The sequence below is a fragment of the Panthera tigris genome, chromosome X (assembly GCF_018350195.1).
Source record: "Panthera tigris isolate Pti1 chromosome X, P.tigris_Pti1_mat1.1, whole genome shotgun sequence".
NCBI lineage: Eukaryota > Metazoa > Chordata > Mammalia > Carnivora > Felidae > Panthera > Panthera tigris.
In genome coordinates, this window is record NC_056677.1 from 57,886,743 (window position 1) to 58,030,921 (window position 144,179).

Below are 144,179 nucleotides of genomic sequence, written 5' to 3' on the forward strand. Positions count from 1 at the left end.
TCTCTCTCTCTCTCTCTGCCCTTTTCCCCCACTTGTGCTCTCTCTCTCCAAAATTAAAATATATATATATATTTTTTTTTTTTTCTGAGTTTCTCCTGTGGCTTTTGACTTTTCTTTTTTTGTTTTCTTTTCTTTATTTTTGAGAGAGACAGAGAGCACAAGCAGGGGAAGAGCAGAGAGGGGAAGCGCAGAGGATGCAAAGCAGGCTTCATGCTGATAGCAGAGAGCCCAATGTCTAGCTCGAACTCATGAATTGTGAGATCATGACCTGAGCCAGTCAGGCTCTTAACCGACTGAGCCACCTAGGTGCCCCTACTTTCTTATTTTTTAATGGCAAAATATATATATAACGTGAAATTACCATTTTAAAGTGTACAATTCAGTGGCATTAAGTACATTCACAATGTTTTATAACCCATCACCACTATTTATTTCCAGAACTTGCACATCATCCCTAAGAGAAACTCTACCCATTAAACAATAATTCTTCATTGTCCATTCCCAACAGCCCCTGGTAACCTCTATTCTACTTACTGTCTCTATGAATTTGCCTATTCCAAGTACCTTATATGAGTGGAATTGTACAATATTTGAACTTTTGTGCCTGGCTTATTTGAGCTTTTGTGCCTGAACTATTGTGCCTTAGCATCATGTTTTCAAGGTTTTTATTTATTATAACATGTATCAGAATTGTATTCCTGTTTATAGCTGAATAATATTTTATTGCATGCATATACAATATTTTATTTATGCATTCATCTGTTAACGGACACTTGGATCATCTCTACCTTTTGCCTATTTGCGAATGTTGCTGTACAAGTATGCAGTGAACATTGATGAACCAGTATTTGTTTGAGTCTCTGCTTTCAATTTCTTTGGGTATATATGTAGGAGTGTTGGATCATATGGTAATCCTATGTGTAACTTTTTTTTTTAACTTTCTGAGAAATCACCAAACCAATTTCCACAGTGGCTATAAACATTTTACATTTCCATCAGCAATACATGATGTTTCCAGTTATTTTTTAAAATTTTTATCCAATTTGTTTAAACACACATACACACACACACACAAACAGTTCACCCATTTCTCCCACCCCCCCACACCGTGCCTCTTGCAACTACCATTCTGGATTCTGCAACTATGAGGTTGGTTTTGTTTTTTGGTTTTTTTTAGAGTCCACATATAAGAGAGATCATAGAGTATTTGTCTTTCTTTATCTGATTTATTTCACTTAGCATAATGCCCTTGAGATCCATCTATTTTGTTGTCACATTTGTTGTCACAAATGGCAAGATTTCATTCTTTTTTGTGGCTGAATAATATTCCATTCAGAGAGAGAGAGAGAGAGAGTGAGTGAGTGTGTGTGTGTGTGTGTGTGTGTGTGTGTACCACAATTTTGTATCCTTTCATCCATTGGAAGACACTTAGATTGTTTCTATACCTTGGCTATTGAAAATAATGCTGCGATTAACAAGTGGGTGCATATATCTTTTTGAGTAGTGTTTTCATTTCTTTTGGATAAATGCCCAGAAGAGGGGTGCCTGGCTGGCTTACTTGGTAAAACTCATGTGACTCTTGAACTCGAGGTCATGAGTTCAAGCACCACGTTGGGAGTAGAGTTTACTTACAAAAATAAAAAGAAAATTAAATACCCAGAAAAGGAATTGCTGGATCATATGGTAGTTCTATTTTTAACTTTTTAAGGAAACTCCTGACTGTTTTCCGTAATGGTTGCACTAATTAACATTCCCACAAACAGTGTACAAGGGTTCCTTTTTCTCCACATCCTCACAACACTTTTTATTTCTTGTCTTTTTGATAGCAGCCATCTTAACAAGTGTGAGGTGATATTGTGGTTTTGATTTACATTTCCCTGATGATTAATGATATTGAGCAACTTTTCATATACCTTTTGGCCATCTATATGTCTTCTTTGGAAAAATGTCTAATTCAGATTTTCTGCCCATTAAATTTTTTTTTAATGTTTATTCATTTTTGAGAGACAGAGACAGAGTGTGAGCAGGGGAGGGGCAGAGACACAGAATCCAAACAGGCTCCAGGCTCAGAGCTGTCAGCACAGAACCTGATGCAGGGCTTGAACCCATGAACTGTGAGATCATGACCCAAGCTGAAGTCGATTGCTTACCCAACTGAGCCATCCAGGCACCCCTGCCCATTTTTAAATCAGATTCTTTTTTTTCTTTTTTTGCTACTGAGTTGTATGAATTCTTTGTATATTTTGAATATTAGCCCCTTATCAGATATATGATTTGCAGTTATTTTCTCCTATTCAGTAGATTGCCTTTTCTTTTTGGTAATGATTTCCTTTGCTGTGTGAAAGCTTTTTAGTTTGATGTAGTCCCACTTTTTGATTTTTGTTTTTGTTGCCCTGGTTTTGGGTGTCCGATTCAAAAAATCAATACCAGTACTGGTATCAGGGAGGTTATTAGCTGTGTTTTCTCTAGGAGTTTTATGGTTTCAGGTCTTACCTTCAAATCTTTAATCCATTTTGAATTAATTTTTGTGTAATGTGTAAGATGGTGGTCCAGTTTCATTCTTTGGCTATGGCTGCCCAATTTTCTGAGCACCATTTACTGAAGAAACTGTCTTTTCACCATTGTGTATTCTTGCCTCCTTTGACATAAATTAATTGACTAGGGTTCCAATTGCTTCACATTCTCACCAACACTTGTTATTTTCCATTTTCTAAGTCATAGCCATCCTAATGAGTATGAAGTTTTATCTCACTGTGATTTTGTTTTTCATTTCCCTAATGACTACTGAATTAAGCATCTTTTCATGTGATTATTGGCTGTTTGGCTATGTCTTCTTTGAAGACCTATCTATTCAAGTCATTTGCCCATTCTTGAACTGGGTTGTTTGTTTTCTTGTTTTGACTTGTAGGAGTTCTTTCTATTTTCTAGATGTTAATCTCTTATCAGATAAATGATTTGCAAATATTTTCTCCCATTCTATATGTTGTCTTTTAACTTTATTTTTTTAATTTTTTTTATTAACGTTTATTATTTTTGAGAGACAGAAAGAGACAGAGCACAAGCAGAGTGGGGAACAGACAGAGAAGGAGACACAGAATCTGAAGCAGGCTCGGGGCATAGAGCCTGACACTGGGCTTGAACCTATGAACCAAGAGATCATGACCTGAGCCAAAGTCGGATGGTTAACTGACTGAACCACCCAGTAACCCCTTCACTTTTTTTTTTAAGTAAGCTCAACACCCAGTGTGGGGCTTAAACTCACAACCCTGAGATCAAGAGTTGCATGCTCTACTGACTGAGCCAGCCAGGCACCCCATCTTTTCACTTTCTTGATATCTTTTGATACACACAATATTTTAATTTTTATATAAATTCCAATTTATCTATTTTTTCTTTTGTTGTCTGTGCTTTTGTTGAAAAGACTGTCAATTTCCCATTGAATCTTCTTTTTTGTTTTTTAATGTTTATTTTTGAGACAGACAGAGGACAAGTGGGGGAGGGGCAGAGAGAGAAGGAGACACAGAATCAGAAGCAGGTTCCAGGCTCTGAGCTGTCAGCACAGAGCCCAATGCAGGGCTTGAACTCATGGACTGTGAAATCATGACCTGAACCAAAGTCGGAAGCTTAACCGACTGAGCCACCCAGGCTACCCTCTCACTGAATTTTCTGACATCTTATTGAAAATCAGTAGACTATATATTTGAGGATTTTTTTCTGGGCTCTGTATTCCATTGGTCTATATGTTTATCCTTATGCCAGTACCACACTGTTTTGATTACTGTAGCTTTGTAGCAGCTTGTAGTTTTGAAATCTGGAAGCGTCAGTCCTGTAATTTTGTTCTTTTTCTTTTTCTTTTTTAAGTTTATTTATTTATTTCAAGAGAGAGAGCACATGCAAGCAGGGAAGGTGCAGATAGAGAGTGAGAGAGAGAACCCCAAGCAGGCTCTGCGTTGTCAGCACAGAGCTCGACATGGGGCTCAATCCCACGGATCATGGGATCATGACCTGAGTCAAAAGCAAGAATTGGATGCTTAAACCGACTGAGCCACCAAGGTGCCCCTAACTTTGTTCTTTTTCAAGATGGTTTTGGTTATTCAGGGTCCCTTCAGATTCCACATGAATTTTAGGATGGATTTTTCTATTTCTTCAAGAAAAAAATACATTGGGATTTTAATTTGGATTACATTTATATTGAATTTGTAGGTCACATTGGGGAGTATTTTTATCATAACAATACCAAGTCTTTCAATCCATGAACTCAGGATGTCTTTCTATTCTTTTATGTCTTCTTTAATTCAGTTCAGCAGTGCTTTGTGGTTTTCATTGATAGTGTATGTAATTGCAGCTGATTTTTGTGTATTGATTTTGTAGACTACAACTTTGCTGAATTTGTTTATTAGCTGTAACAGTTGTGTGTGTGTGTGTGTGTGTGTGTGTGTGTGTGTAGAGTTTTCTACATATAAGCTCATGCCATCTGTGAACAGGGATAATTTTACTTCTTCCTTTCTTTTTTATTTTTTTTCAAGTTTATTTACTCATTTTAAGAAAAAGGGTGTGAGCAGGGGAGGGGCAGAGAGAGAGGGAGAGAGAGAATCCCAAACAGGCTCCATGCTCAGCATGCTTAGCATGGAGCCCAATGCAGGGCTTGATCTCATTACCGCAAGATCTTGACCAGAGCCAATATCAAGAGTTGGATGATTAACAGATAGCCAGCCAGGTGCTCCTCCCTTGTTGCTTTAAAAATTCTGTCTTTGGGGCGCCTTGGTGGCTCAGTCGGTTAAGTATCTGACTTCGGCTCAGGTCATGATCTCACGGTCCGTGAGTTCGAGCCCCGTGTCAGGCTCTGTGCTGATAGCTCAGAGCCTGGAGCCTGTTTCAGATTCTGTGTCTCCCTCTCTCTCTGACCCTCCCCCGTTCATGCTGTCTCTCCCTGTCTCAAAAAAAATAAATAAATAAACGTTAAAAAATTAAAAAAAAAATAAAAATTCTGTCTTCGGGTTTCAACAACTTAATAATATATCTTGATATAGAACTTTGAATTTGTCCTATGTGGATTTCATTGAGCTTCTTGGGCATATATATTCATGTATTTACTCAAATTTGGGACATTATTGGCTATTATTTTTTAAAAAAATTTTTCTGCTTTCTCTCTCTTTTTTCCTTCCATGACTTCTATGTGGAGTATGTGTACCATGGTACATTTGATGATGTCTTACAGGTCCCTCAGGCTCTATTCATTTTTTAAAAATGTTTTATTTATTTGAGAGAGAAGGCAAGAGAGAGAGAGGGAGAGAAGAGTACATGTGAGTGTCAGGGAGGGGCAAAGAGGGAGGGAGAGAATCCCAAGCAGGCTCTGCACTGTCAGTGCAGAGCCCAATGTGGGGCTTTGACGTGGGGCTTGGTCTCATGAACCATGAGATCGTGACTTGAGCCAAAATCAAGAGTCAGATGCTTAACCAACTGAGGCTCTGTTCATTTTTCATCATCTTTTTTTTCTTTTTCCTTGGAATGAATGATTTCAAAGAAATCATGGTCTCATCTCCCCTCCCTCCAGTGGTCTCATCCTCCACCCCAGTGGTCTCATCTTAAAGTCTGTTGATCTCTTTTGCCTTCTCACATCTTCTATTGACCCCTAGTGAGTTTTTTCATTTCAGTTGTTGTACTTTTCAGTTCCAGAATTTCAGTTTGATTTTTTTTGCAATTTCTCTTTTATTGATACCCTCATTTTTTACATACATTGTTTACCTGATTTCACTTAATTCTTATCCACGGTTTCTTTGAGCTTATTGAACATATTTAAGACCATTGATTTAAAATCTTTGACTAGTAATTCCACTGTCTGGGCTTCCTCTTTCAAATCCTCTTTTCCCTGTGACTTGGCCATACTTTCATATTTATTTGTATATTTTGTAAATTCTTTTGAGAACTGGACATTTTGAATAGTAAAGTGTGTATTATTTGTTGTACATGGTCACTGAAGTTTCTGTTCAGTTATCTCTGTGGTCAGCCAGTTACCTGACAAAGATTTCCTTAAATGTCTCTGTCCCCAGAGTGGGGAAAGAAGCAAAAGACCAAAAAACCCAAGTACTGTTTCTTTAAACCCCCTGTAATCTGCTTCAGTCCACGTGGTTTGAAACAATGGTCAGCCTCTGTGCCAGTCTCTCAGCCATCAAAAACATCAATCAGCAATCAAACCACATGATCCTGATAGTTGAAGGACAATGTCTTTATTGCCCACTCAAGCTTCAGGAGGCTGCACTAGGAACTGTTCTCTTACCTACCTGCCTTAGTGCTGGGGGATGAAAACTACTGGGTAAAAGGCCAATGTTTGAAGAAATTTACCAAAATTGATAAGCCTCTTTATGAAGCTCTCCCCTGGACTCTGCAAGTATTTAACTACACTCCATAGTTCCAAGTTGTTACAATTGACAGTTCCTGCCAATTCAATAATTGTTTAGGAGGATGGATGGATTCTTAGAGCGTCCTGCTCTGCCATCTTTTGTGACATCTGGCTGGTATTTTTTTTAAAAATTTTTTTAACGTTTATTCATTTTTGAGAGATGGAGAAAGACATGGCATGAGTGGGGGAGGGGCAGAGAGAGAGGCAGACACAGAATCTGAAGCAGGCTCCAGGCTCTGAGGTGTCAGCACAGAGCCCGACACAGGGCTCGAACCCACGAACTGTGAGATCATGACCTGAGCCACAGTCTGATGCTTAACCAACTGAGCCACCCAGGCGTCTCAATAAAAACTTTTTTTTAAAGTTTATTTATTTATTTATTTTTTTGAGAGAGAGAAAGCAAGTGAGAGTAGGGAAGGGGCAGAGAAAGAGAATCCCAAGCAGGGTCTGCACTGTCAGCAGAGATCCCAATGCAGGCCTTGAACTCACTAACCATGAGATTATTACCTGAGCTGAAGTTGGACGTTTAACTGACTAAGCCACCCAGGTGCCCCTTAAATAAATAAAAACTTAAAAAAAATTTTTTTTAAGTTATCAAGCTGTAAACTTAAAATGAGCTTATGGCATATAAACTATACCTCTGTAAATTTGATTAAAAATGTAAGTTGGCAATAAAAAGGAATGAAGTACTGATACGTGCTACAACGTGGGTGAAACTCAAAAACATGCTAAGTGAAAAAAAATCAGATACAAAAAGATGATATATTGTGTGATCCCATTTATGGGCAATAGTCAGGAAAGACACCTTTGTAGAGACAATAAGTAGATTAGTGGTTGCCCAGTACTGGGAACAGGGAGTGACTGCAACTGGGCAAGAGGGATCTTGTTGGGGTGATGAACATGTTCTAAAATCATATTGTGATGATAGCACAATATTGTAAATATACTGACAATCATTAATTGTACATTTAAAATGAGTGAATTAGGGGCGCCTGGGTGGCTCAGTCGGTTAAGCGTCCGACTTTGGCTCAGGTCATGATCTCACGGTCCGTGGGTTCAAGCCCCGCGTCGGGCTCTGTGCTGACAGCTCAGAGCCTGGAGCCTGTTTCAGATTCTGTGTCTCCTTCTCTCTGTGACCCTCCCCCGTTCATGCTCTGTCTCTCTCTGTCTCAAAAATAAATAAACGTTAAAAAAAAATTTTTTTTTTAAATAAAAAATAAATAAAATGAGTGAATTAATTGTATGTAAATTTTTATTTCAATAAAGATGTTTTAAAAAGATAATTTCCCGGGGTGCCTGGGTAGCTCAGTCGGTTGAGCGTCCAACTTCGGCTCAGGTCATGATCTCGCAGTTCATGAGTTCGAGCCCTGTATCGGGCTCTGTTGACAGCTTAGAGCCTGGAGCCTGCTTTGGATTCTGTGTCTCCCTCTCTCTCTGCCTCTCCCCTGCTCGTGCTCTGTCTCTCTCTCTCTCAAAAATAAATAAAGATTTAAAAAATTAAAAAAAAAGATAATTGCCCATTTGGGCCAGCGATCACACTCAATTTGCCCAAATGAGCGAAACTTATGACCACACAAAAACCTGTACTTAGATGTTTATAGTGCTTTCTTCATAATTGCTGAATCCTGGAAGCAACCAAGATGTCCTTCAGAAGGTGAACAGATAAATAAACCGTGGTAAATCCAGACAAGCCATCAGTCCATGAAAAGACATGGAAGACCCTCAAAAGCACATTACTAAGTGAGAGAGCCAATCTGAAAAGTCTACATATTTTGTGATTCCAACTGTATGACATTCTGGAAAAGGCAAAACTATAGTGACAGTAAAGAGATCAGTGGTTGCCAGGGATTGGGGGAAGAAGGGAATGAATAGGCAGACCACAGAGGATTTTTAGAAGAGGAAAACTATTCTGTATGCTGTTATAATAGTGGATATATGTCATCGTACATTTGTCAAAACTCAAAGAATATACAACACCAAGAACGAACTCTAAATTATGGACTTTGGGTAGTAATAATGTATTAATGTAGGTTCATCAACTGTAACAAATATGCCACTCTGGTGGTGTGGGATGTTGAGATAGTGGGGTAGGCTATGACTCTTTTGGAGGCAGGGGGTATATGGAAATTCTCTGTACTTTCTGCTCAGTTTTGCTGTGAACCTAAAACTGATGTAAGAAGTGAAGTCTACTGGGGTGCCTGGCTGGCTCAGTCTGTAGAGCATGTGACTCTTGATCTCAGAGTCATGAGTTCATGTCCCATGCTGGGGGTAGAGTTTACTTAAAAAAAAAGTCTATTAAAAAATAACTGTTTAAACAAAAATAATAACAGTGTATTGTGGGGTACAAGTAAAATGCATAACAATAATGTAAAATCCAAGAAGACAGAAATTGAAGTACATTAACATAAGTTTCTTATAACTCTTAATGAAGTGGTATAATAACACTTGAAAGTAGACTGTTAAGTTATGGTTATACATAATAAACCTACAAGCAACGACTAGAATAATAAAACAAAGATGTAAAGCTAATAAACCAATAAGGAGATAAAATGGAATTAAAATAATATTGATCAATCCAAAAGGAGGTAGAAAAAAGAGGAAAAAGAGAACAAAGAAGAGATGGGACAAAGGGAAAACAAAAGCAAGATGACAGACTCAAACTTAGCCATATTGGGGTGCTTGGATGGCTCAGTGGGTTAAGTGTCTGACTCTTGATTTTGACTCAGGTCATGATCTCATGGTCGTGGGATCAAACCCCGCATTGGTCTCTGTACTGAGCACAGAGCCTGCTTGGGATTCTCTCTGCCCTTCCTCTATGCCCTCTCTTAAAATAAATACATTAACATAAAAAAACCCTTAACCATATTAACAATTACATTAAATATAGATTGGTCTAAGGGTGCCTGGGTGGCTCAGTTGGTTAAGCGTCTGACTTTGGCTAGGTCATGATCTCATGGTTCATGAGTTCGAGCCCCGCGTCCGGCTCTGTGCTGATAGCTCAGTGCCTGGAGCCTGCTTCAGATTCTGTGTATCCCTTTCTCTATGCCCCTCCCCCACTCATAATTTTCTCTCTCTCTCTCTCAAAGCATGAATAAGCATTTAAAAATTTTTTCTTTTAATGTAGATTGGTCTAAACACCCCAGTTACAGAGTAGAGATGGTAAAGCTGGGTAAAAAAAAAAAAAAAAGCAAGACCCAACCATATGCTGCCTATAAGGAATGCTCTTTAAATACAGAGACACAAATAGGTTAAAAGTAAAAGTATGTAAAAGAGATGTGCCATGATAACACTGCTCAAAAGAAAGCTGGGGGTGGGGTGCTATATTAGTATGGAAGAAAGTAGATTTCAGAGCAAAGATACCAGGAATAAAGAAGGTAGGGGCACCTGGGTGGCTCAGTTGGTTGAGCATCTGACTTCAGCTCAGGTCATGATCTCACGGCTTATGAGTTTGAGCCCCTCACGGCTTGTGAGTTTGGGCCCCGCGTCAGGCTCTGCTGACAGCTCAGAGCCTGGAGCCTCTTCAGATTCTGTGTCTTTCTCTCTCTCTCTGCCCCTCCCCCACTCACGCTCTGTGTCTTTGTCAAAAATAAATAAGCATTAAAAAAAGAAGGTAATTTCATAATGTAAAGGGGTCAATAAATGAAGAGAACATTCCTAAATACATGTACACTTGATATAAGAGCTTCAAAGTACATGAATCAAAAACAGATAAACTGCAAGGAAAAATAGACAAATCCACAATTCTAGTCAGAATATTCAGATATTTCAACAGCTTTCTCTCAATAATTGATAGAAAAAGTAAGCATAAAATCAACAAAGATATAGTAGAAGTGAACAACACTATCAACCTCATTGACCCAATTGACATTTTTAGAACACTCCATCCATTAAAATCAAAATACACATTCTTTTCAAGTGCACATGGAGTATTTACCAGAATAGACCATGTTCTAGGCCACAAAAAAGACTCAATGAATTCAAAAGGGTCAAGACATACAAAATATGTTCTCTAAAAACAATGGAATTAAATTACACATCAACAACCAAAAGATCCCTGGGAATTCCTCAATATTTGAAAATGAAACAATCCACTTCTAGATATCCCATGGGTCAAAGAAGAAATCAAAAGAGAAATTAGAAAATATTTTGAACTCAATAAAGATTTAAAAAACCACACTGTATAATTTATGGTATTTTGCTAATGCAGTATTTAGGGGGTAATTTTTATGTACTAAAAACCTGTATTAGAAGAAATGTCTCAAAACAATGACTTCAGGTTTCACTTCAGTAAAAAGAAGAGCAAATAAAACTCAAAGTATAGTAACATAATTAATGGAGATCAAAGTGGAAATCAGTGAAATAGAAAACAAAACAATAGAGAAAATCAACAAAACCAGATTCTTGTAAGGCAATATTCATAGCAGCATTATTTATAATAGTCAAAAATTGTAAACAACCAAAATGTCCATCAAAAGATGAACGGTAGCTAGAAAAGTCAAATTCATGGAGACAGACATTTGGTTTCCAGAGGCTGGGGGCAGGAGGGAATAAGGTGTTATTGCTTAATGGATACAGAGTTACTATTTGGGGCGATAAAAAACGTTTTGGACATATCAATGGTGACGATTTTGCACAACATTGTGAATATACTTAATGGCACTGAATTGTACACTTGAAAATGGTTAAAAGGGCAAATTTTGTTATACATATTTACCACAATTTAAAAAATGAATAATGTGGGGCACCTGGGTGGCTTAGTCATTAAGCGTCTGACTCCAGATTTCAACTGAGGTCATGATCTCACAGTTGGTGAGATAGAGCCTGCTTGAGATTCTCTCTGTCTCTCTGCCCCTCTCCTGCACTCTCTCGCTCTCTCTCTGAGTAAATAAAGAAACTTAAGGGGCGCCTGTGTGGCTCAGTCGGTTGAGCATCAGACTTTGGCTCAGGTCATGATCTCACTGCTTATGGGTTCGAGCCCCGTGTTGGGCTCTGTGCTGACAGCTAGGAACCTGGCACCTGCTTCGGATTCTGTGTCTCTCTCTCTCTGCCCCTCCCCTGCTTGCACTTGCTCGCTCTTCTCTCCCTCTCTCTCTCAAAAAGGAATAAACATTAAAAAAATAAAAATAAATAAAATGAAATAAAAACAAAGTAACCTAAAAAATAATGTAACATACAAAAACTGCATTGAATTGTACAGTTTCTAAAAAGATTTATTGTTTTTTTTTTTCAGTCTTTATTTTCGAGAGACAGAGCATGAGTGGGGGGGGGGGCACAGAGGGAGAGAGAGAATGAGAGGGAGACACAGAACCCGAAGCAGGCTCCAGACTCCGAGCTGTCAGCACAGAACTCGACGCGGGGCCCAAACTCATCAACCGCGAGATCACGACCTGAGCTGAAGATGGAGTTTAACCGACTGAGCCACCCAGGCGCCCCAAAGATTTTTTATTTTTAAGTAGTTTCTACACTCAACCTAGGGCTTGAATTTAGGACTCTGAGATCAGGAGTCACATGGTCTACTGACTGAGCCAGCCAGGTGCCCCTGAATTGCAGGATTAAAATTAGTGAATTGTGCAGTATGTGAATTTAGGTCTCAACAAAGTTGCTAAAAAAAAGAGTGCATACTATATGATTCCATTTACAGAAAACTCTAGAAAATGCAAATTAATACATAGTGACAGTAACCCTAATTCGTTCACTAGCTCATTTTCTTTTTATAATTTTTTTAAACATTTATTCATTTTTGAAAGACAGAGAGAGACAGAGTGAGAATGGGGAAGGGGCAGAGAGAGAGGGAGACACAGAATTCGAAGCAGGCTCCAGGCTCCAAGCTGTCAGCACAGAGCCTAATACGGGGCTCGAACTCACAGACCACAAGATTATGACCTGAGCCAAAGTCGGCCGCCCAACCGACTGAGCCACCCAGGCGCCCCATCTTTTTTAAAATATTTATTCTTTTTTTTTTTCCTGACAGGCATTTATTTATTTATTTATTTAATATGATTTATTGTCAAATTGGCTTACATGCAACACCCAGTGCTCATTCCAACAAGTGCCCTCTTCAATGCCCATCACCCATTTTCCCTCTTCCCCCACTCCACCCTCAGTTTGTTTTCTGTATTTAAGAGTCTCTTATTTATTCTTTTTTAAAAATGTTTTATTTATTTTTGAGAGAGAGAGAGAGAGAGAGAGACAGAGCACGAGCAGGGGCGGGACAGAGAGAGAGGCAGACACAGAATCCGCAAAGCAGGCTCCAGGCTCTGAGCTGTGAGCACAGAGCACGACACGGGGTTTGAACCCGTGAACCGTGAGATCATGACCTGAGCCAAAGTCAGATGCTCAACCGACTGAGCCACACAGATGACCCCAAATGTTTATTTATTCTTGAGAAAGAGAGAGACAGAGAGGGAGACACAGAATCTGAGGCAGGCTCCAGGCTCCCAGCTGTCAGCACAGAGCCTGCCCCCGGGCTCTAACTCACAACTCCGGAGATCATGACCTTAGCGAAGTCGGTGGCTTAACCGACTGAGCCAACCAGGCACCCCCCACTCCCAGAGCCACCCACACGCCCCTCGTTTTCTTTTATCGCCTCCGTTTCTCCTAATACGTCAGTTTCCGGAGCGCCTCCTTATGTTAATATTGGTCTTGAGGAGGAAAAGGGGGCCTGCGGAGGAGGGGGTGGCCTCACTTGCCAAGGGAAAGATGAGCCTTGGGGACCTCTGAACCGAGTAACTCGTTTTGGGGTCCGCACCTGGGGTCCGGAGCTAAGTAATCCTCGATCACCCCCAGGGTGTATTTTAGAAGCCTGTGACTGGCAGACAGTGAGGTTGGCCCTAGGACTCCACTTCCCAGGAGGTGTCGGGGCACCGTGCCGAGACTGCGTGTGACGACGGAGTGGGACTCGGTAGCTGCCCGGATGTGGCGCTGAGCCCGCCGAGCCTGCCCACCCCGGGCGAGAATTGCCCTGGAGGCTCTGCCCGCATCGGTGAGCGACGCGGGGAGGACGATCGCTTTGCCAGGTAATCTTTTTGGAGACCCTTCCCCCACACCGGGCGGTACCCCTCGCCGCCCTTTTGAGTCTCCCCATCCCCGGACGGTTGGTTGCCTTAGTCTGTGAGCCATTCCCTGGATGGAAGGCATTTGAGGGTGGGATGAGGTGTATGTATGTTATGGAGGAGACTGAGACAGCTCTTCCTGTTTGTGAATCCTATTTGTGGGGCACCTCTCTGTCCCGGGCTCACCAGTCCATATGACGTCCCGAATTCAATTAGCCTTGGTGAAGAAGGATGTGAGGGAAGTGCTGAGTGGGCTCGTGTGGTATTGATGGGTCACTACCACTGCCTCTGGGTTGGGGAGTGTTCACATGGCTTCCTTCGGCCCCCAGTCCTAAAGCCTTCTTCGACTGGACTTGAACCAGAGAAGTCTGTCTTCAATGTGAAAAGGCTTCCCGGATTTAGTAGATAACTAAGTTGCAAAGTGTGGTAAATAAAAATGGGGAGGGGTCTTCTGCTGAATTGATTTAGTTTCAGAAAGTTACAGAGTGATTTCAAGTACATTAGACTCAGACTTATGGAAAGGGTGAGACTTGGAGGAGAATGTGCTAGAATTACTAATGCTTTTAGCTGCATTCTGGTCTCTGCTGCTATTGGGTCTTTTACATTGTGTTTCAACCTGGGAGAAAATGGACTCCTACGCAGACTATACATGTGAAGAAGGATGCCTTGTCAGAGGACATTGGAAGATTTAGAAGAAACTGTAATTCCAGTTAACCGCGAATGACTAACTCAGAAGGGAACTTTCTGGGGGTGCTGATTTCTGCAGCGCCACACCTCTCCCAATTTCTGATCCTAGAGGCATACCTAAAGATCTCTGAGCTGCTCTGATGTCTACTTCACAGTGCTACTGGGAGGCTTAAAGAAGATAATGTGAAAGTATTTGGCACAATGCCTATAATAAGCTCTCAAGTTTTAGATTCCTGTTGCTTCCCCATAGCAACTTTTTTTTCCCCTCCAAGCCATGAATTACTTTGTATTATTATTTGCCTTTTCACAGAAGTTTTGTCTTGACCACAAGATTGTAACTTCTAGCATTCTTTCTTTTTACTCTTTTTTGAGTCCCTTCTAGTAGTGTGCTGCCCATAGTAGTACCTGGGAGAGTGTGTGTAGATAGTGGTGGTGGTGAGGAGGGGAAAGCTGAAGGTGGCTCTTAACAGCACAGCATTGTGCTGGATCCCAAAGCTGAGGTAGACAAACTTGTCTCATTTGCCTTTCTCTTATAACTTCTAGGCTTCTACCAGAGCTCCAAAACCTTGAAGAATATGTTTGTTTTTAGTAATTTAAACCATTTTTAAATGTACAGTACAGTAGTGTTAACTGTATTCATATTGTTGTGCAATAGATCTCTAGAATTTTTCTTTTTTTTTAAAGTTTATTTAGGGGTGCCTGAGTGGCTCGGTCGGTTAAGCGTCCGACTTCAGCTCAGATAGTGATCTCATGGTTTGTGATCTCACGGTTTGTGAGTTTGAGCCCCGCATCGGGCTCTGTGCTGATGGCGCAGAGCCTGGAGCCTGCGTCAGATTCTGTGTCTCCCTCTCTCTCTGCCCTTCCCCTGCTCACGCTCTCTCTCTGTCTCTCAAAAATAAACATTTAATAATTTTAAAGTTTATTTATTTATTTTGAGAGAGACAGAGAGCACAAGTGGGGGAGTAGCAGAAAGAGAAGGGGACAGAGGATTCTATGTGGATTCCACGCTGTCAGCACAGAGCCCGATGCAGGGCTCAAACTCACAAACCACGAGATCATGACCTGAGCTGAGGTCAGACGCTTAACCAACTGAGCCACCCATGTGCCCCAGATCTCTAGATTTTTCATCTTGCAAAACTGAAACTTCATATCCATTAAACAACTCCCCATTTCTCCTCCCCCAGCCTTGGCACCTACCATTCTGCTTTCTGTTTTTATGTATTTGACTACTCTAGATACCTCATGTAAGTGGAATCACGCATTATATGTCTGTTTGCGACTGATTTCACTCAGCATATATCCTCAAGTTTCATCCATGTTGTAATGTATGAAGATTTCCTTCTTTTTAGGGCTGAATAATATTCATATATATATATATATATATATATATATATATATATGTATATCACATCTTTTGAAGTTTATTCATTTTTGAGAGAGAGAGAGAGAAAGAGACACAGAGGGAGTGGGGGAGGGGCAGAGAGAGAGAGAGAGAGAGAGAGGGAGACACAGAAGCCCAAGCAGGCTCCAGACTCCACACTGTCAGCACAGAGCCCGACGTGGGGCTCGAACTCACAAACTATAAGATTGTGACCTGAGCCGAAGTCTGATGCTTAACTGACTGAGCCACCCAGATGCCCTGATCACATTTTTTCTTTATGTGTTCATCCATCGATGGACATTAGGTTGCTTCCACCTCTTGGCGCTTGTGAGTAATGATGCAATGAACACTGGTGTGCAAATATCTCTTTGAGATCCTGTTTTCAGTTTTTTAGATATATTTTTTGTATTATTTTTTAATTTTTATTATTTATTTATTATTTTTGAGAGAGAGAGGGTGCAAGTGAGCGAGGGGCAGAGAGAGAGGGAGAGAGAGAGGATCCCATGCAGGTTCCACACTGTCAGTGCAGAGCCCAAAGTATGGCTCAAGCTCACCCGATGCGGGGCTTGAACTCACGAACCGCGAGATCATGACCTGAGCCGATGTCAGATGCTTAACCAACTGAGCCACCCAGGGTGCCCCTTTAATATTATTTTTAAACTTTTTAACCATGGATAATTCCAAACATACACATAAGTAAATAAAATGTATAATGAAGGGTGCCTGGGTGGCTCAGTCAGTTGAGCGTCCAGCTTCAGCTCAGGTCGTGATCTCACGGTTTGTGAATTTGAGCCCTGCGTCGGGCTCTGTGCTGACAGCTCAGAGCCTGGAGCCTGCTTCAGATTCTGTGTCTCCCTCTCTCCCTCTGCCCCTCCTCCGCTCTCACTCTGTCTCTTTCTCTCTCAAAAAAAAAAAACAAATAAACATTAAAAAAATAAATAAAATATGTAATGAACATGCAGGCTGAAGAAATTAGTCTGTTAATTGTACAAAGTAGCACCCCCAAAACACCTGGGACTTTTCCTGGGCACTCCCTTTCATTGAAAGTTTGCTGTGGGTGAGGATGTTTTGGGTTATGTTTCAGACCTGGGATGTTCTAGCTGCACTTCATCATCTAGGCTCCCAAGCATCAGTGTGAGTTGAAAGCCCATCTGCTTACAGAGATGAGGACCTGAGCTTGGGGTGCCAAGTGGTCTTTGTGCCTAAAAGTTTTGCTCTGGTTCAACAACTCCGTCAGGTGCACAATTGTCTTGAAGGCAGTCACTCTGAACAGAGATGTTAGACACTGGATGATACCTATAGCAGGCTGGGAAGCTGAGTTGTACAGGCAGTAATTGCTATAGGAATTCAGAGGAGGAAGAAATTAATCCAGACTGGGAAAATCAAGGAAGGCTATTCTCAAAGAAGGTGGTGGTGACCTTACCCTGTTTCCATTGAAATGTATGTATGGGGCGCCTGGGTGGCTCAGTCGCTTGAGTATCCGACCGGCTCAGGTCATGATCTCACAGTTCTTGAGTTTGGGCCCCTCATCGGGTTCTGTGCTGACAGCTCAGAGCCTGGAGCCTGCTTCGGATTCTGTGTCTCCCTCTCTCTCTGCCCCTCCCCCACTCGCGCTCTGTCTCTCTGCCTCTCAAAAATAAAGAAATGTAATAAAAATTAAAAAAAAAAAGAAATGTATGTTTGATCCTTATGTCTATTCCTAGATGCAAAGAGATTCCTAGATGAAAAGAGCTGATGATCAGTGGATACCCTGGGATGGTTGCCTACTGGAGCTGAATTACACTCTGAAATTTTAGCTGTGGGACCTGTGCTAGTGAAGGCTTCTTGGTGGAATGCCTTGATGGTCAGAATTGGCTGTGCGCGAGGATAGCTGCCTCCAGTGTGCCTGTGTGAAGCATACTCATAAGGCCAGCTTTTCTTTTCTTTAAGTTTATGTATGTATGTAATCTCTACACCCTACGTGGGGCTTGAACTCACAGCCCCAAGATCAAGAGTCACATGCTCTTCCAACTGAACCAGACAGGCGCCCCAGAAGGCCAATTTTTCTTGATTCTGACCCAAAATAAGGTGTTTTGTTTTATCTATGATATGGGCCTGATGTAGACCTTAGCTAATAAGACAACAAGATGGGGGATGTATCTATTCCCCCAAATTCCGAAGGTGAGAAACTAACAGATTCTCAATTTTTTTTCCATAATCAAATACATATGACAGTTTATCCCCATTCCTCCATGTTCTGACACTTGACGAAGCTAATGCTATCAGGATCAGGTCTGAAATTAGTATAGTAGTTAAGAAGCTAAAAGGAAATGGAGTGTTTTGGGGGACACTGACAGGGTAGGGCATTGATAGTAAACATGCTTCTTGGAGATCATCTGTACCTTACCATTAACTCTCAAATGCTTGATTCATGAAGAAATGGATGAGAAAGTATGGTGCTGTTATGACCTATGGTTTTGCTTAGATAGGGTAGGAAGGGATGAGATCCCTGCTTTGTCTAGCATTGTAATCATATTACAGAACTGTTGCCTTCCCCAGAACAGAAGAATTGTTATGAAGTCATGGTAGCTCCTAATACTTCTAATGAGTATTCCCTATGTGGCAGGCACTAATGAGTACTACACGTACATTGTTTCATTTAAAAACGTGCCCAAATTTACAAAGCTTAGGAAAAGAGAGGACTGGTTTTAGACTCCAGGTGGTCTGACTTCAGAGCCTGGACTCTTAACGACTTCTGTAGAGGGCTATGTCTGACTGGCCTACCTTTCTCTCCAGTATTACGGTGTCACTGTTTGTTAGGAACAGAGGTTTCTTTGCTGAGTCAATAGCCACATCCCCAAAGTAAGAGCCATGTCTCTTTTGTTTCAACCTTTAGAACCTTCTTTCTATATCAATGGTTTTTTATTTTTATGTATTAAAAAAATTTTAATGCTTATTTATTTTTTGAGGGGGGGGGGGAAAGGGGCAGAGAGAGGGAGACACAGAATCTGAAACAGGCTCCAGGCTCTGAGCTGTCAGCACAGAGCCCAATGTGGGGCTCGAACCCATGAGCCACAAGATCATGACCTGAGCTGAAGTTGGACACTCAAAAACTGTATCAATGGTTTTTAAAAACTTTGTTCCCATTTATTGAGCACCCACTATGTTTTAGCACCTTTGGTAGAGTATATCCAGGTGTCATGACAAAGATGTAACATAAATACCTGTGTATATGAATGCTTTTTAATCTTTACGGGCTCAGCCCTTTTCGAAATCTGATGACAGTTTTTGATCTTCTTTCCAGAAAAATTCACTTACGTACATTCACATCATATTGTATACTTCAGAGGTGGCTTCTAGGACCTACTGAAGCTTATTGTCTAGCAGTCCATGGACTCCGCGGTAAGAACCCCTACCCTATACAGTCTTTCCCAGCTGACTCTTATGTGGTGTTAAGGGGATGGACAGTGTGTGTGTGTGGGGGGGTGTCTTCCTCAATTTCTCAGAGGGAAAGAAAGGTTTATAAAGCATAGGCTCCCAAAATTAACCAAGCATCTGTGAACACTCTTTCTTCTTCTTTTAAATGTTTTATTTATTTATTTTTGAGACAGAGCATGAGCAGGGGATGAGCAGAAAGAGAGGGGGAGACAGAGGATCTGAAATGGGCCCTGTGCTGACAGCAGAAAGCCCGACATGGGGCTCGAATTCACAACCCGTGAGATCATGACCTGAGCCAAAGTTGGACGCTCAACTGACTGAGCCACCCAGGCACCCCTGTGAACACTCTTTCTTTCTCTCTTTCACTTAGGACTCCAAGGGAAGAATGCAGACAATCAAATGTGTGGTCGTAGGAGATGGGGCTGTAGGTAAGACCTGCCTCCTCATCAGTTACACAACAAATGCTTTTCCTGAGGAGTATATCCCCACCGTCTTTGACAACTACAGTGCCCAGACATCTGTGGACGGCCAAATTGTCAGCCTGAACCTGTGGGACACAGCTGGCCAAGAGGAGTATGACCGACTGCGAACGCTGTCCTACCCCCAGACCAATATCTTTGTCATTTGTTTTTCTATTGGTAATCCATCGTCGTATGCCAATGTGAGGCATAAGTGGCACCCAGAGGTGTCTCATCATTGCCCCAATGTACCTGTCCTGCTGGTAGGCACCAAGAGGGACCTGCGGAATGACATTGAGACAGTGAAGAAGCTGAAGGAACAGAGCCTAGTGCCCACAACTCCTCAGCAAGGCACTTCCCTGGCTAAGCAGGTGGGGGCTGTGAAGTATCTGGAATGTTCAGCCCTGATGCAGGATGGGGTCCATGAGGTATTTTCAGAAGCTGTCCGTGCTGTGCTTTACCCTGCCACAAAGAAGAACACCAAGAAGTGTGTCCTCTTATAGCTTTCAGGGTGCTACTTGGGGACTGCACCTAAGGAGAATGAGGGGGATTCCTTTGATAGCATTTAACAATGCCAGCACAAGCGATTTGTCTCTTTTCCTAGAACCCGTAAGCTCCAGGTTGTTGGGCTTTTGGAGGAACAAAGACAGCCTAGTTTGTACATGGCTGCTTTGAAGTTTGGTCTGAATCTTCTGGAGGAAGTTTGGGGAGAGAGAGAGAGACTGACTTTTACCTCTAAATTTAGCTTTCCTACTTGTATTTACCATTGAGCAAGTGCCTCACAGAAGGACAAGTTTCTACAGTTTTCAGATCATTGCCTTAAACTTTCTAATATGCTAATTTTGGAAAAGCATTTTATATGTGATTCCTGGGTGTTCCCAGTATTGGCATGTTCTTCCCATTCTTGAGATCAGATATTTTTGCAAAAAATGGTTAAGCAGCATTTTTCAAAGTTCTGTGAGATACTAATAGATGTTCCTTAAAAGGGTTCTGTGGTCAAGTAAGTCAGGAACCAGTGATTTTTTTTTTCAGTTTTTGTTTAAATGCCAGTTACCACACAGTATAATATTAGTTTCAGGTGTACAATATGGTGATTGAACACATCTGCACAATACCTGGTGCCCATCACAACAAGTTCACCCCTTAACCCCCATCACCTATTTAACCCAGCTCCCCACCCACCTCCCTTCTGGTAACCTGTGATTTAAATAAAGCTGAATAGGTTCCTCTACTGCAGGAATTTATAACTTTCAATAAGTAGGCAACATTTCCCAAAATTATTTCACTGAACTTTTTTTGTTTTGGTCCCATGCAACACCTGTTAACATCTCTGGAAACACATTTTCAGAGATACTCAGTTAATAGGTACTAGAAATTCCCACAGAGGCTGCAGGGGGAAAAAAGCATAATGTGATCCTGTTCTTTTTGAGGTTTCCCTCTTTTTTAATGTTTATTTATTTTTGAGAGGGGTGGGGTAGGGGCAGAGAGAGAGGGAGACACAGAATCTGATGAGGCTCCAGGCTCTGAGCTGTCAGCACAGAGCCTGACGTGGGGCTTGAACCCACTAACGTGACATCGTGACCTGAAGTCTGATGCTTAACTGACTGAGCCATTCAGGTGCCCCTCCCTCTTTTTAAAAAAAGTTTTATTTTGAGAGGGAGAGAGAGAGAGCGTGAGAGAGCTAGAGCACACACAAGTGGGGGAGGGGCAGGAGGAGGGAAGACAGAGAAAGAGAGAGAGAGAGAGAGATGCAAATCTGGAACTCAAGAACCTTGAGATCATGACCTGAGCCAAAATCAAGGGTTGGCTGCTTAACCTTAACTGACTGAGCCACCCATGTGACCCATTGATGTTTCTTTCCCTCTTTATGCCTTTGAGAGGAGTATTCATCCACCATGGACTTGTTGTTGGTTCCTCTTCCACCCTCAGGAAATGGGTTTGGCACTTAGTCATGATAGTGCCTTGGGAGTGGGGTCTTGATGGTCAGATCTGCTATCAGATTATGATAGCACTATGGGCTTGGCGATGTGGAGTTGATCCCTCCATAAAACTGTGTCCCTGAGGTGTCTCTTAGTCCCTGTTTTTCTGTCAGCTTTCACTTTAGGGAAAGACCACTAAAGGTTAACCCCATAAATAAAACTAACCAACCAACAAACAAAATGTTCTGCTAGTCATTGTCAGGGAGTTCTTTGATTCCCTCAGACTCCTCAGCGTCCTCTGAGTTACCATAAAGGCTACCTTGCTCTCTTCCTGTTCCTCCCTCCTCTGTACATCTGCATCTGTGTGTGTGTGTGTTTAGTCTTGGTTGCCTTTGAGGTCTTGTAGTTGCTCCAAGAGACTTGGAGAGTATGTTGTATCTCCAGACCCTGGGGCTGTCACATTTGTGGGGATTTTGCTGGAGTTGCTCAGCCTGCTCTGGAGAGTAGGAGTCAGATTCCTTACCCTGGTAGGCCTGCTTCTCCTTATCCTCCCTACTTGTAGTTTTGACCTTCTTCATCTGATATAGAAGGAAAACATAACTTCTCCACCTGGCAGATAGTGGTTGAGAACTCCGCTGTGCACATACTCTCTCACCCTGCCAAAATAAGCATTGGATCTTTGAGAGTCTGGGAAATGGAGTTAAAAGAATCACATCCTGCCTTCTGTGGTGGGTGAAGTGCCTGTGTTTTGTTCTGTGATGGTCTTACTGTTGCTCTTTGGCAATATATGATCAGATTAGCCCTCAGGTAACTGAACCTCCTGAATAGGGTTGCCAGATAAAAGGGAATATTTTTTTTACAAATAATTTTTTTAAGTTTATTCATTTATTTTGAGATAGAGATTGTGAGTGAGGTAGGAGCAAGAGAGGGAGAGAGAGAGAATCCCAAGCAAGCTCCATGCTGTCAGCGCAGAGCCCGACATGGGGCTCAAACTCACGAACCATGAGGTCATGACCTGAGTCGAGATCAAGAGCCAGACACCCAACCGGCTGAGCCACCCTGGCACCCCTACTTTTTTATAAGTAATTTTTTACCGTAAGTATGCACCATGCAATATTTGGGACCTACTTAGAGTAAAGCATGATTTGCTGTTTATCTGAAATTCAGATTTAATGGGTCATTCTGTATTTTTATTTGCTAATTCTGGCACCCCTATTTTTGGAGAATCTGAACCCTGGAGGTCAGGCAGATACCAAGTATTGTTAGAAGGTAAAAAGTCATGTAAGCTCACTAGTCTAACTCCTTTTCTTCTGGTTTTCCTTTCCCTCACCATGGGCAAAAGTGTTTTGTTTTGATTTTCCTTTATCACTGCACCCTCCACTCCATACAGTAATTCAATGGTGTATATTTTTACACCACTGATTGTCTAAAGCTGTGGGGGATCCAAGATGGATATTGTCTGGTAGACGTCTCCTATCTCAATTTCAATGTACTGTATCTATTTCCGGTGTGTGACCCAGGGCCCCAGGGTTGTAGGGGCTCTGTGTGAACAGGGTATTACCTGGAAGAAGGTGAGGGTGGCCCAGTAACACATTGGAAAGTGGGGGTCTGTTAGAGTAGTGTGACTGTAGGAGTCAACTGGACGCTGAGTTTTCCCACAGGCAGCCAAATGAAAGCACCAATTGCTCGAGTGTATTCTAGTCTCAGGATGTTCTGATTGATGCTGCCTGAGGTGCTCACAGGACTTCGTGGTTGAAAGGGGCTAGAAATGTGGCTGACGCCTGTGTCTCTGGGAACTTTCTGTGTAGCTACTGAAATCTCTTAAATTGGCTTTTAATTTAATTGTGGCTCCTGCTCCCATTTTGCCTGGCAAATTCCCAAATGTAAGCCTGGGTTTGGTTTGGTCAAAGTTGTGTCCTCTAATGAACGGAGATTTGATCCACAAGTCTGAGAGTGTGGTTTTGAATTGGGCTGTTCTGATGGTCCTAAACATACACTGGCATCTTGATTTTTTTTACTTAAAAGGATTTTGTATCAAGACTAACATGCTAATATCACTTTTTAAATTGTTCATAATGGATGGTAATAAACTTTTCTGATTTTACTGGGTCTGTTGCTTTCTAAAGATTGAAGCAATTCCTCCATCCCCCTCCTTTGTTTTGAGTTGCTTCTAAATGCCTTTCAACTTGCAAAGGATGAAATAACTTTGTCATATTTCACATCGCACCTGTGTGTAACCGTACTTATTTTTCTACCTCAGACGACCAGGGTAGGGAACTGTCTTCACTGTTAACATTGATTCTCTAGTTCTTGCCTTACCCCAACCACCTTTGTATCTCCACGATTTAGCTTCATTTCCTTTTAGCTTTTCACTAGTGACACACCAGTTAGTTCCCTGTAGGCAATTATTACACTACATCCAGTAAACAATTATCAGACTCCTGGTGTGTTAGAGGTATTACTGTACTAGTGGCTAGGGTTGTAGACATGAGACATAACATTTAATGTCCTTTGCCTCTTCCAGTTATCTCAGGAAAATATCCTTCCTCTGTCATAAAAACGAACTAATACTGACTTAATTGTATATGGTGCCAATGCACTATTAAGTGAGTGGTAAGGAGAAGCAAAACAGGGTTGTGTTTTGTTTTGCTTTGCTTTGAAAACAGATTTATTGAAGTATAATTTACATACCAAAAAATTCACCCATTTCAAGTGTACAGTTTAATGACTTTTAGTAGTGACTGAGTCCTGCAGCTGTCACCAAAATCCAGTTTTAGAACATTTCCATCACCCCCAAAAGATCCCTCATGCAGTTAATTCCTGTTCCCATCCTCAGCCCTAAGCAATCAGTACTCTACTTTGTCTTTCCTGAACATTTAGTGTACATGGAATCAAACAATACGTGATCTTTTTTTTTAATTAACATCTACACCCAGCGTGGGGCTTGAACTCATGTGCCTGACATCAAGAGTTGCATGCTCTACCGACTGACCCAGCCAGGTGCCCCCAATATGTGGTTATTTGGAACTCGTTTTTTAAATTTTTTTAAATGTTTATTTGAGAGAGAGAGAGAGAGTGCGAGCTTGGGTGGGGGAGGGGCAGAGAGAGAAGGAGGTACAGAATCTGAATCAGGCTCCAGGCTGTCAGCACAGAGCCCAACACTGGGCTCAAACCCATGAACAGTGAGATCACGACCTGAGCCGAAGTTGGATGCCCAAGCAACCACCCAGGCACCCCTGGAACTCTTCTTTTATTCAGCATAATATTTTCAAGCTTCATTCATTTTGCAGCACACATGGGTACTCCATTTCTTTTTATTGCTGAATAATATTCCACTGTATGGATATACCATATTTTATCTACTCATAGTTGAGGGAAATTTGGATTGTTTCTACCTTTTGGCTACTATGCATAGTGCTACTGTGAACCTTTGTGCACAAGGGTTTGTATGGACATGTTTTCAGTTCTCTTGTGTATATACCTAGGAGTGCTGGGAATTGCTGGGTAAACTTATGCAAAACCACATTTTAAGTCAAGAATAGCATCTTTAATATTTATAGTATCTGAAGCCTCTTTCCCCATTCTATAATCCTCCAACTACCTATTGCTGAATCTGCTTTTCCTTAAGCACAAGCAGCCAAGCAGTATAAAGTACATTTAAAAACATATTCCATTCTGCTTTTTTGCCTTAACCATTAGGATAGCAAAAGTATTCTCCTAACTTTTCACTACCAGAGTGCAGCATCTCAGCTACTATGCAGGTTTTGGCAGATCTTTGTCATCTGGCCTAGAAATGTCACTACTGTTCACATTCCAAGGGACGTCCATGCAGTGAAGTACTAAGCAGCCATAAAAGTGAATGAGGAAGAGTGCTATTAAGTGGTACACTGTGATTTCCAGGCTAAATTATTAAGCGAAAAAGCAAGGTGAAAGAGTATATATAGTATGCTACCTTTTGTGTAATGAAAAAGCAGAAATAACATGAGTACTCATTTGCTTATTTTTGTAAAAAAGAAATGCAGGAAGTACAAATACCAAATCATTATATTGTACACCTGAAACTAATAGAATATGTCAATTATGCCTCAATAAAAAAATAAACACAGGAAGGATAACCCAGAAATTAATGAATGGTTACTTAAAGGGAGTGGCTGGGAATGGGGTAGAGAGCATAGGCCTGGGAGCAAGACTTCAATGGAAATAGCTTTTTACATAGTTACATACTTACATAGTTACATAGTTTTTACAGTACAGTTACATAGTTTTTACATAGTTACATAGACTTTGAACCATGTCAAAATTTACATAGTTTAAAAATTAAATTATATAAATGGATAATAAAAGCAAATCATAAAGTTGAATACAAACAGAAACAAATCCATAGAGAAAAAAATGATTCAAGTAATTTTTTTTATAAACTATTTTTAATGTTTTATTTATTTTTGAGAGACAGAGAGACAGAGTGCAAGCAGGGAAGGGACAGAGAGAGAGACAGAATCTGAAGCAGGCTCCAGGCTCTGAGCTCAAATATAGCATCATCAATACTGGGACAACCATTTGTGCCTTCTGGTGGCCAGCAAAATATTGAACCTAAATCAAGTTGAAGAAACAGACGAATTCAGAAAACGGAGTATTTTCAAGACAATTTGCCTGGATTCTTAAAAAAATGTGTCATTTTTTTTGAAAAGGCTGGTGTTTTCTGGATTAAGACTGAAGGGAAATTACCAAATGCCGCGCATTGGGAACCCTGAGCGGATCCCGGTTTGAAGTGTAAAATGCTCCAACTAGGACAATTGGGGAAATGTAAATATGAACTGTATGTTAAGTGATATTGAATTAAAGACTCATCGCACTTAAAGATGCGATAATGGTTTTGTAGATATGTAGAAGAACGTCTATTTTTAGGGCTGGGGAATCCCATATTTGTGTAACCTACTTTCAAATGGTTCAGAAATTTTAAAAAAACCCTGTAAAAATGTTAACAATTAAGAATACAGGTGGGGGGTCGGCAGTTCATTCTACTCTTTCGTTTTTACATTTCTCGAAAAAAAAACGGGGCGGGGGGAGGACTCCACTTCCATGGGGAAATGGTAACTCAAAACAACTAACGTGCAAAGGTAGTTCTGGCACAGTGCAATTCACGGCCAGTTTCTTCTTGACAGGAAACAGCGAAGCGGGACACCCAGGGCTACTTCTAGCCTCCACTTCCGTGTACCCTGTCGTGGACGCCCGCGGTTTACCAAGACGTGCCTCGTCACCAAGCAGTTCCCCCTAATTGGAAGAAGGACCATAGCACTCCAAGGCTCTGAGAAGGGTCGCGTGAAGATAAGTGGAAGGGGCGGGACCCAACCGTTCCTTTGACCAACCGCTTGCGAGATATGTAACCTCCTGATCGTGTAGTGTCGAATCAAAAGCCGTTAGTAAAGTAGTGAAACAAATTCTCCTTTTTCGTAGGACGGCCGGTCTTTCCGGTTTCCGTCTCCTCCCCCCCATTCCGCTTCCGGTAGGGCCTGGTTGGATCAAGGAGCTCTCTAAGTCACTTCTGGGCGACTGATATTTTTGTTTCCGGTCTATGGGACCCGGCTGGGATTTGCTGCTACCCGCAGCAGCTAGTGACACCACGACCGCCATCATGTCTGACACAGACAGCGATGAAGATTCGGCGGGAGGAGGCCCATTTTCTTTAACCGGTTTCCTTTTTGGCAACATCAATGGAGCCGGGCAGCTGGAGGGGGAAAGCGTCTTGGATGATGTGAGGGCGTGGGCGTGGGGATAGGGTTGGGGGTGGTGCAGTTCAGGGGAGCAGGTAAGATTGAGGACAGTAGAGGGTGCTTAGGGGAGAGTCTCTGGGAGACGGCGCAGTTAACGTAAGACAGGAGAGGAAACAAGCCGGCACTGTCATACTAGAGTGTGCATAACATAGAGTGGGGAGGCTTGGTTCTGTTTGAGGGTAGGGAGAAGAGAGAATGGTAGGCTAGCCCTCGTAGGTCAGGGGCGCTGATGTGGGGGCCTTTGGGGGATAATATTCATCCTAACAAGGCAGCAGGAAAAATAGCGTAACTAGTGACATTGTTTTTAAACCGTTGCTATGAGAACTTTGAAGATTTTTGAAACTGCATTTCTGACATCATTCACCTGACGTGGTTCTAGAGCCAGAGAATTGGACCTAACCTGCAACAGATCATGTAGTCCAAGCCTCAGTTTTTAGAACAGTGAATGTTCGGATTATTTGGGGCAGACCTCTTCTGGCGCAGTGCACTTCTTAGGTAGTTTCCCCTGCTCACTGACATTCATGGAATTGTTTCCTGTGCCTAAATGAACCTTGCCTACTTTGACTTCGGTTCATTTTCTCAAGGAGAAAACACTGATCAATATTCTTCTGCCATACACGCAGACACACAAAAGGTAGTAAAAAAAAGTTGTATTCCCTTTCTAATCCAGTGATTTGCCTTAACCTTTAATCAGAGAACTGTTCCATTTGTTTAGACTTGATGGTTCTTTGAATAATCTTTTCTTATATTGAAGTATGGTGATGAAATTGGACAGCATATATATATATATATATATACACATATATATATATATTCATAAAGATCTGATCAATGTGGAGTTTAGTGGAAGATATACTTTACAGTTCTTGAATGTGATGTTCCTAAGCTTTGTGTGGGAAGCTTAGGTTTAATTGTTATCTTTGACTCTAGTGCTGTCCCTTTTTCAGGAATGTAAGAAGCACTTGGCAGGCTTGGGCGCTTTGGGTCTTGGCAGCCTGATCACTGAACTCACGGCAAACGAAGAATTGACTGGGACTGATGGTGTCCTTGTAAATGATGAAGGTAAGTCTGGGTCATGGGGAGTAAGGTGGAGGAGGAGGCTAGCCACTTACTGTATATGCACTTTTCAATGGGAATTATTGGGAGTGAGAGTTACTTGCTCTTAGTTGAGATATACCTGCTCCCCCGGCCTCTGCTTTTATTTATAGGATGGATCAGGAGTACAGAAGATGCTGTGGACTATTCAGACATCAATGAGGTAGCAGAAGATGAAAGCCGAAGATATCAGCAGACAATGGGGAGTTTGCAGCCTCTTTGCCACTCAGGTGATTCTTTAGTGTCCTCAGTAGAGCATCCCAGGTCATTTTCTTGCTGTGTAGTCCATTTTGTTTCTGTGTATGCTTTCTGCCATTGTTCTTGTTCTCCATCCTTTGCTTCTCTCTCTTTGTCAGCTCAGTTTTACGTAGTCGCTGTCCTTTTTGTGTGTGTGTTCTGGGGCAGTGTTATATTCAGGCTTTTATTCCTCATACTGGTTATTCCCAAATTATTGGTGAACACCAAGTCAGGATGATAACGCTTTCTTTATCATCTGGTATTTAAGTTCATGACACTGTTTTGGATGCTATTTTTTAAAAATTGCTTTTTCATTTTATTTATTTTAGAGAGAGAGAGAGAATGCCAAGCAGGCTCCCCGCTCAGCACGGAGCCCCACGTGCCGCCTGATCCCATGACCCTGGGATCAGGACCTGAACTGAAATCAAGAGTCGTACAGTCAACTGACTGAGCCACCCAGGCGCCCCTGTTTTCAGATGCTATTTAAACACAGTCTTTGCCCTCAGGGACTTGGTAGTTCAAGGAGGATTAATATATACTATGCCCTGTATAAATGAGCACATGTATTTATTGGCTCACCTTCTGTTAATCACTCACCACCTGTATGCTGACAGAATGCACCTAATGCTTGCTCACAATATAGGTTTTTCTCCCTTGTATAAAGTGCTACATGTAGAATCAATCAAAGCTGAAAGGGGTCTTAGTGATTATTTATTCTTAACCTCATCATAGATAAGGAAAACTTGGGCTTTGACTTTAATAAGATGTGGGACTTTAGTAAAAGTTCTGTAAGTTAGCTAATGACAGACCTTGACGAGTTCAAGTCAGGTCACTAGACATTTATCGAGCACCTGTTATGGACTATAAACTGACAGTATGGTATGAAGATAATAAAATCCATTTTCTGATCTTGAGGAGCTTTCTTCTGTGGTCTGGGACCTAGAGCTACTGATCATGGTTCTTTTTTTTTTTTTTTTTTTTTGACTTTTAATTTTTGCAACTTTTAAAGGGTAGTTGACACATATGTAATTCATTGTTTCCACTGCCTTACACTACCTCTCACTGCCTAACATATTGTGTGAAGTTGCTCATTGTTTACCTCTTTGAATCAGATTTCAGGACCAGTTAATGGGCTTCAATGCTGCTTATATAACTGCTTATATAATTTAAGGAGAATTAACTACCACATACACAAGAGGTAACCCAGAAAAATAGAAGATACAGGTCTTACTGTCAGGGATATTCTTATCATTTGAGGAAGATGGAATAAACAAGTACAAAGCATAATTATTCATAATAAGACATAAGCCAGCTACAAGCTCAATTTCTGTATGGAATATTGTATTTAATTTTGAGAGGTTGATATTGTCTAAGACAAATATCATAACTAAGTGCCCTGACTTAGCAGCTCTGATTTTCAGGGATTATTGTAATTTTCAGGTTTGGGTTTGTTGTCTTGGGTAGGGATGTTAAGGAAGAAGATGAGTGGGGGTTTCCTAGTTGGGTTTTATGAGCTAACCTCCTGGAAAAGGGTGATGCTGCATTTGATAGTGTTAGTACTCTGGGATACTCATTTCCAAGTTGTCTTGTCCAATGAAGGTGCCTTCATCTATGCCCCTAGCTTCCTCCTCCTCTGACATTGGCCCCTGCACGTGGCCTGATTTACAATGATGCTTCTGTGGAATAGCTGGAAGTCAGTGGAGGTCATTAGAAGAGATGTCGTGGAGGTGAATTTTGAGCAAAAATTTGAAAGGGTTTCATGGGGAGGGAGCAGCAGGGCATTTTGGTTTGGAAAAATGGCTTGTCTAAAGGTTTAGGAGGTAGAAGTAAGTGACTAGTGTGGGGGGAATTGGCTAGCAGGTTTTCTTAGAAGGAGTGGAGAGCCACTTGGCTGGCTCAGTCCGTGGAGAATGTGACTCTTGATGTGAGTTTGAGCCCCACATTGGTGTAGAGATTAGTAAAAATAAATAAATTTTGAAAGGAGTGGAAAACATACTGCTAGGTAGCAAGAATTGATTGAACAATTTGACAGCACCTTCACTTGGGATTTGATGCCATAAAAGGTTGTAAACCAGCATAGATTGGTGCAGTAAGGGTAGTATAATAAAAAGAAAATGGGGGTGCCTGGGTGGCTCAATCGATTAAGCATCCAACTTTGGCTTAGGTCATGATCTCGTGGTTTGTGACTTCGAGCCCCATGTTGGGCTCCCTGCTGACAGCTCAGAGCCTGGAGCCTCTTTGAATTCTGTCTCCCTCTGTCTCTGCCCTTCCCCAGCTGGTTCTCTCTCTCTCTCTCTCTCTCTCTCTCTCTCTCTCTCTCAGTAAGTAAATAAATAAAGTTGAAAAGAAAGAAAATGGACTTTGAAATCAGAATGATAGCTTCAACCCCCAGCTTCATATTTAGTTTGAACCTGGGAAAATTGCTCAGTGTTTGAGGCTTGGATTTGTAATAATCCTTCAGTTTTCTTGTTTGCAATAAAGATGATAAAACCTGCCTCATTAATTAATAACTCTTTTGTGGGAATTTAAGTTTATTATCATGTGGTGTGAAAGCACCTACATAGTACAGTGGCATGGTAGATGCTCTGTAAATGTTAATTGCATTTCCTTCCTAAGTGGAGATGGAAAGTGATACCTGTGGCTTTGGGGTTTTGATTAGAAAAAGGGTAAAGTGGGGGGTGGGGGAGGGGGGTGGGAGCATGGGTGGCTTAGTCAGTTAAGTGTCCCAGTCTCGGTTTCGGCTCAGGTCGTGATCTCGTGAGTTCGTGGGTTTGAGTCCCACATAGGTCTCCGGGCTGCCGGTGCGGAGTCTGCTTGGGATTCTCTGTCTCCCTCTCTCTCTGCCCCTCCCCCATTCACGCTGTCTCTGTCTCTCAAAATAAATAAATGAAAACTAAAAAAAGGGGTAAAGGGGCAGACAAACTTGGAGACTTCTTGCAGGCTAGATGTCAAGTTACTCTACACCTATGTAAAGGTGTGGAGTAAGGTGACAATTGTGGAAAATGCTAAGCAGAATTAAATTAGAGAGTTGCTGATAAAACATGAGTAGGACTGGGTAAGTGAGGAAGTGCATTGGGAAGAGTACAAGAGTTTGTTGTTCAGCCAGCCTTGGATTCTAACTTTGTCACTTAAAACTGTGTGATCCTGGGGCGCCTGGGTGGCTCAGTCGGCTGAGTGTCCGACTTCGGCTCAGGTCACGATCTCGCGGTCCGTGAGTTCGAGCCCCGCGTCAGGCTCTGGGCTGATGGCTCAGAGCCTGGAGCCTGCTTCCGATTCTGTGTCTCCCTCTCTCTCTGCCCCTCCCCTGTTCATGCTTTGTCTCTCTCTGTCTCAAAAATAAATAAACATTAAAAAAAAAAAAACAAAACTGTGTGATCCTGAGTAAGTCAATTCACTATCTCAGAATAATTCCTACTTTGCCAACGTGGTTGGGAGGATTATAGATAAAATAGCTACAAATACCTGGCACGTAATGGGAGCTCAGTAAATGGAAGTTGCTATAATGACCACTGTTAATGGTTGATTGGAAAAGGTGTGTTGGGGGGGTAAGAGATTGATGGAGAGGACAGGAGACTTAAAATCATAAGCTGGGAAAATGAGGATGGAGGTGGTGTAGACAGAAAGGAAAGGGAGTTGGAAAGTGGTAAGGATATTCCAATGTGATGACAGATACAGTTGTGGAATATCTGAATGGAAAGGTTCTTTAGGCAGCAGAACATGGTGGTGTGATTGTAGAGGGGTTAAGTCAGGGCAAGAGCTACAGATTTGGGTTTAATCTGGATATGGGTGATTCTTGAGTAAGGGAACGGAGCTTGTGTAGAGGAATAAAAGCAGAGTTTCACCATCAAGTACTGAGTGATGCCAGTGGCTAAAGGGCAGTGAAAAGAATAACACAACTGCAGAAGGTAGGTAAAAAATGTGTCAAAGACTTGGGAAGTGAGAAGAGAAAAAGTCCAGCCTCAAAGGAAACTGACAGAGAAGGAAGAAGGTTCAATTGAATTATGAGATGGAGCAGGATGAAAATAAAAAATCAAATAGGATTTGATCAGGAGAAGGAACACATGTTTTTAAACCATTCTTGGGAGCTCAATTCCTGTATGAGGTAGACATAGTGTTATAGCATTTGGGTATATTATACCGTGACATCTCTTTCTGAAGGCAGAAGCCACATCTCCTGTGTGTTCTTAAGGGGTCTGTATAGTGTTTTCACGTGCTGCTTTAAATTCTTGTGTGATGGAGGAACTCAGGGCTATTGTGTGACATTCTGGATGTTGAGGTGATCACCTTCTTGGTTTTATTAGATTATGATGAAGACGACTATGATGCTGATTGTGAAGACATTGACTGCAAGTTGATGCCTCCTCCACCTCCACCTCCAGGACCAGTGAAGAAGGATAAAGACCAAGATGCTATTACCAGTGGTAAGTAGAGACTGTCTTCTTTTGTCCAAAGAGCAACTTGCATTCATAGGTCGAGGCTTTTGGCATACCTATAGGGAGCTGTAAAAGTGCAGCTGCTAGGAAAGGGTACTGCTTCTGGAAGTGATTCCTACAATTTCAGTGGTAAAAGAAAGTGTTACTTTTGAAACATTTGGCAACAGTATTTTAACAGGCACTGGAGAAAATGTAGTTTAGGTCAGTGGTTCTCAAATCTGGCTGCCCATCCCAGTCATCCCAAGCCTTTAAAGAAATACAGATTCCTGACTCTCATCCCAGAGTCTGATTCAAAGATCCAGGATAGAGCCCAGGAATTTCAAAATGTTCTCCAAATAACTCCTGATGCAGCTGATCTGTATACCGGTATTTGGAACCGACCTGTTTAGGTGACTCTCTTTAAAAGAAATGATTAAATGGGGAAGGCACACTAGAATGTGTATTTATAATCATCTAGAGCCAACTGCCAGATTCAGAGATTTCCAAGGCAAGGGCTTTAGTGATCATCTCACCTTTCCTGTGTCTGCCACAGTAGTAACCCTGTCCTATCCTAGGCTAGGAGATTGGGGAAGAGCAGTGTCTTTTGATCTCCTGTATTTTGGGGATTATGTTAACCTAAATTCCTCCTGTTAGAGTTTTAGCTGTTTCCTTTTTAGTCTACAGGCTAAGTAACATCTGTTAACTTTATGTCATAGATCTGATTTCATGCTACATAATTTCATTATTCTCCTGTGAGCTTAAAAAATTTTTTCAGTTTATGGGCCCCCGAACTGCAAATTACAAGGCCTGATTGGTATAAAAGTGTTATTTAATTTTGCTGTTGGTCGTATTCCTTTAACCTAATATATGTATAGAAAGTAGTGAACGTAGTAATAGTGTTTGTTTTCTCTCGTCACAACCCTAGGGTACCAGGTACAAGGTGAGTTGGGGATGGTGGGAGATACTGAGTGGAGTGAGTTTTCTGGGTTGCATACTAGTAATCTGGGTGCTTGGAACTATACCCCCTGCCACCGAGCCATGCATAGAGCCTAGACTGGGTACTGGCTGAGTCGGAGGAGATATGCTCACAGTTACATGCCAAAGGGGTTTCTCTTCCTTGTTGCAGTGTCTGAGGATGGAGAAGGCATCATCTTGCCCTCCATCATTGCCCCTTCCTCTTTGGCCTCAGAGAAAGTGGACTTCAGTAGTTCCTCTGACTCAGAATCTGAGATGGGACCTCAGGAAGCAACACAGGCAGAATGTGAGGATGGAAAGCTGACCCTACCATTGGCCGGGATTATGCAGCATGATGCCACCAAGCTATTGCCGAGTGTCACAGAACTTTTCCCGGAATTTCGGCCTGGGAAGGTACTTTCTGTGGAGAATGCCCAAGTTGCAAACCATTGACCTCTTCTAAAATACTGAGTTCTGTTGTTAAGATGTTGAATATCGAATGGATGAGATTTACGTTTCCTTATTCAGTGACATTGTATTGGTTCTTTTTAAAAAAAAGTTGTACGCATTCATGATAGTACATGTGATTTATATGGTTCTCATTAGAAATTGTCCTTGTCGTCTTAAAAGAACTAGTCCAAATTATTAAGGGATACTTCTTTGCTTTCTTGGTAGATGTTATAAACCTGAGTTCAGCACTCCTTGGTCCCTCCCCCACGGCTGAGTAGACCCCTCAGGGGAGTTTGCAGACCCAGACACCACTGTTTTCCTATGGGATATGGAGTCTTTGACATAGTAGCATGTTCTGCGTTCTAGGTGTTACGCTTCCTACGTCTTTTTGGACCAGGGAAGAATGTCCCATCTGTTTGGCGGAGTGCTCGGAGAAAGAGGAAGAAAAAGCACCGTGAGCTGTTACAGGAAGAGCAGATCCAGGAGGTGGAGTGCTCAGTAGAGGCAGAAGTCAGCCAGAAGTCTTTGTGGAACTATGACTATGCCCCACCACCACCTCCCGAGCAGTGTCTCTCTGATGACGAAGTAGGCAAAATAGAGTCCTGGCATTGAGGTCTAAGAGAGGAACAGTGGGTTCTCCCTAGCTTATGTCTAAATTGGAAATAGCACCTTAGCAGAGTCCTGTGCCAATTATGAGTGAGTAATCATGAGTTTAGTCTTAGTGGCTGTCCCTTCCCTGTTATAATAGAAAAGTACCGAAGACAGGCACCTGGTGGTACACAAACTGGTGGGTAGGAAAGTTTGAATGATAGGCCGAGGGTGTCACGATATAGCTCCATTATTCACATTCTAATTCCAGTCCTGTTGAAGAATCATCCTTATGGCCCCTCTGACTTCCCCTCCTGACTGTGGACTCCCTGTAGCCTTAGGACATCTGGGATCAGGAAATCCTCCTCCCTTCCTACTCTGTTCTGTTACAGATTACAATGATGGCTCCTGTAGAGTCCAAGTTTTCCCAGTCAACTGGAGACATAGATAAAGTGACAGATACCAAACCAAGAGTGGCTGAGTGGCGTTATGGGCCCGCTCGACTGTGGTACGATATGCTGGGTGTCCCTGAAGATGGCAGTGGGTTTGATTATGGCTTCAAACTGAGAAAGATGGACCATGAACCTGTGATAAAATGTAGAATCATTGAGGTAAGTGACACTGGTACCTGAGAAAGGAATCTGTGCCCAGGGCCCTGTCAGTTTTACTTAACTTTGCTTTTCGGTTGGGGAGGGTGTCTTCGGTGGGAGATGGAGGTGTCGAAGCCTTTTGCATGTTACAGCATATCACCCTGGCAGCTAGGCCCCATCACAGAGATTCTGTTTGTGGAGTGAGTGCGGTGCTAGGCTAGGTGGAGGAGGAGGAGCCGGTGTTGCTCTATCATCGGGTTCTTCTCTTGAGGACTACATTCATTGTATCCGATGGGGGATTTGGAGTGAGAACTTTGACCGGAGACCGTTCAGAGATTTGTTGTTCCTTCCCTGTTTCTGTAGGACTTTAGGAAACTTGAGGAGAACGGTGGCACTGACCTTCTGGCTGATGAAAACTTCCTGATGGTAACACAGCTGCATTGGGAGGATGATATCATTTGGGATGGGGAGGATGTCAAACACAAAGGGACGAAACCTCAGCGTGCAAGCCTGGCGGGCTGGCTCCCTTCCAGCATGACTAGGAATGCCATGGCCTACAATGTCCAGCAAGGTGTGTTTCTGTGCCAGCTGTGTCTGGCACACTGCCCTTCATCTTGGTCGTCCTGAGTGGGCCCAGCTGTGCTCTGTTCTGCTGCCGAGGGATGGTGAAATGTTTTCAATCTGAGCCCTGATTCTAGTCCATAATAAATCTTTACAACTATTAACAAGCTAGGGTGGACTCTGATTTCTCATGAAAAAAATGGGAAAACCACTTTGAAGTTAAAGATCTTTCTGAACTAGAACAGTGCTTTATCTCTATACTTTTGTTTTCAAAGCCAGCCCCTCTGTCTTTGTCTTTATTATTCTAGAATTTGCTTTTTCTCTCCTTAAATATGCAAAAAAAAAAAGGTATTCCATGCTTAACATAGAAAACTTTGAAAATAGAATACAGTGTCAAAAATCACTGATAAATCCTACTATCCAGAGATGATCAATTATTAACGTTTTGGTGTACTTTGTTTTTGTTTTTTTGTCTTCTGTGTGTATGTGTAGTTGAGCTCATTTCTTTCATTTTTAAAAAATGTTTATTTTTGAGAGAGCGTGAGTTGCAGGGCAGAGAGAGGGAGACAGAGGATCTGAAGTGGGCTCTGTGCAGACAGTAGAAAACCCGAGCTCAAACTCAGGAACCGCAAGATCATGACCTGAGCTGAGCCAAAGTCAGACACTTAACTGACTAGCCATCCAAGTGCCCCAGTTGAGCTCATTTCTATAGACAGTGTCGTACACTGTGCTTTTCAGTTGACAAATATCATATATCATTCAAAGTTCTTCGTTAAAATGTCTAATAACATGGGAAACTCAAAAAACATGGAAGTGGAGGGTGCCTGGTTGGCTCAGTCAGTAGAGCATGAGACTCTTTGTTTTTTTAATGTTTATTCAGTTTTGAGAGAGCGTGAGTGGGGGAGAGGCAGACAGAGAGGAGGAGAGAGGATCTGAAGTGGGCTCTGTGCTGACAGCAGTGAGCCTGATGCAGGGCTCGAACTGAGGAACCATGAGATCATGACCTGAGCTGGAGTCGGAGGCTCAACTGACTGAGCCACCCAGGTGCCCCTAAACTTTGATTCTTCTAAAAAATATTGGAATGAACATTTTGTCTGCAGCTTTCTTTAAAAGTGTGAAATATACTGTGTGCGTTAGGTTCCTTTTCAAGTAGCCACATGAATAACTTTACTACCATTTGCTTCTCTTCCCTTTGCTGGAATCATGATTGAAAGGGGAATAAATGTTTTGTCTGTTATTTTGACTAGGTTTTGCAGCCACCCTGGATGATGACAAGCCTTGGTACTCCATCTTTCCCATTGACAATGAGGAGCTGGTGTATGGACGCTGGGAGGACCATATCATCTGGGATGCTCAGGCTATGCCCCGGCTGTTAGAGCCTCCTGTTTTGACACTTGATCCCAATGATGAGAACCTCATTTTGGGTATGATATTGGTAGGGGCCAGTGTTCCCTCTCCATAATTGACAGCTTGCTGCTAATGTCAAAGGGCAGGGGGAAATCAGAAATGTTGGGCAGGTCCAAGACTAGCAGCTTCTTGGGGTACCTGGGTGGCTCAGTCGGCTGGAGCATGTGACTCTTGATCTCAGAGTCGTGAGTTCAAGTCTCATATTGGGTGTGAAACCTACTTGAAAAAATAAGTAAAAATAAAAAGACTAGGAGCTTCTAGGTAGCAGTTTGAGAGAGCGAAGTTGTGGCTGTTAGTGCCTAGTATTTCTGTTTTGCTTAGGGAAAACTCCTAATGTAGGAACATTGGAAAGTAGTACCTTTGAGATTCTAGGAGTGTAATTCAGTTAGAGTGCCTAGAAGTGGTCTGGGATACGATAAAAGATCTGGGTAGGAAGCGTAAAGGTATCCGTAGGAAAAGGTGAGTCTTCAGGGATAACATCTCCAGAGTGACTTTTGTTTCATCCTTAGAAATTCCTGATGAAAAGGAAGAGGCCACCTCTAACTCCCCCTCCAAGGAGAGTAAGAAGGAATCCTCTCTGAAGAAGAGTCGAATTCTCTTAGGGAAAACAGGGGTCATCAAGGAAGAACCACAGCAGGTCTGTGAATGGAAAAGGGACTTGGGATGTTTAGAAGAACAAAGAAATGCAATGGAGAAGGGTAGCCTGACTAAGGTTTATTTGATGTCCTATCATTAGAACATGTCTCAGCCAGAAGTGAAAGATCCATGGAATCTCTCCAATGATGAGTATTACTACCCCAAGCAACAGGGTCTTCGTGGCACCTTTGGAGGAAACATTATCCAGGTAAAGGTAGCATTTTTTTTCTATGATGGATGGGAACTGCTGCCTTGTTTTGATGGAGGATGTGGGTAAATCTTGCGTAGGCTGAAGTTAGTATTTAATTTGAACTGTGTATTTCCTGTCTTAGCACTCAATTCCTGCCGTGGAGTTACGACAGCCCTTCTTTCCTACCCACATGGGGCCCATCAAACTTCGGCAGTTCCATCGCCCACCTCTGAAGAAATACTCCTTTGGGGCGCTATCTCAGCCAGGTCCCCACTCAGTCCAGCCCTTGCTAAAGCACATCAAAAAGAAGGCTAAGGTATGATTGAACTCTGGTTACAAAAAAATCGCTATAAAAGACATTAGAGTACAAATTCAGGGAATGGACTGGATATTATTAGATGGTATTTGGGAATTACTATTTCCTCAGATGTGATAGAATGTTATTGTGCTCATTTAGGGGAATGTCCTTATTCTTAGGAGATGCACATGAAAATACTTAAGGGGGATGTGTCATAATGAGTGCGACTTTCAAAAATGATTCAGCAAAATCTATAGATGTAGTTTTAGACAAAACAAATAAGGTAAAATGTAAAGTTGTATCTAGGTGCTGGGATAGTAAGTGTTCGCAGTTTCAACTTGATGTTTGAAACTTTTGGCAGTGAAGTTGGAATAAAAGGCAAGGTAAAATCATTTTTGGTGGCACTGTCTTAGAGTGAGCAGCATCAGTTTGTAGTCATTGTGCTGTTGGGAGCTGGACTGTATTCTCTTTGTTTTGGGCAGATGAGAGAACAAGAGAGACAAGCTTCTGGTGGCGGAGAGATGTTTTTTATGCGCACACCTCAGGACCTCACAGGCAAAGATGGAGATCTTATTCTTGCAGAATACAGTGAAGAAAATGGACCGTTGATGATGCAGGTTGGCATGGCAACCAAGATAAAGAACTACTACAAGAGGGTGAGTCTCTACTCAGAAAATCTTTGTTATCAATATAGCTGTAATTAGGTATCCAGCAATAATTCGCAAACGTGTATTTTGTCTTTTTTATACTGTAAATATCTTGAGAAAGAAATGGTATCTTTTTTGTAGCTAGTAATATTAGTGAAATGCTGTGCTCGAGGAATATTTTGTGTAGGCTTATTGATTACATTCTGTGATAGTAGCTGGGTCTTCTGTGTTCCTAATAGAAACCTGGAAAAGATCCTGGAGCCCCAGATTGTAAATACGGAGAAACGGTTTACTGCCATACATCTCCTTTCCTGGGCTCTCTCCATCCTGGCCAATTACTGCAGGTAAGGGATTCTTTCCTGTTAGAATTCTTTCCTAAGGACCTTGACAGGTGAGGCGCTAATCAGCCCAGAAAGAACCAACTCTAGTTGATTGAAGTACTGCTTATATATCAAGTATGGAGGTGATCAGTATGATCCCAAATGATTATAATCATCCAATTTTCTTTTGGTCTATTTTTTTTTAAATTTTTTTTTAACGTTTATTTATTTTTGAGACAGAGAGAGACAGAGCATGAACGGGGGAGGGTCAGAGAGAGGGAGACACAGAATCTGAAACAGGCTCCAGGCTCTGAGCTGTCAGCACAGAGCCAGACGCGGGGCTCGAACTCACGGACCGCGAGATCTTGACCTGAGCCAAGGTCGGCCACTTAACCGACTGAGCCACCCAGGCGCCCCTTGGTCTTTCTATTAAAACTGGTTCCTAATAATGTTGTAAACTAAATTTGAAATAGTTTTTTGAAAATATACACTGGTAAGAAATCCAGAAACATCTGGGTGGCATAGGGGAGTCAAAATGGGATTAATAATTTACTGTAGTTAATTAATATTTAATTCGTCTCTGTACATTTGGTATGTTTTTATTGATGTCATTTTGAGTATTAAGCCACACCTGAACTATGCCATTTATAGTCCCTGGCTACGGTGGAAGTATTTTTACCTACCTCTTTGTTCTGATGGGTGTAGAGAGGCCCTCTGGTAACCTAGCTTTATACATGTTTTGTTAAGGGGAAGTACAGAGGCACACACACAATGATGTGAGGACATCTCTAGCACTACCTTGTGTTTTGTCCTCCACCTAGTTTCTCTTGGTAGTCTTAACCATTTTCCTTCCTCTTATACCTAGTTCCATTCTTTTTTTTTTTTTTTTGAGCACTTAAAATTTTTTTTTAATGTTTATTTATTTTTGAGAGAGAGAGATAGAGCACGAGCGGGGGAGGGACAGAGAGAGAGGGAGACACAGATCCGAAGCAGGCTCCAGGCTCCAGGCTCCAAGCTGTCAGCATAGAGCCTGACATGGAGCTCGAACCCATGAACCACGAGATCATGACCTGAGCTGAAGTCGGATGCTGAACCGACTGACTCACCCAGGCGCCCCTAATCCTAGTTACATTCTATCACTACTATTGCTTATTCCCCTAAAGCATCTGCAGAGCCCATTGTTTTCTTTATCCTTGACATTCATAGTCCATTTCCTACCAGATTTTGAGTATTATCTTTATAGTTTTCCTGGCTTTCCTTTCCCTGTTCACATTCTGTTGAGATTTTCTACCAATCCCTCCCTTTCTTCTGTGACTACTTTTATAGTCTTTTGAAGATCCTTTTTTATCTTCTGTAATGCTGTTTTTCCTCTCCATTTCACACTTACAATTTTCTTTTTTTCCCCCACTTAGAATTTTCTATACTCATCCATACATTGAAGGTCTCTCTGTCCTCCTATCTGATTTTCTGAGAAGTCTTTCCTTAGAGTCACAGGCTTCATGTGACAGTTGATCCCCATATGGCTGCTACTTAAAGAAGCTCAAATGTTTCTGTCAAATGTTTCTGTCCTGTGTATTTAGTCTGTCTTTCCAGCGTGCCTTCATTTATTTTTGTTTTTGTCATTTTATTAACTTATTTAACAAATGTTTCGATCTTATACTATGTCAGGCTATACTGGGGTCTAGGGTTGTAATAGAATACTTGTTAGTTTATAAGGTGATTTTCATATATAATCACAGGAATCCTACAAGCTATAGGCATTTTAAAGTATCTCTGTTTTGTAGATAAGGACAGTTAAGCTCAGAGATACTCATACAGTGAGTAGCAGAGCCAGTGTCATCTGAATCCAAATCCTGTAGTTTCCCTACTACTCTTTTTTTTTTTTTTTTTTTTTTTTTTAATTTTTTTTTTTTTCAACATTTTTTTATTTATTTTTGGGACAGAGAGAGACAGAGCATGAACGGGGGAGGGGCAGAGAGAGAGGGAGACACAGAATCGGAAACAGGCTCCAGGCTCCGAGCCATCAGCCCAGAGCCTGACGCGGGGCTCGAACTCACGGACCGCGAGATCGTGACCTGGCTGAAGTCGGACGCTCAACCGACTGCGCCACCCAGGCGCCCCTACTACTCTTTTTTTTTGATGTTTATTCATTTCTGAGAGAGAGAGAGAAACAGAGCACGAGCAGGGGAGGGGCAGAGTGAGAGAGAGAGAGACAGTCCGAAGCAGGCTCCAGGCTCTGAGCCATCAGCACAAAACCTGACGCAGGGCTCGAACTCACGAACCACGAGGTTGTGACCTGAGCTGAAGTTGGAAGCTTAACTGACTGAGCCACCCAGGCAGGGCCCCTACTACTGACTCTTAAAGGCAGCCAGTGGGTAAAAAGTTACTGTTCTAGTCCTGTTTGACATTCCATATTACAGTTTGTTTATATTACTGGAGAGATTTTAGATGGCATTATGGGGATGGAGAGCAAACAAGCTTGATTTTCCTTTCTCATTTGTTCACTGAATTTCCTAGGGCTTCTCTGTATATAATTTTTGTGTTTTTACTTTTGTTAGGCCTTTGAGAACAATCTTTTTCGTGCCCCAATTTATCTTCATAAGATGCCAGAAACGGACTTCCTTATCATTCGAACAAGACAAGGTTACTATATTCGAGAATTAGTGGATATTTTTGTGGTCGGCCAGCAGTGCCCCTTGTTTGAAGTTCCTGGGCCCAACTCCAAAAGGGCTAATACACATATTCGAGACTTTCTCCAGGTAAGAATGAGAGAATAGGGAGGGGGTCCGGGTGCACATAATAGGGTATGTGGATTTGGGGGCACATCAGGAAAGATCAAAACACATAGGGGCGTAGCAGGGGAAGGAGCCCTGGCAAGGACTTTTATTTTTCCTTTACTTTGCCGAATGAAAAACGTTTGTTTTTTGGGCAGGTTTTTATTTACCGCCTCTTCTGGAAGAGTAAAGATCGGCCACGGCGGATCCGAATGGAAGATATCAAAAAAGCCTTTCCTTCTCACTCAGAAAGTAGCATCCGGAAGAGGCTAAAGCTCTGCGCTGACTTCAAACGCACAGGTCATCAGTTGCGCCTAATTATTTGTTCTCTTCGCCTCTTTCCAGGAAAAGAATTCAGGCTCACAGTTAAAGGATCAGTATATAACTACCAGAATTAGAAATTGATAGTCATCAAAAGAAGGAAGTAGCAAATCTTCTAATGATGGAGGCTCTGATTACTTTTTGATTTGGCCTACCAAGAAGTTCACTGCGTGTTGGATGTCTTACATGAGATGGAGGGAACCTAGCAGCAGGGGTGTTCTTTGGAGTTCATGGCTAGACCTTATGGGACATTGCGTGGTTTGGTCTTGGTTTGTTATCCTTCTTTTTTTTTTAATTTTTAGAAAATGTTTATTTATTAAAAAAAATTTTTTTTTAATGTTTATTTTTGAGAAAGAGAGAGACAGAGCATGAATGGGGGAGGGTCAGAGAGAGGGAGACACAGAATCTGAAACAGGCTCCAGGCTCTGAGCTGTCGGCACAGAGCCCAACGCGGGGCTCGAACTCACGGACTGCGAGATCATGACCTGAGCTGAAGTCGGCCGCTTAACCGACTGAGCCACCCAGGTGCCCCAGAAAATGTTTATTTTTAAGAGAGAGACAGAGCATGAGTGGGGGAGGGCAGAGAGAGAGGGAGACACAGAATCTGAAGCAGACTCCAGGCTCTGGGCTATAAGCACAGAGCCCGACGTGCGGCTTGAACTCACGAACCATGAGATCATGACCTGAACTGAAGTCGGACACTTAACTGACTGAGCCACCCAGGCACCCCTGTTTGTTATCCTTCTTGCTGCCGAGGAAAGGGCCTTAGGAATTCAGTACCATCTCATTCTCTCTGCTTTTTCTAGGGATGGACTCAAATTGGTGGGTGCTGAAATCTGATTTTCGTTTACCAACTGAAGAGGAGATCAGAGCTATGGTGTCTCCAGAGCAGTGCTGTGCTTATTACAGCATGATAGCGGCAGAGCAGCGGCTGAAGGTGAACACTTTCCTCTTGGGTACTACCTCTGCCTATGGATCGTTCCCAGAGAGATGAGGCTGAAGCCTATCCCCACTGACTCAGAAGTGATGGTTACTAGATTATTAACCATTTATTTGAAAATTCAAACTATGTGAGGAACTCGGTGTACATTGGTGCTGAGGAAAACTACAGTGTAGCTGAGTATCAGCGGGAAGGCTTAATGAGGGACTTAGGGCATATTGTTGCATCCATTTGGGTGGTGACTTTAAGCTTCGTTCTTTGTAAGACAGGCATGTAAACAGGGAAGACTTCTCAGTTGTTTTCCATGGCCTTCCAGGTAGGCTGAGATGATGATGCCAGACATGTGCTTTCGAGAAGGCACAGTGTCCTTATCCCCTAGATCTGGGGTGGGACAGCGCAGCTAGACCACTGAGTTACTGAGTCTGCAGTAATGAGCACCTCTGTCTTCTTTTATGGGTCTTACCTATCCATATATCAGCTGGCAAGTACCCTGAAGTGTAATAAGGATGTAGAATGGTGATAGATACATTGAAGACTTTACAGAATCTATTCTCTGTGCAGAAACTTACTTTCATATATTCTATACTTGGTACTTAGTGAAATTTGTACTCTGTGTTTTCTAATTTATTGATTGGTTTACATGCGTAGATTTGTGCTCTTTCAGGATGCTGGCTATGGTGAGAAGTCCTTTTTTGCTCCAGAAGAAGAAAATGAGGAAGATTTCCAGATGAAGATTGATGATGAGGTAAGGCTTTACACTGATTTTTATTAGTGTGTCCCGTTTGTCCTTTTCTTTTTTTTTCTTTAGGCATCACACCCTGTACAGAGCCCAACGTGGGGCTTGAACTCACAACCCTGAGATCAGGAGTCCAACGCTTAACTGACCGAGCCACCAAGGCACTCCCCATTTATCCTTTTCTAAAAAACAGCTTTATTGAGATAAGGTTGACATGCTATAAGCAGCACATATTTAGTGTACAATTTGTCTTTTGATGTATGTGTATACCTGTGAATCCTCATAACAAGATAATATATCTGTCATCGCCAAAAGTTTCTTTGTGTCCCTTTGAAATTCCTTTCTTCTGTCTCCTCCCTTCTCGTCACCCTCCTTGTGCCCTGACAACCACTGATGCTTTCTGTCACTATAGATCAGTTCATATTTTCTAGAATTTTATTTTATTTGTTTATTTTTTTAATGTTTATATATTTTTGAGACAGAGACAGAGCGTGAGCCGAGGAGGGGCAGAGAGAGAGAGGGAGACACAGAATCCGAAGCAGGCTGCAGGCTCCAGGCTCTGAGTTGTCAGCACAGAGCCTGATGTGGGGCTCAAACTCACAAAACCACGAAATCATGACCTGAGCCATAGTCGGAAGCTTAACTGACTGTGCCACCCAGGCGCCCCACGTTTTCTAGAATTTCAGATAAATGGACTCGTACAATAAGTACTCTTTCATTTTTTTAGTTGTGGTAAAATATACATAACATAAAATTTGCTATCTTAACCTTAAAGTGTTTACAATTCAGTAACGTTCAGTATATTTCACGCCATCATATGACCAATCTCTGGAACTCTTTTCATCTCACAAAACTGAAACTCTGTTACCCATTAAACAGCAAGTCCCCATTCCTCCCTCCCTAGCCTCTGCAACCACCATTCTACTTTCTGTCTCTTATGAATTTTACTACTCTAAGTACTCCAGCTAAGTGGAATCATACAGTATTTGTTTTTATGTGACTGGTTTATTTTATCTAGCATAGTATCCTCAAGGTTCATCCGTCTTGTGACATATATCAGAATTTCCTTCATTTTTAAGGTTGAATAATATTCTATTATATGTATACACCACATTTTGTTTATGCATGCAACCGTTGATGGACATTTGGGTTGCTTCCACCTCTTAGCCATTGTGAATAGTGCTGCTATGAATGTGGTTGTACAAATATCTCTTCAAGATTCTATTTTCTGTTCTTTTGTGTATATACCCAGAAGAGGATTACTGGAACACATGGTAGTTCTATTTTTTAATTTTTTGAGCAACCTCCAGACTTTGTTTTTTTCAAAGCATCCGCAGCATTTTATGTTCCTATCAATGGTATATAAGAATTTCAATTTCTCCACACTTGCCAACACTTATTATTTTTTTGATAGTGGCCGTGCTAATGGGTGTGAGGTGATATATCATTATGATTTTGGTTTTCATTTCCCTAATTATTAGTGATGTTGAGCATCTTTTCATATACTTATTAGACATTTGTAGATCTTCTTTTGAGAAATGTGTATTCAAGTTCGTTGCCCTTTTTTGAGTCAGGTTGTTGTTTTGTTATTGAGTTTCAGGAGTTCGTTATATATTCTGGTTATTAATGTCTTATCAGGTACACGCTATGCAAGTATTTTCTCCCATCCTGTAGGTTGCCTTTTCATTCTGTTGTATCCTTTGATGCAGAGAAGTTTTTAATTTTGATACAGTCCAATTTATCTAATTTTTCTTTCGTTGCTTATACTTTTGGCTCCATTTCCAAGAAATTGCCAATTCCAGTGTCATGAAGCTTTTCCTCTGTTTTCTTTTAAGAGTTTTATATTTTTAATTCACACACTTAGGTTTTTGTCCCACTGTGAGTTAATTTTTGTATATGGTGTAATGTACAGGTCCAGCTTCAGTATTTTGCACATGGATATTCTGTTTCCAGTATCATTTGTTGCAAGTATATATTCTTTCTCATCTGTCTTCTTTCCCTCTGTAATTATGTGGAGATTCATCCAGGTTATTGATCATTTGTTCTTTTTAATTGCTGCGTAGTGCTCCATAATATCACAGTTTAGCTGATCACCTATGAGAGGACATTTTGGTTGTCCTCTGTTTTTGGCTGTTATGAATAAAAGTGCTATCAATATGTATGTATACATTTTGATAGGGACACATTTTCTTGGTTTAATACCTAAAAGTAGAATTACTGGGTCATATGGTAATTCTGTGTTTTACCTTTGGAGGAGCTGCCAGACTGTTTTCCACAGTGACTTCAATTATTTTTACATTTTTATTAGCAGTGTATGATAGTTCCAGTTTTTCCACATGCTTATCGACACTTGTTATTTTTCCTTTTTTAAAAAAATTATTATCATGGCTCTCCATCAGATTTCAAGTGGTCTCTCATTGCAGTTTTCATTTGCATTTCCCTAATGGCTAAGGATGTTGAGCTTCTTTTCATGTGCTTATTTACCATCCAGATATGTTCTTTGCTTAAGTGTCTGTTCATCTCTTTTTTAAGTTTATTTATTTTGAGAGAGAGCGCACGAGCAGAGGAGAGGCAGAGAGGGAGGAAGAGGGAATCCAAAGGAGGCTCTGCACTGCTAGTGCAGAGTCCAGTGCGGGGCTCAAACCCACAAACTGTGAGATCATGACCTGAGCCAAAAAAAGTCAGGAGTCAGACACCTAACTCACTGAGCCACCCAGGTGCCCCTGTTCATCTCTTTAGTCCACCTAAAACATTTTTTTAATGTTTGTTTATTTTGAGAGAGCGAGAGAGAGGGAGAGAGAGAATCCAAAGCAGGCTCCACACTGTCAGTGCAGACAGGGCCTGATGTAGGGCTCGAACCCATGAACTGTGAGATCATGACCTGCGTCAAAACCAAGGGTCCGATGCTTAACTGACTGAGCCACCCAGGTGCCTAAGTCCGCTTTTATTTTGAATTGGTTGCTTATTTTCTTCTTACTAAGTTTTGAGAGTTCTCTAATGCATTCTAGGTCTGACTCCTTTATCGGGTATGTGATTTGCAAAGATTTTCTCCCAGGCTGTGGCTTGTCTTTTAATTGTTCTAACAGTGTTTTATGAAGAGCAGAAGTCCAAATTGTCAGTTTTCTCTGTTGCTTGTGGTTTTGATATTATATCTAAGAAATTTTTATCTAACTCAAGGTTGCAAAGATTTTCTTTTATGTTTTCTTGTAAAAGTTTTATTGTTTTAGATCTTATATTTAGATCCATTTTGAGTTAATTTTTGTATAGGATGCAAGGTATAGGTTAAGGTTTTTTTTTCCTGCATATGAATGTCTAATTATTCCAGCACCATTTTTTTTAAGTTGAATGACCTTTTAAAATAAAAATTTAAAGGGTGCCTGGGTGGCTCTGTCAGTTAAGCATCCAACTTCAGGTCATGATCTCGTTCGTGAGTTCGAGTCCCACATCAGGCTCTGTGCTGACAGCTCAGAGCCTGGAGCCTGCTTCAAAATCTCTCTCTCTCTCTCTCTCTCTCTCTCTCTCTCTCTCTACTCCTCTCCCATTCATTCTCTCTTTCTCTCACACTCTCTCTCTCTCAAAAGTAAATAAACATTAAAAAAATAAAAGAAAAAATTAAAACAAAATTTTGATCGTATATATGACTTTCTTGCTCAAAGACTTCCTTTGGGTCCTTGTTTCTTTTAGAAGCTATTTATGTTATTTACGAGGAGCTACATGATTTGGGTCTTGTATGTAATTCTAACCTCCTCTCATCTCCTGCCATTGCCCATCTTGTACTCTAAGCTCCAAATATGCTAAAGTTCACTTGGTCTCCTAAATTTCTTTCTGTTGCCTTCTGGGATTTTGCAACTGCTTTTCCCTCTACCTAGAATATGATCTCGACACTCCTCTACTATCTTACCTTCATTTGCAGGTTGTATTCTTTTTTTTAATGTTTTTATTTATTTTTGAGACAGAGAGAGACAGAGCATGAGCAGGGGAGGGGCAGAGAGAGAGGGAGACACAGAATCCGAAGCAGGCTCCAGGCTCTGAGCTGTCAGCACAGAGCTCAACGTGGGGCACGAACTCACGGACCTCGAGATCATGACCTGAGCTGAAGTCGGTCGCTTAATCGACTGAGCCACCCAGGCGCCCCTGCAGTTTGTATTCTTTTGGAAGCTTGCCCCGACTCTTGTCCTCACTCCCCCCCTTTACTCATATTGGATCATCACTCTTCCCTTCTTAATGTACAGGTAGCACTTTTTACTTTTCTGTCAGTGCACTGGTGGTGTGGTATTGAATTTGGTTGGTTATTTGTCTCTTCCTCACTAGTAGGAGATCCATGAGAAAGTAGTGCCTGGAATATAGTAGATGTTCAAAAAATACTTGTTAAATCAGTGAATGATTGTAGTGAGGTCAGAGTGAGTGAAGAAACATAGTCGTGGTGTTCTTTTGAGGTTGGAGTGAAAAAATGAGTGGATATCTGAGAATTTCAGAAATTAAAGATTTTGTTAAGTAGCCTTCAGGATTGAATCTTGAATAGAAGTGGCTACTTTGTAGCTAATCATGTATATACTCTTAACTGGTCTGTGTGGACAAGCACATTCCTCTTGTCTTTATTTGGCAGCAGTCAGTAAATCCTATTCAGGGTCCCAGAAGAGGACAGACATTTTTGATCAAACCAGTGGCAGAGGTAGAATGGACCTGTGGTTCAAGCACCTGTGGTTTGGTGCTGCTAGAGTTAAGGCCAGTGCTTTGTAAAGCATGCTTATCACTTAATTATAGAATATGTTGGTCATTCTAAAGAAGCCATTTGAGCAATGGGGCAATCAAATGCATCATCAGTGTAACCTCTTTGAGCATCGTGAGGGTGGCTACACTATCTTTGAGAACTCTCAGTATATCCCAAGGGATATGAGACTGAAGGGTACCCCAGTGTTCCACATATTCTTCCTTCTGCTGGCTGACATCCTGATTTCTATTTAAATTCCTTTTTTAAATTTTTTAAGTTCATTTATTTATTTTGATAGAACACGAGCAGGGGAGGGGTGGAGAGAGAGGGAGAGAGAAAATCCGAAGCACACACCATGCTGTCAGCACAGAGCCCAACATGGGGCTCAAACTCACGAACCATGAGATCATGACCTGAGCAGAAGTCAGATGCTCCATCGACTGAACCACCCAGGCGCCCCAATTTTTTTATTTTTTAGAGAGAGAGAGAGCAGGCAGGGCAGAGGGGCAGGGGGTGGGGGGAGAGGGAGGGAGGGATGGAGGGAGGGAGGGAGAGAGAGAGGGAGGGAGGGAGGGAGGGAGAGAGGGAGGGAGAGAGGGAGAGAGAGAGAATCTTAAGCAGGCTCCGTGCTCTGTGCAGAGCCTGACCCAGGTTCCATCCCATGACCCAGGTTCATCTCATGACCCTGGGATCATGACCTGAGCTGAAATCGAGAATCAGACACTCAGCCAACTGAGCCCCCAGGCACCCCAACCTTCTAAGTATGGCTAGACATAGAGCACATTTCCCACGGTCCTTAGAATCTTTTTCTGTACCTCAGGTTCGCACTGCTCCTTGGAACACCACAAGGGCTTTCATTGCTGCCATGAAGGGCAAGTGTCTCCTGGAGGTGACTGGGGTGGCAGATCCTACAGGGTGTGGTGAAGGATTCTCCTATGTCAAGATTCCAAACAAACCAACACAGCAGAAGGTGAGACTATCTGAAGTCCTAGAAGCTAAAATATCAAGGGAGGAAGAAATGGAAGTTAAGGAGTGGAGGATCTGGAAAACACCTAACTGACAGGATGACTTAGATGCCTGTTATAAGGGATTCTGCTTATTACAATTCTTGTCTGTTTTGTTTTATGTCTGAGGTAGGATGATAAGGAGCCTCAGCCCGTGAAGAAGACAGTGACAGGAACAGATGCAGATCTCCGTCGCCTTTCTCTGAAAAATGCCAAGCAGCTTCTACGTAAATTTGGCGTGCCTGAGGAAGAGGTGAGTATGGAAGAGGGAAACTTTGAGTTTCCTAGGGGCTTTGTGTATAGAGGGAAAAGGTGGGAGGCAGATGTAAGGAACTATGTGGATAATTTTGTGGTGTAGGTTGTAGTATACTGGATCTTGGATACTTTTTCAGGAGTTAGCTTTCTCAAAGCTTTCTGTTTAACCCGCTTTGGGTGATTTTTAAACTTCTAATTTTTTTTTTTTTTATATTTGAGAGAGAGAGTGCGAGCAGGGGAGGGGCAGAGACGGAGACAGAATCTGAAGCAGGCTTCAGGCTCTGAGCTGTCAGCATAGAGCCCAAGGTGGGGCTCAAACTCACGAGCAGTGAGATCATGCTCTGAGCCGAAGTCAGACACTTAACTGACTAAGCCATTAGGGTGCTCCTGGATGATTTTTATTTATTTATTTATTTCTGTAAGTCTATCTCTCTAAGCGTGTGCCTTGGTTTATTCTTTGAAATATTTGAGGATTTATGTATATGTGTGTGTCTACCTCTTTTGTAGATTAAAAAGTTGTCCCGTTGGGAAGTGATCGATGTGGTACGCACAATGTCAACAGAACAGGCCCGCTCTGGAGAGGGGCCCATGAGTAAATTTGCCCGTGGATCAAGGTTTTCTGTGGCTGAGCATCAAGAGCGTTACAAAGAGGAATGTCAGCGCATCTTTGACCTACAGAACAAGTGTGTGTGTTTTAGAAAATCCAAGCCGGATAGGGGAGGGGTGTTGGACAGTGTATTATAATGAAGAGGAGATTACCTGATCATGTGACTAGGGGGTCAGGTATCTGAGATATCGGGTGGTATTTGTTCATAATACTGCTAGGACACCTACTCCTTTCAGAGCAACTCTGCAAAGGTTTTGAATTGGCAAGAGGTGCTAGGTATGAGCTCTAGGTTCCGTGGCAACTTCTGTGGCTTATTCTGTGGCTTCTATTCTGGCAGTTATTACAGTGGTGATAGGGGATAGTGAGTGTTTTTTCTGAAGGCTTTACTTGTGAGAGGGTGGTATTGCACTATTAAAAATGTTTCTCAGTTTTTCTCAAAGAATTCTGAAAGAGTTGCTGTGCTGCTTCATATTTCAAACTGACTTTATTGACAGATGTCTAGGAAAACTTTGGAACCCTTTTCTCTTAAGGCCCCCATATCTTAGTGGATTTGAGGTATTCCTTTTTAAGGTTGATTTCCCAATTTCCTCCTCTTGCCTAAAACCGTATTTCTTCAGCTCTTTATACACTTTCATATTTTCCCTCCTCTTAGCTTCACGTTGTTTTTTCTCTTTTTAGAGTTTTGTCATCAACCGAAGTATTATCAACCGACACAGACAGCAGCTCAGCTGAAGACAGTGACTTTGAAGAAATGGGAAAGAACATTGAGAATATGTTGCAGAATAAGAAAACCAGCTCTCAGCTGTCACGTGAACGGGAGGAGCAGGAGCGGAAGGAACTGCAGCGGATGCTACTGGGTGAGGGTAGTGGCTTCACAGGCAAGAAAGAGAAGGATCGCAAAAGTGTAACTAACTGCAGACTAATAACTGAGGCAAAGCTGGAGGCAGAAGAAATAGGGGATGAGTGTAGAAAGGTCTGTAGATGAGGTAGAGCGATTACTGCAAGCTGGACTGTAGGTCTGTCTGTGGGGCACAGATGGAAGACATGCTACCAGTCTACTACCTGCCTCTGGTCAGTCCACTACCTGCCTCTCGTATGTATCAGGCCTGTCCAAGCCAGGGCTAGCAGTGCTGTACATCATGTGAGCATTCTGGTCATTCCTCCTCGAGAGGAAGAGTTTGTAATACAGAATTTGTGGATGTGTTTGGGGAGTTGCCCTTGAACCCTCTGAAATCACATGTAAAATTCTGTACAAGTGTGCCTTTTCTGAGGAGAAGATCCATGGCTTTCAGAAGATTCTCAAAGGGGTCTTAGACCCTAAAAAGAGTTAAAAGTCAACCAAAAATTGCAGAAGTTGAGGGTGGGGATGATTAAGGCCTGAACTGGTTTGGGATAAGGATATTGGGAATGAAAAGAGAAAAATCAAGGTGACCCTAAGATTTCATTCTGGGCCTGCTAGGAAGATGGTGGTCCCATTGATTAAAGTGGTAAATTTCAGAGAAAGAACCAGGTGTGAGAAGGGAAGAAGTAACATGTGGAGTTTGAGATGCCCATGACTTTTCCCAGTACAGGTGTCAAGCAGGCAATTTAAAATTTGGATGTAGATACTGTGAGAGAGGGGATAAAGACTCCAGATGAAGATTTGAATGACTGTTCTCACTCCTAGTAGTGTTTCCTTTGTTTACTCCTCTCTGTAAAAGCTTTATGTAATTTTGTGTTCATACTACTTTGTAAAGATGTGATAAAACCTTTCCATCAGTGTGGTCCTGGACCAGCAGTATCTACATCACATGGGAGCTTGTTAGAAATGCAGAATCTTAGGCCTCACCCCAAACCCTACTGGATTTGAATCTATTTTAATGAGAATTCTCAGGCGATTCCTATTCATTCACATTAAAGTTTGAGAAGCATACTCTAGGCCTTGAGACTCTGGACTTGTTTCTCTGGGACAGTTTTGCCCCCTTGGTGCTTGGGTGCTTTTTTTAATTTAATTTTTTATTTTTTTAATGTTTATTTTGGAGAGAGAGAGAGAGAAACAGAGTGTGAGCAGGGGAGGGGCAGAGAGAGGGAGACACAGAATCTGAAGCTGGCTCCAGGCTCTGAGCACAGAGCCGGACGTGGGGCTCGAACCCACGAACTGCAAGATCATGACCTGACCCCAAGCTGGACACTTAACCTACTGGGCCACCCAGGCGCCCCATTGAGTGCTTTTCTTTAACGTGAATATCAGCTACTTGCTACTTAGACTTTCTTTTGCTATTCAGAGGACTTCGAATACAGCTACTGTTCTTTTGTCCCCTAAAACAAACATATAGTTCTTTGAGGTCCTTTCAGAACTTCTTGTACTTAATAAAAAATGGGAACATTGGCAGTGGTAAAATGAAGTCAGGAAAGGACAAATCAGTATACCTCGGGCTGGTGGTGACGTTGATGCTTTCTGTAGAACCATACTTTTGTGACATGTTGAGCTTCGAGGTTTCCACTCAACTCCAGGAAAAGGACTGTTTGGGTGGTAGGGGGAATGTGTGGAAATCTTTTTCTGCCTTGCAGCAGCAGGTTCAGCAGCATCAGGAAACAATCACAGAGATGATGACACAGCTTCTGTGACTAGTCTTAACTCTTCTGCCACTGGGCGTTGTCTCAAGATTTATCGCACATTTCGAGATGAAGAGGGGAAAGAGTACGTTCGCTGTGAGACAGTTCGAAAGCCAGCTGTCATTGATGCCTATGTACGCATACGGACCACAAAAGATGAGGAATTCATGTGAGTTTGACTCACCACTTTCCAGTATTATAAGGAGGATGATTAAAAAGAGGTGGGGAAGGGGGATGAGGTAGCTGCTTGAGTTTTAATGACAGGATTTTCTGTACAGTTGTCCTTGGCTGTCTGTGTTGACTGGGTGCCTTTGAGTTTGAACAGAGCCAAACCACAGGGAGAATTTCAGACTTGCTACCAAATAAAGGAATCTTCAGTTCCACCTAGGTCCTTTGCATTGTGGTCGGTTGGCAGAACTCTCCAGGATTACTCAGGATGTCTCATTCTGAGAGAGGTGTCTCCTGGCATGTGGAAGGCTGATGAGCGGGGGAGGTGGGAGTGCCAGGCAGCCCCTTTTATTTCTGTGTGGATGGATGACTTTAGTTGTGAGATGTTTAGCTGTCAGGACAGTCTTCTTGGCTTGTTTGCTTATGGTCCTGTTCTATTTCCCTCCTTGTCATTTAGTCGAAAGTTTGCCCTTTTTGATGAACAGCATCGAGAAGAGATGCGAAAGGAACGGCGGAGGATTCAAGAGCAGCTTAGGCGGCTGAAGCGGAACCAGGAAAAGGAGAAGCTTAAGGGTCCTCCTGAGAAGAAACCCAAAAAAATGAAGGAGCGTCCTGACCTAAAAGTAAGTATTAATGTGGCATAATCATAGCTAACAAGGCAAAGGAAGAAAGCATATTTTTTCCCTTAGCTTTTGGCATCCTCCCTAACTGGGAATGAGGGCAGTATTGTGGAAAGCTAGTTTGAGTTGGTGTGGCTGTCAGGCAGGTGTTACCGGTACTAGTGTGACTGGTACCAACAACTTAATCTGATGCCATGGGGTATTAATTTTATACTTCATCAGTTGGAAATATTTCCTAGGAGTTGAGATAGGTTTGGTTGAGATAGATTTTTTTATGTGTACATCTGTGTGTGTGTGCGCGTGCGCACACACACACACACCTTTTTAAAATTGTACATATTGAAAGAAGTAACAGTACTTCTGTTACACAGAAGTAACAGTTCTGTGTCTCCCTCTTTCTCTGCCCTTCCCCTGCTCACGCTGTCTCTATCTCTCAAAAATAAATAAACATTAAAAAAATTTTTTTAAACGCCCAGTCTCTGTATTTTATTTTTAATGTGTCATTTCCATACACGCTCTTTTTATCTAGTGGCTTCTGGTTAAAAGGTGTAGAACAGTTCTGTTACAACAGGAGTTCTGCACCTGCCTTTGTTTCTCTCCTGCCTTCTATGTATCTTGTAAAGCGAATCTCATGTGGCCTGTTTACCTCTGACACGCTGATACTTTCCCTTTTGCAGCTGAAGTGTGGGGCTTGTGGTGCCATTGGGCACATGAGGACAAACAAATTCTGCCCCCTCTACTATCAAACAAATGCTCCACCCTCCAACCCTGTTGCCATGACAGAGGAGCAGGAGGAGGAGCTGGAAAAGACCGTCATTCATAATGATAATGAAGAACTTATCAAGGTTGAAGGGACCAAGATCGTCTTGGGGAAACAGCTGATTGAGAGGTAAGAGCACACAGAAAGCTCTGTGGAGAGATCTGTCGGAGGTTGAAGGGGGGCAGGGGTTGATATGATGGGTCCTCTGAAGTGAAACTGAGGGCATAGGTGTTTTGATGGATTTTCCTCAGTGATTGTTTCCAGTAATGAAAATTATGGTCTTTTGTCATAAAGCACTCTTTAGGCTCTCCTGCTTGCCTTGGGGCATGCTACCTAACTTACTGAGTCTCCACTTCCTTATTTACGAAATAAAACCACCTTTACCAGCGTAGTTGTGAAGGTAAAATGAGAGGTTATATAAGCATGTAGTACAGTGCCTGGCATAGAGTACTTCCAGGCACTCACTATATTTGTAGTCCTTAATCTCAGTGTTCTTTTTTTTAATGTTTATTTATTTTTGAAAGAGAGACAGAGTACAAGCAGAGGAGGGGCAGAGAGAGAGGGAGACGCAGAATGCGAAGTGGGCTCTGGGCTCTGAGCTGTCAGCACAGAGCCTGATGCAGGGCTCGAACCCACAAACTGCGGGATCACCACCTGAGCCAAAGTCAGATGCTTAACTGACTGAGCCACCGAGGCGCCCCTCCTAATCTCAGTGTTCTCATAATGGACCACCCAGAAAGATTAAGGAGACATAAACTATGTTATCCCTACCTGTCTCTTGCTCTCAGAGAATGTAACAGATAATCAAGTGGAGAAGTTTTTAAATTAAAAACATTTTCCCCCTGACTTTTTAGTTAGAAACTTGCAAACCTAAAGAAAAGTTGAAAGAATAATAGAGTGTATCATTCCTCTAAAGTTACAGTTAATGTTTGTCATGTTTGTTTCATTTTTATGTATCTAAAACTTTTTTTTGCTGAACTCTTTGGAAATAAGTTGCAGGCATCTTGCTGTTTCACTCATAAATACCACACATTGTCTAAGACTAAGGACATGACATACCATTACACCTAAGAAAAATAACATTGGGTCAGTAGTATCTAATATTTGGTTCTTATTTAAATTTCTCTGGTTGTCTTAGTGTCCTTTTGGCCTGCCCCACCTCCAGTTTAGGATCCAATCCCAGTTCAAACATTAAGTATTTTGAATACTTCTTAATCTAGAACTGTTCTCTGCCTATTTTGGTTTCCATGGCATTGAAATTTTTGAAGAGTCCAGGCCAGTTGTCTCCTAAGATATCCCATATTCTGGATTTGTCTGTTTTCTCATTGATTACATTTGGATTAAATGTCTTTGGCAAGATTACTACATAGGTGATAATATGTACTTACTGCACCACATCAAGAAGCATATAATGTCAGGCTTTCTCACTATTTTGATCATTTTGTTTAAGTGGTGGTCCCTAGAACTCTCTTATAATAAAGGTATGTTTTTCCCTTTGTAATTAGCACGTGGGTGAATATCCTGTTCCCTAACAATCTTTCTCTCCGTAGTGTAGCATCCGTTGATGATCACTGCCTAACTCAGTTATTACATTGAGGGTTGCAAAACCATGGTTTTTCTAATTATAGCATTCTTTCTACATTAACTGGCATTCTATAAAGAAGAGCTCTTTTTTCCTTTTTGTTTGAGTATTACTACGGATTCTGAAATTCTTCCTTTTGTAAACTTAATGTAATATAATTTATTAACACTATTTTATGGTATTTATTTATTTTTTAATGTATGAAATTTATTGTCAAATTGGTTTCCATATAACACCCAGTGCTCATCCCAAAAGATGCCCTCTTTAATACCCATCACCTACCCTCCTCTCCCTCCCACCCCCCATCAACCCTCAGTTTGTTCTCAGTTTTTAAGAGTCTCTTATGCTTTGTCTCTCATCCACTCTAACCTCTTTTTTTTTCCCTTCCCTTCCCCCATGGGTTTCTGTTAAGTTTCTCAGGATCCACGTAAGAGTGAAGACATATGGTATCTGTCTTTCTCTGTATGGCTTATTTCACTTAGCGTCACACTCTCCAGTTCCATCCACGTTGCTACAAAGGGCCATATTTCATTCTTTCTCATTGCCACATAGTACTCCATTGTATTAACACTATTTTAATTGATCCCCATATTGTCTCAAATTTGACCTCTTAAAGCCAGATCCTGTGTCCTTGTGAGAACTTATTTGCTTTCCAACACAAAATGTTCTAGGCTGTCCTTGAAATTTCCCTGTTCAAGACCTAGAATCAGCCATTTCTTCAAAGAGCCCTGGTTCCTTTTATTGGGGAATGGTATTTAGAACCATGATTTAGGTGTTAAGTATGCTCATTGCCACTGAGATGTCCTTGCTTCTAGGCTTTTAGTGGATGGAACTAGGAAATAAATATATATTGCAAGTCACATATCAAAACCTTCATATCAAAACCTCCAATTCAAATTATATCTACAGAGTCTTCCTCTTATTCCCCCATTCATATTTGTATCCTTTCTCTGGTTCCTGGCATCGAGATGTTGAATCATTTGCTCTGTCTGTACATCTGTTATGTACAAAATAGTCTGAGAATTACAATACCAGTACCACTAACAACAAAACTTTAAAGTAGATTCAAGGTGTTTGCTCTGGTTTGTTGTCCTTAGGCTATATGCTACTAATCAATTTGATACATAGTTATATTCATTTGTTCTTTTTCTTATTGAGGTAAAATTGGTATATAACGTAAATTTCAGATGTACAATATTATAAATCACTCCTATTAAGTTCGGGACTCTTTTCCATTCTTGGTTTAATTTATCAGTATCTGTAATAGTATGTTTTGAAGCACATTAGAAAAGGAAAATGTAGCCTCTTGATTCTGTGCGACGGAAAGGAAGAAGGTGGATGGTCTTTTAATGATTGAGGGATACTCAAACTCATTTTTATTTCAAACCAAATTTTAATTTCTTCCTTGTTTCCATTGTAAGTAAGTTCAGCTTCCTAGCCCTTGAACCCTAAAGTAGAATGTTGGAGCTGGAAGGATTCTTGAAATTCCTTTATCCCAGTTCCCTTATCTTCCAAATAGGAAACTGAGGTGAAGTTGTGGCTTGCCTAGTTCTTTATTATTTGGAGATCATATGAGGCCTTGCCTGATCTGAGCCTTAGAATGTGGATATCTGGCCTTTGGTTTGGCTTTTTCCTCCCCTGGCTCATGCTCAGGTACTTTGGACTTCTTCATTGTAGTTGGTTTTTTTCTGGGGACTAGAGATACGGACTTAATGCTACAAAAGTGTTATTGATTACAGTGCAGATGAGGTTCGCAGAAAATCTCTGGTTCTCAAGTTCCCCAAACAGCAACTTCCTCCCAAGAAGAAACGGCGAGTTGGAACCACTGTTCACTGTGACTACTTAAATGTGAGTATCTGCATTGCTGCCTTCTGACCAGACGGGATTCTCATTGATTCCTCCAGCCCTCTAACCCATGGCTCTGGCACAGCCTTGGATTCTCCCTTTGGCCTTGCCCTGAAAATTATGCATACTGTTCATTACAAGATTTGTAGGCTGTAACCAGAAAGTACTATTTTTTTTGTTTTTCTTACCTAATGGAGCACTCTGATTTCTCGTTTCTCCTTAGAGACCTCATAAGTCCATCCACCGACGCCGGACAGACCCAATGGTGACATTGTCATCCATCTTGGAGTCTATCATCAATGACATGAGAGATCTTCCAAATGTGAGTTCATTGCATTCATGTCTACAGTAGGAATGGTAAGGCTCTTTGTTGTGTCTGTGATTTCAGATAGAGGACAGTAGAGTACAGGCCAGGAACTCCTCTAATTCTTTCAGATGTAGTTTTTTTGGTTTTTTTAATAGTTTAGTAGAGGAAACAGACACCTACCTGCTTCATCTAGAAAGATTTCTTTGAGAGTTGATGGCGAGGTAGACAGGTAAAATGTGAGTCTTCAGGAATTGGCTCTGGCAAGTGCTCTTTTGCTCACGGATAATGCTATTTCTTGTTGGCACAGACCTACCCTTTTCACACTCCAGTCAATGCAAAGGTTGTAAAGGACTACTACAAAATCATCACTCAACCAATGGATTTACAGACACTCCGTGAAAATGTACGTAAACGCCTCTACCCATCTCGGGAAGAGTTCAGAGAACATTTGGAGCTAATTGTGAAAAACAGTGCAACCTACAATGGTAAGAATCACCTGTTCTTTGACTGCAAAGGTCACCTTTCAGTGACCTAGTCACCTTACTAGTCCTAAATTCAGACTAGCTTGGACTGACTGAAAGGATCTACAGTGTATTATGCATCTTGGGGTCAAGAAAATTAGTGCACATTTTTTGTCATTTATTATTGCTTCTTTTTAGTCCCACTTTTGAGTATATCCTCTGGAGAATTTGGAGTCTATCTTTTGAAATGAAACAATTGCATGGAGATTAGTGGCAGGAAGAAGTGGGCCTAATTAAGTGAAAAGGAGAGACAGTGTGGATGGAATCTGCAGTGTGTGTCCCTGTGACTGTGTTTGTTGTGAGTCTTTGATTTGATCTACAGATTTGTTAATAGGGGCTATTATATGTTCACTTTGCTCAAAAGCTGGAAAGGGAAGGAGAAAGAAATCTGCTCTCTGAGTCTTAAAAGAGGGAAAACAGTACAGTTTCTGCATATAAGGGAGATAAAGGTTTCTGGTCTCCAGTTGGATCCTTGAGCACAGATTCATGTATATAAACGTGGGGATTAAGAGTACAGCCAGAGAATGAGTCATGGCTCTGCCACTTACTAATTAAGTTAACCTTAGACAAGTTCTTAGACAAGTTGCCCTAGACAGCCTCTCACAGCCTTCTCAGTATTGTCATCTGTAAACATGGGACAATAGAAGTACCTAGATTCTGTGACCTTTCATAAGCAGGCCTGACCCGTTTATCTAGTCTCTTGTCCAATGCCTGGCTCCCACACCTACTAGAGATTCCTGCCACATTTCACTAAATATCCTGTTGTCATTTCTTCATGCCTCTTGCACAGTCTGTGCCCTGTCTGGAATGCCCTTTCTTCCCTTTTGGCGATAAATTTCCATTCATATTTTCCAGACCAATTCATATCATCTCTTCATGGAGACTTATGCAGACTGCCCAAAATACCATTTTTTGATCCTCCGTGCTCCCCAGCACAATTAAATCAACTTTTATGAGTCTTACTATGTTGTATACAGTTATTTATATATCCTAATCTCCCACCACTTTGTGACCTCCTGGAGAGACTATGTCCTATTCATCTTTATATTCTCTGGCAGAGTGCTGGACACGCACAAGGGAAGAATACATTGGTTAGGCCCAACTGTCATTCAAATTATAAGGATAAATACTTAAAGACAGTCAAATTGGGGGTGGCTCAGTCGGTTCAATGTTCGACTCTCGATCTCTGCTTGGGTCATGATCCTAGGGTTGTGGGATCGAGCCCTGTGTTGGGCTCTACATTGAGCATGGAGCCTGCTTAAGATTCTCTCTCTCCCTCTCTGTCCCTCTCCCTCACTCTGTCTATCTCTCTCTAAAAAAAAAGAAAAGAAAAATCAAATTGAAACAGGAATGGAAAGGTGTAAGAGTCGACTTTGAAAATACAGAGCTTAAAGTACCTGTGGGTCATTTAGGTGGAGATGTTAGTAAAAAAATTAGAAGTAAAGATTTTTTCATAGCCTTACATTCCCCCCCCCCAGCTCAATTCTCTTTCTTCCTCAAACCTGTTGCTGATAATCGTAATAGTAGCAGTATTACCAGTGGCTCCAAGTATTTAACTTGCATCGTTTTATTTCACCTTAAGAAATCTGAAATGGGTACTATTATAATCCTTATTTTTATGGATAAACAGATAAGATAAGCCTGTAGTGTTTAAATAACTTCACTAAGGTGGTCACACTGCTAAAAAGTGGCAGAGATGTGAATCCAGGTATATCTAACTCCAGAGCCTATGCTCTTTTTTTTTTAAGGTTATTTATTTATTTTTGAGAGAGAGAGAGAGAGAGAGGAAGGGGCAGAGTGCGAGGGAGAGAAAGAATCCCAAGTAGGCTCTGCGCTGTCAGCACAGAGCCCAATGTGGGGCTCAATCTCATGAACAGTGAGGCCGTGACCTGAGCTGAAACCAAGAGTCAGATGCTTAACCAACTGAGCCACCTAGGCGCCCCAGAGCCTATGCTTTTAACCACTATGTTTCATATACTCTTCTCTATTTATTCACTTCCTGTTCACACCTTACAACCCTGAAGTTGCCTTCCACAGAAGTACCAGTAACCTCCCAATTGCTGGATCAAGTGGCCACATTCCAGAAATGCCTGTTTACTTAAACAACTTTATAGAGACATAATTCACGTACTATACAATCTATGCATTTACTTATTTATTTATTTTTAAATATTTACTTATTTTTGAGAGAACATGCGTGTGAGTGGGGAGAGGGGCAGAGAGGGAGGGGGACAGAGGATCTGAAGTAGGCTCTGAGCCGAACAGCCGAGAGCCCGATGCAGGGCTCGAACTCATAAACCGTGAGATTATGACCTGAGCCAAAGTCAGATGCTTAATCAACTGAGCTACTCAGGAGCTCCCAATTCACGCATTTAAAGGGATCAGTTTTAATATGTCTTACCCACATGGTAGCATGTATCAGTACTTCATCCCTTTTTATCATCACCTAATATTCCATTGTATAGATATACCCCATTTTAAAAATTTGTTCATCAGTTTGTAGACATCTGCATTATTTATACTTTCTGATTAGTACAAAAAATGCTGCTGTGAACATTTGTGTACAAGCTTTTGTGTACACATTTGTTTTCATTTCTCCTAGATATATATCTAGGAGTTGAATTGCTGGTAACACATGGAAGCTCTATGTTTAACTTTTTGATGGGGCGCCTGGGTGGCTCAGTTGGTTGAGCATCTGACTTGATTTCTGCTCAGGTCATGATCCCAGGGATGTGGGATCGAGCCCCATGTTGGGCTTCATTCTGAGTGTGGAGGCTGCTTGAGATTCTCTCTCTTTCTCCCTCTCCGTCTCCGTCTCCCTCCCTTTCTGCCCTTCTCCCCTGCCCCACTTGTGAGCTCTTTCTCTTAAAAAAAAAAAAAAAAGTTTAAAAAAAACTTGGGGCACCTGGGTGGCTCAGTCAGAGTGTCCAATGCTTGATTCCGGCTCAGGTCATGATCTCATGGTTCATGAGATCGAGCCCCACACTAGGCTCCATGCTGACAGCACGTGCTGACAGCCCTCTCTCTCTGTCACTCTCCCGGTCACATGTTCTCTCTCTCTCAAAATAAGCTTTAAAAAAAAAACTTTCTGAGAAACAATCAAATAGTTTTCCAGAGCAACTGCAGCATTTTATAACCCCGTCAGCAGTGTGTAAGGGTTATGATTTCTGCACATCCTTGTCACCACTTGTTATTATTCATGTTTTTTATTCTAGCCATCTTGGTGAATGTGAAGTGGTATTGTGGTTTTGATCCATATCTCCATAATGACTAATGACATTGAACATCTTCCCCCCCGTTTTACTGAGATAGAATTGACATATAGCACTGTGTAAGTTTAAGGTGTATGGCATAATGGTTTGACTTAATGTAGTGTGAAAGGTTTACTGCAGTAAGTTTAGTAAGCATCTGTCATCTCATATAGATACAGTAAAAAGCAAAAAAAAAATTTCTTCCTTGTGATGAAAACTCTTAGGATTAACTCTCAACAGTTTTACTGTATATCATACAGTAGCGTTAACTGTCAAGTAGTCGTCATGCTGTGCATTACATCCCTAGTGCTTATTTCTCTTACGATGGGAACTTTGTACCTTTGGACTACCTTCCTCCAATGTCCCTATCCTCTACCCCCTGCCTCTGGTAGCCACAAGTCTCATTTCTTTTTTATGAGTTTTTAAAAATTTTTTAAGCTTATTTATGTATTTTTTGAGAGAGACAGAGACAGCACAAGTGGGGGAGGGGCAAAGAGAGAGGGAGACAGAGAATTCCAAGCAGGCTCTGCACTGCACGTCAGCACAAAGCCAGACATGGGGCTCGAACTCACAAAACCGTGAGATCATGACCTGAACCGAAATCAAGAGTTGGACACTTAACCAACTGAGCCACCCAGGCACCCCTATGAGTATTTTCAAGATTCTACACATAAAGTGAGATCACACAGTCTTTGTCTTTGATGTTAAGCATCTTTGCATGTGCTTAGAAATCTTTCTTGAACTTTAGTGTATTTGGCACTATTGGTCACTTGTTGCTCCTTGATACTCTCTTCTCTCTTTTCCAGGAGTATTTTCTCTAATTACTTCCCATCTTTTTCATTCCCATGACTTCAACCACCATATATCCACTGATATCACTGTCTCCAGCCCATACCTCTCTTCTGAGTTCCATACTCATTTTCCAGTTGCCTGCCAGACATGTCCATTTTTCAGTGCCCTACTGGCAACTCTTTATCCGATTGCTTTATTTAGATTGATGATATTACCATCCTTTCTTAAAGTTTATTTTTAATTTACATCCAAGTTAGCATATAGTGCAATAATGATTTCAGGAGTAGATTCTAGTGATTCATCCCCTATGTATAATACCCAGTGTTCGTTGATATTACCATCCTTCTAGTTGTACAATCTAGAAATGATGGTCATTGTTGGTTCTACCCTCTCTTCCCCACACTCCTAGATCACTAAATCCTATAAATTGTATCCTCGATGATTTGCTGGAATACATTCCCTTCCTTTCAGTCTCTGTTACTCCTATCTCAGTTGAAGCCCTTGTCATTTCTTATTCAACCCTTTGCAACAGCTTCCAGACTTTCCTTTTGTTGCTTGTCTTAATTTTTCATGCTGTTTTTTTAAATGTTTGAGAGAGGGAAAGCAAACAGGTAAAGGGTGGAGAGAGAAGCAGAGAGAATCTCAAGCAGGCTCTGTGCTGTCCATGCAGAACTGGACACAGGGCTCCATCTCACAAATTGTGAGGTCATGACCTGAACTGAAGTCAAGAGTCGGCTGCTCAACCTACTGAGCCACCCAGGCACCCCAGTTCTTCACATTATTGATAAGGGTATTTTTTTCTAAAACACAAATTTGAAAAATTATTTTCCAGTATAAAATCCTTAGTGTCTTTCTATCGCCTATGAGACCTCTATAATATGGCCCCTTCCAAGTTCCATTTCCTATTTCTCCTCCACACATACCTGTATTGCAGTTGTACCAAACTACTTGTGGTTCTTGTGAACTGTGTTGCTTCATGTTTCTATTAATTTGCTTACTTTATACTTTTGTACACTTTTTCTTCTCTCTGGAATGTCTGTCTACCCTGTTGTCTATCTGATGGACCTCTACTCTTCATTAATGACAGGACTCATGTCAGTCACAGCAAGCCTTCCCTGCTTCCCAGTATGCAGATTTAATTGTAAAACAACTTACAACACATCTCATATGCAACCCTACCATATTTCGTAGCACCAGTGTACTTCTCTGTTTGCACTTATGCTCAGGTTTCTATTTCTCTCTGTAGGTATACATGTACATATACACAGAAGTATACAGAAGTAGAGAGAGAATAAACCTCAGCACACCTATTCATCTAGTTCAACAATTACTCTCATATGGCCGATCCCTGTTTATTTAGTCTGTATTTCCAGATGTTTTATCATTTCATGCATAGATACTTCAAGCACTCGTACTCTGTCTTGGCAATTATTTATTTTTATGTCATTTGACCCAAGAACTAAGGTAGGAACTGTGTCTTATTTTCCCTTCATTCCCATCACTGACCACATCACACACCATCATTAATCATTTGTTGGATGAATAAACAAATGAATGCTAAATTAATTACTTGAGACTAGAGTTGAGGTTTGGGGTCTGTGGAGGAACACTTACATAAAAGAATAGACAGAGGAAGATCATCCAGCAAAGGATACTTGAAGCAGTCCGAATTATTCTAGATGAATAATGTGAGTAGAATTCTAGATGAATTCTTGACTGTCTCTATAACGAGCTTGAATCAGGGAAGCCATAAGTGGGGAGTGGAAGAAATAGTTCAAGGATTTTCTGAAGCTCTTGTTATGGATTTCAGGGAAGCTAAATAGTCTCAGATGGGATGGAGAGTCTTTAATGACAAAGGCTTTGGATTAGCCATATGTTGGGAGGACATCACAAACCATGATTTCTGTAAACAAAAATTACAATCACAAATTTTATATGCTAAGTATGGAAAGATTGTAAATCATACATTGATCTCCTCAGCCATCCTTAAACAAATTATCATGCCAATCCACTGTATCATTTTCAAGGTATTAAAGGCAGTGGTATCAATAATAGTGCTGTTGGATATATGTTAATAAGGAAGTTAAAATTAGTTTATTCATCCATGCTGTGTATCTGCCATGTGTTAGCGCTGAAAAAATGGCGATAAGACTGGTATATCTGTATAACCTAGTAGCTAGGCTGGTGCCTGGCACATATTAGGTGTTTTAAGTAAATGTGTTAAAAGTCTCGAGTGGTATTGGCACCTCTCACCTCCCATTTTTAATGGTCTCATCTCTTATTGTTACTCTATACATTTAGGTCCGAAGCACTCATTGACTCAGATCTCTCAATCCATGCTGGATCTCTGTGATGAAAAACTCAAAGAGGTAAGATACTTAAAATGAGAGAAAAGCAGTGGAATTTGAAGGTGGCTAGTAAGCAGGGTTGAGGAAGGAGGGAATGTAATAGAAGGAAGAGTAGAGAAATGTGAAAGTAGTAGATCTTTAGTATGTTAGAGAAGAAGGGACGTTAGAAATCGTATAGTCCCTTTTTTTGTAGATGGAGAAACTGAGATCCATAGAAGGAAATTACTTGCCCTGAGCATTATGGTTATTAAGTAGTATAGCTAGGATTGAAATCTAGAACCCACATAACTTTAGAAAGGGCCAAGGAAAGTAAATTCCCAAGAAGTCAGAGCTAAGAGACTGTGTTTTGGCAGAGAGGACCTTTAATTTTTAACAGATTATCTATATTCCATTTTTTTACCCCCCCAAATGGTACCTTTATAAGCTGACAAAAATGGAAGTATGATTATGATGTTAATACTGAAGTAGACATTTCATAAAAGAGGATAATCAGACGGCTGATAAACACGGAAAGATTCCCAAATTGATTGATCATTGGGAAAATGCAAATTTAAAAATAATTTAAAAAACTGACAGTAATAAGTGTTGATGAGGATGTGGAGCAATTGGAACACAAACTTATTCCCAGTATAGTCTGAAATGGATTTATTGGATTAGCTCCCTTTACGTAAAAGTCACTAATCAGCAATATGTCCAGTGTTTTCAGCAACAGTTTTACAGCAAAAACAGTGTGATAGTAAAACCTAACTTGGTGAAGGTGTTTTTGTTGTGGGAACTAAGCTATCAATTCCCAGGGATGTATATTTTGGTAATCTACAAGAATAGACGATAGAATACCTAAAGGATCGATTGGTACATCCCTTTTGATCCTCTTAGTAGAATATCATTTCTCTTATCTGAAATTTCTGCCTGGAATTGAACTGGACAGTTTAAAGTTAGACTTTTTGAGAAACTTAACAGAAGACCATCAGGGAAGAGAAGGGAAAAAAAATAGTTACAAACAGAGAGGGAGGGAGGCAAACCATAAGAGACTCTTAAATACACAGAACAAAATGAGGGTTGATGGGGGGTGGGGGGAGGAGAAAGTGGGTGATGGGCATTGAGGAGGGCACCTGTTGGGATGAACACTGGGTGTTGTATGGAAGCCAGTTTGACAATAAATTATATTAAATAAATAAATAAGTAAATAAATAAAGTTAGGCTTTTTTGGGCAAGGGCAATAGGCGACTGAACCATAAATTATCCATAATTTTCTGTGGTGATTATACCTCAAGGAAACCTGTTTTTCCTTTGCTTTGTTTCATATCAGAAAGAAGACAAATTGGCTCGTTTAGAGAAAGCTATCAACCCCTTGCTGGATGATGATGACCAAGTGGCATTTTCTTTCATTCTGGATAACATTGTCACCCAGAAGATGATGGCAGTTCCAGATGTAAGTGGTCTCTGTGCTAAATATTGTGAAGATAGTACAGGAGAAGGGAAGGGACAGGAGGATGTGCATGTTTATGTATGTTGGGGAGTCTGCAAGGTAGTGTTTATAAATTCAAACTGGCGTATAATTTAAAACACTGACCTTTTTGCTGTATGAGTGCTTTATCATTAAAATCAGAGGCCAGGAATCTGCAGGTATAGAGAGATTTTCTCTTCCTGTTGCTGACATTAAGTATTTGAAAGCTCCCAAATAGCCCTGGAGAGAAATCAGGATGCCAGCTAATGGGAGTCTTTGAATTGAAAGGTGCTTCTTGACAAATGACAGTTTATTAATTATCCACTGTTTATTGTCTTGTGTTTGTTTGTTTGTTTTGTCTTTTGCAACTTTATGGCAGGGCTACCACGTTGACTGTATGAGAATCATTTGGTAATGATTCTCCCTTAGGAGTTCTGAACTCAATCTCCTTTTGTGTTGTGGGCACATGTTATATATGTGTTAATGCTGTAAAACTTCTGGAGGGGAGTAGGGAATAAGAAGTTTTAACTGTGAGTATAGAACAAAAGTTCTTACACTATCAGGGCATAGTAATCCTTAAAGGAATCCAAGAACCCCTTAAATTATATACGGAGTTTTGTGTGAATGTGTGTCTTTCTGGAAAAAGTGGTTCATAGCTTTTGTTGGAGCATTAGGCATATGTGTGACCCAATGAAGGTTGAGAGTCTCTGGTATAAAGAATGGTTTCCATTTCATTTCTTATGCTTTGTGTTTTCTAGTCTTGGCCATTTCATCACCCAGTTAATAAGAAGTTTGTTCCAGATTATTACAAAGTGATTGTCAGTCCAATGGATTTAGAGACTATACGTAAGGTGAGTGATTTGATCTAAAATGTGTTTTTGGAATCAAGTAACTTTGTACATGAATCTGAGTCCCTGGTTCTTTTAATCACAGAATATCTCCAAGCATAAGTACCAGAGTCGGGAAAGCTTTCTCGATGATGTCAACCTTATTCTGGCCAACAGTGTTAAGTATAATGGTGGGTATTTGTCCTTTTTTAAATTTTTTTCCATCTATCTATCCATCCAGTTTTAGTTAGCATTATTAAAATTTAATTGTATGAACAATTAATTAGCCTTGAACAGTGATAGACTTAGTCAACTGACTTACTCTCTTTTTTTTAAGCAGACACATATTTCAATGTATTTTATAAAGTCTGCTAATAACTTTTAATGATGAAAAAGCAAGGTACATTTATTTTTAAACTTTGGAAAGCACAGAAACATGAGAAGAGAATAAAAATTAAAAGGATAATTACTTTGGGCTTTGAGCCATCACTGCTTTCCAAGAGATAGGAAAATTCACCTATGCCCCAGGCCCTTAGATGGAGCTTAAGGAAATGTGTGACTGGAGGCCATAGTGAGCTTCCTTAGAGCATAGAGTTTTTGGTCAGTACATGACCTGATAATATATGTCAAGCTAGTTACTTCTTTTTCTTTATTAATTTTTTTAACATTTATTTATTTTTGAGAGAGAGACAGACTGCAAATGGGGGAGGGGCAGAGAGAGAGGGAAACACAGAATCTGAATCAGGCGCCAGGCTCCGAGCTGTCAGCACAGAGCCCAACGCAGGGCTCAAACCCACAAACTTCAAGATGGTGACCTGAGCTGAAGTTGGACGCTCAACCAACTGAGCCACCCGGGAGCCCGCTAGTCACTTACTTCTGTGCTGACTACTTAATCTGGTAGGAAAGACAATCCAAGTGATGGAGACTGTTAAAATGCAGCTCGACGAGGTCTGTATTAGAAAGAGTACAAAGCACACTAGAGGAGAAAAACGAACACTTTTGCCTAAGGGTTAGAAAAGGCTTCATAGGTAAGCTAATAAAGATTTTCAAATGACTTGCTTGTTAAGTAAACATTGATTAAGCACCTAATATGTGCTGGCACTGATAGATGCCACAAATATAAAATCAACTTAGGTATGATTCCTGCCTCCACATTGATTAGAGTTTAGTTGGGGCAACAAAAAAGAAAATTTATAGAAGCTAAATATTATGCTAGATGTATGCACAGAGTGCCAAAGGGACACAGACAGGATATCTACACCAAGAGTATGATTAGAGGAAACTTTCTGGAAAAGAGTTTTCTTAAGCTGATTTCTAAAGGATCAGTAGAGTTCACTAGGCAAAGAATGTGGAGGAGAAAACATTCCAGGCAGAGAACAGTAGTATGTAAAGACACAGAGGCCTGAAATTATATTATGGGCTTAAGAGACAAGTTGTTGGGGTTGCGGTCACCTGTGCATGTTGGTGAATGACTGGTTTTATGTAGAAGTCTCTAGGAATCAAATCTTAGCCTTATGTGTGCCATGTCACACTTAAGAAATTTTTTTAAGTTTTTATTTATTTATTTTTGAGAGACAGAGCAGGGGAGGGGCAGAGAGAGAAGGACAGAGAGAGAATCCCAAGCAGGCTCCATGTTGCCAGCACAGAGCCAGATGTAGGGCTTGAACTCACAAACTGTGAGATCATGACCTGAGCCGAAACCAAGAGTCATATGCTTAACCGACTGAGCCACCGAGGTGCCCCTAAAGAGATTTTACTTTACCTTAAATGGAAAGACACTGAAGAATTAAGCAGTGAAATGATGATCTCCTATACCTCCTTAAGCAAAAAAGAAGAGGAAGCTAAGGGCATTTGAGAGAATTACCTAGCATACTGAGGTTTGAACTGAAAAATCTACATGACTGTGTGACTTTGCTGCAGCAGTATTCAGCAGCCTAACTAGTGTGGCTGTACATTTGCTAGATAGGAGGGACAGAGAACTGAAGGCAGGAGGTCGAAGGAAGGGACAACCAGAGAGATGAGAAAATGGGCATAGAGAAGAGAATGTTCAATACCAGGGAGGAATGAGAGAACAGGGTGAGTTCAGAGAGCTATACTTGACCAGAACCTGTATATATATCGTTAAGCGAAGTAGTAGGAGAGGATCCTTCCATTTTTGTTCCATCTGGGTTGGTTTAAAAGAATCAACTTTCTTCCTTGTGCTCATTGGAAATCGGAGTGGAAATGCCCTTTGTCAGGTTAGTTATCTCTCCATTATTGTCTTCTAAAAACACTTAAAGCTCATCAGCCATAATTCTGGTAAAAAAGAAGTGTTTAGGTTCCAGATGTCTAAAAATGATTGTAATAAGTGATAAGCAAGAGTGTTCTAGAAAGCCTGTGTGGCCTTGATGATGGCTAGCTTAAGATATAAGGCAGATTTTAAAAGGAGTTTATGCAAGGCGAAAAGAAAAACCCAGAAGATGCTAAGTGAGAAATGAACAGAGGGCAGATGGACAGATCACAGAACACCGACATTAAATAGCTAATGAACATGAATATTCAGTTGTACCCAGTAATCAAAGAAATGCAAATTGAAACAGAGGGAGGTACCTTTTTTCCACCTATTCAATTAACTCAATTTTTTTTTTAATGTTTGTTATTTGTTTTGAGAGAGAGAGCACGCGCACATGAGCAGGAGAGAGGCTGAGAGACAGAATCTCAAGCAGGCTCTGCACTGTCAGCACAGAGCCCGACATGGGGCTGGATCTCAAACTGTGAGGTCATAACCTGAGCTGAAATCGAGAGTGGGACACTCAACCAACTCCAACTGAGCCACCCAGGCACCCCTCAATTTTGTTTAATGCAAGTATTCAATGCTAGTGAGGCGAGTACCCTCACATACTGCTGTTGGCAGTATAAGCTTGTAAGACATTTCTGGAAAGCTCTTTGGCAGCATTTAGAGGCTAAAAAATAGTTAAGAGAGCAAACTTTATAATCAAGTAGGCTTGAGTTTGAATATTGGTCCCACCATTTAATAGCAGTGTGACTTTGGGTAAGTAACTTAGCCTTTGCTTTCCCATCTGTAAAATGGGAATAATAATGGTACCTTCCTCAGAGGGCTGTTGAGAGGGTTAAATAAAATAATGCATGTAAGTGTTTAATGTACATGCATGGCATACACAACATGGTATAACAACCTGCCCCAATCAGAGCTGTAGACAAAGATATTTCTGATCGTGTTATTTATATTAAAGAGAAATAACCTGGATGGTTAATGTAGAGGGAATGATTAGTTATTGTGCCATCAGTATGATGAGTTATTATATAAAGATTGAGAACTCTTTTTTAAAAGAAAGACAAAAGTGCTTACAATGTTAAGTGAGAAAAGCAGAGCACAAAACTTATTTCATCTCAGTTACACTTTTAAAAAAGTGCATATATATAAAGGAAAAACTGGAAGGAAACACATCAATGTGTTAATAGTGGTTATTTCTGAGATGTAGGATTAGGATTTTCTTTATTTTCATCTTTTGTATGTTTTCCAAGTTTTCTACTAGTATGAAAAGGCAGGAAACTCTTCCTAGAGGTTTTGAATTTTCAGGGATGATGATTATAGTAGCTGATTAAATATTCAGCACCTCTCCTCCTGTGCCAAGCCGAATAGTCAGGTAGAGAAGGGTGGGGAAGAAGTTCCAGGAAGAGAGCACAAACAGAAAAGTAGGTGAGGGTGCCTTGGATAGAGAAGTGCAAATAGTTGAGTTTGGCTAGGGTAAAGACTAGGAGCTACTTTTGGTGGTTAGAGAGGAGTTTTTCAAGATAGATGGGGCCAAATCACAAAAGGCCTGGTGTGTCACATTAAGCCTTTAAAAAGGAAAGAGGATCATAGCAGATATTTTAGCAAGATCATTCTAGAAGCTATCTAAAGAACAGATAGGAGGGGAATTAGATATAGAGACCCATAGAGAAACTGTTGACAATAGTCCAAGTTAAAAATATTGAGGGCTTGAGCCATGATAAGTAGCCATAAGAATGGAAAGGTGGGGACAGATTGTAGAGATATTGTGGAGGTAGAATTGATATCTTCATAAGTGGTTGGAAGTTGGGGATGTTGGGTAAAGGGCAGGGAGAATTCAGGATGTTGTCAAGTGCTCATTTGCTCTTGGGTGAAAACAGAAATGGGTACAAACTTTTTAAAGGACTAAATGTTCATTGCCTTTGATCAGTTTCACCTCTAGGGAATGCTCCACACACAGGTTTGCAAAGGCATGTGTATAGATACACATATATTTATAATTGCAACATCATCCAGTTGACTCTTGAACAACATCAATTTGAACTGTGCAGGTTCACTTATACACAGATTTTTTTACAGTAGAGTATTCTAAATGTATTTTCCTTATGATTTTTAAAAATTTATTCCCAAGTTAGTTAACATACAGTGTAGTCATGGTTTCAGGAGTAGAACCCAGTGATTCATCTGTTACATAAGACACCCAGTGCTCATACCAACAAGTGCCCTCAATGCGCGTCACCCATTTTCCCCACCCGCATCAGCCCTCAGTTTGTTCTCTTTAAGGGTCTCTTATGGTTTGCCTCCCTCTCTCTTTTTATCTTATTTTTCCTTCCCTTCTCCTGTGTTCATCTGTTAAGTTTCTCAAAGTCCACATATGAGTGAAATCATGTGATACCTGTCTTCTCTGACTGATTCACTTAGCATAATACCCTTATGATTTTCTTAGTAGCATTGTCTTTTCTGTAGCTTACTTTATTGTAAGAATACATTATATAATACATATGACATACAAAGCATATGTTAATCAACTGTTAATGTTATCAGTAAGTTTTTCAGTCATCAATAGTTAAGTCTTTGGGGAGTCAGAAGTTATAAGCAGATTTTTGATTGCACAGGATATAGGCACCTCTAACCCCTGTGTTCAAGAGTCAACTGTAATTGCAAAAACATGGGAGCTCTTTGATTTTCTAACAGTAGGAAATCAGTGAAGTAAATGACGGTACCTGTATATGGTGGAGTACTGTTTAGCTATCAAAATGGTAGATTAGCTAATAAGGTATATTTGTATATGCTGATATGAAAATGTATTCAAGATGTATTGTTGAAAAATAGGTAACTTGACAGTATATACAGAAGAGGTTGCAAATTCAGATCTTATAAAGGCGAGATAAGTATGAATGAAATGGGCTCAAAAGCAACCAATGAACCGGAGAGCACATACTCATCTAAAGGAATCAGTCACTATTTAGCTTGTTTGTTGCCATAGAATAGAATTACTAGGGGTGCCTGGGTGGCTCAGTCGGTTAAGCGTCCGACTTTGGCTCAGGTCGTGGTCTCATGGTCCATGGATTTGAGCCCTGTGTCAGGCTCTGTGCTGACAGCTCAGAGCCTGGAGCCTGCTTTGTCTGTGTCTCCCTTTCTCTCTGTCCCTCCCCATTTACGCTCTGTCTCTCTCTCAAACATAAATAAAAACAGCGAAAAACATTTAAAAAAAAGAATAGAATTACTAAAGGGAGAGATGGAGGATAATTTTCACTTTGTGCTTGTTTGTGCTTAGATGTTTGAAGCTTTTTGTTTTTTGTTTTTTTAGAGTTTATCCAGAGAGAGAGCAAGCATGCGCACAAGTCAGAGGCAGAGAAAGAGGTGGGGAGAGAGAGAATCCCAAGCAGGCTCTGTACATGTGCAGAGACTGATGCGAAGCTAGAATTCACGAACTATGAGATCATGACCTGAACCGAAGTCAGATGCTTAACTGACTGAACCACCCAGGCGTCACAGATGTTTGAATTTTTGTAATTGAGCACACAATACATTGTAATAAAAAAAAAATTCCACTTTTGGAAGGTTGGATAAATCAGATGACATCTAGAATTCTGACCTGGGTAACTGGTGGTGCCAGTGACTTAATATAGGAAATAAAGGAGGAGCGGTTTGGGAGAAAAAGTGGTCGAGTTCAGTTTGGGGTGTGTTGTATTGAGGAAGAGCATCCAAGTGAAGACTTAGTAGTAGTTAGCTATATACATGTCCGAAGCTCAGAAGGGAAGTCATTACTGTAAATATGGATATTTTTTCAGAGCGGCATATGAAAGTATAAGTAGATGGAGCTCAAATAGGGACTGCAGTATATTCCTTGAACCCCTCTGATGCTGTATGTAAAATGTGGTATTTTTTTCCAGGTAGAAAGACCATAGTTTTATCAGATTACTAAAGTTGTATGTGACCCAGAAAAGTTAAGAGCCATTGTTTAGTTGAGGGAAAATGTAGGAGGAGAAGAGACTTGACAAGTTCCAGCCTTTAAGGGATCAGGTAGAGAATACTGAGGAGTGGCCAGAATCAAAGAAGGGAAAACAGAAGAGAGTAAAGACCTGGAAACCCAAGAGGAGGAGAATGGCCAACAGGTCAGGTGCCACAGAGAAGACCAAAGAGGGTGGTTGTTAGAAGAGTTGTTTCAGTGAGGTGGTAGAATCAAAGCCAGACTGCAGAGGATATGAATGAATGGAAAGTGAGGAAGTAGAAACAGAAATTTGCCTATGAAGGGAAGAGGAAAGACTGTAATCGGTATGTGGAAGGGGATGAAAACATTTGGACAAGGGACCTTTGTATAGGTGAAAAAAAAGAAAATTAAGGATATGACAGGAGGTCCTTATAGAAGGTGGGAAGATACACATTGAGAAAGTTTCCGCCCAGTAGCCTCTTATTTTTTCTCCCAAGTAGGAAACAGGGTCGTCTGCTGACAGTGGGTGAAGTGATGGGAGAAGGAATTTGAAGAGAAGTGTTGATAAGGGTTTGAATCAACTGTTGTAGGAAACTTGAAAAGTAGCTGACTAGGGACATTTTAGAACTGTTGAGGAGCCTTCAAGGGTCCAGCTGATGTTGGAGACCATTCATTTTTATAGTAGCAGCAGTTGGCACAGTTGTGTAATTGTTGGGGAACTGGGAAGGCAGATGATAGATTTGATTCAGGATTCAGATTTTTTTTCTAGATGTGTTGGAAAGATTGGGAACTGAAGGTGTCAGCAAGGAAAAAAAAAGTTGAAGTTCGAGCTTCTCAAACTTTGTCACCAGAAGACCCTATAGCAGCAGATTTATCGTGTTTTATCTTTAAAAGTTAATCAGATTTTGCATTTGACTTATCTGTTTTCACCTGTTTCATTCACATTTCTTACCAAATTATTTTATATCATCCCCCTACATCTATCTTCAAGTACAATTACTGATGGAGATATACCATACTATATACATGTTACCTTATTTTTTATTTTTTTCTAATTTTTAAGTTTATATATTTTGGTGAGGGAGGAACAGAGAGAGAGAGAGAGAATCCCAAGCTGGCTCTGCACTGCCAGCATAGAGCCCGATGTGGGGCCCAAACCCACGAAATGGTGAGATAATGCCCTGAGCTGGAACCAAGTTGGATGCCCATCCAACTGAGCCACCCAGGCTCAATTACCTTATTTTTTAAAGCACAGGAGCTGATGAGGGAGGAAACTAAAGCCAAGAGAGGCTTGATAGATTGGGAAATAGGAATTAATGAGCTTATAAGTTTCCTTGAGGTCAGAGAGAATAAAAAAACTGGACAGATAAAAGGCTGTGATAAGAAAGTGGGATATTGGAATTGAAACTTTCAGAAGTGAATCTGTTTTCAGTAAAGATAGCATTCTGTATATAGCCTTGGATATGTTTGGCTAGAGTGGAGGTGCAAACCTTTGGCATGAAATTTACAAGGATTTTGGATGGATAGTACATGTGGACATTAGAGTAACCCACCATGATGGGGAAGGATTTGGAGCCAAGAGGAAAACTCTGCTGCCAGGTGTGTAGGTCCTTGGTGAATGTGAGTGAGTTTGTGATGGTGAGTAGAGCTCTCAAGCTCAGGTGGCCTGCAGGGGTCAGGCAAGTAATGTAAATGAGTGCAGTAGGCCAGGTGTGGATTGTAGTGAACTAAAAGAGTATATATTCCATCTAAAGAGGCATGTACTTCATTTGATTGTTGTCCTAAGGAAATGAGCATATAATACAATGTTGCTAGGTAATCTTAATTTTTCAAGAGAAGCTGAAAATGTGGATTTTTGTGTGCGACATTTCCCAATTTTTATGTATTTGCAAATAATTTAAAATTGTTTTAAAAAATTCTCTGGGCCAAACAAAAACATCTATTTGTAGGCCAAGTCTGGCTGCAAGACAGCTGGTTTTCAACCTCTGGCATAGTAGAGAACAAGTCTGAAAATAGGGGAGATTTTTTTCTCATAGGGGAGTAAATAAGGATTTGGCAGCAGTAGTGAACAGTCTAGAAGGCTGACTTTTCCCCCTCTGAAACCAATGGATAAGAGTATAAGAATCTTCCGAGTAGGGCTGTGAGGGTTAGTGGTGTCATGTGATACAAAATGTGACATCTTTTGTACTAAAAGGACATCAGTCATCTAGTTGAAGACCACTTACGAGGTGTTTCCTACTATCAGGTACCATACACCAAATAATACTTTTATTTAAAATTTTGTTGGTTTGGTCTGATTTCAGCATGCTTCTGTTTTTAATTAATAGTAATAGAGTCCATGAGGGTCTATTCCCTAAAAAATTTACTAACCACGGTTAGTAGAATGGTATATCTAGTTAACATTATCTTGACTCTTTCCATTCAGATCCTTCACACATAATATGACACTACATATAAGCATATTTTTGTAGCATTGTATATAACTTTATCACCTTATCCTATATTATCGTGTGTGTGTGTATGTGTATATAAGGTATGTAGCCACGCTGAAGTTAGGGTTATTAGGGGACAAGTAACACTACATATAAAACTGCACCTGGAAGGGTACAGGACATATCAGAGGACTGTCTAGTACTTAAGCAGTGGTGATGGGCTACACCCTAATAATAGAGATCAAGCCCTTAGGCCTTCCACGTACCATGTAGGTACTGAATCAACCTCAGAGCCTCTCTTTCTCTTCAAGTAATATTTGAAAAGAGCATTAATAATCAGGGAAACCCAAAACTTGGGATTGGAGCTATTTGTGGTAGTCTCAGAAGGCATACAGCACTCCATGTCTGTGAAAGAAGAGGGGCATGTAGATCAAGAAATCCCTTCCGGGGGCGCCTGGGTGGCTTAGCCGGTTGAGTGTCCAATTTTGACTCAGGTCATAATCTCACAGCTCATGAGTTCGGGCCCTGTGTCGGGCTCTGTGCTGACAGCTCGGAGCCTGGATCCTGCTTCGGATTCTGTGTCTCCCTCTCTCTGCCCCTCCCCCACTTGCATGCGCACACGTACACATGCACGTTCTCTCTCAAAAATAAACATTAAAAAAAAGAAATCCCTTCTGAAAAACACAACCCAAACTTTTATAAAACTGTAAGGTCCTAAGTTGTTGATAGAGGTGTCAGTACTTAGTGTTCGGTTGAATTTGAAGTGAACTGCATAGTCTGTTCCAGTAGGTGATGCCAAGCTATTCATGATATTTCTTTTCCCAAAGAATTTCCTAGCAAGTTACTTCTCTAGTCCTCTCCAAACCAAAAATCAACTCTGATGAGAAGCCATCTTCAGGGTAGGCCTAGGATAAGTAGATCCTGTGTCCTAAAACCTGAGACCCTGAACTTTTAGAATGCTCAGTGGGACCCTAAAACCTAGATAAGATATAAGATAACTTTACAAAAAACAAAAACAAAAAAAACCCCACAAAAACCTGGGAAGGTTTTCTTTCTACTTTTGTTTGAGTAACTCCCAACCCTGTGTGAGCTCTGATAGTTCTGTTTATAGGACCCTTTGTGGAATTTCATCCTATACATGTGGAAGTTAGTATTCAGCCAAAGACTCAAGGGAGCCTCTTTGCAGATCTTAACTTATTTTTCTGTGGAGCTCCCTTCTCTCTGGTTCTACCCTGCAATTTCCAGCTGTCTTTGCCTCAGAAACCAATATTCGTCTCTGTGGCCTTGTGAGACTGCTGTGCCTTGCGTGGGTAGAAAGTAGAAAGCCACGGCCAATTATAGAGCCCACCTCCTTTATTTCGCTTCTCCCAGCGATCATAGTCCCACACTTCCTGTTGGTCAGTGTTTGAAAACAGTAGTTTCATAGCAGGCCACTAACAGTTCTTCCATCTGGAAGGTCTTAATTTTGTTTGTGGTGTTTTCTGACATAGAGAAACTTACTTTTTTAAATTGATGTGTAATTAATATACAGTGTTATATTAGTTTCAGGTATACAATATGATTCAAACAGTTCCATACGTTCTTAGAGCTTATCAAGATAAGTGTGCTCTGTAATCCCCATCACTCCATCCCCAAACCCCTCTCCTCTGGCGACCACCAGTTTGCTCTCTGTATTTAAGAGTCTGTTTGTGTCTTTTTTCTTTGTTCTTTTGTTTCTTAAATTCCACATATGAGTGAAATCATATGGTGTTTGTCTTTCCCTGACTGACTTGTTTGGCTTAGCATTATACTCTCTAGTGCCATCCATGTCGTTTCAAATGGCAGGATTTCATTCTTTTTGAGGGCTGAATACTATTCCATTGTATCTATATACTACCGTCTCATTTATCTATCTATGGATGGACACTTGGGTTGCTTCCATATCTTGGCTATTCTAAATAATGCTGCAATAAACATAGGGGTGCATGTATCTTTTCAAATTCGTGTTTTCATTTTCTTTGGGGTCAATAGACACATGAAAAGACATTACTAAACCTGATGTTTCCCTGATGGAAATGCAAATCAAAACCACAATGAAATATCACCTTACACATGTCAGAATATCTAAAATCAAAAACATAAAAAATACCAAGTGTGTTGGTGAGGATATGGAGGAAAAGGAACCTTCATGCACTGTTGGTGGGAATGCAAATTGGTGCAGTCATTGTGGAAACAGTAATGGGGTTTCCTCAAAAAATGAAAATAGAATTATCATATGATCCAGTAATTCCACTACTAGGTATGTACCCAGAGAAAATAAGAAACTTCATTTTTATGTAGTTATATTTTTCAGTCTTTTCCTTAGGATTTTTACCTTTGGTATACTTGTTTAAAAGATCTCCCCTACCCCTAAGATACCCAACTGTATTCTCTTCTAATACATATCATATTTTAAATTTTTGAATGTTTATTGACTTAAAAAATAGATTCTATGGTATAAGGTAAATATCTAACTTACTTTCTCTTCCAAATGATTAGCCAAAGGGTCCTAAGTTCTATTTATGGAATAGTCTATCCTTTCCTACTAAATGAAATGATACCTTTATCATATGCTGAATTCTTATGTATTCTTGAACCTATTTGGAGATTTTCTATTCTCTTTTATTTGTTTGTCTAATCTGCACTATTACACCAGATAGTATCACTGTGATCATCACTCAGACTTTATAATTTTAAATTCCTTGTCTTTCTTGGCTCAATTATTAAAGAAACTCCAAGATAATTTTTGTTAGATTCTAACTTGACCCCAAGTAAATAAATAGTATTGAAATCTTATTTAATGTATGGATTAAGTTGGAGAGCGTGTGTATCTTTATAATATTACGTTTCTGTTTCTTCATTTATTCACATTTTTTTACTCAACAAAGCCTTCTAGTTTTCTTTGGATAATTTCTAGGTATCTTTAATTTATTCCCACACATATTTTATAGTTTTTGTTGCTATTGAGCATCTTTTTGTTGTTAAGTTTATTCCTAGGCAATTTAAAAGTTTTGCTGCTATTGTACATATGCTGTTTTTCCCCTAACTGCTTATTAAATCTGAAGTTTTCAGTCAGTTTGAATATGAGTAGATGATTCAGTATTATTCATACGTTAATACAATGCTTAGTATTTATATTTCCATATACTAGTTTCTAAGTCTGTCCTATGAGACTACTCTGTAAAGTTTGGCCAGTAATAAATAAAAAGGTTCTTTTTTTATCTGTCAATGACCTTCCTTAGATTGGGGCAAGATATAAATATTCCTATGTGAAGGTTAAGTCTCTCACATCATTGAAGAGAATAAAATCTCTCTCAACCCTGCTTCAGCCTCTTGCTGCCTTTCTTGCTCTTCCTCTTCTTCACAGCCAGACTTCGGTTTTGTTTTTGGTTTTTGTTTTTGTTTTTATTGTGGTAAAATGTACACAACATAAAAATCTTGCCTTTTAAACCATTTTTAGATGTACAGTTCAGTGGCGTTAAGTATGTTCAAAACGTCGTGCAACCATCACTGCTACCCGTTTCCAGAACTTTTTCATCATCCCAAACAGAAACTCTATATCCATTAAACAATAATCCTGTTCTCTCCTTCCCTCAGCCCTTGGCAACTTCTGTTCTACTTTCTGTCTGAATTTGCCTCTTCCAGGTACTTCATGTAAGGTGAATCAGTACATAGAATACTTGCCCTTTTGTATCTGGCTTATTTCATCAAGGTTCATCCATGCTGTGTAGCATGATCACATTTTTTTTTTTAATGAGTACGTAACGTTTCTCTCCTTTTCTTTACCTACCATTCATGCCTCATTCAGCCTTAATCTGGCTTCTGCCTGTCTAACATACCAAGTGAATAGGATCACATGATTGCCAGATACAGCTGGCACTTTTTAGTCGTTTTCTTGGCATCACCCCAGTATTGGACATCATTGATCATTCCTTTCTTGAAACTGTATTATAATCATTGGCTTCGTAACTTTTTAAAAATGTTTTATTTATATTTGAGAGAGATCGAGAGAGAGACAGAGTATGAGCAGGGGAGAGGCAGAGAGAGAGGGAGACACAGAATCTGAAGCAGGCTTCAGGCTCCAAGCTGTCAGCACAGAGCCCGACGCGGGGCTCAAACTCGTGAACTGCAAGATCATGATGTGAGCCGAAATCGGACACTTAACTGACTGAGCCACCCAGGCACCCCGTGTATTATAATCATTGACTTCACAACTTTTAGCCCTTATATTACTCCTACCTGTTAGATCATTCCTTTACCATCTCCTTTGCTGAATGTTCCTCTGCCTGTTCCTCTAACTTCAACAGCCACCTCTTTCCTGATAAATCTCAGTTTTATTGAGTGAAGGTCTGTGTACCCATCCCCCTGCTGAACATTTCCTCTTGGATGTCCCAGTGGAACTTAAGACATCCCTCACACTGAACGTTCTTCTATCCTTCTCTATTCTAGCTGTTCTCCCTTCATCCTTTATTCAACTCAGTCCTTCACTATTTCCAGTCTGGGTTTAATGGGGGCACTAGTGTCACCCAGTAGCTGCACCTAGAAACCTCAGGGTTATTTTTAATTCTTTCCCTTGAAGAATTCTCCAACTTCCAATATATCAGTAAAGCCCTCATTGTATTTTGCCTGGAGTATAACAGCAAATAGTTACCTGGCTAACGTTCCAGCCTCTAGACTTATTAACCTAGCATTCACATTCTTGTCAGATGGACCTCTTTTTTAAAAGATAAAAAAAAATTATTTTTTATAAAAGGTCAAACAATATGGAAATATATAAAATTTAAAAATTAAAGCTTCTGCCTACTCTCCTAACCCCATCTGCCATAGTTTGACAGTAAAACAGAGGTAACCATTTTAGCATATGTCCTTATACATCCTTTCCATGCTTTTTTTTCTTCCATGCTTTTTTTTCTGTACTTACACAAAGCATGTTTAATAAATTACACACAGTTTTTAAAAATTTATTTTTATAAGAATTGCCATTTTTACAAAGAATTATTTTGTAAGTTGCTCTTTGCTAATAAATATATTGTGATTTTTTTGAAATAATTTTAGATTCAAGAAATTACAAAAATAGTACAGAGCCCCGTGTACCCTTCACTCAGCTTCTGCCAGTGGTGACATCTTACATAACTTTAGTTCATTATCAAAATCAGGAAATTGGTTTGGTACATTGCCATTAACTAGGTTTCAGACCTTATTCAGTTTGCACTTAAAAAAATCTATATTGTGTGTGTATGTACAGTCCCATGCAGTTTTATGCCATCATGTAGCCACTACTGTTCTGTTACTACCAGAAAACTCCCCAATGCTACCTCTTTGTATCTGCATCCCCCTACATGCACCTACCACTGTCTTGTCCCTTGGCAACCTCTTATCTATTCTTCATCTTTATAGTTTGGACATTTGAGCATGTTAACATAAAAAATAACACTTTTTGAGATTGACTTTTTTCACTAAGCTTATTTCCCTTGAGATCTCTTTAAATTGTTGTATGTATCAGTAGTTCATTTCTCCAAATTGCTGAGTAGTGTTCCATTGTGCCACAGTTTGTTCAACCATTCACTCATTTAAAGACAGGTTTCCCGTATTTTGTATTGTAAATAAAGCTGCTGTGAACATTTGTGTACAGGGTTTTAGGTTTTGTATTTTCATTTCCCAGGGATAAATGCCCAAGAGGATGATGGTAAACATATGTTTAGGTTTGTAAGAAACTGCCAAACTCTTTTCCAGTGTGTCTGTACCATTTTGCATTCACAAGCAATATATGAATGATCTCTTTAGTATTTAGTATGATCACTGTTGTTGTTTTTTTTTTCATTTTAGTCATTCTTTAATGTCACTGAGGTTTTACTTTGCCTTTCCCTAATGGCTGTTGATGTTAAACATCTTTTCATATGCTTATGTGCCATCCATATATTTTCTTTGTTGAGGTATCTATTCATTTCTTTGCCCCAGTTTTAATTGTTCTGTTTTCTTATTAATGAGATTTGAGGGCTCTTTATATATTTTAGGTACTTGCTCTTTATTAAATGTAAGACTTTTAAAATTTACATTTTTAAAAATAAAACCAAAAATTTTTTGGAGTATAGTTGACATGTTCTGTTAGTTTCAGGTTTATAACCTAGTGAATCAATTCTATACATTACACAGTGCTCACCATGATAAGTGTAGTTACCACCTCTCATCGTAGAACGTTATTAAATATTATTGACTGTATTCCCGATGCTATACTTACGCTTTATCCTGATGCTGACTTATTTATAACTGAGTGTTGGCAAAGATGTGGAGAGAAAAGAACGCTCATGCACTGTTAGTGGGAATTTAATTGGTGCAACCACTGTGGAAAACAGTAAGGAGGTTTTTCGAAAAGTTAAAGATAGAAATACCATAGAATCCAGTAATTCCACTGCTGGGTATTTACCCAAAGAAAATGAAAACACTAATTTGAAAAGACACATGGACCCCTGTGTTTATTGCAGTGTTGTTTACAGTAGCCAAGGTAGGGAAGCAACCTAAAGTACCCATCAGTAGATGAATAGATCAAGTTAGATGTACGATTGACAAAGATTTTTCTCCCAGTCTGTGTCATCTCAGTCTTTTGACACTATCTTTGGAAGAATAGAAATGTTTAATTTTAATGAAGTCCAGTTTATCAATTTTTTTCTTTTATGGAGTACAATTCTGGTATAACTCTAAGAAGTCTGTTTAACCCCAGGTCACAAAGGTTTTCTCTCATATTTTCTTTTCAGTTTGTAGTATCAGTGTTTCACATCTAAATCCATAATCCACTTTGAATTAATTTTTGTATGTGATAAGAGGTTTTGGTTGAGGTTCATTTTGTTTTGTCTGTGGATGTTCAGTTGTTCCATTTCATTTGTTGAGAAGGCTATCCTTTCTCCATTGGATTGCTTTCCTTTTTCCATTGAATTGCTTTCCTTTCTCCATTGAATTGCTTTGAGCATCTTTATTAAGAATCAGTTGAGTGTGTGGGTCTATTTCTGGATTTATTTTTTTTTTAAGTTTATTTATTTTGAGAGAGAGACAGAGAGAGTGCTGTTTAGGGACAGAGAAAGAGGGAGAGAGAATCCCAAGCAGGCTCTGCACTGTCAGCATAGAACTCGATGTGGGGCTCGAACTCACAAACCGCGAGTTCATGACCTGAGCCAAAACCAAGAGTCGGCCACCTAACTGACTGAGCCACCCAGGTGCCCCTATTTCTGCATTTATTTTGTTCCATTGATCTATGTATCTATCCCTCTGCATTGTACCATGATTACTGTAGCTATACACACACACACACACACACACACACACACACACTCACTCACTCACATATATATATAGTAAGTCTTGTCATCAGGTAGATTAATTCCTCTCACTTTATTCTTTTTTTTTAATTTTATTTTTTAAAATTTACATCCAAATTAGTTAGCATATAGTGCAACAATGATTTCAGGAGTAGATTCCTTAGTGCCCCTTACCCATTTAGCCCATCCCCCCTCTCACAACCCCTCCAGTAACCCTCCGTTTGTTCACCATATTTATGAGTCTCATCCGTTTTGTCCCCCTCCCTGTTTTTATATTATTTTTGTTTCCCTTCCTTTATGTTCATCTGTTTTGTCTCTTAAACTCCTCATATGAGTGAAGTCATATGATTTTTGTCTTTCTCAATAATTTCACTTAGCATAATACCCTCCAGTTCCATCCACGTAGTTGCAAATGGCAAGATTTCATTCCTTTTGATTGCTGAGTAGCACTTCATTGTATATATATACCACATCTTCTTTATCCATTCATCCATCAATGGACATGTAGGCTCTTTCCATACTTTAGCTATTGTTGATAGTGCGGCTATAAACATGGGGGTGCATGTGTCCCTTTGAAACAGCACACCTGTATCCCTTGGATAAATGCCTAGTAATGCCGTTGCTGGGTCATAGGGTAGTTCTATTTTTAGTTTTTTGAGAAACCTCCATACTGTTTTCCAGAGTGGCTGCACCAGCTTGCATTCCTGTATTCTTTTTTTTAAATGAAAGGTAAGTTTGTGTTTGTGTTCAACAAGTAAAAGTAATGAGGTAAAATATTTAATTCATATTCCAGTAGATTGAATTGTAAGAGACCTTAAAATATGTTATGTAACAGGTCAGTATTAACTATTTAAAATAATAAAGATTTACATCAGTTTAATAACTTCAGAGAGGTTATTTCTTTTAATGCATTATAGGCAAACATGAGGTACCTAGAATGGTCTCAAGACATCACCTTAGGGATGGGGAGACTGTCTTGGAAATGGACATGAGGAGCCTCCAGAAATCTCCCCCAGTTCCAGGGCCATACTTGCAAAGTGGTGAGAGAGGACCAGATGCCCCCTTAGAGGGCTGTGGACATAAATCCCAAGGGAGTGGAGGCCAGGGAAAACTTGGGTACAGGTAGTTGCAGAAGTTTCTGGAAATAAGCAGGAAAGCTTGAAGACCTGCATGCTTTGCTGATGTCTGATAACAGCCTAAGGAGCTCTAGCTTTACCAGTGGATAAATTTGTTTGATCATTTTATATACTGTTTCCTTTCATGTCATCTTTCTCTTGTCCTGTTCAGCTTCTTCTCTTCAGTGTATACTCCTGTTCATAAGCTGAAATTCTTACTCTTATTCTATTTATTTTTTGTTAATCATTGGCAGTTTCCTACTGCTCATTTTATTAACCACACCGTCACTGTTTCCTCTGTTACCTCTTCTGTTCAGACTCCTGTATCTTTCATTTATAATAATCTGCCTTCACAAATAGATTTTTAATCATGTTTCCTCTTGTCTTCATCCCTAATGTGTGTGTATTTTTGTCTTCTCTATCATCTTGATGTTCATTGCCTTCTATTCCTTATCCAATTCATTCATCATTTATTCAGGTTTTTATTTTTCCACCTTCCAGTATTTAAATCCTTTTTTTCTCTTTCCAAATTAATTACTTTTCCATTATTCATCTATTAATGTTTCCACTCTAAAATATTTTGAAAATTATTCTATTTTAATAATATTCAAGGATATTCGTACTTTTTCTCTTTATTATTTCAGTCTCCCACACTCCCATCTTTTGTTTTTGTTACTGTGAGTTCCTTTTTTTCTCTATCATGTCCACTTTTCTTTCCTCCTTACTTCCTCTGTCCTCACAACTGTTTTGTTGCTTAAATCTTTGATTTTTTAAAAAAATATTTTTTAATTTACATCCAAGTTAGTTAGCATATAGTGCAACGATTTCAGGAGTAGATTCCTTAGTGCCCCTTACCCATTTAGCCCATTCCCCCTCCCACAACCCCTCCAGTAACCCTCTGTTTGTTCTCCATATTTAAGAGTCTCTTATGTTTTGTCCCCCTCCCTGTTTTTTTTATTAAAAAAAATTTTTTTTTAACGTTTATTTATTTTTGAGACAGAGAGAGACAGCATGAACAGGGGAGGGTCAGAGAGAGAGGGAGACACAGAATCTGAAACAGGCTCCAGGCTCTGAGCGGTCAGCACAGAGCTCGACGCGGGGCTCGAACTCACGGACCGCGAGATCATGACCTGAGCCGAAGTCGGACGCTTAACTGACTGAGCCACCCAGGCGCCCCCCGCTCCCTGTTTTTTATATTATTTTTGTTTCCCTTCCCTTATGTTCATCTGTTTTGTCTCTTAAAGTCCTCATATGAGTGAAGTCATTATATTTGTCTTTCTGTAATTTCGCTTAGCATAATACCGTCTAGTTCCATCCATGTAGTTGCAAATGGCAAGATTTCATTCTTTTTGATTGCCAAGTATTACTCCATTGTATATGTATATATATATATATACACCACATCTTCTTTATCCATTCATCCATGGATGGACATTTGGGCTCTTTCCATACTTTGGCTATTGTTGATAGTGTGGCTATAAACATGGGGGTGCATGTGTCCCTTCGAAACAGCACACCTGTATCCCGTGAATAAATGCCTAATAGTGCAATTGCTGGGTCATAGGGTAGTTCTACTTTTAATTTTTTGAGGAGCCTCCATACTGTTTTCCAGAGTGGCTGTATCAGTTTGCATTCCCATCAGCAGTGCAAAAGAGATCCTCTTTCTCTGAATCCTCACCAACATCTGTTGTTGCCTGAGTTGTTACTGTTAGCCTAAATCTTTGATTTTTTAAAAATGTTTTTAATGTTTCTTTATTTTTGAGAGACAGAGACAGAGTGTGAGTGGGGAAGAGTCAGAGAAAGAGGGAGACACAGAATCTGAAGCAGGCTCCAGGCTCTGAGCTACCAGCACAGAGCCCAACATGGGGCTCGAACTCACAGACTGCGATATCATGACCTGAGCCAAAGTCAGATGCTTAACCAACTAAGCCACCCAGGAGCCCCCTAAATCTTTGATTTTTAATTCATGTTTCCATTTTTCCATTTACTGTAATAACTTATCTTTCTCCTTCTTGGTATGTTTTGGTTTTTTTTCATTTCTCTATTTGCATTGCTCTGCCATCCAATTTCTGTCACTTGTAAGGGCTTTCTGATATTTAGGTTACATGAATTTATATCTAGGTTTTAAGACTTTTTGTTATTCCTATTAGGGAGGAAATCCTTTTCCTCTACCCCCTTATGTTGGGTATGGAGGCATGCAACCCAAGCTGACAAAAGAGTTGAATGGGAGATAAACCCCAAATTTATTCATGTGTCTGTGGGAGTTCACAAAAGTGTAGCTCGTGAATAGCTAAGATCAAGAGCTTATGCACCTAACTTCTAAAAAAAAAAATGGGAAGGGGAAGAAAGGGCTTTTATGGGAAGAACAAATTGGTTTCTAGGGGAACAAACAGAAGATAAGAAAAGTTTGTGATGATTATTGTCTATGCAGGTGTGAGTGGTATTTTCCATTGTTCTCAAGCTGCCAGTGAAGGGAATTTGTAAGTGTCATTCCCAGAAGTTTCTACTTTTAGTGACATAGGGGAAGCGCCTAGCAGGCTTTCCCTGCACCTGCATCTGTTGAATCTCAAATGTCTTAAGGTTAAAGTAATCTTCTGAGAGTCAGCTGGGTCCCCACAATCCTATCTAATTGTTCTGGTAGCAATTTCTTACTTAGAAAACCAATGCTTCTAAATGAAAACTTCTTTTTTCTTGATTTCCTAAAATCCCTAATTTAATGCTTTCTCATTCTTGACATATATCCTAATATATTTTCTATTTCTTGTTAGGATTAACTTTTTCCATAATCCTTTTTGCACCTGTGCCTTTTTTTTTATTTGCACAATTTTCTTTAGGTTTTTGACTGCCCTCACTTGCTTTCTTTTTGTCTTTTCCTGCTCATTCTGTTCAGCTCATTTCCTGGCTGAGATGGCACTACCTTTGTTCTCTCCTGTTCTGTTCTGTTTCTAGTTGCACTTGTACCTTCACATTCATTGTCCCTCCCTTTTCTTTTCCATTTTGATTAACCATTGTCTCCTGATTTTAATTCTCCTTCTCATTTATTTTAAACATTCTCTTCAATACAGCCTTGTTTTCTTATTTCTTAGTTCTTCATCCTCTTCTAATCTAACAAGATTTTAGAAACAACTTGTCAAGCTCAGTGTAACAAAAGGGTATAGATTTTGTTGGAAATTGTGTTGAATTTTAAATATTGGTGAAGACTGTCACTTTGTGATGTAGGGTATTACGATTTATAAATGTTCTATGTAGAATATTTTCTTTCTTAACAGTGTTCAACAGATTTGTACAATTTTACCCAAGAAATTCTTGCACAAATTTGAGATTTCATAGTATTATTATTACAAATCCTAAATTTTCTAAAATTACACTGCCTAAAGAAAATAACTTCCAAAATAATGAGATGTGTTACCACTTTAATACTTTTCTCTAGGGTTTTAAACTTATTTTCAGTGTTGACCATCTTAAAATCAGTGAATAATGACAATTACATCTTTTCATTTTCTAGAATGCTTATTCTTTTTTGTTTGTTTGTTTACCACATATATTAAGAGCTAAAATGCAATAAAATGTGTGGACGTGATAGTTGGTATAGTTCTAACATTATTGATTTAAAAGAGCATTGGGCTTCATGATTTATTAGTTTGTTCTATGTTTATATTAGCTAACTACCTTGCATAAAGTCAATAATCTCCTTTATGTTTATAATATATTAAGGGCTTATATTTTTATAATAAATGAATATTGAATATAAAAATTATTTTTGAGAGAGAGCTCAAGTGGTGGAGGGGCAGTGAGAGGGGGACAGAGGATCGGAAGTGGGCTCTGCACTGACAGCAGCAAGCTTGATGTGGGGCTCAAATCACAAACCCTGAGATCATGACCTGAGCCAAAGGCTGACGCTCAGCTGACTGAGCCACCCAGGCGCCCCTCTCCCTTTATTCTTTCTATAAATTTTATTTTTCTTTTGCCTTCTTACTCATATTTTAGAGAAGTCTTTATATACATACAGAGAAGTCTTGCCAAGATTTTGGTAAGAATTGAGGTAAACCTGGAGATCAGTTTTGGGGAAAATTGACATGGTTATTGATCCTGTCTTATTGTTCGTACGTATTAGATCTCTCTCATTCTTTTTAATGTATCCCATAGCATAGATATACGTATCAATTTATTTAACCATCCCCCCCCCCCGTTGGGTATTTAAAGTGTTTGTATAATGCTGGCTTGCAAACCTCTTTTCACTATTTTTATATTTCATTGATATTGTGCACTTATAGGAGTATTTCTATAGGAAATTTTGATATATGTTCTAAAATTGTGTTCTAAAAAGCTGTACCTCTTTATAGTGAAAAACAACAGCAAGGAGAATGCCTGTTTCCCTACAACTTCTACAACATCGGAATTATCAGTGTTTAAAAATCTTTACCAATGAAATTATTTCTGTAAATTCAAGTATATAACTGAAATGAAATTTTTCCATCTTAAAAAATTTCATGCTCCTCAAAAAAAATCAAACCATACAGAATTATAAAAAGTGAAAAGGAAAAATTTTCCCATCTTTCTCCTTTTCCCCATCCCATTCTCTAGAGTGGCCACTGCCAGATTTGATGTGAAGCATCCTGGACCTTTTTCTATACATACCAATATACTTTTTTGACAAAAGAAATCACATATTTACATTTTGTTCTACAGTTTCATTTTTTCACTTGATAGTATGTTATGGACAATTTTTCATTCAGGTAAGTATGTCATCTTGTTTAAGTGAAATCTATTTGTATATGACTCAAAGGAAAAAGAGCTAGGGGTGCCTGGGTGGCTCAGTCGGTTAAGCATCTGACTTCGGCTCAGGTCATGATCTCACAGCTCATGGGTTCAAACCCTGTGTCAGGCTCTGTGCTGACAGCGCAGACAGAGCTTGGAGTCTGCTTCGGATTCTGGGTCTCCCTCTCTCGCTGCCCCTCCCCCACTTGCACTCTGTCTCTTTCTCTCTCTCTCAAAAAATGAATAAACATTTAAAAATTTAAAGGAAAAAAGGGGTGCCTGCATGGCTCAGTCGGTTGAGCGTCTGACTTCAGCTCAGGTCACGATCTCACGGTTTGTGGGTTCGGGCCCTGCATGGGGCTCTGTGCTAACAACTCGGAGCCTGGAGCCTGCTTCAGGTTCTGTGTCTCCCTCTCTCTCTGCCCCTCCCCCACTCACGCTCTGGCTCTCTCTCTCTCTCTCAAAAATGAATAAATGTTAAAAAAATTTTTTAGTAAAAAATTAAAGAAAAAAGAGCTAAATGAATGTCATTATGAATGTTTCTGCAAAAGATACTGAAATTGAATTTCTACTCTAAAAAAAATATGCTGTGGCTGAAGGGAAAGGGAGATTGTCCAGTGGTCGCTGCTGTTTGAATTTTCATTTCTATGAGAATACTGCTTTGTTCAGGAATTCAATTTCTACCTAAAATTTGATAGGAAATATACGATGTCTATAACTTGCTAGCCCTCTTGTGTACTGTATTGAGCTAGTAGATAGATAGATAGCAATCTGGTATAAGGCAGCGTCTCCCTGAAGTCTTGTGCTTGTGATGAGTAAGATGGTATAATATGCCAATAAGCAAATATGTACCAGAATATATTAAGGCTACAACAAAGTCCATATTTAAAAAATATCATAGGAGAAAGTAAAGATTATTACTTACTAAAAGAAAAAGGAGACTCAAGAGAAAAACAGGCTTTCTTTCAGCTCTGGAGTTTGTGTAATGTATTTTCAGGGCACCTCTGTGGTGCCAGGAGAAACCAAACAAAACCTGAACATGAGGGATACAAATCAGTGTTAACTTCCTCCATGTTTATTCTTTATAAGCTATTGTAGTTGATATCATGTAGAGTTGGGCCAAAAGTACAGAAAGAAAAATGGCCACAGGTAGACTTAGTGGTCTAAATCTAATAAGTGATTGCTGTAAGCTACGTGTAGACAGGAACCATGTCTGTCTTTTATCCCTGGTGCTTAGGGTAATGTTTGGCACATAGTAGAGACTCAGTAAATATCTGTTGCGTGAACGAATGGCCAGAGGTGGAGCTGCAGTACCAAGAAAGGAGAGTGGTGCTTCAGAAGCCATGGGATTAGAGTTTTAAGGAAGAAGTAAGTATCGGCTGCAAACACAACACAGGGCTTCCAAGGTCAAGTATGAAAAATGTTCACCAGATTTGGCAGTTAGCACATCACTGTTGACTTGAAGAGAACAATTTTCATGAAGTCTTCTTTAACACTGCTTCATTCTCTGACACATTGCTACTTCCTCTACAGTCCCTTATTACTTTCTCCATCATTGAAATTGTGAGTGTATAATCTTCATGAGGCGCTGAAAGGCATCAAGGTCAAGGACCTGTCTTGTTTTTGTTAGTTTGTTCTGTTTTGTTTTTTAATTTTTATCTTTATATCACCAGAACCTGGCACTGTACTTGGCTTAAAAATGCAGAGTTAAGGCCTGTTATGAATTGTACTCTACAGGAAAAGGTGTTTTAAAGTCATTATGTGGTTATTTTTTCCAATGGCTGTAGAGATATGATGTGACTGTTTAGCCAAGACTGTGTTATATGTATTTTTTTTTATTTTAATGTGTATTTATTTTTGAGAGAGAGAGAGAGAGACAGAGTGCAAGTGGGGAAGGAACAGAGAGAGAGAGAGGGAGACACAGAATCTGAAACAAGCTCCAGGTTCTGAGCTGTCCGCACAGGGCCCAACGCGGAGCTCGAACTCGAGAACGGTGAGATCATAACCTGAGCCGAAGTCAGATGCTTAACCGACTGAGCTACCCAGGCGCCCCGTATGTATTTTTTTAAGTTGCTGAATGGAATAGTGGTTCATTTAGGAAAGAAAGAAGCATTTTCAGGTTCTTTAGGGCTTTTCATCAGATAGTCCTGAATGTAAATCATACCTTTGTCCAGTGAGATTTATTACCCCAGTTCCCCTCTGGATAGTTTCTGGCTTCTTGAATTTCTGGTCCAGATTCTGAGTGAAGTTCTGTTACTCCAGTTTGAGAGATCAGACCTCTTATCTTGGAAACTAAACATCTTAATTTGCATTTGATCCACATTCTACATAATGTAAAGAGCCTAGCTACAGTCTCGAAGATTAGATTTACTTCTCTTTTTACCTTTTCTGGACCTAGTTTGTGATAAATATCTAAGAATTGAGAGAGTTCAAGCTCAGTTTCTTTGGGATCTGTGGACCATTGCATAGTTTCTTTAGGAATTAGCTATATGGATTTCTTCTCTTTTTAAATCTGGCACTGATTTTTTTTTTTTAAGGGAGCTTTCTACTGCTACTAGGATTTGATTTGATTTTTTAATTTTAATGATTCACATTGGAACACGTGTGTATCCCCCTGCACTGTTCACTGTCAGATAATACTTTAGGCTTGTTTTGGTAGAGTACTCATTTTCTTAGGAGGAAGGTTATTTTGGGTATTGACGGAAAGATTCTCAAAGGATATGTGAGCTTGAGAGTGATCACAAACATCCTTTTCTCCTTGGTTGAGCAGGACTGCTCACCAACTTGACTGGTATTTTCACTGAAACCTTTCAGGAAGCAATAATACTTGTTTTCCCTCTCTCACCAGAACCGTGAAGCTTGCAGCTTTCTTCTCACATCTCTGCAGAGGTCAATTAACTTAGAAATGACAAAAAGAATTTTCTTGATTTGGGTGGAAAATCCGCTTTCCTGAGCTGTCATTAGAATTACCACTACTTAAGGACATTTGGATTTGAATTCTATATGATTCTGTAGGTTACTGCCAATCCTTATTTGAAATAAGGCCAAGTATAGATTTATTTCCTTGACAAGACATTTGCAATTACACTGCTCTAAGGAGAGAGAGAAGCAAAGTATATTTGGAAAAACATTTCTTTTTATAAACGGGTAGCTTCTTCTCCTGTAGGGCACAGTGATAATTCATAGATGACCTTATCTTTCATTCATTTTTGTGTTGTTTTGGGAATCACTCGTTAAAAAATTAGTTCTGGTTTTCTGTATTGTGACCCTTTAGGGACTATGAAATTGAATTCACTTTCCACTTACTCCTTTTCCCCCTACGATAGCTCCAGCACCTTTATTATTCCCACAGAGACCCTGTTAGTTTATATGTCTCTTTGCTGGACTCCTCTTTTCTTCCTAATCTGTGAAGCCTACTGTTGACCATCCTACTTCTAGTAAGTTCCTGACTGCTGCAGAATAGAGAGCAGTATTTTTAGCTTTATGGAAATGGTGTGGTTATAGACCCTTTTGAGAGTCTGATGAAAAACCATGGATCTTCCACCCAGAAAACTGTATATTACATATAGAATTTTGTTTAGTTTCTGTACATTCATGGATCTCTTTATCTCATTACCACCCCATTCAAGAATTCCTGGGATAAGAAAACATCTGGGTGTCTTATCCTTTTGGGGTGGGTATGCATTTATTTATTTATTTATTGAGGTGTCTTGACATACAGTGTTATATTAATTGCAGGTGTACACCATAGGGATTCGACAATTCTATACATCGCACTATTCTGAACACAGTAGTGGTGACAATAGTCGCCGTCTGTCAGCATACAACACTATTGCAATATTATTGACCATGTTCCCTATGCTGTAGTTTTCACCTCTGAGACTTATTTTAGAACTGGAAGTTTGTACCTCTTAATACCCTTCACCTATTTCTCCCATGCTCACACCCACCACCCCTCTGGCAACCAACAGTTCGTTCTCTGTATTTTAAGAGTCTGTTTTTTGTTTGCTTGTTCATTTTTTTTGGGGGGGGGTTTAGATTCCATATATAAGTGAAATCATATGGCATTTGTCTTTCTCTGTCTGACTTAGCATTATACCCTCTAGCTCCATCCGTGTTGTTGCAAATGGCAAGGTTTCATTCTTTTTAATGGCTGAATAATACTGCATTGTGTACGTGTGTGTGTGTGTGTGTGTACACCACATCTTTATCCAGTCATCTCTTGATGACACTTGCACTGCTTCCATATCTTGGCTGCTGTATAATGGTGCAAAAAACATGGGGGTGCATGTATCTTTTCAAATTAGTGTTTTCATTTCCTTTGGGCAAATTAGATATTTTATCCTTTTTTGGTCATGTTAAAAATGGTTTGCCAACTCCACCACCATCTTTTATCAAAAATACTTCAAAGCTATTTTGCATTTAGTAGAGTAATAGAGTTAAATAGCTGAACCCCTTGTCATGCTTGAGAGCACAGACTTAAAAACTGAGAAGGCACACAAACAGCTAGCATTCCAAACACATGGACAAGGACAGGTATATCAGCTATGTAAATAAGTGTGTGTGTTTTTATATATTTTGGGGTTATTATTAGTGGGTATTTCTTTAGTTATATGCTGCAAAGAAAATGGGGAAGGAAGAGGTCCCATCTGCAAAATATTTTTAATGTGTATTTTTGATAGAGAGACAGAGTGTGAGCAGGGGAGGGCAGAGAGAGAGGGGGAGACATGGAATCTGAAGCAGGCTCCAGGCTCTGAGCTGTCAGCACAGAGCCCGATGCGGGGCTTGAACTTACAAACCGCAAGATCATGACCTGAGCCGAAGTCAGATGCTTAACCAACTGAGCCGCCCAGGCGCCCCTAATTTTTCCTGTATTTTAAAGAAGAGCATTGAGGTGTTAAAAGGTTAGTTGAGGTTTAGGTTTCAAAACTGAAGTCACGTAAGGTCTGTATTCTTCATGTATAGGCTGGAATTGTAACTACAAGGCAAGTCCCCATAGGTAGCGTTGTCAGCGTACCATAAGCAGTTCTTGTTGCATTGGCTTGCAGAAGGAGGCCTGTGGCCTGTATGCAGCCTATTTACTCGAGCATCCTGTATTGCTATCAACAAGAGCAAGCTTATCTGAGAACTTTTGCAGTCTGTCTCCCTCAGTATTTTGAGGACCAGGCTACTGGTGGCCGTAGGAGATTAGAGCTCTGGAAATTTGAGCTGCGGGCTTATCACTGAAACTGTCCTTGATGGTGAGCCAGCTCTGGCTGGCTGTATGTGTGTCCTAAATATCTTGATGGAGGACTTTGTTTTCTTTCTAGTTTATTTTTGTTTGGCACAGTCAGCTTGTGTAAGGATACAACTTTGAAAGAATACATCTTTGAAAGAACACATGGCCTGAGATTTTAACTGAAAGAGACTTCTTTGTTCATATAATAGCTTGTAATAATCAGAGTAGGTCTGGCATGAGAGTTGCACATATACATATGGTGTATTTTTTAGCCTTTGCATCCTAATAAATACTAGGTTTAATTCAGGGATCACCTACCCTGTGAAGCCTTTCCTAATTCCTTTTTCCCCTCTCACTTCCCAGAATTGGCCACTTCCTCCTCTGTGCCTCTACTAAACCCTGTATGAATTTTTTCACTTCATTCTGTTGCCCTATTTGTTTAAAAAATTTTTTTAATGTTTTATTTATTTTTAAGACAGAGACAGAGCATGAGTGGGGATGGGGCAGAGAGAGAGGGAGACACAGAATCCAAAGCAGATTCCAGGCTCCGAGCTGTCAGCACAGAGCCCGATGCGGGACTCGAACTCACGAACCATGAGATCATGACCTGAGCCGAAGTCGGACACTCAACCGACTGAGCCACCCAGGCGCCCCTGCCCTATTTGTTTATATTCTATCTTACTGTACTAGACTTTAAGTTTCTCGAGGATATGGTCTGTATCGTCCTCATTTCTGTCTGGCACATAGAAAGTATTCAAAAATGTTTTAAGAATGAATGAATGGGTAAATGAACCGTATATTAAAGAATAATTAAAGTTAAGGATTAAAACCTCAGATGCCTTCAGGGTCTAGGCATAAATGAGTTAAGCAGACCTGGGCTGGTAACCTGCAGAACACACACCTTATCTAAAAGGGGCAGCTGCTCCTCAGCCCTGGCCCATTGGTGCTTTGTGGGAATGATGGCTCTGTGTGGCCACATCTTTTCATTCTTCAAGAGAAGCCAGACATTTGGGGTTTTACATGAAATTTCTTGCTCATTAAACATTGTCAACTAAGTACGATTTTTCTAAACTTTTTATTGAAGTATAATTTACATACAAAAAAGTGTTTATGTTATAGGTGTATAGCTCAATCTGTCTTCACAAACTGAAATGATTTTTTATGTGGGCTAAACAAAACTGGATTGACTTCCAAGCCACCAGTCTGCAACCTATGACAAAGGCCATGGGGGAACTGTATAGTCTAGTTAAGAATCACCAAATTGGGTGGCTCAGTCAGTTAAGTGTCCAACTCTTGATTTTAGCTCAGGTCATGATCTCACGGTTTGTGGGTTTGAGCCTCGTGTTGGACTCCATGCTGACAGTGCAGAATCTGCTTGGGATTCTCTCTCTCTCTGTTCCTCCCCCACTTGCTCGTTCTCTCTCTCAAAATAAATAAACTTAAAAAAAAAAAAAAAAAGAATCACCAAACTGGTAAAAGTGTCTTGAAGCAATGCGTGGACTTTATTTGGATTTTGATTCAAAGAAATCAAATGTAAAAGAACCTTTATGAAACAATTGGGGAATTTAAATATTGACTGGGTATTTAATAATATTAAAGAATTATTGTGAGTTATTTCAGATGTAATATAGTTGGTTTGTTTTTTTTATAAATATAGATTCAATTTTTTAGAGCAGTTCAGAGAAAAATCGAGTAGGAGGTACAGAGTTCCCATATACCCCCTACCTCCACATATGCATAGGCTCTCCCATCATCAACATCCCCTACCAAAGTGGTATGTTTGTTACATTTGCTGAACCTACATTGGCACATTATAATCACCCAAAGCCCATAGTTTACATTAGGGTTCATTCTAGGTGTACATTCTGTGAGTTTTGACAAATGTATAATGATACATATCTACCACTGTAATATCATATGGAGTATATTTTAGAAGAGTCCTCAAAAGGATGCCTGCGTGGCTCAGTTGGTTAAGCATCTGACTTGATTTCAGCTCAGGTCATGATTTCAGAGTCATGTGATTGAGCCCCACCTCTGGCTCTGTGCTGCACATGGAGCCTGCTTGAGATTCTCTCTCCTTCACTTTCCTTCTCCCTCTCTCCCTCTGCCCCTCTCCTGCGCACGCATACTCTCTCCATAGATAGATAGATAGATAGATAGATAGATAGATAGATAGGACCTTTTAAAAAAAGAAGAGTCCTCAAAGACATGTACTAAAACAATTTGTGGATGAAATAAATGAAATGATACTGGAATTTGCTTCAGAAATGATACTGGAATGTGCTTCAGAATAATTTGGGAGGAGTGTAAACGTTGAGGTTTAAATGAAATGAAACTAACCCTGTATTGGTAATCATTGAAGCTGGGTAATGGGTACATGAAAGTTCATCATATTAGTGTCTCCGTTTTGGTATGGATTTGAAATTTTCCACCTCCAAAATTAGAGCAAGAGTCCAAGTTAAAGCCGAAGCATGATTTGAGGCTAGGATACCATGGGACACTACTGCCAGTGCCAGAAATAAATTTCTGGAACTGAAGTCTGCAAAGGTCATGGCATTTTCCTTTCTTTTGTAGGGCCCGAAAGTCAGTATACTAAGACTGCCCAGGAAATTGTGAATGTCTGTTATCAGACACTGACTGAGGTACGTGGTAGGGAGGGGGTCCCCTTGGGATGTAGCATCCTGGAATCTCTTTGTTCCCTTGGGTGAGGAGGCCTTCCCTGCCTATCTGATTTTCAAATGTAACCTCCTGCCCCCCCAACCTCACCCCTCATCCCTTATTTCCTTTCCTGCTTTATTTTCCTGACTAGCACTAAATGTTCTTAACAAACTATGTAATGATTTACTGTAATTATCGTATGTGACCTGACACTGGAAATAAGGTCCATGAAGACAAGGATTTTTGTCTGCTTTGTTTACTTTTATATCCCCAGTGCCTAAGACACATGTTCAGTGAATTCACTAATATTCTTTATTTCTCAGTATGATGAGCATTTGACTCAACTCGAGAAGGATATATGTACAGCTAAGGAAGCTGCTTTGGAGGAAGCAGAATTAGAAAGCTTGGACCCCATGACTCCAGGGCCTTACACACCTCAGGTGAGTTTGAAGACTAAGAACTGCCTCTTATAGTTTGCTTATTAGTTTGGGAAATTGGGAGCATGTTAACAGATACATTTACTGAGATACCCTTCTTCTCTGTCCTTCCTCTTCATATGCCTTTCGTGTGCTTTCTTGTCTTCTCAAAGGCTAAGGTGAGTGAGGGCCATGGGTCTTGGTGGCCTTGTTGAATCCAGAAGAAGCAGGTGTGGGATGAATGAGTGGGGTGGGGCCTTAGTTGTTTAGGCAGTGTTCACAAATACCAGATTCCTGACTGCCATGGCCAAACGTGTCTTCTGGAGTCTCTGGAGTTCCCTTGCCCATGAAATGGGGCTCGAAGACTTCCCTAAAGTATAGAATTCTCAGTTACAGACATTGGCCACGTTGTTCCTGTGCCTTATAGGCCTGATGACTCATTCCCTCTGAGGTATCTCAGTGTAGCTCAGACGTCACCCATTTTCCTGGATTGACTCCTTTTCCTTATAAATGAAGACTGGTAACATTTATAACTTTTTTAAAGTTACATGTCAAAAGAGTAGGGAGCAAGATTAATAAGAAATTCATAGTCTTTGTGTTGAATATATTGAAAATTTTGGACATAAGAGAGAGTATGTTTCCAGATTTCAAGAATAGGACTTATCAGAATATGGCTGGTGCTTGGTTTCTGTATTGAAGGCACTGTGGTAAAGTGGGAAGTACATGAATTTTGGCGATGAAACACGCCTGGGTTTGAATCTTAGTTCTGCTATTACCTAGCTTTGTGAACTTGGGGAGTTAAGCCCTTTAACTCTGTCTCCACTTCTCTAAAATGTACTTTCTGAGATGATTATAAACATCAAATGAGTTAATTTGCCTGGCACGTAGTAGACATTCAGTAAATGCTTCCTTGTCTGTATGACAACTGTCTACAAAGTTCTGAGGAGCCCTTTCAAATTTAGCCAAATATTTTAATGCAAAATCCTCCCTGTTCCCACCGGAAAACTTTTTTTCATTCTACTCTGAACTGATACTGCCACCTGTGTGCTCTGTGTTGGACTCTTGCTGTTTGTATCTCATTCGTGCACTCTCCCTCTCTGTCTTTTACTCTCTTTCACCCCAAAACCTAGGTGGCTGAGGGGCCAAGTATAAAGAGCCCTAAGATACTTCTTCCAGGCCCAGAACAAGGGAAGGCTCTTGGAGTATGTGGGCAGATTGGGGCTGGGGGGCTTGGGTGAGTGATGTTGCCCAGGAAGGCCCTTTTTGCTAATAGGCCCACAGCTCCTGCAAGGCCCTTTCTGGTAAGTTAAAGCCTGGGTTTTGGCCGTCATTCCTCAGAAGAGTGTAGCCACGGAGTGGCACGCGGTTTGCTCTAGTCTGTGACAGTGGAAACCTAGTCCTCTGTGAATCAAACCCTTAGACCCAAAAGTTATCTTCCTTTCTTTTCCTCCTGCTCCCACATGGCCTCAGGTGGATGAGGAGAGCCTGGCCACTGTTCTCAGCTGTTGCCCAGGCCAGTCACAGGGGCTCCCATGAAGAGTAGGGCGTAGATGGTGCCTCTTCATCACTCCCAAGTCGCCCTCTCGCCATTGCCTTCACTCATATACACATCTTGAAATGTAAGCCCGGTGCGTTTTCCCTTACCCTGAGGAAGATGAGTCTGAGTAATTGTCCTTATTCATCACGACTTTCAAACCCAAATGTTACGAAAGCGTGTTTGTGTAAGTTTAACCTGTTGTAATTCTGGTTGTATAGAAACATAACAGTAATCATACGTTACTTCCGGCCTTAAATGGTGGTAGTCAAGACTGTATTTTCACTCAGCTGTTTCTACTGCTCTCGTGTTGCATCGCACATTCTGCTTAACACTATCTAAAATTGCTCACTTTGCAGTTTCCCACTAGCCCCTCATTCCCTGATCTTCTCTTCTGTTCAGCCACGAGTTTATCTGCTCTGAATGCTTTCAATTCCGTTTTGCCTCTCTTTCTCCAAAACCCTCTTCAATCAGCCTTGCTTGTTTGCTTTAAAAAAAAGAAAACCCACAAAGTAACACCAATGTGGGGTTTTTGTTAAACGCAACATGTTCATTTGGAAATAATAAAGGAGAAATAAATTACCTAGAGTTAAGTCCACCATTCAGAAAGAACCAATCGCTGTGAACATGTTGGTTTGTTTCCTTCAAATCTGCAGTGTGATATGTGTGTGTGTGTGTGTGCATGTGCACACAAGCGTATATAGACACACTTTATTTTAAAGTTTTTTAATATTTATTTTTGAGAGAGACTGTGAGAGCAAGCAGGGGAGGGGCAGAGAGAGAATAGTTTTTGAAAACGTGATTTTTAAACAGCCGCGTAATATTTCTGCCCTTCGCCAGATTTTTAGAGAACTCTTTCTTACTTCTCCAGCCTGTTGTCTGTCAGTTCCTCCTGCCCTCCTGTCACTGAAAAGTCCATTTGCTAAATCCCTGTTCTCTCCAGGACAGGGAAGAGGGAAGGGATCTATAATTTATTGAATACCAGGCATGGGGTAAGGAGCTTACACATACCTCTTCATTCTCCCAACAACCTTAGGAGGCAGACATTATCACCCATGTTTTATAATTGAGGAAACCAAGGCTTAGAGTGATTAAATAATCTCTTGAAGTTACTCACCTAGCAGGTGGTGGAGCCAGGACTCAAACCCAGGATGTTTTGTTCCAAAGCCCACGTTTTTTCACCACACCATTTTGCCTCATAGCATCATCCTCTGATGAGCTCATAAACGATTAACCCACTACATGCTCTTGTTGGAATTGCAATTCCTTTATCCCATTTCCTGTTACATGTCTCTAAGCCAGTCAAAATTGAACAGGTACGAAGCCCCAGGTCTGAAAACAATAAGGCAAGGCTTAGAAGACACAAGGTTATTGAGCAGAAAGGCTGTCGGGACATAGAATTGCCCCATAGCTTTGATGCTTTTCCACTTCAGGCTTCAGATCATATACATCAGATGCCTCTCTGCTAGAATGAGCAGCATTTGAAAGATTCCCAAAAACCTGTGCACAAAGCTGTGTCAAACTATTTTCTCTTTAAATGGATTGCTCTGCATGACCTTCTTCTGCAGTGAATGCTCTAAAGGGGAGTTCTGTATTTCTTACTCCCTTTTCCTAAATAGAAGCTAAGTTGTACATTTGTGCCACAGCCTCCTGATTTGTATGACACCAACACATCCCTCAGTATGTCTCGGGATGCCTCTGTGTTTCAAGATGAGAGTAATATGTCTGTCCTGGACATTCCCGCTGCTGCCACTCCAGAAAAGCAGGTGACACAGGTAGGATGTTCTTTTTCTCTTCATGACATTGGTGATATGCTTTGGTGGGGAGTGGGAGAATGGTGGTGATATATGACATGTATCATGGATGATTAGGCCCTTTTGGCCCTAAGAATGAAGCCTTACCAATGTGATTTCAAGGCAGGCTGGTGGCAGGTCACATGACTTGCGTTGTCTTCTGTCTGCCCCCACGGGCAGAGTCAGGCACAACAGAACTTCAGGGAAGGCACAAGTATGAAAAGTGTATGAGGCATCAGAGCAACCTCACAGGTGACTAGAAAGACCAACTAACTGCATTCAGAGACAGAGTTCAAAATAATTGGCCCTGCTACTGTACTGTATGTATGCTAAATCTAAATTAAAATTATTTATGAAATTCAATTAAATTTGAGAGATTGGCCTGTTCTAGAGGTGTCAGAAGATACTCCTCTTCTGAAGCCAAAAATCTTACCGGCTGTATCAGCTGACCTCAGTCAGGAGATTTGTTCCACTGGAGAGTACAAAACCCAGGACAGTTTTTCTGTCCCAGAGAATCTGACAGAAGCTGAGGAAAGCTTCAGTTAGGAAGGAAGAGTCTCCTTGTGATGATACAGCAAGAGTAGACCAAGGACCTTCCTATTCTTTGAGTCTGTTGTTGTTGTTGTTGTTGTTGTTGTTTTAACTCTACCAGTGATTTCCAAAGAATGAATGGGACGAAGCACACATGCCTTGAGCTATGTAAACAGCCCCCACTAGCTGTGCGGTTGGCTGGGATATCAGGGAGGAGCATCCGTCCTGGGTGAGAGCCTTTGGTTAACTCCTCCTACAGGCACGTCCCTCAATGATGTGCTATTTGTGTTCCTTACTCAGATGCGCCAGGGCCGAGGTAGGCTGGGCGAGGAAGACTCTGATGTAGATATTGAAGGGTATGATGATGAGGAGGAGGATGGGAAACCTAAGACTCCAGCCCCAGTGAGTATGCTTACAGAAAGCTTATGGTTACATTATGCCCTTATATGATAGGAGCCCCACTAGTACAGGGCAGGCAAATCCCAGGGTGATACCAGAGAGTCTCCATAGTGAGGCCCAATCCGACTTTAATCCTTGGAATCAGCTAAACCAATCTATCCACCACAATTACTTAACTTCTTGTGAGGCAGCAAGGGTGGTGCTGGTGGTGGCTTGTGGTCTCTCACTCGGTCCCTTGATGGGACTTTGACCCCAACTGGTTTTGTTCAGGAAGGTGAAGATGCAGATGGTGATCTCGCAGATGAAGAGGAAGGAACTGTGCAGCAGCCTCAAGCCAGTGTCCTGTATGAGGATTTGCTTATGTCTGAAGGAGAAGATGATGAGGAAGATGCCGGCAGTGACGAAGAAGGAGATAATCCTTTCTCCAGTAAGTCGTGTTCCTTGGTTTCTGTTCCGGGTAGCTCACTGTAGCACCCTGAGGACTGGAGAGGAAACTCCCAGCCACATACGCTCTTACCAGAAGCTGCTCTTTTCTTGCAGTCCCATTACTAGACTCAGAGGACTGAGCACTCACTTGTAGGATTACATTCATTAGCCTTAGAGGAGGTGAAGAGATATAACCTAGAGAGTGAAAAAGACGACAGTGGGAAAGGCAATGCCTGAGTAACATCTGTGAGTTGAATACTTGACGAAGATGGGAAAGAAGTATTATATTCGTAACAGGGAAGGAAAATAAGAAAGACCCCGCTTTACTCAACCAAAAGAAAGAATGAGATCTTGCCATTTGCGACAACATGGATGGACCTAGAAGGTACTATGCTAAGTAAAATAAGTCAGAGAAAGACAAAATACCATATGATCACTCATGTGCAATTTAAGAAACGAAACAAAACAAACCAAAAAGAGCTGAAACAGACTCATAAGTACAGAGAACAAACCGATGGCTGCCGCAGCGCAGCAGGGTGGGGGGCAGGGAAAATGGGTGAAGAGGAGTGGGAGGTACAGTCTTCCAGTTATGAAATGAATAAGTCACAGGAATAAAAGGCACAGCATAGGGAATTAGTCAGTGATACTGTAATAGTATTACATGTTGACAGATGGCAGCTACACTGTGGTAAGCATAGTGTAATGTATATTGTCAAATCACTGTGTTGTACACCCGAAACCAATACAACATTGTATGTCAATTATACTTCAATTAAAAAAAAAATCCCTCTTGGTTTATTTTGTCAATTACTGGCAGTGGCAGAGAAAAAGTGTAGGAGATGATGGGGGAAAAATAACCAAGATTGGACTGCAATGAGAAAAGGAAGTGGTTATTTGGGTCCTGTTTCCAAACTACGGTCTTGCCGATATTGTCCCTAGGCACTCCGAGGTGAGGGATCCACAGTGCCTGTGTGGATATATGGCCGTAACTAGTTTTGGAAGACCAAGCCAAAGATGTTAATTCTGTCAAGCTTATCTCAGGCCCTCCTTCTTTTCACAGCTATCCAGCTGAGTGAAAGCGGAAGTGACTCTGATGTGGGGTCTGGTGGGATAAGACCCAAACAGCCCCGCATGCTTCAGGAGAACACAAGGATGGGCATGGAAAATGAAGAAAGCATGATGTCCTATGACGGAGACGGTGGGGAGGCTTCTCATGGTTTGGAGGATAGCAACATCAGGTAATTGGCAGCAATGTGCTACAGGGCTGTGGCATCAGTGCCCAGCTCTGATGTCAGAGGGCCCAGCATCAGATTAGTTTCATCCAGCAGAGATTTCCTGAGCACCTAGAGCCAGACACTGTGCTAGCCCCTTGAGGATACACAGAGGAGCAAGCCATATCCTGCCCTTGAGGACCTCACAGTCTAGTGGAGGAAGCTGATGCAAACAAAATCATTGGATATAATGTGCTAAGTGCTATAGCATAAGTTAAGTACAAAGTGCCAAGTCACCACTGAGGAGGGAGTACCTCACTCTGCTTGGAGTGATCACGGAACGTTTTGCAGGTGAGGGAACATTTGAACTGGACCTGACAGGCTGAATAGGTGTCTATTAAGTAGAAAAGTGGCAGCAGGTGAGGAAATCCTTAGAGACGGGACAGTATGTTCAGAGGCTCACTGAAATAGAAGAAGGATGTTCTCGAGTAAAGGGAGGTTGTTGGGAGGTTGTTGGCTCCAGAAGTAGCAGGGGATTATATTGCAGAGGACCTTAAATGGCATGTTGAGACATTTGGAGTTTGGGTAATGGGGATCATCACTTCAAGGAAAGGGAAGGTTTTTGTGTTAAATAACTCTAGGGCAATGGTAAGGATTTCAACTGGGATGTGTTAGAAGCGTGGGGGAAAGGAAGGGACATACAAGAGCTGTTGAGAGGATAGATCAGTTGCATTCAGGAGGTAGGGAAGTAAGATATTTCATGAATGGGAATGTCACTGAGCTAGGAAAGAGGAAGAACAGGTATTAGATGAGGTGGGAAAGGAGGAGAAAATGAATTTGTCTTTGGATACGTTAGATTTAAGACACGTTAGATACATCTAGCCAGAGGTATGCAACAAGCAGTTAGGGTCTTTATTGACTCATTAAGCAAATATTTATATCACAACTTAAAGAGCAAGTAAGATGCGGTCCCTTCCTTCAAGGAGTTCAGGCTACTGGGAAACTTAGAGCAGGTAAATAGACAATCGTAGTGTGACGTGAAAGTGCTGTGACAGGTAACCACAGGGTTTTTCTGGGACTTGGGTAGGATTGGGGAAGGGGAGCCACTTAGAGGAGGAGGAAACTGAGCTAACTCAGACTAGGAATTTAGCTAGGTGAAGAAGAAAGCAAAGGGCACTTCAGAGAGCCAGAACAACATAGGAGGCATGAAACAATTCTAGAGAATGCAGGCAGCTCCATGGCTGGAGCTTTTGATCCATGATCCATGTGATGGAACCGATTTAAAGAGGTAGGTAAGGATCAAATCATGACGAGTCTGAAAGTTTGGGGCAGACACTGAACGAGAGGTAGTAGCAGATCTACATTTTGGAACGATTGCTCTGTACCCCAAAAGAAATGCAAATGGCCCATAACTGTGAAAAAAATAATGTTCCTAAGAACCAGAGAAACTCCGTGAAACCACGAAATGCAATATTTTGCCTCTAAGATTGAGAGATGAAAATGAGTGATAATGCCCAGGGTTGGAAGAACGTGAGGAAAAACATACCGTGGTGGGTGTGAGAGAGGTATAGCAATTTATCCTTATAAACCAAAAACTTTAAAAAATGGGCATTCCCTTTGGCCCCCATCGTTCCATGTCTAGGAAGTTATCCTATGGCAATAATAAAACACCTTCATCAAGACACTTGTACAAGGAGTTTCATCACAGCACTGTTTTTAATAGTGGGAAAGTTGGAGACAGCTTAAATAGCCTGGTGAGAGACTTGTTGCATAAACCCTGTTACAGCCGTATAGCAGAACACCATACAGCTATCAAAATGATGCTCTAGATATATGTTTATTGATGTGGAAAGATGGTCATTATAATCACTAGTGAAAAAAGCAGATTCCTAAAAGACCTTGTAGAGTATTCCAATTTTGTCAAGTAACAAAATGGTTAAGCATCTAAGTGAAGTACACAGAAAAAAAATTTGGAAGGTCATATACCCTAGTAGATTATCTCTGGGTGGTGGAGTTCTTGATGACTGTTTCTCATTTTTTCTGGTATTTACTCTGTCTTTTTTAAAACCAGTGAACATGCATTGCTTGTGTGATTTTTTTTTAAAGTAAAATTAAGAATAAACAAAAAATAAAGAGCACTCTGGCGGAAGTGTGAAGAATTCATTGGAGGAGAGCAGGACTGGAGGCATGAAGACTGAGTTCAGTGGTGCAGGCCAGAGAAAACAAGGGACTAAGCTAAGGCAGGCAGAGTAGAGGTGGAAAGGAGGGGACAGAGAGAAGATCTGTTGAAGAAGTAGAATCTTCAACACTGTTGACTAATTAGAAACACAGATGAGTGAAGCTATAAATGGTACATGAAACCATGAGGCTGTGAGAACATGTATGGCCCCGTAAGCTGGCAGTGTGGTGTTTGGGCGCGCTTTATTTCGGGTTCTTAATGTATATTGAAGTTGGCAGGGCGATGTTTTGAACGGGATCGTTTTCCTCTTGGGGACCTGTAGAACAGTCCAGAATGAGTCATTTTAGTGTCCAGGGGAGGTGAGATGGGCTGATCCCTCGGTGGCACCGAGAACAGGACTGGTCATCTAGAGGATGGTTCCCGAGCTTGAGAGATGACATGTTTCTCTTCTCAGTTATGGGAGCTATGAGGAGCCTGACCCCAAGTCGAACACCCAAGACACAAGCTTCAGCAGCATCGGTGGGTATGAGGTATCAGAGGAGGAAGAAGATGAGGAAGAAGAGCAGCGCTCTGGGCCGAGTGTACTAAGCCAGGTCCACCTGTCAGAGGACGAGGAGGACAGTGAGGATTTCCACTCCATTGCTGGGGACAGTGACTTGGACTCTGATGAATGAGGCTTCCTTTGGGCCTCCTTGGTCAGCCTTTCCTGGTCTCCAGCCTAGGCGGTTCACCTTCCCTGATTTGTTTATGATTATATGGTGTCTGATCCTGAAATCACTGGATTAATTTATTAAGAAATAGTAAATCATAATAAGTCACCTCTTCTGATCTTCTTGGGGCAGTGCCACACTGTGATTTAAAACCAAGCAACCCCTTCTCCCCTACCACTGACAAAAGGAGAGCAATCTTTTCTGCTTCCAGCACCCTCCTTTAGCTCTACTTACTGCTCTCGGTACCCCTTTTCCCTCAGGAAGGAGGAGAAATGATGAAAGGAATAACAACTTTCTGTCCTCTTGGTGTCTTCAAAATTTGCCAAGCGTGCTGTCATCTCCGCTTTGTAATTTGCAGGCTGGAACGGGTGACAGCCCCCTTGCTGGGACAGAGAATTGGGTTCTGGTGGGCTCTGCGCCCCAGTAAACACATAAACCTATCGGACAGACTGCCCGTGGCTTTATTATTTATTCGATTATATGATGAGGCAAATGGCTACCAATCTTTGAAACGGCCTATATGTCAGAAATGATCCGTTGCCTTGTGAATGTGTTCTGTCCCCCTCCTCCCCAGGGGAAAGGGTTCCTTAGGGCAAAGACTATGTCTTCTGTTTCTTTTCATGCTTAGAACATGGGCCTATGCATAGTAGGTATTAGGTAAATGTTCCCAGAATCATAACATCCTCAAGAGATTTGTTATGGAGCGTCTCCTCCATGACAAGAACTCTGTCAGATCCTTAAGATGTAAAGGTAAAGACGACACGTTGCTTTTGCCGGAAGAGCTCGCCTTCGTGTTGGGGGAGGGGGAGTGGAATTCAAAGCATGTTTATAAATCTTTACAGTGCTCTGCGATGAGTGCAATTAAGAAGCTAGACACAAAGTATAGGGGAAAACAGAGGAGTAATCATGTTCGGAAAAACCAGGGAAGTCTTCCTAGAGGTAATTTGTAAGCTGACGGTTGAAGAATCAGTAGGAGCTTGCCAGATAAAGAAAAGTCCAGGCAGAGTGTAACATGAAGTGAAAAGGCCGAAGTCTAGAGATAGCAAAGTGTGTTCCTAGATTGATTGATTGTGCCTGCCTTGTCCCAGAAAGGATGAGAGGTGATTTATGCTGGAATGGCTAGAGATGAGCCTGAAAGACGCAGGAAGCATATCCTTGACGATAATAAGTGTGATTTATATATTATGGGAAATGATGAATTCTGGTGGGATGATTGAATCAGATTTGTGTTTTAGAAATTTTCTGTACATTGGATGAAAGAAATTGAAGAACCATATGTAACAGACAATTGTGACCCCATTTTTGTAAAAGCCCAAACCACGTGTGTATTTATGTGTGTGTATATACTTGTATATGCAAAGGAAAAGGTTTGAAAGGAGGTGTGCTAAACTGTTCACAGTGATAACCTCCGGGTATTGGGATTGGAGGGGAGGGGGCAATATAGCTTTATGTATACTGGGAAGGTATTGTGCTTTTATTTCTGGATTGCCTAAAATTTTTTTATGAGTATGTACTATTTTTCTAATAAAGTTTAAAAAAATCCAGCAATAGTGTGGAGAGTGGTTTGGAGGGGGACAAATCTCGTTCAAGCAAGGGGAAATGGAGCCCAGTGTAGAGCCGTGACATTAAGATAGGGAGGAGGGGCATGAATTTGAGAGATCTTCAGGGGAGCAGGCGGTGCAGAATCAACAGGACTTAATGACCAGTTGGCATTCAGAGGCAGAAGAAGAGGAATGGAAGATGACAGAATTTTGGTTTGGGAGATTGGGCGCGGGTACATGGTATTCATTCATTTGTTCACTCAACATTTATCAAGCCCCCTGTCTTTATCAAGCAGTGTGTCTGATGCTGATACAAAAGTGAGGTCTAGTTTCTGATTGCAAGGAACTTAAGGTCTATAATGAGACACAGACATGTAAATAAATAAGTTTAATAAGACATGATCATTGCAATAAATACTTAACAAGGATCTGTGGTGACAGGAAGGAGTTTCCAACTCTGCTTGTGGAGTAAGGATGGGAAGGTTTCACAGAGGAGACCTTTGAGATGGATCATGAAGAGTAGGTAGGAGTTTGCCAGACAGAAGGGAGCAGAGGGGAGAGGGCATTCTTGGCAGAGGGAGCAGTGCTTCGGGGCATGAAGTTGCACGGTCTGTTCATGGAACAATTAGTTGAGGATGGGTGGAGTAGACGGAGCATGTGTAGTATAGTCATTACAAATCTCAGGATCAAATGTTCGTTTTGTTTTTATTTTTTTAATTTTATTTATGTGTTTAATATGATTTGGCAAATTGGTTTACATACAACACCCAGCACTCATCCCAACAAGTGCCCTCATCAGTACCCATCACCCATTTTCCCTCTCGCCCCCACCCCGTCCACCCTCAGTTTGTTCTCTCTCTCTCTCTCTCTCTCTCTCTCTCTCTCTCTCTCCCTCCCTCTCTCTCTCTCTCTCTCTCTCTATATATATATATATATGTATGTATTCTTTTTTTTGCTGTTGTTCTCTATATTTAAGAGTCTTTGTGGTTTGCCTCCCTCCCTCTCTATAACAATTTTTTTTCCCCTTCCCTTCCCCCATGGTCTTCTGTTAAGTTTCTCAAGATCCACATATGAATTTTTTTTAATTTAATTAAAAAAAATTTTTTTTAATTAAAAAAATTAATTTTGAGAGACAGAGACAGAGCACAAGTTGGGGATGGGCAGAGAGAGAAGGAGACACAGAATCCGAAGCAGGCTCCAGGCTCCAGGCTCCAGGCTGTCAGCACAGAGCCTGACATGGGGCTCAAACTCACAAACCGTGAGATCATGACCTAAGCCAAAGTTGGACACTCAGCCAACTGAGCGACCCAGGCACCCCTTATTTTTTTTTAATTAGAGAGAGTGCAAGCAGGGGAGAGGGCCAGAGGGAGAAAGAGAGAATCCCAAGCCAGCTCCATGCTCAGCACAGAGCCCGACACAGGGCTCGATTCCACCACCCAGGGATCATGCCCTGAAATCCAGAGTCAGACCCTCAACCACAGACACTCAGGTGCCCCCAAATGCTCATCTTAGATCACGCTGGCCACAGTGTGAAAACAGATGGACCAGGGAGGGTGGTTTGATGCCAGATGAGATGATGAAAACAAGTTGGCCGAGGCATTGGCAGTAGGGGCGTAATGAGAGGGACACTTTGGTGACTGCATAATGGAAAGTGAAAGAGTGGAAGCTTGGTTTCTGACTTAGGTGACTGGGTAAGTGGTGATACTATTCATAGGTTGAGGGTGGAAGGTCAGAGAAAATCAGTAAGTTTGGTTAGAAGCATGTAAGTTTAAAGGAAAATAGGTAGAAAGCTTAGGGTTTGTGTAACCTCGGGAGCAGGTTAAGATCACCCAGGACATGTGTTGAGTCAGAAGAGCATGGACAACAGAATTCTGGTGAAGACCAGTATTTAGGTGTGGTCAGAAATAGAAGGAAAACTGGAAAAGTGGTACTTCTCAAACCAAAGAAATTTTAAGGGGTGGTGGAGATCACATGGGTGCCACAGAGAGGTGAAGTCACAGGAAGCCTGAGCGAGAGCCTTTGGCTTTGGCAACTTGGAGGTCCCAGGAGACCCTAGCTAGCAAAAGCAGTTGTAGAGTAGTGAGACTGGAAGCCAGCCAGCAGTAGGGTGGGGAGCAGATGGAAGATGAGGGGAGTGACACTAGAGATCATAGACTACTCTTAAAATTTTTTTTTATGTTTTATATTTGAGAGAGAGACAGAGAGCACATGGGGGAAGGGCAGAGAGACAGAGACAGAATTGGAAACAGGCTCCAGGCTCCAAGCTGTCAAGACAGAGCCTGACGCAGGGCTTGAACTCCTGAACCATGAGATCATGACCTGAGCCGAAGTCAGATGCTTAACCGACTGAGCCACCCAGGCGCCCCGAGGTCATAGACTACTCTTAAGAAGCTGGGCTGTGAGGGGCACCTGGGTGGCTCAATCGGTTAAGCATCTGACCCTTGGTTTCAACTCAGGTCGTGATCTCAGTTTGTGAGTTCCAGCCCCACATCGGGCTCTACACTAACAGTTCAGAGCCTGCTTGGGATTCTCTCTCCCTCTCTCTCTCTCTCTCTCTGCCCCTCCCCAGTTCGTGCTCTCTCCTCAAAATAAATAAAAATAAACTTAAAAAAAAAGAAGCTAGGCTGTGAGGCAGAAAAGGGGGAGAGTCTTAAAATTGGAAAGTAAGTACACATGCTTCTATAAGCTTGGGGGAGAAAGCAATAGAGAAAGGGGTTAGGAAAAAAAACACGGGAGAACTGTTGGGAAGCCCTGCGTGAGCACAGGAGGGAATGTTAGGCAGCATGGCTAGCAATCCATTCTGTAGAAGCGGTCTCTTTCTCCTGAGAGAGCAAAGGATGGATGTAGTTTTGTTTTTTTTTTTTAACATTTACTAATTTTTTTGAGAGAGGAGGAGCAGAAAGAGAGGGAGACAGAATCCAAAGCAGGCTCCAGGCTCTGAGCTATCAGCACAGAGCCCGACGCGGGGCTCGAACCCATGAACCGTGAGATCATGACCTGAGCCGAAGTCAGACACTTAACCGACTGAGCCACCCAGGCACCCCAGGATGGATGTAGTTTTAGATCTGTGTGGAGATAAGGGAGTTGGGAAGTTGGAGAAGTTCCCACCTTCTGGCTTTGTTTGCTCTGTGAAATAGGCAAGATCCTTGCAAAAAATGTGGAAATGGGACAGGAGCTTGAATAACAGTGTTGAACTACTAAAGGGCGGTCATGAAAAACGGGAAACTAGCTACGTGCCTGACAGTTGCACAGAGATTGAATGAGGGCATAGCCCTTCAGTGGGAAAGCATGCAACTGTTAAAAAAAAAAATGAAGAAGATCAATAGGTACTAATGCAGGAAGATATTCTTGAAAAAAATCAGACCAATAATAGGCAATGATGTTTGATTTCATTTGGGGGTATACATCTGTGTGTGCATACTCAAGGAAATGGGGTGGCAAGAGGCACTTCAAGCCATTAGCACCTCTAGCAGTGAGGTGAAGAGGGGGTAGGGCCCCTTATCACCACAAATCCTTCTACTTATATTTAAGTGTTTCTTTTTTGTTCTTTGTTTTCATTTGTGTTTTTTAATGGTCGCTGAAGGAAGTGGGTGCTGGAGCTGACGGGATCCAAAAAAAGGATTGCTGGGTGTTGAACCAGCCCAAATGAGCTTAAAGACGTTGACTTAAAATGGTACCAAGTCATTGTGTGATTTGCCTCCAAAGGTACTTAGCAGCACAGCTGTCAGAAAACATAAGGCAGTGTGGGGTGAAGACCCAGAGATAAGAGAGAGATGGGTGGATTTCCTTACAGTCACGATTCCTCGACTGCTCTGCAGCAAGCCCTGTCCTGGGCGCTGAGTACAGTGCTGGAGATGGGCGAGTCCACGCAAGAGTGTGATAAGTGAAGTGATGAGTATGGTGTCCTGTAAAGATAAAGAGGAGGACATGTAACCCCAGCTCTGGAACAGGGGAGGCAGGAAAGGCAGACCTTCCCAGAAATGACTGGTAGGAGTAAGCCAGGCAAGGAAGGCATTGGGGATGGGGAATGGGCATCATTCCAGGCAGAGAAAATGGCATGTGCAAAGAGCATGTGACTGTAAATGGGGATGGTCAGAACGCAGTGCACATGCAAGGGGCTGGCAAGAGCTGAAACTAGACTCAGCACAGTCCAGATCACGGAGAGCTTTGTGTGTTTTGCCATTGAGACTTCATCCTAAAGGCAGTAGGGATCTGTGGAAGGACTCGGATCACTTTAGAAGCACTTTGGGATATGGATTGTAGGAGGACGGGATGAAGATGGTTGTGGCAGTCATTTCGGCAAGCTCTGAGTCAGTCGGTTGTAAAGAGCGGACAGTGGACAGAGGTTGAGAGAATGTAGGAGGTAGTATCTATGAGTGACAGATTAAATGTGGGTGATATTTCAGTCAATTGGTCAATAAATCTTGGTTGAGCCTAGTTAGTGGGTGCCAGGCATTATTCTAGGTGCTCTGAATACAGCAGTGAGTAAAACATAGCCCCTTCCCTCAAAGAGCATACAATGTAGTAAAGATAGACAATAAATAAGTAAATAAGGGTGAGAAGTACTATGTAGAAAAAACAAAGTGATATGAGAGGATATGGGGCGAGGATGCTAATTTAATGGTCAAGGAAGACCTTGCTGGGCTGCTGTTATTGGTGTATAGATACGCATGTATTACTTTGATAAAGTTACAATATATATATTTTTTTAGGGGCACCTGGATGGCTCGGTTGAATGTCCAACTTCGGCTCCGGTCATGATCTCGCGGTTTGTGGGTTCGTGCCCTGCATCGGGCTCTGTGCTGACAGCTTGGAACCTGGAGCCTGCTTTGGATTCTGTATCTCCTTCTCTCTCTGCCCCTCCCCTACTCGTACTGTCTCCTCTCTCTCAAAAATAAATAAACCTTTAAAAATTTTTAAATATATGTATATTTTTTAAATCTGAAAAGGTCAGCAACGAAAGAACCACAAAAGATTTTCTAAAAGACTGGCCAGAGAAATAAAACATTAAAAAAGGTGGGGAGGGCGCCTGGGTAGCTCAGTCAGTTGAGCAACCGAATTCGGCTCAGATCATGATCTCATGATTCCTGAGATCGAGCCCTGCATCAGGCTGGCTGCTGTCAGCACAGAGCCTGCTTTGGATCTTCTGCCTCCCTCTCTCTTTGCCCCTCCCCTGCTCGTGCTGTCTCTCAAAAATAAATAAAGCATTAAAAAAAAAAACAAAAAAAGACTGGCCAGAGAGGTATGAAGAAAACAGGTTACACTGTTTTATGGAAGCCAGAGGAGAATTTCAAAGGATAGAGCAGTCAGCAATGTCCACTACTTGCAGAAAGGTCAATCATATAAGGACTGAAATTTGTCCTTTGGACTTGGTAGTTGGTGAGCCTAGTGCAAACAGTATCTTTGGAATGAGTGATGAAACCAGATGGCAAGCGAGTTGAAGAACGGATTGTGAGGAAGTAGACCCAGAGCTTGATTTCATTAAATAATAGCCGTCATCCACTATGCCTGCCTCTGTGCACAGAGCCTTTCTTACCTGACCTCATTTAATCCTGAGCCACCTAGGAGATTGGTATTACTATTCTCATTTTACAAATGAGGAAACGTGTTGAGAAGTACAAAGGGTAGACAGATTAAGTACTTGGACTGGAGATGGCCCCTTTTAAATCAAGACCCAGAAGGATGGGTGTTGGATATATATAAGCAGTAGGAAGGGCGCAAACCATGCCTCTGGGCACTGGAGACCCTAACAAGGAGTTTTCTCTTTATCCTAAAAGTAGTGAGAAACTTCAGTGGGAGTGGAGTGGAGCTGGAGAAGGTAACCTCAGGTTTCTTTTTTTTTTTTTTTTTTTGATTTTTTTTTTAAGTGTATTTATTTTTGACAGAGACAGAGTGCAAGCATGAGCTGGGGAGGGGCAGAGAGAGAGGGAGACACAGAATCCGAAGCAGGCTCCAGGCTCTAAGTTGTCAGCACACAGCCCGACACGGGGCTCGAACCCACGAACTGTGAGATCATGACCTGGGCCGAAGTCGGACACTTAACCGACTGAGCTATCCAGGCGCCCCTCAGGTTTCTTTTTCCAAATCTTCAGTCCCTTATCAGTCTAAAAATAGCCAATTTATTTCCTATTGGTAGTGTAAATTTCTTGTGCAGTCCCTGGGTGTTAGGTACCACAGTACATTATTTGCCTCAATAATCTCACTTGTTTCTCCCCCAGCTTTGAAGGTAGTTTGTTCCTAGGGGCACCTGGGTGGCTCAGTTGGTTAAACATCCGACACTTGATTTCGGCTCAGGTCGTAATCTCGAGGTTTGTGAGTTCGAGCCCCGTGTCGGGCTCCACACTAACAGTGTGGACTTGCTTGCGATTCTTTCTCTCCCTCTCTCTGCCCCTCTGCCACTCTCTCCCCTCTCAAAATAAACTTTAAAAACAACAACAATAATAATACTGGTTCCTAGGCTCCAGTTCAGCCCTCAGAATATCTAGGGAAGAGGACTGGTGGTCTGTGTATTCTACAGACAGCCCAAGTAATTCTGATCTGAGAGGTTTGGGAAAGTGACCCACCAACATTCCCAAAGTAATGTTAGCCTCTGTATCAGCTGTTCTTAAACTAGTGTACATCAAAGTGGCAGTAGGGGTCGCTTAGTGTAAATTCAAATTCCTGGGCTTGGAATGTGCATTTTCAATTACACCTGCAATAATAATCATAATTGTAATATGCCTTTAATATACCTCAAATACTTTAGTGTACCTTAAAGTAATAATAGCGATAATATTAATAATCTTTTGGTAACTCTACGTGCTTTAGAAGACATATAGAATCACAATTTTTATTTATTTTTATTTTTTTATTTTTTAAATTTTTTGAAGGTTTTTTTTTAATTTTTTTTTAATGTTTATGTATTTTTGAGACAGAGAGAGACAGAGCATGAATGGGGGAGGGTCAGAGAGAGAGGGAGGCACAGAATCTAAAGCAGGCTCCAGGCTCTGAGCTGTCAACACAGAGCCCGACGCGGGGCTCGAACTCACGGACCGTGAGATCGTGACCTGAGCCGAAGTCGGACGCTTAACCGGCTGAGCCACCCAGGCACCCCTAGAATCACAATTTTTAAATCATCAGGTAAGTAATGCAAATTTTTCCTTTGCTTTTTGGTTCATAATAACTTAATCAAAGTTTTTAAAAATACTAAATTACCTTTAGTATTATGTGTCTCACCTGTTATTTATGAGTGTCATGTGCAAACTGTAGCAGCTTATATTATATATAAATTAGAAATTCTGCAAATTAAAAGATGTAAGACTTTGGGGACAGCGGGATGGCTCAGTTGGTCAAGTGTCCGACTTCAGTTCAGGTCATGATCTCATGGTTCGTGAGTTCGAGCTCTGCATCAGGCTCTGTGCTGACAGCTCAGAGCCTGGAGCCTGCTTCAGATTCTGTGTCTCCCTCTCTCTGCCCCTCTCCTGCTCGTGCTCTGTTTCTCTCTCTATCTCAAACATAAATAAACATTAAAACATTTTTTAAAAAGATGTAAGACTTTGAAAATCATTTCTTTTGAATTTTACTTATATAGGTTCAGGGTCTCTACATTTTGGGGACTTGAATCGAGTCTTTTCAATCAACTCCATCTTACAACTTTCCAAATTTTTAAAATATCCATCCTGATTTACAATAAAATAAAAATGAACCCTTAAATCCTGTGTTTGTGACTCTCTCACTTATATAATAAGATCTTCTATCAACCGTACACTTGACTCAGTTATCTATAATCTATGTAAGAAATGGTCAAATAACAGAGGAAGCAGAATTCAATTACATTGGAAAGTACGGAATATCAATGATCACAAAACTATTCACTCTTCCTTTGTTTTCTTCTTAAGAAATCAGGAATATTTTAAGGGGAGGAAAAGGCTATATTGGAAAAACGGGAGCAAAAAAATGCTCAAAAGTAGAGACATTATTAAATACTTCAGAAGGAAAAAGAATTTGCAGATGAGAAATGGAGATTAGCTAGGGTGCCAGATCTATGTTGCTTCAGTTTTCCCAGCTGTATATCAGAAGAGAGTATATTAGCAGTAAGTGTATTAGATGCTGTGTATTTTAGACAATGCACTTCCTAAATTTCTTTATCCTAAATTTTGACATTCTGCCTCTCTTTTACAATAATATCAGCATAGTGGTGCTTGAGTGGCTCAGTTGGTTAAGCGTCTGACTTCAGCTTGGGTCATGATCTTGCAGTTTCATGGATTCGAGGCCCGCTTTGGGCTCTGCACCGAAAGCTTGGAGCCTGGAGCCTGCTTCAGATTCTCTGTCTCCCTCTATCTTGCCCCTGCTTTGCTTGTGCTCTCTCTCAAAAATAAATAAATAAATAAATAAATAAATATCAGCATAGTATTGGGCATATATTATGGCCATGAAAGCAAGGGTTTAAGCCGATCTTTTTGTTTTTTTGGCTTCTTCCACAATACACTGGGAGTTTAAGAGAGAACATTTTCATTAGAAAAAAAAGGTGCCAGATTCTCAAGAGGGGTGGTAGTGGGAGGAGGATGTTTTTTAAGCCTCCCAAGTGGTAGGGAGGCCTACCCGCCTCTTCCCCAATCCCTGACTTAGACAATTTGATGAATTTTCCCCAGTATTGCAAAAATTCTTAGGCCTCAGTTCTTAAGTTCAAAACCAACTGATTCCTTATCAACAAGAAAGTTTCACTTTTACCTTTGTTCTATTTGATCAAGCAGCTTTAAATCTATCAAACACCGGTTAAAATCATGAATCTTAACCCATTTGGGGGTATGCACAATTTTGAAAATAGGTCAAATTTTCTGCGACCTCTTCAGAAAAAGATGAATATATACATAAGATTCTGTATATAATGTCAGATGTTTCTTAGATTCCTGGTTAAGAAACTAACTGAAAAGGGGTGTGGCCTGTTTAAAGTAAATGTGTCTCCAATTTACTCCAATTTACAAATGACATTCAGAAAATTAACCGACAGAGCCACCCAGGCGCCCCTAAATACTCCTAGATCTTAAGAAAGAATCCTAAGCAAGTTACAGGCCAGATTTCCATCTCACAAGAGAAAGAAAAGTTGGAGCAACATATTTTCATTCTCTTGAGGTAAGTTTACAAGTCATTTCACTTTCTTCAACCTTCTACAATGCCAGCTGTAACTCCAGATTCCAATAGAACTTCTTTGTGGACTAGGAGGAAAAAATAACATTTCAACAAAAGCCCACATTTCAGATCCAAATGTGTTGGAAACAGGGTAGTGTGGTGGTTTGAAATACAGGTTTAGGGGCGCCTGAATGGCTCAATTGGTTAAGTGTCTGACTCTTGATTTCAGCTCAGGTCATGATTGCACAGTTCATGGGATCAAGCCCTGCCTGGGGCTTTGTGCTGGCAGCCCAGAGCCTGCTTAGAATTCTGTTTCTCTCTCTCTCTCTGCCCCTCCCCCACTCACACTCTCTCAAAATAGATAAATAAACTTAAAAAATACATTATGAAATACAGACTTAAATGTCATACTGTGGCTTCCACAACTTACTAGCTGTGTGACCTGGAGCAGTCAGCTAAAGTTCGGCCATCTGTCAGGGTTGTAGTGAAAATTCAGTGAGCATATGAAGTGCTCAGCACGGTGCCTGGTACATAGTACACACTCATTAAATGCTAGCTGTGGTTATATATTCTGAATAAACAAGAGTTCAAGCATTTACACCAATTTTGTGTTTTTTATTTTTTAGATTTTTAAATTTACATCCCAGTTAATTAGCATATAGTGCAATAATGATTTCAGGAGTAGATTCCAGTGATTCATCCCCTATGTATAATACCTAGTGCTCATAGTGTCCACCAGTTTTATAACCCTAACTCCTTAAAGTGAAATCTTACATTCCAAACACCAGTTAGCCTTACTGTATTTCAGACTAAGTAGAAATCCTCAAGAAAGGAAGGTTTGTCAGAATTACCTGAAAGAATTTTTCAAACTCCCATTCCCCCATTGATCTTTGTCCCCACATCCAGATTTGCTTCCACTATCATCCTGAGTTGTATTGTGCCCTTGGCTGAAAAGCAGTACTTTGGTGAGCCTCTGTTACAGATGAAAGTGTTTAAAGGTAGAGGAAAGCTGAAAAGCTTCACAACATACTTCATCTCCCATTCTGGCAGGGCCAGAAAATTGAAATTTTCCATTTACTTGATTACCATTTACTTATTTATTTTAAACTTAAAAAAATTTTTTAATGTTTATTTTTGAGAGAGAGAGAGAGAGAGCACAAGTGGGGGAGAGGCAGAAAGAGAGGGTGACACAGAATCCAAAGCAGGCTCCAGGCTCTGAGCTGTCAGCATAGAGCCCAACGCGGGGCTTAAACTCACGAGTGGTGAGATCATGACCTGAGCCAAAGTCAGATGCTCAACTGACTGAGCCACCCAGGCACCCCAGGACTTTTGATTTTCTGTCACGAATCTCATGATTTGTGAGTTCGAGCCCCACATCAGGCTCTGAACTGACAGGGCGGAGCCTGCTTAGGATTCTGTCTCCCTCTCCCTCTCTCTCTGCTCCTCCCCCCGTCAAAAATAAATAAACATTAAAAATAAAATGAACTCTATGACACAATCAAAATTAAAACATACGCGTGCCTGGTGGCTCAGTTGGTTAAGTATCTGACTCTTGATCTCAGCTCAAGTCTTTATCTCAGGGTTGTGAGTTCAAGCCCCGTGCTGGGCTCCACGCTGGACATGGAGTCGACCTAAAAAAAAAAATTAAAACACAAATATTCAAGGCTCTGGGCATTCCCAAGTACTATAGTACAGCCAAACTGTTGTACATATGAAAAAGGCATGAGAATTTGTTCACCACTAACTTTTGTAACTGAAATTTCATTTTAACTTTTCTCCAAGTTCCTTGATGTGTTTCCGGAGCTCAAGTTTAGAATAAAAATTTGGGGTTTGAAAAGGTTTGCTTCTCGTTTCCTCTTACGATTTCATTTTTTTTAACTTCAGAATCAAATTATAAGTCATCAGATTTAACTCTCAGATCATCAAGTAAGTATGGCTTCTCTTAACTTTGAGCAATAAATATCAGACAAGACAGAATTTACTTACCAGAAAATGTAATATAATTCTAAAAAAGGTTGGATGAGATTTCTTTTTGTAATTTTTTAAAATTATTTTTGAGAGAGACAGAGACAGAGTGTGAGCAGGGGAGGGGCAGAGAGAGGGAGGCACAGAATCCAAAGCAGGCTCCAGGCTCTGAGCTGTCAGCACAGAGCCGGACGTGGGGCTCAAACTCACAAACCGAGAGATTATGATCTGAGCTGAAGTCGGATGCTTACCCCACTGAGCCACCCAGGTGTCCCTCAGTATGTATCACTTAAGGATAAAAACTTTGTTTTTTTTAAGTTTATTTATTTTGAGAAAGAGCACAAGCAGGGAGGGGCAGAGAGAGGGAGACAGAATCCAAAGCCTGCTCTGCACTGTTAGCGCAGAGCCCGATGCGGGGCTTGAACTCAAACCATGAGATCATGACCTGAGCCCAGATCATGAGTCAGACACTTAACCAACTGAGACACACAGGCACCCTATCTTAAGGATAAAAACTTTAAAATTTAATAACTGTCTTCATCACACACCATAAAAATAATCTCTAATACTATAGATAAGTATTATCAATTGATGTTCAAATTTCCCGCATTGTCTCAAAAAATGTTTACATTTAGCTTGTTGAAATGAGGATTAAAACATTGCATTTGGCTCATCTTTTTTTTATGTTTTTATTTTGGTCACCTTGTGCTCATCATGAGAAGTGCACTGCTTAATCCCCATCACCTTTTCACCCATCCTCCCCCCACCCCCACCTCCCCTCTGGTAACCATCAGTTTGTTCTCTATAGTTAAGAGTGTGTTTCTTGCTTTTCTCTCTCTCTTTCCCCCACTTTGCTCATTTGTTTTGTTTCTTAAATTCAACATATGGCTGAAGTCCTATGGAATTTGTCTTTTTCTGACTAATTTCACTTAGCATTTTACTCTCTAGCTCCATGCATGTCATTGCAAATGGCAAGGTTTCATTCTTTTTCATCGCCGAGTGGTATTCCATATATATATATATATATATATTCACATGTTTTTTATCCATTCATCAGTGGACGGACATTTGGGCTGCTTCCATAATTTGGCTATTGCAAATAATGCCGCTATAAACACAGGCGTGTATGTATCCCTTTGATTTGATGTTTTTGTATTATTTGGGTAAATACCTAGTAGTGTGATTGCTGGACCATAAGGTAGTTTTATATATAACTTTTTGAGGAAACCCCATACAGTATTCTAGAGTGGCTGCACCAGTTTGCATAAGAGCGTTCCCCTTTCTCTACATCGTCACCATCATCCCCTTGCATTCCCCTCACCACATCCTCTTGTGTAAGGCAGCATATAGATAGGGTCTTGGTTTCTTATCCATTCTGTCACCATATGTCTTTTGATTGGAGCATTTAGTCCATTACATTCAAAGTAATTATTGATAGATATGCATTTATTGCCATTTTATTACTTGTTTTGTGGTTGTTCCTGAAGATTTTCTCTGATTCTTGTATTTCTTTCATGGTTTTCTGGTTTTCTTTAGTGATATATTTGTATTTCTTTCTCTCTATTCTTTGCATATGTATTAGTGGTTTTTGATATATGATTACCATTGGGTTTATATATAACCTCTTCTGCATATAGCAGTCTATATTAAGTTGATGGTCATTTACATTTAAATCCATTTTTTACTCCTCTCCTCCCTAAGTTTTAGGTATATGGTATCATACCTTACATCCTTTTATTTTGTCAGTTCCTTCGCTGATGTTTTACAGAAATATTCATTTTTACTGCTTCTGTGTTTCCAATCCTTCATACTGTCATTTTTTAAAATCTCTCCTTTCCACTGAGAGAATCCCCTTTAATACTTCTTGTAGGGCTGGTTTAGTGGTCATGAACTCCTTTAGTTTTTATTTGTCTGGGAAACTATCTCCCCTTGTATTCTGAATGATAGCCTATCTGGGTAGAGTGTTCTTGGCTGCAGGTTTTTCCCATTCAGCACTTTGAATATATCATGCCACTCCTTTCTGGCTTGGAAAATTTTTGTGGAACAATCCACTGATAGACTTATGGGGCTTCTCTGGTGTGTAACTGTATTATTTTGTCTTGCTGCTTTTAATATTTTTTCATCACTGTGTTTTGTAATTTTATTTATTTTTTAATATTTATTTATTTATTTTTGAGAAAGAGAGAGTGTGAGCAGAGGAGGTGCAGAGACAGAGGGAGAGAGATTCCCAAGCAGGCTCTCCACTAACAATGTGGAGGCCAATGTGAAGCTCTATCTCACAAACTGTAAGATCATGACCTAAGCTGAAATCAAGAGTTGAATGCATAACCAACTGACCCACCCAGGCACCCCTGTATTTTGTCATTTTAATTACAATATGTCTTGGTGTGGATCTGTTTTTGTTAATTTTGTTAGGGATTCTCTGTGCCCCCTGTATCTGGATATCTGTTTTCTTCCCCAAATTAGGGAAGGTTTCAGCTATTGTTTCTTCACATACTCTGCCCCCTTTTCTCTCTCTTCTTCTTCTGGGACTCCTATGATACAAATGTTATTACATTTGATGGAGTCACTAATTCCCCTAACTCTACTCTCGTTTTTCTGTTTTCTTTCTTTTGTTCAGCTTGATTACTTTCCATTACTCTACTAGGTCACTAACTCATCTCTCTGCTTCTTCCATCCTCTGTTCATCGCATCAAGTGTGTTTCTCATTTCATTTATTGAGCTCTTTATCTGTTATGTTATTCCTTATCTCTGTGTTAAGGGCCTCACTGGTGTCCTCCACTTTTTTCTCAAGTCCAGGGAGTATCCTTATGATGGAGAATTTAAAGCAGGTCAATTTTCTGCTGGGTGGCTTATCTTTATTATCTTTATATATATGTATATATACGTATTATATATATGTATATATACATATATATAGTTATAGTTATCCCTTATTAGTTATGTAAATTGCAAATATCTTTTGCCAGACCCTGTAGCCTTTTCAAATAATGTCTTTTGATAAACAGAAGTTTGTTTGTTTGTTTGTTTAACATAGTCAAGCATATCAAACTTTTATGGTTTGTGCTTTATTTTTTTTCTTTTTCCTTGCTCAATAAATGATGGGACAAATTCCTCTGCTTTCTCATTTTGTCTAGGTCACTGTGCCTTTTCTAGGTCGCTGTGCCTGTTTCTCTGTGTTAGGAAAGTCAGCTACATCTCTTGTTCTTGAGGGTCACGGCTTTACTAAGAAGGGGTCATGTGGTACCCTGCAATGTAGTGTCCCTTGTTCCCCAAGGCTCGGCACGCTGGCAGTGTCTCCAATGTGTGTTGCATGCGCTCTACTTTTGTGCCCTGGCTGCTTTATCCTTCAGGCCAGTCATCTGCAGAGGTTCTCTTTGCTTATAGCTGGCAACGTTTGGTCCCTGGCCTCAATGTGGTGAGTTTTAACTAGGTGTGTTCTGGTCTGTGAAATGAGACTTGTTGCCACTGCCACCAGAACTAAAGTCCCACAAACTTCCAGGGTTGGAAATACAGTGTGGGCAGGGTATGGGGCCAGTCTTTGGTGGGAGGGGGCCTGTCACGCTGGGACTGGGTCAAGTGTGACTTGGAGGGGCAGTTCTTCTGGAGTGGGGGAACTTTGGAGTAAGGCAGGACTAGGTAGAGAGTGTGGGTGCTATGCTGGTTCCCACAGGTGGCCCTGTGCTTATGCTGAGTGGCAGGGGAGGGAAGTTGTGCCCATCAGTTCCTTTGTTCGTGGAGAGGGTCTATGAATGCTGCTGTCTCTCTGGGAGGCACTCCAAGGTGAACAAATAACCTCCCCACTGTGTGCCCCAGGGGCTCTTCAGATTGCTATTTCCACAAGAGTTTCCTAAGCTGTTCGCCTGCCGTTTCTCCAAGAACAGCCCCATTACTGAGCTCTCCCAGAGCCGAGCACACTGACCTTTAAAACTCCAGGCTTTAAGTCCTGCTGGTTTCAAGAACTCACAGAAGTCAGGCTTTCTCACTTTCCCTGGCAATTGCTATGGGGATTCATTTTCCCCTGCACTCTCTTGTGTGCTAGTCTGTCTCTTGCCCTTCTATGCAACCATGGCTCCTTCCCCCACTACTGCAGCCAGGGTCCAGTCCGTTTCTCTCCCAAACCATGTCTCCACACTTTGTACCTTCTTCAGTGTGGCCTCTTTTCTACCTTTAGTTGTGGAGTTGGTTCTTTCAGTCTTCAGATTGATTTCTGGGGTATTTAGGATGATATAATAGTTATTTAGTTGTATTTATGGGATGAGGTGAGCCTAGGGTCCTCCTATTCCACCAGCATCTACAAGTCTCTGGTTCGTCTGTCTTTTAAATCTTTTCTAATCTTTTTAAAAATTTTTAAAATGTTTATCTATTTTTGAGACAAAGACAGAGCATAAGAGGGGGAAGGCAGAGAGAGGAGACACAGAATCCGAAGCAGACTCCAGGCTCTGAGCTGTCAGCACAGAGCCCAACGCGGGGCTCAAACCCATGAACCATGAGATCATGACATGAGCTGAAGTTGGATGCCTAACCTACTGAGCCATCCACATGCCCGCCCCTTAAGTGCTTTCTAATTTTTAACACTCCCATCGTTATCTCTTTCTCTCTCTCTCTTTTTTTTAAAGGCATTGTTGAGGAAACCAGGTCACTTTGAGTTCTCACAGCATGGCTGATTGCATCCCCAATATTCTATCTCCTGTATGTCCTCTAAATTAGCAGTTAGACCAGGATGCTTGATTAGATTCAGTTTAAAAAGATTTTTTTCACGGGTGCCTGGGTGGCTCAGTCAGTTAAGCATCGGACTCTTGATTTTGGCTCAGGTCATGATCTCACAGTTTGTGAGTTCCATCCCCAAGCCCCCCATCTGGTTCTGCGCTGACAGCCCAAAGCCTGCTCGGGATTCTCTCCTTCCCTCCCTCCCCTCTCTCTCTCTGCCCCTCCCCTGCTTGCATGCACATGTGCTCTCTCTCTCAAAAGTAAACATTAAAAAAGAGAAAACATTTTTTGTTAGGGAGATGGAGGACCAAGATGCTTCCTAAGTATTGGGGTATGTTATTGCTTCACACCAGGAGGTGCATGGTATCTGGTTGTTACATTAGCCAATTTTATGTTTTTTAAATTTTTTTAAAGTGTTTCACATTTATTTTTGAGAGAGAGGGAGAGACAGAGCGTGAGCAGGGGAGGGGCAGAGAGAGAGACACACACAGAATCCGAAGCAGGCTCCAGGCCCCAAGCTGTCAGCACAGAGCCTAATGCGGGGCTTGAACTCACAAACTGTGAGATCATGACCTGAGCCAAAGTCAGACACTTAACCGACTAAGCCACACAGGTGCCCCTACATTGGCCAATTTTAATGGCTGATATCATCATGCTGTGATAACCTCATGTACCCGTCTTCTCTGTAGGGATGGATTTGATACCAGAACTTCTCCCCACTAGACAGTGCTGGTGAATATGGATGAATCTGGCCTCTGCTCTGGACTCTCTTATCTGATGCCTTACAGACTTATTCTATTAATACATCATTTTATCAGATGAAATTCATTATAATTGCCGAAGCAAAAGCTTCTTCTGTACTGGAACCATCAATCCTGTGCTTGTCTTATCTCAAATAAACTTAATTGAATTTGGAGTATGAAAAATTTCATAGATCCCATCCACTGATGACTTAGTTTAGATCCCTTGCATTTTTTCCATTATTATTTTTTTAACGTATGATATAGTTCATGTGTATAAAGGAATATAATGGAAATACTAAATATAAAGAATAATAAAAAAGAATGAAATCTTGCCATTTGCAACTACATGGATGGAACTGGAGGGTATTATGTTAAGTGAAATTAGAGAAAGACAAAAATCATATGACTTCACTCATATGAGGACTTTAAGAGACAAAACAGATGAACATAAGGGAAAGGGAAACAAAAATAATATAAAAACAGGGAGGGGGACAAAACAGAAGAGATTCATAAATATGGAGAACAAACGGAGGGTTACTGGAGGGGTTGTGGGAGGAGGGATGGGCTAAATGGGTAAGGGGCACTAAGGAATCTACTCCTGAAATCATTGTTCCACTATATGCTAACTAATTTGGATGTAAATTTTAAAAAACAAAAAATAAAATTAAGAAAAACACTTCTGCAAAAAAAAGGAATAATAAAACCAATAAATGTACCTACCGCCTAATTTTAGAACTTGCATTATTTCTTCGATAATTTTATTTTGAAACGATTTTGAATTTATAAGAGTTTCACATATAGCACAGAGAGTTCCTATATACCCTTACCTATCATCCCCTAATGTTAGCACCTTATTAAAACCAAGAAATTAGGGGCGCCTGGGTGGCTCAGTCGGTTAAGCGGCCGATTTCAGCTCAGGTCATGATCTCGCTGTCCGTGAGTTCAAGCCCCGCGTCGGGATCTGTGCTGACAGCTCAGAGCCTGCAGCCTGTTTCAGATTCTGTGTCTCCCTCTCTCTGACCCTCCCCCATTCATGCTCTGTCTCTCTCTGTCTCAAAAATAAATAAACGTTAAAAAAAAATTAAAAAAAAAACTAAGAAATTAGCATCTAGTAACCAAACTACAAACATTTTTTTCAGATTTTACTATTTTTTTCACTTCTGTCTGCTTTCTGTTCCAAGATTCAACCCAGGATACCATGTTGCATATAGTCATCATGTTTTAGTCTTTATGTTTCTTTAGACTCCTCCAGTCTGTGAAAGTGCCTTGGTCTTTCCTTGTCTTCCACGACCTTCAAGCCTTGAACAATACTGTTGCTATTTTGTAGACTGCCCCTCAGTTTGTGTTTGTGGCTAGACTGGTGTTTATGCTTTTGGGGGAAGAATACCACAAAAGTGGGGTATCTTTCTCATCACATCATATCAGGTGGTACACATAATGTCAACATCACTTCTTACTGATGATGTTAACCTTGATCACTCGATTAAAGGAGCCGTCTGCCAGGCTACTCCACTATAAAATTACTATTTTCCCTTTTCCACATACTGTTCCTCAGAAGCAAGTTACCAAGTCTAGTCCATGCTCAAGGCAAGGGGAAACTAAGTTCCATCTCCTACGGGGAGAAGTAGCAAAGAAGTTGTGGACATATGTTAAAACCAGCACAGTAATTAATAAACTTTTGATAGATCTCTTACATTTTGACTCTTCCTAATTTCATGATCATTACCAATATTGCCTGCACTATCCATCAACCACTTCACATTTCTTCATCCATGAGGTTGTTATGAATTTGTCATCACCTTCTTGAAACCTGCAGGTATTTGTACAGCAGTTTCCCAGACTTATCTGATCATCATCACCACCTGCGGTACTTGCTTAACTATAAGTTTCCAAGCCCCTCCTCTACAATATAATTCAGCTTGTCTGGAGTGCTGCTCGGAAAAGAGCTTTAAAGCATCACAGATGATTCTTATTAGGGAACCAAATTTGAGAAACACCGGCTTATGGCATTTCTTTCTTCTCCCTCTTTTCCAATAGTTAAACATGGACACAAAACTTATTCTATAGTTCATGTTTATAGTTTCCTTATTTATATAGTTTGTCATTTCCTGGTTTTCCTTGTTGAAATTCATGAAATTTGTACTTTGCCATCCTTCCACAAAGTAAGGATATTTGAATGTAAATTACAAGAGATATTTCCAGTTGGGAAAGGCCTGGTAGTCTCCCAAATCTTTCCCTGTAGTTTTGGTCTTTCTCCTTTTATACTTGAAGCCTGTACTGCTTTTCTAAAAATGCCAGAAAGTTTGTCTTCAAGAGTTTGTCTCTGCTTACTTTCTTTAGGTTTTTGAGGGTTTCTGTAAGGATGCCATTAATTTCCATTATCTTGCTTCCATAATAATAATTTCAATAGCTACCATTTATTGACCATGTAATATGCCAGATAGCATGCTTTATATGTTTTAGGTTGAGTCACATGGCAAACATTTTTGTAGATCAAAATGATTGAATGCTGGCAATTTCATGGTTCAACCTCATACATTATCTTCTTTAATCCTCACAAAAACTCTGGGGGTAGGTGTTAGTATGTCTATTTTTACAGATGAGGAAACTAAGGATCAAAATAATTAAGTGACTTACCTAAAGTCACATATTTATACACGGTAGAGCCAGGATTTGGTTATAGGGCTGTTTCTAAAGCCCAGTGTTTTTTAAATGTTTATTTTTGAGAAAGAGAGACAGAGTACGAGGGGGAAGAGGGTCAGAGAGGGAAACAATCTGAATCAGGCTCCAGGCTCTGAGCTGTCAGCACAGAGCCGGACAGAGGGCTCAAACTCAGGAACCGCGAGATCATGACCTGAGCCGAAGTCGGACGCTTAACCGACTGAGCCACCCAGGCGTGCCTAAAGCCCATGTTTTTAAACACAACATTGCTTTAAAGAAGATATTATGATGAGGATGTGATAAAAAAGCACTGACACACTGTGTGTGGGAGTAGAGGTTGGTAGAACTTTGCTGAAAGCTATTTGATACTGTGCCTCGGGAGCATTAAGAATTTTCATAACTTTGCATTTAGTAACTCCATTGCTAAAAAATTATCCCAAGGGACTATTCAGAGATGAACATAAATATTAATGTAAAATATGCTCATCAAAGCATATTTTTAATATTAAATAATTGGAAACAATGAGCGTTCAGCAATAAGGAATTAAATTCAAGTGCAGCCACAAGATGGAATAGGAAAATGTTCATGATACAATGTCAAGTAAGATAAGCAATATACAAAATTAAGTATGATCACATATTTTGTTTTAAAAAAAAGCATAAAAAAACATTCTGGAAGGAAATGCAAGAAAATTATAACAATGGTTATATCTGTACAGTGGGATAAAGAGTGGTTTTCATTAAAAAAAAAAATTTCCGTAACAAATTTTCTATAGGGACGCCCAGGTGACTGAGTCAGTTAAGCGTCTGACTTCAGCTCAGGTCATCTCACGGTTCGTGGGTTTGAGCCCTGCATTGGGTTCTGTGTTGACAGAGCAAAACCTGCTTGGGGTTCTCTCTCTCCCTCTCTCTCTCTGCCCCTCCCCTGCTCTCTCTCTCTCTCTAAATAAATAAATAAACTTAAAAAAAAGAATTTTCTATGACAAATATATATTACTTTCAGTATAAAAATATTGAAAATAAATTTTGGTTTAAAAAAGTCACCTATAATCCCACTACTCTAACACAATAATTGTTTTCATTTTTGCATATCACCTCCCAGTCTTCGTTTTGACAATTGTGTAATTTTACCTGAGAGCAGTCATGGTGTACAAAGTATGATTTTTAAAACTTTTATAATTTGCCAGGATTTTTTCTAAGTAAGCCATATGACCTTAACTTGAACACACGATCCCGTGATTAAGAGTCACATGCTCTACTGACTGAGCCAGCCAGGTGCCCCTGCTTTTTTCAACTTAAAATTATTATTGTGCTGGGGCACCTGAGTGGTTCAGTCAGTTAAGCGTCCAACTTCAGCTCAGGTCTAGATCTCACTTTTGTGAGTTTGAGCCCTGAATCAGGCTCTGTGCTGACAGCTCAGAGCCTGCTTCAGATTCTGTCTCCCTCTCTGTCTGCCCCTCCCCCACTTGTGTGCGCTCCCTCTCTGTCTCTCTCTGTCTCTCAAAAATAAACATTACAAAATTTTAAATTATTATTGTGCAAGTAGTATTACTCATTGTAGAAAATTAAACGGTAGACATAGCCAAAAGGAGATATAAACCTGTAGTCCCACCACCAGAGAAAATCACTGTTAACTTGTTTTGTGTATAGCTCATTTCCAGGCTTTTTCTTACATATTTGTGTATATATAATGTATATCAAAATTCGACCATCCTTGGACATACCACTTTTTATTGGGCCTTCTAAACATTATATTGTAAATCCTTTTACATGTTTATACATACTTTATGAAGTGGTCACTTTTTAAACATTTTCTTCAATGTTTATTTTTGAGGGAGAGAGAGACAGAGTGCGAGCAGGGTAGAGGCAGGGAGGGAGACACACACACACACAAAATCTGAAGCAGGCTCCAGGCTCCGAGCTGTCAGCACAGAGCCCGACGCGGGGCTTGAACTCACAAAAGTGAGATCAAGACCTGAGCTGAAGTTGGACGCTTAACTGACTGAGCCACCAAGGCGCCCCTGAAATGGTCACTTTTAATAGCTAAATAATAGTTTACTGAATTAATTGATCCTTACTTAACCATTTCTTGTTGTACTGTTTCCAAGGTTTCTCAATTTTAGGTAATACAACAATTAGTGTAATGTTTATAGCTTTTACTTCCATTGAGTTATATCTCTATAATCAGTTTCTGAGTGTGGAATTATCAGGCTAATAGCCAAAAACAATTCTTTAAAATTGCTATATACAGGGTGCCTGGGTGGCCCAGTTGGTTAAGCATCCAACTTCGGCTCAGGTCATGATCTCATGGTTCGCGAGTTCGAGCTCTGCATCAGGCTCTGTGCTGACAGCTCAGAGCCTGGAACCTGCTTCAGATTCTGTGTCTTCCTTTCTCTCTGCCCCTCTCCTGCTTGTGCTCTGTCTCTCTCCCTCTCTCTCTCAAAAATAAATAAGCACTAAAATTTTTTTTTTACTTGCTATCTATTATTATATGTTTAAAAAATCAGAAGCACTCAAAAAGAATAGCAAGGTTCCTGCCCCAACCCTTCCCCTTTGTTCTCCACTCACTTTCCCCAGAGGCAACCACTTTTATCTGTTACATATTTATGGGTTTTGATACATAATACATATTGCTTTCCAAAAGTTTGTACCTGTTTATTTTGCCAGCCATGCTATGTGAACATACTAATTTCACTACAACTTCGTCAACTTTAGATGTTATTTACAAGTTGTTTTGCCTGTTTTCAGTCATTCAATAAATATTTCAGCCACTACCACCTGACACAACTAAGGGTACAAAGAAGAATGAATATAGCATCTGCCCTCAAGTGTCAGAGGTAGCCAGACTGACAGAAGGAGCATAAACCTAAAAGTACAGTGTGATCAATGGAATGGAAGTACGTGAAAGGAAGAGAGAAAAGTAATCAGTGTTTCAGGTTATGAGCAGGTGGTGAGGATTTAGGAAAAGCTTTTCGATGCAAGAGACCTTTGAGCTGAAGGGGCACCTGGGTAGCTCAGTGGGTTAAGTATCTGACTTGAGACCAGGTCATGATCTCACAGCTCATGAGTTCAAGCCTCATACTGGGCTTTGCACTGACAGTACGGAGCCTGCTTCAGATTCTGTCCCTCCCCTGCTCTTGCATTTTCTCTTTCTCTCTCTCTCTCAAAAAAAAAACAAAAAACAAAAAACAAAAACCCAACCTTTGAGGAGGGTGCCTGGGTGGTTCAGTTGGTTAAGCATCCGACTCTTGGTTTCAGCTCAGGTCATGATCCCACAGTTTCATGGGGTTTGAGCCCCACGTCAGGCTCTGCACTGACACCGGGGAGCCTGCCTGGGATTCCCTGTATCCCTCTCTCTCTGTCCCCCCCGCCACGCTGCCTCTGTCTTTCTCAAAATAAATACACTTTATAAAAATAAAATATTCACTTCAATTATACACACACACTAAGACCTTTGAGCTGAATATGGACGGATATTGGGAGGTTTAACAGGTGAGGTGGGGTGAGGATATTCCAGGCAGATAATACATATCCAAAAGCCAGAGCCATGAATCAGCATGGAATATTTGAAGAACTGCAAGTAGTCCAGTGTAATTGGAGCATTGGATATGTGTGGAGGGATAGTGAGGGTAGGGGGAAAATCAGGAAAGGTAGAGCAGAGCACGAAACAGATCTCAAAAGGGTTTAGAGACTATGGTGAGGGATTTGGACTTTCTCTTTATAGATAATGAAGAATTTTAAACAGGTGAAGGAGGTTATTAGCTTGGGTTGGGTTTTAGAGAGATTAACTCTGGCTTCAAAGTAGTGAATGTATTAGAGATAAATCCAGGCTTGAGGAAAGGGTACCTGTTACAAGGGGATTGCATTAGTTCAGGTGAGAAGTGATGAGGACGTCAATTAAAGCAATGATATTTAGGGGCACCTGGCTGGCTCAGTTGCTAGAGCATGCAACTCTTGATCTCAGGCCCATGAGTTCAAGCCCCGTGTTGGGTGGAGAACTTACTTTTTAAAAAAACTTAAAAATAAAGAATAAGGGGTACCTGGCTGGCTCAGTCAGTGGAGCATGTGACTCTTGACCTTGGGGTCATGAGTCCGAACCCCATGTTGGGCATAGAAATTACTTAATAAAATTTTTTAAAAAAACAATGAGGGGTTCTTGGGTGGCTCAGTCATTTGAGCATCCGACTCTTGATTTTGGCTCAGGTCATGATCTCAGGGTCATGAGATCAAACCCTGTGTTCGTGGAGCCTGCTTAAGATTTTCTCCCTCTCTCTCCCTCTGCCCCTCTCCGCTGCTCACACACACACACTCTCTGTCTCTAATAAAAATAAAAGAACAAGACAAACAAAAAGCAATGGTATTTTGGTTGGAGAAGATGGGATATATTTGGGAGATGCTTAGAAGGTAGGCTCAACCATGCCTTGTGATTCATTATTATATGAGGCAAAAAATAAGGAGGCATATAAGATTCAATAATGCAGTCAATAAATATTTGTAGTGTGCCTATAAATGTGCCAGGCACTGTTCTAGGCTCTAGGGGTATAGGAGTGAAAAACATGGATATAAATCTTTGTTCTCATGGAGTTTATATCTTAGTGGAAAAGAGGTGGACAATAAACAAGCCAACACAAATAAACCTATGTTTGAAATAAAAGAAGAAAATATATTAGTAATTTTGGCTGGATGGGTTGGTCCTACTTTAGATAGGATAGACAGGGGAGGTCTCTAATGAGGTAATGGCATTTTAAGACTCGAAGATGAGAGAGACCCAGCCTTGCACTGAGCCAGAGGAAGATCATTCCAGGTAGAGGGAACAGCAAGAACAAAGGCTCTGAGGCAGAAAAGAAATTGGTGTCCTGGAGGAACTGAAGCATTGCTAGAGTAGCTTGGAGTGTAATGATCAAAGGGGAGAGAAGAATTCTTCCAAGTTTTTGTCTTGGGTAACTAGGGAAGGGGGTGGGGAATAACAGAGGAATAATTTCAAATAAGGAGTAGGCTCCGAATTGGGGAAGGTAATGTGTTAAGTGTCATATTTGGTGAGATGTCTATGACACATCCAAGGAGAGATATTCAGTATGTGGAAACAGTGGAGCTTGGGAGAGAGATTGTGTTTTTAGCCCGTGAAGAGCAGATAAAGTTATGGATACGAGATCAGGGCCAAGGGCAGAACTCTGGGGGAAAGACCCAATGCTTGATGGATGGGCAAAGGTAGGGGAATCAGCAAGGTGATTGCAAAAGAACAGTCAGAAAATGTGTAATCCAGAAGCTAGAAGGGCAAGAGAATGTGAGGAATGAAGGAATAATCAATATTTAAAATGCAACAGAGAAGTTAAGCAAGAGGTGAAAGGTATCCATTGAATTTGGCAATTAATTGGGAGATCAGTGGAGTGGTCAGAGTAAGAAATAGATCTGCACTGACTTGAATAATTATTGGACAAACATAAATGCCATATAAAAATACATATGCCACTTAAATTAACAAAACAAAGATACCTAGTAATAAATTTACTTAAAGATTTTTAAGACCTTTATGAAGAAAATAATGAACTTTTGCTGAAAGATATTAAAGATGTAAGTAAATGGAGAGACATTCCAGATTCATCAATAGGAAGATTCAATATTGTAAACATGTAAAGATGGCTTCACTTGGTCTATGGAACCCAATGTGTTTCCATCAAAATTCCAATAGGGTTCTTCATAGAACTTGACAAAACAATTCTAAACTGTACGTGGAAGAGGAATGGACCAAAATAACATCCAAGAAGACGAACAAGATGAGGAAACTGGAACTTCCCCTTTCAGATATCAAGTTATCACAAAGCAGTAATTAAAGGAGTTTGGAATGGTTACAGGCATAGGAAAATGTAACAATGGAACAGAAGAGAGACACTAGAAGATAGGAGTAGCATTGTGAAGCAGTGGGGAAAGGATGGGCTATTCAGTGAACAGTGCTGGGACTGCTGGTTATCCATACAGGAAGAAGAGGAAATGAGATCACTACCTCATACCTCACACAAATATCAATTCTGCATGGATCAAGGCCCCAGATGTGCAAGACAAAATTCTTAAATTTTTAGATGGGAATATAGGAGGCTATTTCTATAGCCTTGGTATAGGAAAGGATTTCTTGGCCAAAATATAAAGCACAGTAACTAACTGGAATTTACATTAAAACTTGGGAAAAAAAGAAATAATAAAAAAAAGGAAAAAGAAAAAAATTAAAGCACAAACCATAAAAGTTTGATATGCTTGACTATGTTAAACAAACAAACAAACAAACAAACTTCTGTTTATCAAAAGACATTATTTAAAAAGGCTACAGGGTCTGGCAAAAGATATTTGCAATTTACATAACTAATAAGGGATAACTATAACTATATATATGTGTATATGTATATATATATGTGCATATATATAATATGTATATATATACATATATATAAAGATAAGCCACCCAGCAGAAAATTGACCAAAAGGCATGAATACATATTTCACAGAAAACAGAAATTACCAACAAACTTAGAAAAGATGAACTGACTCACTGGTAATCAGAGAAATGCAAAGTATGACCACAATGAGATTAATTTTATACTCATCAGACTGATAGTTTTTAAAAATTTTTAATGTTTATTTTTGAGTGATAGGAAGACAGAGCACGAGTGGGGGAGGGGCAGGGAGAGAGGGAGACCCAGAACCTGATGTGGGGCTTGAAGTTCGACGCTCAACTGATTGAACCACCCAGGAGCCCCAGACTGATAAATATTAACAAGTCTGATAATACCAGAGGTCGTGCAATGGAAATCCTGCTGGCAGAAATGTAAATTGGTACAATCACTTTGAATACATTTTGACACTTAATAAATCTAAACATGGATATACTCTATGACTCAGCAATTCTACCCCTGGAACATACACTAGAAAAATTATTGCATAAATGTACCAGAAAAGATGTACAGGAATTCAAGTGTGTTCATAATAGCACTGATGTTAATAGCAAAAAGCTAGAAATAGCCCAAATGTCCTTCAGCAGGACATTGGGCTTAATAAATTGTGGTATAATCATCAAATGGAAAACTACACACTGGTGAAAATAGATACCTATGGTTACAAATATCAACACGATGAATCCCGCAAACATAATGTAGAGAGAGCAAATTCAGAAAAAAACGCTACGTTATGATTCTATGATGTAAAGCTTAAAAACACAGGTAAGAAAGCGATGAAGAAAAGCAAAATTCATGATGGCAGTTATATCTTGTGGGGAAGGAAAAGATTGCAATTCAGAAGGGCATGTAGAGGGTTTCAGAGGCTCTGGTAAGGTTCTGTTTCTGAAGCTGAGTGGTGGGTACGTGGGTGTTCATTTTATTCTTTAATTCACACACACGTTTATGATTTTGTTATTCTTTACATATATATGGTTTAAAGCATTAAATCTTCTAAGAGTATATATTATATACTCTTTTGTATTTGTGATACATTTTCTAAAAATGTTTAAGCTAAAAACGTAGTGATTGGAGGGGTGCCTGGGTGGCTCAGTCGGTTAAGCGTCCGACTTCGGCTCAGGTCATGATCTCGCGGTCCGTGAGTTCGAGCCCCGCGTCGAGCTCTGTGCTGACCGCTCAGAGCCTGGAGCCTGTTTCAGATTCTGTGTCTCCCTCTCTCTCTGACCCTCCCCCGTTCATGCTCTGTCTCTCTCTGTCTCAAAAATAAATAAATGTTAAAAAAAAAATTAAAAACAAAACAAAAACAAAAACGTAGTGATTGGAAGGTGTGGAGGGGTGCCTGGCTGGCTCAGTTGGTGGAGCGTGTGACTCTTGGTCTTGAGGTCGTGAGTTCGAGCACCATGTTGGGTGTGGAGATTACTTAAAAATAAAATATATTTGTTTTTTAGAGAGAGAGAGAGCACATGAGTAAGGGAGAGGGGCACAGATAAAGAATCTTAAGCAGGCTCCGCGCTCAGCGCAGAGCTCAATGTGAGGCTCCATCCCACGACCTTTGGGATCATGACCTGACCCAAAATCAACAGTCGTGCTCAACTAACTGAGCCACCCAGGCGCCCCACACACACAAAATAAAATCTTTTTTAACAACCAAAAAAAGAAGGTGTGTATAGCTGGGGGAAGATCCTTCCAGGTAGAGAGAACAAGGGCACTGAGACGGTAGAAGTGCTTGGTGTGTTAGAAGAATAGGAAAGAGGCCATCATGTCTGGTGGAGATGAGGTCATAGAGGTTTCCAGGGGACAGATTGTGTAATTCCTTGTGGCATGGGAAGCCACTAGAAGGTTTTAAGCATTGAGTGACACGATTTTATGTTTTAAAAAAGATTACTTAGGCTTTGTGGTACATGCTAGAGGGCAATGATTTTGTGAAATGTTACCAATTAGAAAAACTAGGCAAAGGATCTCTATTATTTCTTACAATTATCTCAATGAAAATTTCAGTTAAAAAAGAATGAGGGATGCATGTGTGGAGAGAGAAACAAAAAACAAAGCAGAAACAGATCCATAAATACAGAGAATGAACTGGTGGTTGCCAGAGGGGAAGGAGGTGGGGGGATGGGCAAAAGAGGTGACAGGGAGTAGGAAGTACAAGCTTCCAGTTATGGAATGAATAAGTTATGGGGATGAAAGGTACGGCACAGGAATATAGTCAATGGTATTGTAATGGCACCGTATGGTGACAGGTGTTAGCTACACTTGTGAGCACAGTATAACACAGAGTTATAGAATCACTATGTTGTCTACTTGAAACTAATGTAACATTGTGTCAACTATAAATACATAAATACACAAAAAGCAAAAGGGCGACACATGGAGACATGGAGAGAAAATCAGAAGGAACAAGTCACTTCCGGGTTTTAAAAAAATTGCAGAATAATATCTATAGTATGACCTCCAAATTCCTATCACAGTCTGTTCTCTGTGTTTATGGGTCCCTTTCTGTTTTTTCATTTGCTTGCAAAACTGTAGCATAATATAACCAGGATATTGACGTTGATAGGCTCCACCAATCTTTATTCAGATTTCTCCAGTTTGTCTCATTATTTTTTTAAGTTTATTTATTTTAAGAGAGAGAGCAAGTAAGGTAGGGGCAGAGAGAGAGAGAGAGAGAGAGAGGAGACAGAGAATTCCAAACAGGCTCCACACAGCACAGAGCCGGATGTAGGGCTCAAACTCACGAACCTTGAGATCATGACCTGACCAGAAAGCTGGATCACTTCTCAGCCTTTTGGCTAAAATCAAGTGCAGAAACCAAGAGTTGGACGGTTAACCAACTGGGACACCCAGGTGTCCCTGTGTTGTTTTTCTTTTACTCTCTATTTTGTTTGTCTCTTCTCTAATCTTTATTTACTCCCTTCTGCTAGCTTTGGGTTTAGTTTGCTTTTCTTCATGATGTAATTTTCTCATTTACCTTGTGCTTGGAGTGGAGGTCCTTGGGATTCTTAGATTAGTAAGTTTATAGTTTTCATGAAATTTGGAAAACTTTCACCCATTGTTTTATCACATATTTTTTCTGTCACTTCTTTCCTTCAGGGACTCCAATTACATGTATAGAAGGCTGCTTGGAGTTGCCCCACAGCTCACTGATGCTCCGTTCATTTTTCCAGTCTTTTTTTCTCTGAGTTTTACCCAGTTTCTATTATTATGCCTTTGAGTTCACAGATAGTTTTCTTCTGCAGTGTCTATATGCTGTTAATCCTGTCTAGTGTATTTTTTTTTATTTTAGACATTATATTTTCATTTCTAGAAGTTTGATTTTACTTTTTCGGTATCTTTATGTCTCTACTTAACATACTCATTTTTTTCCTCTGTCATCTTGACATTTTTTAATGTTTATTTTACATACATATAACTTGAATATAGTTAAAATAACTATTTTGTTGTCCTTGTCTATTAACTTGTCTTTGTGGTGAATTCCACAAAGGCCCTGGTGAATTCTGGACCAGTATAAAAATGTTTTAACTACTATGTATTTAATTATATCTGGTGGGTCAAATGACCATATTATCTATCTGTAAAGTATTTTCTTTGGCTACTGGCTACTGTGGTAGACATATGGCCTCCAACGATCCCCACCTCCTGGTATTCACACCTTTGTATAATCCCCTCCTTTAGAGTGTGGGCGGGACCTAGTGACCTAATAAATAGAATACAGCAAAGGTAATGGGATGTTGCTTCCAAGATCATTCCAAGAATGTTGTTTCCAAATTACAAAAGATTATGGCTTCCATCTTGATGGTACTGTCTTGCTCTCTCTTGCTTACTCACTCTGAGGAAACTAGCTGTCATGTTGTGAGTTGTCCTGTGGAGAGGCCAAAATACCAACTCAATGAGACCCTCAGTCTAACAGTCCACAAGGAACTGAATTCTGCTAACAACCACAGAGTGAATGTGAAAGCGGATCTTACTCCAGTTGAACCTTAAGGTGAATGCAGTCCTGGCTGATGATACTCTCCACCTCCTGAGAGCATCTGAGCTGTAGGAGTTAGGTAAGCAGTGCTCAGTTTCCTGACCCATAGGCACAATGAGATAATTATCCCTGGATTATTTGTTTTTGGGGTGTTGGGTTGGGTAAGTTCTTTATATATTTTCGATACTAACCCTTTATCGGATATTTCTTTTGCAAGTGTCTTCTCCCAATCTATAGGTTGTCTTTTAGTTTTTGTTCTTTCCTTCACTGTGCAGAAGCTTTCATTTTGATGTAGTCCCAATAGTTTATTTATACTGTTTTCCCCTTGCCTCAAGGGACCCATCTAGAAAAAGTTGCTACAGCCAATGTCAGAGAAGTTACTGCCCGTGCTCTCTTCTAGGATTTTTATGGTTTCAGGTTTCACATTTAAGTCTTTAATACATTTTGAGTTTAGTTTTGTGCGTGGTATAAGAAAGTGGTCAAGTTTCATTGTTTTGTAGGTAGCTGTCCAGATTTCCTAATACTATTTGTTGAAGAGACTGTCTTTTTCTTTAAAAATTTTTTTAATGTTTATTTTATTTTTGAGAGAGCAAGACAGAGCATGAGCAGGGGAGGGGAAGAGAGAGAGGGAGATACAGATTCCAAAGCAGGCTCCAGGCTCTGAGCTGTCAGCACAGAAACAGACACAAGGCTCAAACCCACGAACTGGGAGATCACCACCTGAGCTGAAGTTGGACACTCAACTGCCTGAGCCACCCAAGTGCCTCAGTGTTGCTTTTCTTTTTCAAGACTGCTTGGGCTATTCAGGGTTTTTTGTGGTTCTATACAAATATTATAATTTTTCTAGTTCTGTAAAAAAATGCTGGTGGTATTTTGATGGGGATTGCATTAAAAGTGTAAATTACTTTGGGTAATACAGACATGTTAACGATATTTGTTTTTCCAATACATGGGCATGGAATGTCTTTCCATTTGTTTGTGTCATCTTCAATGCCTTTCATCAGTGTTTTATAGTTTTTTAAAAAATTTTTTTTAACGTTTATTTATTTTTGAGACAGAGAGAGACAGAGCATGAACGGGGGAGGGTCAGAGAGAGGGAGACACAGAATCCGAAACAGGCTCCAGGCTTGAGCTGTCAGCACAGAGCCCAACGTGGGGCTCGAACCCACGGACCACAAGATCATGACCTGAGCCGAAGTCGGCCGCTCAACCGACTGAGCCACCCAGGCGCCCCAGTGTTTTATAGTTTTCAGAGTATAGGTCTGTCACCCCTTTGGTTAATTTTATTCCTAGGTATCTTATTATTTTTGATGCAATTGTAAGTGGGATTGATTCCTTAATTTCTCTTTCTGCTGCTTTATTATTGGTGTATAGAAATGCAACCAATTTCTGTACATTGATTTTGTACCCTATGACTTTACTGAATGCATTTACCAGTTCTGGCAGTTTTTTGGTGGAATCTTTGGGTTTTTCTATATATAGTATCATGGCATCTGCACATAGTGAAAATTTTACTTCTTCCTTACTGATATGGACACCTTTTATTTCTTTTTGTTGTCTGAGGAGAGGGACAGAGGGAAAGGGAGATAGAATTATAAGCAGACTCCATGCTCAGCTCAGAGCCTGACACACGGTTTGATCCCACAACTCTGCAATAATGATTTGAGCCAAAATCAAGAGGCAGAAGCTCAACCAACTGAGCCACCCAGGGGCCCCTGGCCCCTCTCACTTTTCAAGGCAATTGCTACAGGGATTTGTTTTCCCCTGCTGTCCCCTGTGTGCTCGTCTGTCTGTTGCCCTTCTCCGTGACCCCAATCCCTCCCCACTGCAATGGACATTATCCATTTCTCTCCCAAGCCATGTCTCTGCACTTCCTACCTTCTTCAATGTGGGCTCTTCTCTACCTTTAGTTGTAGAGTGTGTTCTGCCAGTCTTAAGGCCAATTTCTGATGTATTTAGGATGATTTAATAGTTATCTAGCTGTATTCCTGGGAGGAGGGGAACCTGGGGTCCTCCTTCTCTGCTGCCATCTTCCTTTCCTTGCTCCTGGAAAGACAGCTTTAAGGTTGTGTAGAGAATTTTAAAGCCAGATGCCATGAGCATTAAAGGAACAGAAATTATTTATTCATGACTGGTAGACTTCACAATGGCGTGCAAGGACAAAGCTCATCCCCTCATCACCATCTTTGGTGTTCAGAGTATGGAGGAGAAGCCATCTCCTTCTGGAGAAGACTGTAAGAAAGTAGGAGCCTCGGAAGAGGGCTTCAGTTCAGTTAAGGCAAGGGATGGAAGGGAAGTATAGCTAAGAAAGCCAGGGCGTAGTGTAATTTCTTTCTCATGAAACAGGGGCTCCAGAGGGCATAGTGGAAAAAGCTCTGAGAAAAGCAAACAGTGCGGAAAACAGGTTGGGGTGTATGTGGACTAAACAGAGCATCTGGGGCTCTAATATGTTACCTCCTTCCCAGCCTCGTGAAAGAGGCAACACCTCCTCCATTGCCACTTTTTTCTTTAATGCCATTCTTTTTTTTTTTAATAACGTTTATTTATTTTTGAGAGAGAGAGAGAGTGTGAGAGGGGCAGAGAGAGGTGGGGTGACAGGGGATCTGAAGCAGGCTCCATGCTGAGAGCAGAGAGCTAGACACGGGGCTCAAACTCATGACCTGAGCTGAAGATGGACACTTAACCGACTGAGCCACCCAGGCGCCCCTCTCTAATGCCATTCTTAACGTGCCTCATTGCAACCAATTTTAGTTTCACTTGAACATGTTGCAAACTCTTACTTTCCTTTCTGTTTAAAATCCATAACATCAGATTGGCATGTCTCCAAGTAAATACTCTTTCTAGCCTTTGTGAAATGTCCTCATTCTATAGCTAAAACCCTGTCATTTCAATATCTCATGTCATGACCCCAAAAGCCAAATTGATTTTTCCAACACTATCAAATAGCTATGCATTCACCGCTGCTCATATCCTCCCTGCTCTTCCAAACCCCTTGCGTTCATTGGATGAAGAAATGGAAACACTTCCTTATGGTCCCAAGAGTTTCGACTTTTACCCAGGCACCATTCAGTAGAAGAATTGCTGTTCAACCCTGTGTGAAGCACCAGGAGCAGATAGAGCCAGAAAGTTTGAGAGAATGAATGACATACTCCACATTAACAATTTCAGAAAACAGCATCTCATCCCCTTTCAGCATCACTTTATATATAGTATGTAATTTTTGTATACTTAATGTATGGTACAACATTAAAATCTACAAACAAGATATGTGGAAAGAGTAAATTGCCCTTGTCTTTCTTTCCCCCAATTCACTTACCTTCACTAGAGGCAACCACAGGAATCAGTTTCTTGTATATTCTTGCAAATATTCCTTACATTTATCAACACATATCTATGCATTTAAGAAATCCCCCGAGGTGCCTGGGTGACTCAGTAGGTTGACCGTCTGACTCTTGATTTTTGCTAAGGTCACGATCTCATGGTCTGTGAGATTGAGCCCCATGTTGGGCTCTGCACTAACAGCGTGGAGCCTGCTTGAGATTTTCTCTTTCCTCCTCTCTCTGCTCCTCTCCCCCACCTCAAAATAAATAAGCATTTATTTAAAAAAAACTTTGAGAGGGGCGCCTGGGTGGCGCAGTCGGTTAAGCGTCCGACTTCAGCCAGGTCACGATCTCGCGGTCCGTGAGTTCGAGCCCCGCGTCAGGCTCTGAGCTGATGGCTCGGAGCCTGGAGCCTGTTTCGATTCTGTGTCTCCCTCTCTCTCTGCCCCTCCCCCGTTCATGCTCTGTCTCTCTCTGTCCCAAAAATAAATAAAAAACGTTGAAAAAAAAAAAAACTTTGAGAAATCCCCACAAATTGTAGCATTATGTGTCCACTATTTTGCACCTTGCTTCTTTTCACTTAAATAGTACATCCTGGAGTCCTTTCAAAGTCAGTCCAGATGGAATTACTCATTGTTTCTGTGATTGCATAATATTACATGGCTAGTTATACCATAGTGTATTTAACCAATTTCCCACTGGTGGACTTTTGGGTTACTTCCAACTTTTTGCTCTTGAAAACCATGTTTCAGTGACTATTTTTGTACATGCGCCATTTCAAACATATATTTATAGAATATATACAGATATTTCTGTATCTATAGAATATTTATAGAATATATTTATAGAATATATATAGAACAAATATATACACTACATATAGAATAAATAAACATAAAAAAAATCCCTCAAAGTGGAATTTCTAGACCGAAGACTATAGCACTATCCCTTTTGATTGGTTGGGAAGAGGCTCTATTCAGTGATCTCTTCAACACCGTGGCAGCAAGCCATCCACTTCCACAGAGTCTCTGCTACTCCTTCCAAGGGTAACTGTTTCCACTTCCTTTTGTTTCCACTTACAGAATCCTCCCTCTTCTTCTGTGGAGTATGTGATAAAACATCTTGTCTAGTGGATATGTACAAATCCTTCACATTGAAAGCTTCATATCTATGGTGTAAGGTGGCTGTTTCAATTTGTTTTCCTTTTCATATTCTTTTTTTAATGTCTATTTTATTTTTGAGAGAGAGAGAGAGCACGCAAGAGTGTGGGGGTGGGGGGGGGGGACAGAGAGAGAGGGAGACAGAGGATCCGAAGCTGGTTCTTCGGTGACAGCAGCAAGCCTGACTTGGGGCTTGAACTCACAAACCATGAGATCATGACCTGAGCTGAAGTCGGAAGCTCAACTGACTGAGCACCCCCCTGCCAGGTGCTCCCTTTTAATATTCTTCTACTTACCATTATAACCTTCATTATGGAAACCCTCTGCTGACCTCCTGGCATCTTCCTTCCCCTTTTTCTCTTTTTCCTATACTTCTTTCTTCTCCTCTCCTTCTTTTCTTTCTTATTCTCTTTTCCCTTTGACTTTTCTCTCCCTCCTCTCCCCTCTTCCTCCTTCTCCTTTGTGATGGTCTATTGATGTGTCAATTTGGCTAGGACAGTCCCCAGGTATTGAGTCAAACTAATCTGGTGTTACTGTGAAGGTACTTTGTAGATACAATTAAAATCCATGACCAGAGGACTTAAAATTTTTTTTAATGTTTATTTATTTTTGAGAGAAAGAAAGAGACAGAGAGAGCATGAGTGGGGGAGGGGCAGAGAGGGAGACCAGAATCTGAAGCAGGCTCCAGGCTCTGAGCTGTCAGCACAGAGCCCAACGGGGGGCTCAAAACCAAGAACCAGGAGATCATGACCTGAGCCGAAGTCAGACACTTAACCGACTGAGCCACCCAGGCGTCCTATAACCAGTTGACTTAAATAAACAAGATTATCAAAAAAAAGAGGGAGATTATGCTAGATTATTTGGGTGGGCCTGATTCTATCAATTGAAAGGCCTTAAGAGCAGAGCTGAGGCATCCCTGATGAAGAAGAAATTCCTCCTGTGAACAGCAGCTTCAGCTTGTGCCCAAGTGTTCCAGCCTGCCCTTCCTGATGGCCTGCCCTATGGATTTTGGACTTGCCTAGCCAGACCTCGCACCTATAGAAGCCTATTTCTTGCAGTAAATTTCTTAAATTTTTTTTTTTTTTACCATTTATTCCTTTTTGGCAAAGACAGAGGGGAGTGGGGGAAAGGCAGAGAGAGAAAAACACACAGGATCTGAAGCAGGCCCCAGGCTCTGAGCTGTCAGCACAGACCCCAATGTGGGGCTCGAACCCACAAACCGTGAGATCATGATCTGAACTGAAGTCAGATGTTTAACTGACTGAGCCCCCCAGATGCTCCAACAGCAAATTTCTTAATATATATCTTCTACTGGTTCTGTTTCTCTGGTTGAACTCTGACTAATACATCTTTTCAAATATTTTCTCCATCCAGTCTGGGAAGTCTTCATTTCATGGATAAGCACAGAGAGGCACTCCCCAAAGACACCCCTTTTCATCTGTACCTCAAGGGGAAAGATCAACTTCAGTAAATACTTACAGAGAGCCATCATTGCCTCTGATGGGAAAGAAAACATTCTGCAGGTCCCAGGAAAGGTTTCCTAGTGTCAGGAACAATGTGCTAGAGATATCAAGTGAAGCAACCTATTATTGCTTGGTTGATGCCAGAGTGCTGTTAATTGCATAAAAAAGAAAATAAAAATGACTGAGCACTAAAATGGGAGTGGGGGCAAAGTATAAAATAAAGATCCATGATGGGGTGCCTGGGTGCCTCAGTTGGTTGAGCGTCTGACTCTTGATTTTGGCTTGGGTCAGGGTCTCATGGTC

At 40.8% G+C, this 144,179-nt stretch overlaps 2 protein-coding genes across 4 annotated transcripts; both read left to right on the forward strand.

Annotated features, from left to right (window-relative positions):
• Nucleotides 1-13,084: 13,084 nt before the first annotated feature.
• On the forward strand, nucleotides 13,085-20,823 carry LOC102965418 (rho-related GTP-binding protein RhoG-like). The gene is made up of 3 exons (XM_007089120.3): nucleotides 13,085-13,416; nucleotides 18,804-18,901; nucleotides 19,308-20,823. The coding sequence occupies exons 2-3, from the start codon at nucleotides 18,890-18,892 to the stop codon at nucleotides 19,896-19,898; spliced, it is 603 nt and encodes a 200-aa protein (XP_007089182.1). The 5' UTR covers nucleotides 13,085-13,416; nucleotides 18,804-18,889; the 3' UTR covers nucleotides 19,899-20,823.
• TAF1 (TATA-box binding protein associated factor 1) lies at nucleotides 18,876-108,316 on the forward strand. 3 transcript variants are annotated; one of them, XM_042975250.1, is made up of 41 exons: nucleotides 18,876-18,901; nucleotides 19,308-19,365; nucleotides 26,477-27,066; nucleotides 28,033-28,147; nucleotides 28,294-28,410; nucleotides 32,719-32,838; nucleotides 33,956-34,197; nucleotides 34,600-34,818; nucleotides 35,214-35,432; nucleotides 35,775-35,982; nucleotides 37,220-37,396; nucleotides 37,889-38,016; nucleotides 38,116-38,223; nucleotides 38,348-38,521; nucleotides 38,986-39,159; nucleotides 39,390-39,494; nucleotides 42,029-42,229; nucleotides 42,403-42,544; nucleotides 43,372-43,502; nucleotides 44,170-44,250; nucleotides 49,773-49,922; nucleotides 50,090-50,209; nucleotides 50,719-50,894; nucleotides 51,497-51,675; nucleotides 53,369-53,582; nucleotides 54,039-54,204; nucleotides 54,879-55,090; nucleotides 58,283-58,391; nucleotides 58,612-58,710; nucleotides 59,003-59,180; nucleotides 65,561-65,628; nucleotides 66,917-67,039; nucleotides 67,813-67,905; nucleotides 67,988-68,072; nucleotides 97,513-97,580; nucleotides 97,920-98,036; nucleotides 101,193-101,321; nucleotides 102,171-102,272; nucleotides 102,540-102,696; nucleotides 103,756-103,933; nucleotides 106,540-108,316. In XM_042975250.1, the coding sequence occupies exons 3-41, from the start codon at nucleotides 26,887-26,889 to the stop codon at nucleotides 106,757-106,759; spliced, it is 5,784 nt and encodes a 1,927-aa protein (XP_042831184.1). In that variant the 5' UTR covers nucleotides 18,876-18,901; nucleotides 19,308-19,365; nucleotides 26,477-26,886; the 3' UTR covers nucleotides 106,760-108,316. The 3 variants fall into 3 exon arrangements, with proteins under 3 accessions (XP_042831184.1, XP_042831185.1, XP_042831186.1); XM_042975251.1 differs by lacking the exon at nucleotides 102,171-102,272; XM_042975252.1 differs by lacking the exon at nucleotides 102,171-102,272 and having other exon boundaries at nucleotides 34,019-34,197; nucleotides 106,540-108,315.
• Nucleotides 108,317-144,179: the final 35,863 nt, after the last annotated feature.

Bases quoted from the DNA above. Each gene is read 5' to 3' on its own strand.
- TAF1 (XM_042975250.1), top strand. From the start codon at position 26,887: ATGGGACCCGGCTGGGATTTGCTGCTACCCGCAGCAGCTAGTGACACC. The intron at 32,839-33,955 runs GTAAGTAGAGAC...TCCTTGTTGCAG, and splicing joins CCAAGATGCTATTACCAGTG to TGTCTGAGGATGGAGAAGGC. The intron at 54,205-54,878 runs GTAAGTATTAAT...TCCCTTTTGCAG, and splicing joins AGGAGCGTCCTGACCTAAAA to CTGAAGTGTGGGGCTTGTGG.